Source organism: Tenrec ecaudatus, chromosome 13 (genome assembly GCF_050624435.1).
Source record: "Tenrec ecaudatus isolate mTenEca1 chromosome 13, mTenEca1.hap1, whole genome shotgun sequence".
NCBI classification, from domain to species: domain Eukaryota; kingdom Metazoa; phylum Chordata; class Mammalia; order Afrosoricida; family Tenrecidae; genus Tenrec; species Tenrec ecaudatus.
The window spans coordinates 42,404,114-42,548,292 of NC_134542.1; the positions used below are offsets into that span (position 1 = coordinate 42,404,114).

General features: G+C 43.3%; 3 protein-coding genes and 1 pseudogene across 4 annotated transcripts in view; 2 read left to right on the top strand and 2 right to left on the bottom strand.

The window, feature by feature from the left end:
- Positions 1-11,087: 11,087 nt before the first annotated feature.
- C13H2orf66 (chromosome 13 C2orf66 homolog) lies at positions 11,088-12,451 on the top strand. The gene is made up of 2 exons (XM_075529072.1): positions 11,088-11,210; positions 12,272-12,451. Exons 1-2 carry the CDS (start codon positions 11,088-11,090, stop codon positions 12,449-12,451), a joined length of 303 nt encoding a protein of 100 aa, XP_075385187.1.
- Positions 12,452-23,367: 10,916 nt separating this feature from the next.
- GTF3C3 (general transcription factor IIIC subunit 3) lies at positions 23,368-65,700 on the top strand. Its single transcript, XM_075530453.1, has 18 exons — positions 23,368-23,532; positions 24,695-24,797; positions 32,809-32,996; positions 33,920-34,043; positions 39,988-40,179; positions 40,657-40,822; positions 43,832-43,979; positions 44,568-44,640; positions 47,408-47,511; positions 48,416-48,587; positions 51,319-51,521; positions 52,351-52,452; positions 53,065-53,200; positions 54,953-55,190; positions 55,688-55,878; positions 59,309-59,433; positions 62,579-62,731; positions 64,362-65,700. The coding sequence occupies exons 1-18, from the start codon at positions 23,431-23,433 to the stop codon at positions 64,482-64,484; spliced, it is 2,643 nt and encodes an 880-aa protein (XP_075386568.1). The 5' UTR covers positions 23,368-23,430; the 3' UTR covers positions 64,485-65,700.
- Positions 65,701-74,856: 9,156 nt separating this feature from the next.
- The window catches only part of CCDC150 (coiled-coil domain containing 150), a 69,460-nt gene continuing 137 nt past the window's right edge, over positions 74,857-144,179 (bottom strand). The window contains exons 1-28 of one of the 2 annotated variants that reach the window (XM_075529247.1): positions 144,153-144,179; positions 137,208-137,371; positions 135,957-136,180; positions 135,640-135,818; positions 134,040-134,108; positions 130,263-130,379; positions 127,429-127,558; positions 124,128-124,171; positions 122,250-122,342; positions 119,877-119,984; positions 117,693-117,817; positions 117,106-117,283; positions 116,482-116,550; positions 107,446-107,559; positions 105,475-105,558; positions 101,488-101,595; positions 100,322-100,384; positions 89,250-89,378; positions 87,173-87,342; positions 85,884-85,977; positions 83,913-84,082; positions 82,132-82,258; positions 78,930-79,124; positions 78,465-78,533; positions 78,211-78,372; positions 76,598-76,684; positions 75,537-75,656; positions 74,857-75,277 (exon numbers count right to left, since the gene is read on the bottom strand). The exon at positions 144,153-144,179 is cut by the window's right edge and continues 137 nt beyond it. In XM_075529247.1, the coding sequence (XP_075385362.1) occupies positions 75,161-75,277; positions 75,537-75,656; positions 76,598-76,684; positions 78,211-78,372; positions 78,465-78,533; positions 78,930-79,124; positions 82,132-82,258; positions 83,913-84,082; positions 85,884-85,977; positions 87,173-87,342; positions 89,250-89,378; positions 100,322-100,384; positions 101,488-101,595; positions 105,475-105,558; positions 107,446-107,559; positions 116,482-116,550; positions 117,106-117,283; positions 117,693-117,817; positions 119,877-119,984; positions 122,250-122,342; positions 124,128-124,171; positions 127,429-127,558; positions 130,263-130,379; positions 134,040-134,108; positions 135,640-135,818; positions 135,957-136,180; positions 137,208-137,371; positions 144,153-144,164 (3,321 nt within the window). In that variant the 5' untranslated portion in view covers positions 144,165-144,179 and the 3' untranslated portion in view covers positions 74,857-75,160. Of the gene's footprint in view, positions 75,278-75,536; positions 75,657-76,597; positions 76,685-78,210; positions 78,373-78,464; positions 78,534-78,929; positions 79,125-82,131; positions 82,259-83,912; positions 84,083-85,883; positions 85,978-87,172; positions 87,343-89,249; positions 89,379-98,676; positions 99,004-100,321; positions 100,385-101,487; positions 101,596-105,474; positions 105,559-107,445; positions 107,560-116,481; positions 116,551-117,105; positions 117,284-117,692; positions 117,818-119,876; positions 119,985-122,249; positions 122,343-124,127; positions 124,172-127,428; positions 127,559-130,262; positions 130,380-134,039; positions 134,109-135,639; positions 135,819-135,956; positions 136,181-137,207; positions 137,372-144,152 lie in introns of those variants that run through there. The other variant, XM_075529246.1, reaches the window with a different exon arrangement.
- LOC142423869 (large ribosomal subunit protein eL19-like) lies at positions 113,371-114,064 on the bottom strand (annotated as a pseudogene).

Sequence of the window (144,179 nt, forward strand, 5' to 3'; positions counted from 1 at the left end):
TCCATCCTTAAGCCAATGCTATTTTGGGGTCTGTTTTCTCTTTGTTGCCCTCTGGGTGAGGTCGTTCTATGTGACAGTCTCTTATTTATGCTTGGTGAGTGTTGTTCTTCTGCCAAGGGCTTAAGTGGAGAGCAAATGTTCTGAGAATGATGAGAATGTGCTTTACACAATTGATGTATGTATGGATTGTGATAAGAGTTGTATGCGACCCCAATAAAATGAGTTTTTTAAATTAGTAAATTACCCATCATCAAAATGAAAACTGTTCATCAAAAGACATCATTAAGACAATGTATAGAGAAACCACAAACAAAAGAATATTTTAGGCACAGTATTTGTTTTCAATATATATATTTAAATTCTACTGCTCAATAATAAAACACCAAACAATCTAATTTTCCAAAGTGGAAGTCAGTAGGTAACATTTTTAGCAGAAACCCAGAATGTCTTCACTGTTATTTGGAAGCATGTGATTACTGAAGGAATAGGATGAAATAGTTTCTGCTACTGAAATTTTTCATGGATTTTTCCAAGGGCCAGACAAAGTAATTACAGATTTCACTTTTAAAGAAATGGGGCAGAAGTTTGCTAGTTATTCAATGTTGTTTAAGATAATTGGAGCACATTGTATGCTCCTAAAATACAAAAGAGCTCCCCAAATGCTAGGGACTAACAATAAATTTTACTGGGGATGCTTTTGGTTTGGGGTTTGCTTATTTTTTATTACATGGAAAAAGTTCACTTGCTCTATTTCAGAGTTCACAATTGATGAGCAGCACTAAGAAAGAGAATAATTTGCTCAATTTCCCCCCAAAATATCTGAAGAAATACCAGTCAAATTATCTTCTCTGAAACTACTGCCCTTTGTCATACAAAATTTACTTGGAAATGTTGGAAGCATTTTAGCAAATGATGTGTGGTCAATCTTCTGGATGCTTAACTTTATTATATGTTCCATTACAAAATTATGTGACTCAGGCATATAGCCTTCGCTAATCTAATAGAATGATATGGAGTCTTTTTTTCACTTCTGTATCAAAAGACCATTTTAAAGTCTGACTTCTTTCACGTAAATCTCAAGTTTCATAATAGACATTTCAACCCAACTCCATTGTGTTAGGCTGAGTTCCCTGGAAAAACAAAATTAGTGATCATATACATGTGTGTGTGTGTGTGTGAGTGTGTGTGTGTTATATCAAGAAAAGGCTCAATCAGTTGCAGAGGTAGATAAATCCAGTCTCATTAAAGTCCATGGGTCAGATGTAAGCAGAAAGCTTCTCCTAGGTTCCTATAGCTACAAGGGCTAATGAACAGGAAGCAGGCAGGTGAAACTTGGAGACCTCAGGCTGATCAATACAAATTTGAAAGAATCTAAGACCAGTCGAATGAATCCAAGGTTGGCAGTCCCTGATGGTTCTTGGAATCAGCAGGTGCAAGAGATTGACAACCCAGATACAGGATCCAAATACAGCAATAGAAGTCAGCCAGCTTCCACATACTATCAATTTATACTAAGAGTACATCACACCCTGGATGAGATATCCCTGTAGGGCAGCGGTTCTCAACCTGTGGGTCTCGACCCCTTTGGGGGTCGAACAACCCTTTCACAGGGGTTATCCAATTCATAACAGTAGCAAAATTATAGTTATGAAGTAACAACAAAAATAAATTTATGGTTGCAGGTGGTCACCACAACATGAGGAACTGTATTAAAGAGTCATAGTATTAGGAAGGTTGAGAACCGCTGCTCTAGTATATCAAGTCTGTGACCAGATTTAGGAAGTTCATTCTTCCCACTAGCAAAGAATATTGAAAGTGCTATGGACTGCCCAAAGAACAGACAGATCTGTCTTGGAAAAAAGACAGCCTGAATGCTTCTTAGAGGAAAGGATGGAGAGACTCTGTCTCATGTAGTTTGGACATGAGTTGTCAAAAGAGACAGTTCCTAGAGAAGGACATCATGCTTGGTAAAGCAGAGGGACAGTAAAATATAGGAAGACCCAAGATAGATTGGCACGATGGCTACAAGTCAGTCAAACATAAGAAAATGCATGAGGATGGCACAGGACCGGGCAGTGTTTTTGTTCTATTGTATTATTCTATTGTCTCTATAAATTGGAACTGATTCGAAGGCACTTAACAACAGCAACAACATTCTTCCCACAACTGCTTGGGTGCTTCATAGGAGATCCAGTCATGGAACTGACCGTTCTGTACTAGATCCTATCATGGGAGAATCTGGCCCACCCAAGCTGACATACAACCCAAGCATCACATCTATTTTACATGGTTAGTTGGATGACAAGAAGGTCATCCTTTCTCAAAATCAGGTAAAGAATTTGGATCCTGATTCTAGGTCAGACTACAGGGCAGTGCAGTACAATCTAAACCAACACTTGTTCGGAGTCATAGATCTTCCTCCTCTGTGTCTAACCTGACATCTTCACACCCTCGGCTGCCATAATAGCTTCCACAAATTAGGTGACTCACAATAATAGACGCTTATATTCTCACACTTCTAGGGATCAGAAGGCTGCAATTAGTATCACTGGGCTGAAACCCAGATGTCTACAGAGCCAGGTTTTAGGGGAGAATCCTCTATTTTCCAGCTTCTCATGGCTGCTGGCATGTTAGCACTTCAGTCTTTAAGACCGGTGTCTTCTAATCTCTCTGCTCTCTACCTCCATAATACCATCTTCTCCATATGAAGCAAATGTTGCCTCTGTTATAAGGACCGTTGTGATTTCATCAAGGGCCTATCAGTTAATCCAGGATCATCTCATAGACCTTAATTGCATCAAACTTGAAAAGGCCATTTTCCCTGATAGATGAACATTTATGGGTTCCATGCATCCCGATCTGGTATCTTGTGAGGACAGGGGCATTTCCTCAGGCTGCCTCATCCTCTAATGCTTCTGACTACTTAGAGCGATATCGGCCCTCAGAGGCCCAAATCCGCCTAGAGAATTTCAAGTTTCAGTCTTCATCCTGGCATCATCTCGGAAGTCATTCCCGTTCATCGAAGAGGAAGCTTCGAAACAACCAAACCCGCTGCCATTGAGTCCGTTCCAATTCCAACTCAAGGAACCCCACAGGACAGAGCAGAGCTGCTCCCTGGGGTTTCTGCGGCTGTAATCTTTACGGAGGCAGAAAAAAATGTTTCATGGAAAAATAGAGCAAAAAGACAACAGGATTTTTTCCCATGAACTTTTTTCGAAGCCTCCTTTTTTTCCTTATTTTGAATCCTGATGACTATGAAAGTCTAGGTCCAAACTCCTCCTAAAGAAACAGATTCAGGTTTATACCAAGAAACGAGCTAGGCAACAAGCCATGAAAATGCACCTTTCCTTATAATCTCCTCAGTCTGCCCCCTCCTCACCATGTATAGAAAGGGAAGAAAATTGTGTATATTTTAGAATGTTTGTCAAATTTGACAGTGGTATGAATCACTTAGCATAAAGGCTTGAAATATATTAAGTATTCAGGGAAGATTACGCTGTTGTGGATAGAATGTGCTCCCACCAAATTACATTGAAGTTCTAACCCATATCTCTGCAGATAAGACCTTGATTGACAACAGATGTTTCTTTTGTTTTGCTAATAACACAAAATCTGAATAGCGTGGGTCCTTACCTAAACCCCTTTTGAATTGTGCTTATTACACTAAGTATAGTTATCTCCAAAGGGAGAAGGTGGGGGGGGGCGCCCTGTAATGCTGGAAGCAAGCTCTTTATTTGTTATGTAACAAGCGCAACTACGTATGTTGTAATAGACTTTTTTTAAAATAAGCTGTAGAGCATCTAACTGACTTTTGATTCAAACCACAAAGTACAGAGGGCTGTGAACTAAGAGAGGTCATCCCAAATAGCGTTATTTGAAATGACCACCGAATTTTGCGGTGCCAGTGTTTATGGGGAAAAAGTAATGACTTTTTAAAAACATGCTTTGAAATTGGTGTTGGCATATTGAATCTTATAATGGTAGGATTTGAAAATTGTCTGTACCTGGGAACCTGCTCAGACTTGGGACCAACCAACCCCAGAACAATGCAGAGCAGCTGCATTGATTTCCATGGGAGGCAGGAGAACCTCCCTGTACATGCAGAAACGACCAGACTTTTAAAAGCCAGCTTCCTTTGAATGAAAGATCTGGCACTACCACAAACCACCAAGAAAGCAACCCGTGGTGTTTTAGTTTGACCATTTTGGACTGAAAATAATAATGAAAGAATATGACTTCAACCAAACCAAGAGTTTTATGGTACTAGAGGATCTGCCCAAGGTTTGTAACTTAGTAAAAGTCTCTGGGATTCGTATGCACTGCTCTGGGCAGGTGATATTACCTGAGAAATCAAGTCCTTCTGTGAGTTTTGCTGCACACTCTCCACTTACACAGAGGAGCAGCTGTTCGCATCTTCCAGCAGTTCATATTCGCCTGACGTCTCCATGGCCGCGTGTCAAAGCCACGGTTCTGTAATGGCCACAGCATGCTAAGTCGGGTTATCTGAATATAATTACTTTCTGAAGTAGGTGTGAGCACAAAACACCTTCTCTCTTTCCCATGAAGACCTCTACATCTTTTGACACGTCTCAAAATATGAACTTGATCTGAAGCATCCATTCCAGATACTTCATGTTTTTAAAATTAGGGTGCCGCTTTGGGATACAGAGGGGAAACAGGGGAGAGAATAAAAGAAAAATCCAGGGATTGACCTAAGCTAATTACTGATGAAATTCCACTGCAGCTCCTCTTTGTGGGAAATCCTTGTTTTGGATACCAGAGGGCAGAGGCAATGAGGAAAACAAGCGAGGGAGTGTATTTGGTTTCACCTTGATATCCCATCATTGTCAGCCAACATCAGTGACTGTCCTGTGCAGTGTGTTTTTGTTGTTGTTGTTAAAAGTTGATTTGTCTTGCCTTTATTTTATGACACTTCATAAGTGACAAACTTCTGTCAAGTGTCTTATGAAAAAGATCTAAACTATACAAACTTACTACGAATTATTGTTTGTCTCTTCATAAAATATTGTTTAGCTTAAGACTTCTTAGGCCACTTGTAAAAGCTTGTTACATCCAGTAAGGTTTCTGATATTTTTTTCTTCTGAAATCAGAGATGGTTTTTACAATGGAAAGAAACAAAACATTACTAAACAGTGATTTTTCTCCATAGGAAATGATTAGAGAATTTTGAGGGTCAACTCTATAGAGTCAGATATGTTATCAGGAGAGAACAGTCCTTGGAAAAGGACATTCTGCTTGGTAAAGGAGAGCGTGGGTCAGTGCAGAAGAGCAAAGCCCTGGACAAGGTGGATGGACACGGCTGCAGCAATGGTGAGGGCAGCGCAGGATTGGGCAGTGTGTTGTGACGTTGTAAATGGGGTCACGATGAGTCTGAACTGACCCCATTGGATGACTTTGCACCCAGGTTCCAATGGAAGTAGGAGGGAATTCAATTTCAGTGACTTCTGGGTCTTCCCTCACCTCCCCAAAGTCTCTTAGGAGATGTGATTCTAGGATGTAAGGGGTAATGATCATGGTCAATATTGGTTCCCTGAAGCTCAAGAGCCCTTTGCTTCTGTCCTGTGCAAGGCAAGGGGTGCACGTCACTTCTCCTCTCTTCTCTGCCGTCCACCTTCAAACTGCAAGGTGCCCGCAGCCACAACAAGTCCTTTTTATGGCTTTGAGCAGACCGCAGTCTGGAGTGCTCGACCAATCACAGGAGTAGCCTTTCCCTTTCTCTGAAGTTCCCATCATTGCTGAGGAAGCAGTCAGGAAACACGCAATCACTCCCCTGTTCTCTGGTGCCTGGGGTGGGGGAGCGAAAGGAGATTCAATTTTCTGTCCCTGTAAGTAGCTAAGTGGCTGCATCACTTCCATCTTCTTCCCGATGGAGACGGGCGGAATGCGCACAGGCACGGAAGCTTTCCTTTGAACGGTCCTCTCCACACTTCCTCGGCATCCTGTTCTTAGCAGGAGGCTGCTCTCTTTGAATGTGCCTTCTGACCCACATGTTAAATTTAAGGAACACACATTGCACGGAGTTCTTTTCTGTGGCTAGCCTGTGCTGAGTGTTGTGTTTTCCTCTGAGTTGTAATGGGAAATGCCTGCTTTCAACGACATGTGGATGTGAAAGGGCTCACTGCCCTTTCTTTTGCTTATGTTTCAACTCTGCTTTTTGCAAACACTCAAGTTAATGAACAACCCAAATGGGATCATTCAACCAGAAATGAGTGGTTTTGAAGCCAACAATAGTCTAGTTGGTTGTGTTGCTCTGCCTACTCTTTCAGCTGAATGTAATCTACCAAATAATTGCTTGGTAGTTTCTTCGCGCTGTGTTGGCACATTCTGAAGAAAATGCCTTCATTGACTTCACTAGACAAGAAAAGGAGTAATAGCATATATTTACCCCTTTAAAATAGACCAGAAAATTTTCTTCTTTTTAAAATTTTATTATTTTTTAAAATTCATTTTATTGAGGGTTTTTACAGCTCTTATCACAATCCGTACATACATCCTTTGCATCAAGCACATTGGTACATATGTTGCCATCATCATTCTCAAAATATTTTCTTTCTACCTGAGCCCTTGGTATCAGCTCACTTCCCCCCACCCCACTCTTCCCCACTGTCCCTCCCTTATGAACCCTTGATAATTTGTCAATTTCTTTATGCCTTATACTTACCACTGTCTTCCTTCACCCACTTTTCTGTTGTCTGTCCTCCCAGGGAGGAGGTTAGAGGTCAATCATTTTGATCAGTTCCTCTTTTCTCCCCATACCTTACCCTTACCCTCCTGCCATCACTACTCTCATTATTGGTCCGGAGAGGTTTTTCTGTCCTGGATTCTCTGTGTTTCAAGCTCTTATCTGTACCAGTGTACACACTCTGGAATTGACCAGAAATCTATGCCAATCACTTACTGTCGTTTATGTGAGCAATCAGGAGAATCCTAGTCTTAGTGAAGAAGGTTGTACCAGCTCGGCGTTACTTTTAAGCCGTTGTTCCTTTGAGAAACTAGAAATATTTCTTTAATCAGTAGCTTTAAAGGGAGAACAAATGATTTGTATTCCCTATGCAAACAGAACTGAAGTTAGTAGTTGTGCATAGCTAGAAGGCTCTGAAATCTGTTCTGAATTAATTCAGGTTTTCATTGTTAAAAATAGTATTGTCTCTGTGTTGGATTCCACACTAAGACTCTAAGGAGTTTTCAGAGTAGTGATTTTGGTGGAATCTCATTAGCAATTTACTACTCTCTTTATTACTCTGTAATTATTCCAAAGCCATTGCCCTCGAATTCATTCCGACTCATAGTGACTCTACACAGGGTCTCCGAGGCTGGAAATCTTTATGGCACCAGAGAACGTCATCAAAGCCCTGGCGTTTTAAGGACAGTGATATAATTACATTCCAACGTATTCGAGCACACGAGACCCTCAGCAAAATGGATCGGCACCAAAGGACTCACAGGGAGCAGGGAGGGTGAGGATGGCAGGATTCAACAGCGCCCCGCCCCGCCCCTAGCACCCAAAGAGGCTCCGAACCCTCCCTCCCGTAGCCGCTGACGTGCCACGAAGCGGAAATCTCTTTCATTAAAAATCGGCAGCAGCAGCAGCCTTTCTAGACCCCGCTTCCTAACCCACTTATTGCCGCCTCTCCCCTCATGGAAGGAGAGATGGAACTGGGTCGGAGGAAACGCCTGGGTTGCGGCTCAAGGTGGAACTGCGCTGGCACGGACTCCTCGCACCTGCAGTGCCTGGGGAAACGGAGGGTGATAATAGTGCAATAGGCTTCTATGCCAGCAGGGGGATCGACAGTCTCTGCTTCTTTGTTTGCATGGGTTTATGGGGTTCTGCTCCCCTGCAGCTTGCTTTTCTTCCTTTGCTCTCTCTCTCTCTCTCTCTCTGTTCTGTTTGGTTGCTGGTTGCCTCACCCGTGCCTTTGATGCCGTTGGTCTTACAGTGTTTGGATTTTGTCATAGTACAACTGGCAAAGTCAAGGACGTGTTAGCCCCATGGACAAGCAGATGGAGCCTGGGCGTCTACTTAACTGGAGCCCCAAGCCAAGAGCAGTGAGTTCTGACAACATGGCCCTGCTCAATACTCACCTTCATGAAATGATCACTGAAGATAAGGGTGCTACAGCAAAGTGTGGTGAAGAAAGTAGATGGTGCCCAGCTATCAATCAGAATCATGGCTGGAGTCTTCAAGGCTTGTATTCAAACAAGCGGCCATCAGTCTAAGGGAGGCATCAACTAAGTCCAATTCCACACAGAAAAAGCACATTTTGTGTGATCCAAAGATGATGTGTTAGTCTGGGTAGACTAAAGAAACAAATTCATAGCGATTCATATGTGTATAAGAAGGAGGTTTATATGAAAGAGCAGTTGAATATTGAGAAAATATCCCAGCCCAGTCCAGATCAAGTCCATAAGTTCGATATTAACCCATATGTCTGATACTAATCTAGAAAGCCCTCTTCAGACTCAGGCAACTTTCTGCAATGCCACACAATGCAGAAAGATCACAGGCCAGTTGGTGAGCAGTCTTGTGGATCCAGTGGTGTTGAGCATCTCAGCACTGGCAGGGGTCTCCACGTGGCTGCTCTGGCTCCAGAGGTTTAGTGTAGTTCCATGTGTCTTGTCAGGGAGTGAGCTGAGAGAGAGACTGTGTGTTGATCACCTCCAAGGAGGAAATACAGGAGTTCCCAGAATCCTCAGGAGAGGGCCATGCCCACACAGAAGCCCCCCATTGACTATATTCCGATTGTCAGGCCAGCCTCCACCCCTACACTCCCAATCCTCAGATTGACACCAGATTATGTAACTACCACAGATGGCATTACAAATTTCAAATAAGGCAAAGGGGAAAGTGTCAGAGCTGAAATTATGAACACCCAATTGGTAGAAGGCTGTGGAGGACAGTGGGAGCCCCAAACCCATCTGCACAGTATCTAGCCAGGCTGAGTCACCGGCAGATCTGCTTTAGCCACAGGCAAGGGTCTTGAACAGCCTGACTCTCAGTCCAAGGCCATTGTAATCTTGATTATGCTGGATCAACGTAGATACTCGTCCAGTTGACCTCCCTCACAACCCCAAAGGCATTTGTTCTGCACGCAACGATCTCTTAATTGTTCCATGACACAAAGTTTTTCCCTGGCTTTTTGAATGTTGATGGGGGTCTTTTCTTTCTTACTCCTTTTTTATATTTGTCTTTATATTATCATTATTTTATCCTTAGCACCTTATTTCAATTTTGTTTTAATTGTTTCTGTTGCGTTTCCCGGTGTGTGAAGCACAGAGGAGTGGATGCACAGTGGTAATAATTGATGCGGGGGCGGGGGGGGGGGCTGGGAGGGAGGGAAAGGGGATTTCAGGAATACATAATGAGGGGAGGAGGGGGAGGAGCACTAGAACTGACTGATGGCACAACTCATTTTAAAGGTGATTTACCATGGTGGGGGGGATGTTCTAAAATTGAAGTAATGATTGTACAATTCTCCTTGATATGATTGAATGATTGAACTATTGAATTGTACGATATGTCAATTATGTGCCAATAAAACTGTTGGAGTGCTTTTTTAAAAAGGTATTTACAGTGAAGAAGTTGTTGGTCTTGCAAAATTCTGCCGGTTGACCTCTTGCTTTGTTTCTAGCACCAAGACCATATTTTCCAACTGCTATTCCTTCCTCTTTGTTCCCTACTTTTGCATTCCAGTCGCCAACAATGATCCACACGTTGTGACTTAACCAAGGTCACGAGCTGAAAGCTGAGCCTGTGGCCATACCCTCTCATTTCCAGTGCAGATGTCCAAGCTCCAACAGAAGATCTACCCTGGATTGGCTCCAAATGATAGACCCACGGCAGCTTCCCAACTCACCGAGTTCACTTTCTTAACTCTGTTATCTTCTGCACATTGTATTTATTCACTACGAGCACATTGGAGTTAGAGTTCGTTTTTCTTTTTCTCACGAAAACTTTGAGATCTCATTGTTCTGTTTTGAGGGGTATTCTGATACCAATGTCACTATTTAAAACTTGGAAGCTTCCTGAGATTCTCAGAAGGAATACAACATGTAAATCAAAGGTAATTTCGCCTCTTGCAATAGAAAAGTCTTTTTCAAAAATACTGGTAATTTAAAAAGCTAACGTGGCTAAAAGAGCATTCTGTTAGATGAGATCATCATCATCCGATTCCCAACTACTGTGTATATGCCTTCTATGAGAAGTGGAAAGAGGAAAGCCACTCTGCTGTGTGAAAGCGTCCCCTGTGGTTTATAAAATGTTCTGTGGCTTGAAGAAGGCTGCTGAATTGAAAGACAGAGTGAGTGTTGGAGTTAGTCCTGACGAAATCTGAAGATTGGATTCTCAAGGATCTTTCATTGTTGTGGATGAAAATGAAATCATTATTTTTGAATTCCTTCTGCTCACGTCAGTGACTCCTACCTGCAGCCTGTGCGCTGGCTATAAGTACCCAGGAATTACCTTGCAGAGTGCAGGCAGGGGAACCAACAAGGGCCAGCCAAAGCCAAACTCCCGGTAAGTGTTCTTATCAGCCCTTTCTCTATGTTGCATTTCTGTTTCCACACCTTGGGTGGCTGGCTATCCCTACTCACCTTGCTAGGGGATATATATGTCCTTAGATATGTATGGAAGGGGCATTTCTCAGTTTGGGGAATCCAAAGCCATTTCTTTCTTTCTTCTTTCTTTCAGAAGACTGCTATATTAAGACTTATAAGTAATTTGAATTTTCTTTAAAAACTGTGATTTCTTTGGAGATCATAAAGTGTTCATTTTTTTCTTTCTTTCATTTTTTCAAAGATGTGAAAGACATACTCCTATGGTCTAGGTTGGACTTACAGTTGCTTTGTTTATCAGCCGCGCGTTCTAGTATCACGCGAATCAAACTGGATCCTTTAGGGCCTCGTTGGAAATTACATGTGGGAAAAGGATGCCTGTGAAATTGATGTGAACCAATTTCTCCTGTCCTGTCTCTCGTGAAAAATGTGTGCGCTCTTTCTCTTTTCTACCTTCTCACTTGGCGACCGTCGGCGGTTTCCCCATCTTCCCTTTCACGCAGCTCCATTCTGCCATGTCCCGGGCACGCCTGCTGCCGCTGTATGTTGCCTTGGTCCTCTTGACGCACGCACCTGGAGCCTCACTGGGAAAGGAAGAGAAATGGAAGCCACTCAACCACCCCAGAAACCGAGATCTAGTGAGAACCTACCGTGGGTGCTCTGGGCTGCAGGGTGGCATTGGCACGTCTCTGCGTTTATGTACTCCCCACCCTATATGCTACAAGCACATGGACAACAAGCTCCTCAGGGGGGTTTGTTCTGGGTTTGTTAGCCTAGTTGTTGACCCCCGGTGCTTACTCTCACTAGTGAAGATTTGTTGGTGCAATGAGAAATACTTTGGTACTTAGAAATAATCCCAGGCACACACAACACATTGCACTTGGAAGTGATCTCACATACACTTCATATCCTTGCTTTCTGCTATCTATAAAAAGTGAAGCGCGTAATGGGCAGCTGTGGTGTGCACAGCTTCTCCTGAATTGATGATGTTTGAGATCCAGAATTGCTCCTCGAGATCTCATTTAACCAACAGTGGCGAAGCTCAATTGAAAGCTGACTCTGCATTCCTAACAAATGACCAAGCATGATTTTCAACATGACGTTATCCAGGAAAACAGAATTTTAAAGACCAGTGGCAACCCTGTTTAAATAAAAATGCCAATTCCAAAACACACATCGAGATTTTGAATGAAAAAGACACAGGATTTTGAAAAAAATAAATGATGTGCAACATAAGACTAAAACCATCAAACCAATAGAACTATGCAGATATTCTGCATGCTCGTTTACTAAAAGAAAGACGAAAGGTCCAAGAACAGAATCTTGCAGCAAGCATTGAGTGCGCTCTCTCCGCCAGAGGAGGGATGCTGGAACTGATGACTGTGCTCTGCCTCAGCATTCAGAGGTGATTTACAATGAACCATCTGCCTGCGATGCCCTTAAGTACTTGATGCCCCTCCTTTATCCCCACCAAGAACAGCGTGTTACCTTGTTTCGGTTGATCCGGTTGATCCGTCAGAATGAAGGCAGGGGGAAGGATGGGGAAGAGAGGGGAAGAAGTAGTTTGCATTTTTGTTTCCGGATCTACAATCTCCTGCCTCCAAATTAGCCTAATGTCAATTCAAAGGGGAAAGGAAAGTGAGTGACCTCAGGATGTTGGTGTGCCTTTTGCAAATGCATGTCCTCTTGCCCTCTTCAGTTTCTCAGAGCCCTTCAGGCATATTTTAAAGGAAGAGGTCTCGATCTTGGAAAGTTTCCAAATACTTTCTCCAGGGAGGAGAACCCCAGGCTTCTGTCTTTCCATTCAGAACTCCTTGCCTCTGCTTTTGGAGACTATGAAGAACAGAAACACGCCCTTCCCCGTGATCTCAAAGGCTGAACGTTCCTTCTGAGCACAGGTAAAATTTCTCTTTTTTTTTTTTTGGGGGGGGGGTGTTCACCAAATCTTTATGTTGTTAAAAAAAATGTGGCACTGTTCACTATAATCAGTAGGTAAGCACAAGTAAACCCATGATTTGACTTGTTTCCTGGGTGCTCTGTCTCTGTAAGGGATTGTACCTTTGATTCTATAGAACGGTACCGTGGACTTGGGAGACAGACAGACGCCAGCCATACCTGGTTGGATGGAGACTAGTGGGGCGTGAAAGACCAAGGTCGTTAGTCATCCTGCAGGTCTGCAAACAAACTCTCCTTTGTAGCTCAATTTTCAGTCAAACAGTAGACAGGTCTCAAGAGCGAGGGCATGGTAGCCTATAGCCCATTACCAAAGTGGCGAAAGCAGCAGCATTTTTTTGTGTGGGCCAGCGGGTGACCAAATCTCTCTCTCTTTGCAGGCTCTCTGCAAACTCACAACTCAGTCATAACGTCATGAAAAGATTCTGAAATATCTATTTGAAAAATGATCCCCCCATAGAAATAAGTGCTTAGTTCTAATTATACACATCACTGTTACTATTTGGACTTGATTCCGGTATTTTATGGTTAAGTTTTTAACATAATGACAGCTATAGTTCCTTGAGTAAAGTTTTCGGCGGAGAAGGAAACTGAAGTAGTAGAATTAGCCCTCCTGATTGAATTATTAAGCATCATGAGCTAGCGCACACTGTTACCTGCGTCTCCTCTCGGATCAGGTCATACAGCTAAATGATGCCGAAAATCACATGTAAAGAAATATGTCAAATTGAGCCAGTGGGTTGGATAGAGAGTAAACATTTAAATAATGGCACCCTTGGGAGAAAGCACTAAGCACGTATCTGAGCTTGAACTTCCTCAACGACTACAGAAAGATTGGAATGTTAGTAAAGATGGCATTTTTCTTACGGAATTTTTTTAAAACTTATGTTTAGGATTTGAAATTTAGTAATCATATTACTTTAGAGTCCCTATCAAACAAATAACTACCATTTAAAAAGAAACAGGAATGGTGCATTCTACAGAAATAGGTTGATTCCACTCTAGTCCATTAGCTTCTTATCCAGCTGAATAATAAAAGGAGCTGAAAAGTAATTAAAATCTGTTCCCATTCTTCTCCAAATCTACAGATAATGTGATGAGGAAGCACATGGTTGTTACGTTTCATTGTGTTGTGAAAATTTTTGGTTTTTAGTGATTTTAAATATGATTGTTTAACAATAAAATGCTTGCTAGTCTGGAAAGAAAATCCAATTGACCGTGTGTCATGTGCTCTGGGAAACTGGTAGAATGAGATGATAACCCTGAGAACAAACAGAAATCTGTCCATGAAGGATTCCCTTCCCCATTTTTCACACGTAGGCCCTAGAGCATCAGACACTGAAACCAAGGGTAGTTGACCAGACCCACCTCATCAGTCAATTGAAAAAAAGGGAACACGCGTGCAAGGGGAACAGAAAGGGATTTTATCATTTGTGCAGAAAAGGACAGTGTGTAATCTCTGGACCAAAATGTCATGAGCTCCCGGAATTGGGTCTTTTATCCTTTCCGGCTTTTCAGGGACTTCTTCCCACAACGTTCCGCCTTCTAGCCTATCCCTAGCTACATACAGAAGTCTGGGTGATGAGTCATGGTCTCCAGGATGGTGTGTAGACAGAACTCTCTATAGAGAAAGAATCCGGTAGAGTAGTGGGCAGATAATGTGGTTCCTCCCAGTGACTCTTGGGTCCAAGGTGAACTGAAGGATACTGATAGATCTACCACACATGCTCTCAGCCTGTTTCAACTGGGCCATTGTTCGCAGAAGGGTCTTGGGATGGAGGACTTAGGTAAGAGGCGGGTAGGTCACAGAGTAACAAGTAACACAGAGGTGAGCTATAGGAAAGGGAATATTGGCCTTGAAGCTTCAGTAGCAGAATCGTTATTAAAACCACAGTACCTATTTTACAAAAGGCAGTAGTAATTCAGTGGTAGCATTCTCACCAGGTGGGAGACCCATTTTGGATTTCTGGTTGATGAATCAAAAAGTGAACCATCACCCGTGTCAATAGAACCTTGAATGTTGCTGTGATGTGGTTCTGTGAATGTGGATGTTGCTGTGGCAAGCTTTCCATGAATTAAGACAGTCTCCAGAGGCCTGGCAGGTTAACCTCCAAAAATCAACCTGTGGATCACAATGGTTTTATCCTCCTGCACAAGATCACGGTGTGTGTGTGTGTGTGTGTGTGTGTGTGTGTGTGTTAGCTGCAGCTAACAATGACCAACTACTTTAGAACGTAGCAGTATTGATTGGAAAATTGTAAATAGGAATCACTAGTACCTCGTGAGGCGTCAGCTCTCACAAACTGACCGGACACAAGAGTGGCACAGTCGAAACTGAACGATAGAGCACAGATACCAGACAAGAGACAAAGCTGGTCTCCTAAAGGTCAACAATCAGACCTTGAACTATTGACAGGCTTTCCTATTTTTTTGTCCTTGGTTTGTTGTTTTGCTTTATTTTTTATTTATTTTTCTCTGTCTTGTTTTTTGGTGTGTGCATATTACTATCTCTGCAGGTCTATCTCGATAAGATAGGCAGGATAAACAATCTGGAGGAGAAAACAACAGGACCAACGGTTCCAGGGGGGACATGGGAGAGGCAGAGGCAGGGGAAAGGAAGTGGGTGTTAACAACTCCAGGGACAAGGGAACAATAAGTGATCCAAAATCAATGGGGAGAAGGGTTTAGGAGGCCTGGTAGGGCTTGATCAAGGGCAATGTAACTAAAAGGAATCACTGAAACCCAAATGAAGGCTGAACGTGATAGTGGGACAAGAGGAAAGTAAAAGGAAATAGAGGAAGGAGCTAGGAGGCAAAGAGCATTTATAGAGGTCTAAATACAGGCATGTATATATATAAACATATTTATATATGATATGGGGAAATAGATCTATGTGCATATATTTATAGGTTTAGTATTAGGTAGCAGATGGACATTGGGCCACCACTCAAGTACTCCCTCAGTGCAAGAATACTTTGTTATATTAAACTGGAATTCCATGATGCTCACCTTCCAGACATGATCGCTGTAGACAAAGTGGGTACATAAGAAAATGTAGGGAAGAAAGCTAATGATGCCTGGCTATCAAAAGATATAGTGTCTGGGGTCTTAAAGACTTGAAGATAAACAAGTGGCCATCTAGCTGAGAAGCAACAAAGCCCACATGGAAGAATCACACCAGCCTGTGTGATCATCATGTGTCAATGGGATCAGGTATCAGGCATCAAAAAACAAAATATCATATCATTGTAAATGAGGGGGAGTCCAGAGTGGAGACTCAAAGTCCATATGTAGGCAACTGGACATCCCCTTACAGAAGGGTTGCGGGGAGGAGATGAGCCAGTCAGGGTGCAGTATAGAAACAATGAAACATACAGCTTTGCTCTAGTTCTTTAATGCCCTCCCCATTATCATGATCCCAATTCTACCTTACAAATCTGGCTAGACCAGAGGATGCACACTGGTACAGATTAGAGCCAGAAACACAGGGAATCCAGGACAGATAAACCCCTCAGGACCAATGAAGAGTAGAGATACCAGGAGGGTAAGGGGAAGGTGGAGGGAAAAGGGGAACCGATCACAATGATCTACATATAACCCCCTCCCTGGAGGACGGACAACAGAAGAGTGGGTGAAGGGAGACATTGGACAGTGTAAGACATGAAAAAATAGTAATTGAAAAATTATCAAGGATTTGGGAGGGAAGGAGGGTGGAAGAGGGAGGGGAAAAATGAGGAGCTGATACCAAGTCTCAAGTAGAAAGAAAATGTTTTGAGAATGATGATGACAACAAATGTACACATGGACTTGACACAGGGATGTATGGAGGATTGTGACAAGATTGTATGAGCCTCCAATAAAATGATTTAAAAAGAGAGAGAGAGAGACAAAGTTGGTGTCGGGGACTCAAGGAGGAGAGTGTCCAAGGCCCAGATCTTTATTTGAGGCAGGTTTATAAACAGTACTTGTCAAGTACCCTGCTTCCTGTGACAAGTCCTCACACGAAGGGCTTGTTGACAATTCTCTGAAGGTAAACAAAGAAGCAAGAATGTTTTAGCCAATTTGTCCGTGGTCCAGCGGGAAAGATAAAGCCAAGAAAAAAGAACAACTGGTATTGCGCAGAATGCTGTGTTCTCTGGGAACAGGAGGGAAAGTGTCCGCTTTGTCTTAGACGAAGGTCAGACCATCCCATGCCTCCGTTCCCAGGCTGAGCTGTCAGCTCCTTTCCATGGGCCTTGCGTACACTGTGGCATGTCAGGGTCCTGTTCTTGAAGAAGGGAATGATGTTCAGACTGCTCCATATGCACCCTGTCACTCGGGAGCCCAGGAATTCCTTTCCCAGGCTTCATCTTAAGATGATCTGCTCCCAGGGGACCTTGCAGGAACAGTAGAGAACATGTCCCATACATACCTTAATGTGTGAATGAAGTCAGGTGATATTTAAGGGCAGGGTGCCAAGGAAGCAGCCTGGCAGTTTTGTAATTTAGCAGGACTGATTCAACAGGGTGAGAGAAGCAAGGTTCTTGATTCGGGAAATATCTTATCACGGGGGGAGAAAGACGAGGTCTTCTACTCTGTAAACACTCAGTCGTGGAAGGCCACGGGAGCAGCTCTGCTCTGTCCTACAGGGTCACCATGTGTCACAGTTGACTTGACGTTGCTTTTCATTCCCACCAGCTCTCTCCCTCACGTCTCTGATTAGAAAATAGGACAACACGTTTTCACTGAAATAGGTGAACCTTTGGGTCGTTGTGTTGATCGTCCAGTCTTTGTTTGTTTTATTACCACATTGTCTTGTTCTTTCAGGTCCTCGCTGTTCCTAAACCACAGAAGAGTCTCATTGGGAAACATCAGTAAAGCCACAGCTGAACTTTGGTGTTTTCCCCGTTTTCACTTGTCAATTTGTCGTGATTTTATTTGACATTTTCAGATTGATGTAGAAGTAGCTGGATCTTTGAAGCAACATGTGCCCCACATGTGGACTTTTGGAATGTTTCTTCTCTCTATAAGCATAAAAATTGATATAGAGCACTACATGGAAGAGTCCCCCAAAGTCCAGAAGGTCAAAAGATATGATTATATTCTAAAGTATGTTTCATTAAAGCTAACTTTTTAAATGTCTTTTTGTTTATTCCTTCGACCAATAAATATTTTTATTTGAAAGGGACTTTACTATATGTTCATGGATCCATAGAGTCCAGGTGGTCAAATGCCTGCCTGCTAACTGAAAAGTTGGTGGTTCAAACCCACCTGTGGCTCTCAGGGAGAAAGGTGTTACAGTCTGCTTTCATAAGGATTTACCACATTGGAAACCCAATGGGACAGGTGTACTCTGTTCTATAGGACCCCGGCAAGTTGGCATCTACTTGACAGCAATGAATTGGTGGGTTTGGGGTTATGTTTCAAAATAGCTTTCAAAGTGTTTATTGTGGAGAGTTGATCCAGAAGATCAAGAATAAGAAATTTGTGCAAGAACACACCTTGCATCTGATTTAGAACCATGAGAGCGCCACATGGAATCCTTGGCTGTAATGATGCTTTAAGCACACCAAATTGTGTCTTTTCACAATGTCCATTTTTGGGAGAGATTGACATACTAAGTCAATTATACTTTGCAAATGCCTTAATAAACCAAATGCTTTTTTTCTAGAAATATTGTGAACACAGCATAAATACTGCTACAGACTGTAGGCCATAGGGTGCAGCAAGAATGCCAGCATCAGTTCTTCTGGAGGATACTTGGAGGCAAGGCTCAGCATGAGCTGCGGATCTTTTTGCTCCAATGCCCAGTGCACCTGTAGCTGTAAGCAGCTAGACCTGCAAGGGCATATCATATACAGACAAGACTTTACCAGTGCTTAGCTTGGGCCTGCGCACTGATGGCTCTGTTGCCTGGGTCTATACAATCGAGCTTCACTGGTATCAGTTCCACCAAACACTGCTGGACTCTGGCCCCATAAGGTTCTGCGTCCTTCTGGAGATAGAATTAAAGGATGTTCCTGTCATTCTCTCAGGTTGTAAACATCACGTGTATTTGTATGTTTTTTCACTGTGTGGAGAGTGTTTTAAAATATATAGAGTGAGAGTCTTTTTCTTTAAAGTTCTGGTATAGTTAGTTGTCTCTATGTCTGCTTTCCCTGGAGAAGTTTTTGGGAACAGATAACATTATCCAATCCATCTTTATTTCCATTATCGACCACAATACCTAGTCATGTAGCTAATGTGAATAAATACTTCATGTCGCCACAATTTGCAGAGAGCCTGGTATGGTGGCGGGCTATGTGTTGGGCTGCTCAGAACCACCAGCCACTCTACAGGGAAAGATGGCTTTCTATTCCTATAAATATTTAGTCTCAGAAACCCAAAGGGCAGTTCTATTCTGTGCTCCAGGACTGCTATGTTTGTCATCTTTGGATCCCACAAGCTAGCGGGCTTTTCCATGTACACTTAGTTGACTACTTGCTTAGATGGCTGCTTATTTGAATACAAGCCTTTATGACCCCAGACAGTCAGGACACCATCTGCTTTCTTCACCACACTTTGCTGTAGCACCCTTATCTTCAGTGATCCTTTCATGAAGGTGAGTATTGAGCCGGGCCATGTGATCAGAACTAACTGCTCTAGGATGGGGCTAGAGTTCAGCGGGGGCCCAGAATCCATCTCCTTGTCCTTGGGATATGCATGACTCAGGTTTACTTTGGTCGTCTGCAGTGTTCTTCGGACTCCGTCAGACATAGCATTGAGTTTCCCAGCAGTCTAATTTCTTTACCGCCTTACATTGAGTAAATTTTGTTTTTCCTCACGATAATAACCTCGTCATGATTTGCCTCTGGGACAATACAGAAGAGACTCCAAGTCTCAAATATAACCTAAGCCTAAAATATATTACGTTTTAAGCAGGCCACAAACTAGACAAAGTCAGACACATCATCTTGATGCAGACGACCTTTCACAGGAAGTCACAATGGCGTCAAAGGGTTTACAGAGATTCAGAGACTTTTAAAAAGACACAGGGGGGCAAAGGAAACTATCATAAAAGCATGACTGGTGGTAGAAGAAGACTTTACAGTTACAGGTGGGACTAGAGAAGCAAGAATAAGACTAGGCTTGAGGGCCACACATTGCAGTAGACAGAAGAGCTAACTAGATTGGCCCAAAGGTGACCACAGCATGATTCACAACTATGTGACTGCAGTATGGGGGTCACCAGCAAGGGCTCATCGAGACAAACCTCTAAGGGAGATGGACCCGACCACCCGCCTGGCTAGGGGTTGTGGTGGTAATCCACTTTCTAATGGGTTCTGCCTGAGCAGGTGACTATTTACATCTCGGGTCAGTGATCAGAAGGAACTCAGTGGAGGCTCAGTACACGTGGGGACTCTGCAAATGGGCTTTGGGCTTCCACTGTTGATCACAGCTCTGCACACTCGGAGTGTACGCTCGTAATACAGTCAGAAAATAGAAGAAGGACATCAATGCTCTACAGGCGTTCTCATTCCTAGAGCTTCATGAGTTTTGGCCGGTTCACAACCCTGACGCCATCCTTCTTCAACGTGCAGCCCCTGCCCAGCGTCTTACTATAGATCTAGGGCAGGGGCTGGAAACTGCGGCTCTCTAGCCACAAGTGGCTCTTTCTGTACCTGCATGTGGTTCTGAAGTAAAAATGAAAACTATTGTAGTTTCATTTAAAGGATATTATTCAAATAATGGAGATTTTGTTTGTAAAAAAACCCTTATGGTTATTATTTTTAAATGGTTGTAAGGGACAGGGTTGGCTCTTCTGCCTCAAAAGTTTGCTGACTCCTGATCTAGGGTGATCAAGAACAGAGCTTGTAAACTAACCTGCTGGCCACCACATGTGATATCCGAGACAGTGGACTTCGTTACTCAAGGTGCCTCAGGCAACAGGAGATTCACATTTGTATCTGCTCTTTATTTGCCAAGGACTGTGGGGACCATGTAGCGGTGATTGGAGGTGACTGCTGTATATGCAGTGGGCCTGAGTCAGAATTGGGGAACCTCAAACTTAGGAAACTACCCTTCCTCTCCTTATATGGGAACTGCTAGTGAATCTTTCTTCAACAATAAATTGTCAGGGGAAAAAAATCTGGTCTCTGATTTCAAGGAGATGATATTTGTTATCTTTCAGGGCTTGTTTTTCAAACATCCTTGAAAATGCAGCCCACAATGAAAGCTGCCACAAGCTTTTGGGCAGAAAAGCAGTTAATCCATGGGAAAAAAAGTATTTTCTGACAAGGAGTCCTCCCTAACCTTGTTTCTCCCCCGACCAGGGGCAAGGAAGGCATCGTGTCATTCTTCCATGCTCTCTAATTCCTTTCAACCTTCCACTTTGATTTTCAAAAATTAGTCTGCAAAAGTCCCCCAGACAGAACATTGGTTTCTTTGTCTGCTTTGATGGCTGTTCTAACAATTGAACTTAATCTCAGGGTAACACAGATGCCTCTGACTCACCAGGGGACAAATTACCCACAAGAAAGTATTGAAAAGAAAAAATAGACCGATTACACTTTTAAGATCTTTCGCTACATCTGACCGCTAAAAAGCCTTCACATCATCAAGGTGGTGTTTTGTAGCGGGGAAACCATGCTTCTACCCCTGCTCCCCAATTCTCTGTAGAAGGATCTAAATCTCCAGTTTTGCCATTTCCACATTCTGAGCAGTCAGTAATTAAACTCGTGAGTCCAGGCAAGTTTGCAAGCAGCATCCTCACAGGGATTCTGGGGCTTTCCTTGGTCTCATTGGCCATCCACCGCTCCTCATTCTATCTACTGATCCCCAGAGACTTGATTGCTTCACGAAATTCTAGGGAGATTTCCCCTCTAATAGTGTGCAGATTACTTTAACCCGCCCCACTCCACTCAGGACCATCCTTCCTAGGAGAAAGAGGGCTACTTCCTAGCTGTGAGCAGTTTCTCTCTCCTGGTAAACTCCCCCTTTCTTTCCATGTTGCCAAGTGGAAATGCGTATTTGGTTTATTTCATGTTCAGCGACAGGGTGGCGGGTGCACAGTGGAGTGTTCCCCTCTGCCCAGTTCTGGTCCCTCAATCTGCCAGCCTAACTGTTGTTTGTCCTCATCTGGTTGGGTACAGAGGCAGAGATGGCCAAATGACGGGCTCCCTGTAATTTGTCTCCAACATTAGCTGCATACTGAACTATATTCCCCTGCCCCATCTCTCTTGTCATCTCAAAGGCACTTTCAATGCCATCTGTATTGGACAGGGTTCTCTAGAGAGACAAACCAGATTGCTAGTAATTATATATAAATGTATTTATAAAGATAGATATATAATTCAAGAAATAAACCGTTAAATAATATACAGATAGATAATATAAGAAATTAACAGTTAAATTATAAAGCAGTGAGACACTAGCAGTCCTTCAAATTTTGAGAGCTACCAGGTGCCAGTCCCCTTCTGTAGAGAGAGCTGGGCTATATATACCCAGGCAGCACACAGCAAGGCAGGTCCCCAACTGTCATCAACTGTCAGTCCCCAGCTCCAGAGATGAACATTCCAATCGTGTGGGCTTAAAGGGACCTCAACTTACAGCGACACAGTCCACAGGCTAGGCATCCCACAGGTAGTGTACCCCTTTAAACTGAGGCACAGAACAACCAAGGTGAGGCTCACCGAGCCATTTATCCCTCTGCCCTTCAGTTAATCCTACTTGTGTTTATCGGCCAGGCTGGCACAATAAACTATAGCACCACCCAATTCCTGTTAAAAAATTAGCGTATATTAGTAGTCTGCAGACTAGGGTTCACAAAGACATGGCTAGTAGAAAACATACTTGTTCACAACGACATGGTAGGTAGCAATCATTGGAATACAGGATAAAATAATCACATGGATGTGTGAAGAGTAAAAAATAGTACTGCTGAGCCCCCCACCTTCCCAAATTAGACAAACACCCCGCCCTCAATCCCAGGCGGAAACTCTATGAAGTAGAGTCTCATCTTTTGAAACCATTGGCCTTCTGTCGCTTCGCCCAAGGCGTAACCACTAAGCCCCAGGGCACCCTCTGAGGGTATCAGCAGTCCACGCATGAGGTTTGGAGCCAGACAGGCCCCACATTTACTAGACTGGAGGCCCTGGCATTAGGACTCAAAATATCCACTTTTAAGAGTTGTTTTGAAATCTGCAGGGCCTACCGTTGATGGGTAATAATGTAAGATACGCCCTGTCGAGTCGGCTTATAAAGCTAGATTGTCAGGAAAAGAGGCCTGGACGGGAAGTTTCCGTGTGGAACGTGAAGTCTATGGCAGGAGCCCTAGAAAAGGGAGCTGCAGGAAGGGGAGACTCGCAGCAGCCCGGAACAAGGAGGGTCATGCGAGTCTAGGCTTCCGAGGCAGCGGAGGTGGCAGACCAATGGCTACAGCAAGAATTAAAGAACAAACGTCTGGGAGGGGAAGCGATGCGGCGTGGGAGCGACTCAAACACGCTGAGGGGTCGAGCCGGGCGCCGCGGGGGCTGAACGCGCGGGGCGGCTAACGCAAGGCCCGCGGTTTCAAGCCCCCGTCCCAGGGTCGGCGGCCCAGAGCGGCAGGGTGCAGTTCGAGTCTAGCAATCGGAATCGATCCCTGGCAGCGGGTTAGGAGTAGTTCCTTTAGATCACGGAAAATGGCTTTAAAAAGTCGCTTTTCCTCCACTGCCAGACCACCTTCTTCTCGAGCGCCCGGCCTCCGCACCCGCGAGGCCCGCCGCGCGCGGGAAAAGCGGCCCGGCCGGCACTTCCGGCGGAACCCGAGCGCGGCGGCCGCGGCGCAGCCCGGGCTGCTTCTCCAGGAACGCCGGGTCCCGGGAAGGGGCGGGGTTGGCCAACGTTGTTCTTCCGGTTCGCGGCCGGGGCAGTTTCTCGGGGGTTGCGTACCCGGACCCGGTCGACATGTCGGGGTTCAGCCCGGAGCTCATCGACTACCTGGAAGGGAAAATCTCCTTTGAGGAGTTCGAAGGGCGGAGGGAAGAGAGGAAAGCCCGCGAGAAGAAAGTGAGGAGCTTTGGCCCGGCCATTCCGTCCCCTTTGTCTCCGAATCCACGGAGCGCGATTGGGGGGCGCAGAGGACCCTCTCGTAGTGACGGCAGGCCAGGAACTCCGCGCGCTCGTTAACCCCTTCTGCCTACCTCTTCTATCCCGTACCTCCGTCCCTTACCCCTGTGTTGCATTCGCCCTAAACATCCCCACTTCCCGCTCCGCCCCTGAGTCGTCTTTTGTCTCGGTAAAGTTCCCTCTTTTTCCAAATAAGAAAGTTTATTTGACGGCAGTGTAGCGTCAGTACGTTAAGAGGCAGCTGACAATGATGCCTGGCGCCCTGGTGGTTTGTATTGGGCTCCGCACCAGCAGTCAGCAGTTCGAAACCGCTATCCCCATTCTCGGGATCAGGATGATGAACCTTTCAACTCCCGATCTCGAAACCCATAGGGGCGCTATGAATGGGAACCCGATGGATAGCTGGGAGTTTAGTTTGAGAACGACGGCGACGCGTTAAATGGGGTGGTGGGGGCATTAGGGAGGTTCTAGTTCTACTAGTCGTAACCAGCGAGTGCTTTTGGGACTGTGGGTACGCAAGTCACTTCACTTTTCAGGGCGCCATTTTCCAAGTCCAAACTGAGGAGAGTTGAGGTCTCATTTTTAGGCGTTTCCCAGTGGCATGCTGCAGCCTACCAAAAACCAAACAAACCAAAATTCACAAAACTTTCTGGCTTGATCACAAAAATATCTTCATATATGTATATTTCTTAGTAAGGATTCAAAACACATCAAATGATTCATACTTTCCATAATCCCCCAATTATTTGAAGTCAGAGGGGAAAATAAAAGTGTTTACAACCTCTTGAAAGCAGCTGACAGATTTTCGACACCAATTCACTCAATTGATAGTGTTACGTCTCTTTCTATGTAAGAAACTAAGAAGCCATGTGTATATTAATGAAATCAAGATGGTATTTTTAACTTGTTTTTGCACTGATTCAAACGGAAGCATAAAGCTTAAATATTTTGAAAATGCTTGGACTGTTAACTTGTAGGCTCCATTAAGTGTGTAAAACTTTTATATATGTAGACTATAGAGGGAAATAGAAAACAAGGCCAATGGGGAGGGCTAAATCAGCATTAGTGTTTGGAGTCACTAACTTTGATTCACATTCTTCAGGAAAAAAGGAAGTTAGCTGCTGAAGAAAATCCAAATGATTCTGAAGGTCCCTCATCATCGGGAATTGATTCTGCTAAATCCCAAAGCAAGGATGTCAGTGAAGGTAGGCTTTAAGAACGTTTGCTTTTGCATTAGTGTAAAATATACCCAGGAAAGTATTCTAATGAAAGCATTTGTATTGAAGTGATACTGGTTGATTACGTCATAGTCAGTTACTCCTTGCTCATAACTCTTCCCACTCATCACTGCCTTATCTACAGGGTTTCCAAGGCTGTACATCTTTATGGGAACAGGCGGCCTCAACCCTCTCTCTTGGAACTGTTAGTTGTTTGAGCCACCACTGACCTTGCAGGTAGCAGCAGCCTGTTGCTTACCTGACAGCTGACTCAGGGTTCCTTATACCATGTGCTAAGAATATGAAGTGGACAGTGACAGCGGGTCTGCACACTTGAACCACGTGTAGTATGTGCACCTATGAGCAGAGTACTTGATATAATAGGAATCCAATACATAATTGAGTTGTTGATTAGGAGGATGGTTACTTGTATGACTTCCAATCTGAGAAAAGTATACTTGTGTAAATTTTGACTTTTTTTAAGGGTATTTTTTTCAACTGTCCTTGTATTGTACCTTTTGAATGATACACCAAATGCATGGTTTACATATTTATTTTTCCATAAGAGGAGGGATTTTGCAGTCTGTATGAAGTCCCATTTCTGTCACTCTGGAAATTTAACTTTTCCTTTAAAAAAATGAAAACAATTTTAACAATTTTATTGACATGATTTACATGATGTACAGTCCAATAGTTTGAATATATTAAAAAGTTATATGATCATCACTATAATCAATTTTAGAACATTTTATTCTTTCTTGCACTTATTATTGTTTTTTTGTACTTACTATTATTACCTCATTTCCTCTTCATCTCCCCTGCCATAAATACACAAAAGTATTAATTCAGTATTTTCTGTATAGATTTAATATAGTGAAAAACAAAAAAGAAAAGTAAAATTAATAAAAACTCATTAAAATAACAAAAACAGGAAAACCTCAGTTGAGAAGATAACAGAAAATAATAAAAGCTAGGATAAATTTTAAATGATTTAAACAAGACAACATATAAAGTAGGAAATTTTATTTTTTATTTTTAAAATAATTTTATTGAAAAAATTTTATTGGTGGCTGGTATAACTTTATTTTATAAATCATATATCAAATGTATAAATGTATTTGCTATAATGGGACTTTAACTTTTTATTTTATCACAATCCATATATACATCATTGTGTCAAGCACATTTGTACATTTGTTGCCATCATCATTCTCAAATTATTTGATCTCTACTTGAGCCCTTGGTATCAGCTCCTCAATTTTTCCCCTCCCTCCCTCATGAACCCTTGATAATTTATAAATCATTATTATTTTGTCATGCCTTAACACTGTCCAACATCTCCCTTCACTCACTTTTATGTTGTCTGCCGCCCAGGGAAGGGATTACATGTAGATCCTTGTGATCAGTTCCCCCTTTCTACCCCACCTTCCTCTTCCCTCCTGGTATTGCTACTCTCATTATTGGTCCTGAGGGATTTATCTGTCCTCGATTCCCTGTGTTTCCAATTCTTATCTATACCAGTGTACATCCTCTGGTCTGGTCTGATTTGTAAGGTAGAATTGGGATCATGATAATGGGGGAGGAAGCATTAAAGAACTAGAGGAAAGTTGTATGTTTCATCATTGCTATACAGCCCTCTGACTGGCTTGTCCCCCCCCCCCCCCCCCCCCGTGACCCTCTTTAAGGGGATGTCCAGTTGCCTACAGATGGACTTTGGGTCTCCACTCCGCACTTCCCCTCATTCACAATGATAATAGTTGTTTGTTATTTGATGCTTGATACCTCATCCCTTCAACACCTCCTGATCACCCAGGCTGGTGTGTGTCTTCCATGTGGGCTTTATTGCTTCTCAGCTACATGCTGCTTATTTATCTTCAAACCTTTAAGACTCTAGACACTGTATCTTTTGATAGTCGGGCACCATCAGCTTTCTTCACCACATTTTTTTATGCACCCGCTTTGTCTTCAGCGATCTTGTTGGGAAGGTGAGCATCATGGAATGCCAGTTTAATAGAACAAAGTGTTCTTGCATCGAGGGAGTACTTGAGTAGAGGCCTAATCAATGTTCATCTGCTACCTTAATACTAAACCTATAAATATATGCACATAGACCTATTTCCCCCTTGTTATATATATTTACATATGCACATATCTGTATCTAGACCTCTATAAATGCCCTTGAAGTGTAAAATTTTAACCTAACTGCATCTGTATTAGTCCACTTTCCTATGCTATCTTTCTTGTAGGAAGGATATTCACATACCTGGTCAGTGGCCGGATGGGATTCACTGAGGCTTAATCCAAATGGGGACCCTACAAGTGGCTTTTGGACTTTCACTTCATCCCTAACTTTCTATAAACTAAGTGATCAGAATTTCAGCTCTAATACTGTTGCCATCTCCAGTCTTGGGTTTTATTATTTACAATCCTTGGACCATACAGACTGGTGTGCTTTTATTCATGTGGACTCAGCTGTCACCTCACTTAAATGACTGCTTGTTTTAAGACAAGTCTTTAAGACTCCAGATGTAATTCTTTCTGATGGCCGGGTACCATCTGATTTCTTCACCACATTTTGCTCTGTCACCCTTATCTTAAGTGATCTCTTCATGAGGGCAGGTATTATGTAGGGTCATGTAATAGAAACAAATTATTCTAGAGTAGTGCTGTGATTAAGTTGGAGCTCAAAATCCATTCATGTGTCTGTGGTTCATCATACATGTCCCTGGTCCACTTAGGGGACATTTATTATCCTTTTTTAGGGAATATTCTCATTCAGCATATAGCAATTCTATTGGTAGTATCATTAATTTAGCCAACATTAAGAATTCCATAAGCATGTGTGTATACATATGTAAATACATTAATTCATAAAAATAGAGGTATTGACCTAGCTACATGGCGATACATTGAGGTAGTGGATGGACTTCAGGCCTCTGCTTGTACCCTCTCAATGCAAGAACACTTTATTCTAACAAGGCATGATTCTGTGATACTCACCGGGCACAATTGCTGAAGACAAAATGGGTACATAAGCAAATGTGAAGAAAGTGGATGGTGCCCAGCTATCAAATGATATAGTGTCTGGGGTCTTAAAGACTTGAAATTAAATAAGTGGCCATCTAGCAGAGAAGCAACAAACATGGAAGAAGCACACTAGCCTGTGTGATCATGAGGTGTCATCAGGATTGGGTAGCAGGCATCAGAAGACCCAAAACAAACAAACAAACAAACAAACAAACAAACAAACAAACATTGTTCAGAGTGAGGAGGGTTGGAGCAGAGACCCAAAACCCATCTGTAGACAATGGGTCATCACCTCACAAGGAAGGGATGACGCAACCAGGGCTCATTAAAGCACTAATGAAACACATTCTTTTGGTTCCTTGGGGCTTCCTCACCCCCCCACTATCATGACCCAGTCCTGCTTTTCAGTTCTGGCTGGACTAGATAAGAGATAAGAACTCACACCACGTGGAATCCAGGAGCAGGAATGGGAGTAGCGATACCAGAAGGGTAGGGGGAAGGGAGGGAGAGAAGGGGAGGAAGGGCAAACCAATCCTGATGATCCACACATAACCGCGGTCGGTGTAAGATATGAAAATAATCATTTATAATTTTTCAAGGGCTCACAAGTAGTGTGGGGAGGGAGGGAAAAAAGAGGAGCAGACACCAAGGGTTCAATAGACAGTAAATGTCTAGAAAATAATAGTAACATATGTAGAAATATGCTTGATACAATTGATGTAAGAATTGCTGTGAGAGCTCCCAATAAAGTGATCTTTTAATCAAAAGAAAAAGAATTTCAAATACTGTTTACCAAAGGAAAGTTGACATGTATAGGACAGCTTTTTAGACCAAACTACATGGGTTATTAACATGTTTGGATAAAAAATTCAAGTGAATGGACAGTGTCTATGCAAACAATGAGGGTTGGAGACAGAGCAAAACCTTCAGTAATGTTCATTCACAAAGGCAGAACCATGCCTGCTAGACTAAGACATGTCATAAAACAGCATGGAAATAACAAATAGATGGTAGTCTTGAGCTATCATTCATTGGGCACTCTCAGAGCAAGCCCCCCAGGTCCAACGACCTCCATCAATGACCTTCAAATCTATAACCTTGGAATAGCAGTCATCTGCTTCTTTTCACACTAGGGCACTTCAGCTTTAAGTCCCAGGGAATATTTCAGTTCCTTTAGCCTGCTACCACGTGACTTTAGGTAAATTCAAGTTAGCTAAGTGGATTTTCCAAATTGGACCCTTCATTGTGGCCTGTGAAGAATGTTGTGTATCACTAGCCTGTCTGACCACAAGGTGTAGAAGGGACCAGTTATCAGACATCAAAGAACTAAAAATCATATCAATGGGTGCCCACCTCCCTGATACGATCTATGAAGACAAACATGAGCATAAGCAAATGTGGTGAAGAAAGCTGATGGTGCCCAGCTATCAAAAGATATAGCATCTGGGGTCTTAAAGGCGCGAAGACAAACAAGTGGCCATCTAGTTCAGAAGCAACAAAGCCTACATGGAAGAACACACCAGCCTGTGTGACCATGTGCTGTCGAAGGGATCAGGTATCAAGCATCAAGGTACAAAAGAATCATATCATTGAAAATGTGGGTGAGTGCAGAGTGGAGACTCAAAGCCCATTGACAACCAACCAGCCACCTCTTACTGAAGGGTTGTGGGGAGGAGATGAACCAGTCAGGGTGCAGGGAAGCAATGATGAACATATAACGCTCCTCTAGGTCTTAAATGTTTCCAACCCCCACTATCATGGTCCCAATTCTACTTTACAAATCTGGCTAGACCAGAGGATGTACATAGGTACAGAGAGCAACTGGAAGCACAGGGAATCCAGGACAGAAGACTCCTTCAGGACCAGTGGTGAGAGTGGCAATGCCTGGAGGGTGGAGAGAATGTGGGGTAGAAAGGGGGAACTGATTATAAGAATCTATATATAGCCTCCTCCCTGGGGGAGGGACAGCAGAGAAGAAGGTAGGAGGAGACATCGGACAGTGTAATATATGACAAAATAATAATATGTGAATGATGAAGGGTTCATGAGGGAGGGGGAGGGGGGAGGGAGGGGGAAAATGAGCAGCAGGTATTAAGGGCTCAAGTGGAAGGCAAATATTTTGAGAATGATGATGGCAACAAATGTACATATGTTTTTGACACATGGATGTATGTATGGATTGTGATAAGAATTGTATGAGTCCCCAGTAAAATGATTAAATTAAAAAAAGAATGTCGGGCATCTCGAAAGGAAACAGTTTATAGTCTTGGGGCATCTATTAACATCTTGCATTCATGTGGTACATTAAAGTATATAGGTTTTTTGAGCACAAAATATATATTTAAAAATTTTAATGGTTTTTGGGAACTTTTGTAAAATGTGTTACTAAAAGTCCCGTGTCTTGTTTAACGGGACAAAAGCAGGACACAACCTTTTCTTGGTCATTCAAGATTATTATCAGTATACAAAATCATTATACTTTAATGATAAACTAAAATTCAAATGAAATATATCATGGTAAAAAAAAAAGAAATATATCATGGTGTTTATCCTTGAAAAATAATACTTCTTTAATGCTAATGTTGTTGTTAATAGGTGTTGCACTGTCAACTTCGACTCAGTGATTCCATGTGATAGAACTGCCCTATAGGGTTTTGATTATTAACTTATATTTTATTTATTTAAAAAACTTTTGTGACTTAGACAAAGGTTTATAAAGCAGACCATCAGTTTTACATTCCATAATGTAAAACATATACATATTTATATATATTTTTGTTTGAGCTTATCAGTTTAAATCCTCGCAGAGTACCATTGTTTATCCCACTTCCTCCCAGGGTTTCCTGTTTTTATTTTTCCTTGTTTCCTAATCCCCTCTCCTTGGGTAAAAGCTGCCCTTTTCATCTGTGTTATGCCAATTGATTTGACTTTGGTGTCCCCGAGACATAGAGTTTTGTATATTGTTATCTTTTCAGGAAGGAACTCGGGACAGAGTGGTTATGAGTTGGGCTGCTAACTGCCAGAAAGAGTTACAGTCTTGGAAGCTACCCTGCCCTACAGTGTTGCTAGGAGCCCACGTCAACGCCATGGCAGGGAGCTTGCTTTCATGTTTTCATGAGCAGATTTCTAGGACTTTCTCCTGTGGAACCACTCGGTGCAAGTGAACTGTCAGCCTTTTAATTAGCAGCCAACCACCGAACTGTGACACAGCTCCAATCCTCCCCTTAATACCCTGCCATCAAGTCGGTTCTGACTCAGCGTGCCCTCTGTCGGGTTTCCAAGGCTTGGTAAATCCTCATGGGGTCAGACTACCTCATCGTGCTCTCTCAGTGACTGATGGATGGGTTTTGGACCACCAACCCAGCTGTTAGCCATCTAAACCTTACTCAGCAGCCCCACCCAAGCTAGAAACCAAACTTACTGCCCTTGAGTTGTGAGCCTACCTGTCAGGCAGGATCGCCGCTGTGCGTGTCCAAGATTGCATCTCTTTACAAGAGTGGAAGGCCTCACTCCCTGGGAGTGGCTGCTGACCTTCCACTTTGCAGTGCACCATGTAACCACTTTGCCACCAAGGCTCCTTTACACAAACAGCATTTCTCCAGTGCTTAATTACCTGCTAGAATCTATGATAAACACACATTTTCTCCTCAGGGCAGCTTTATAAGGCAAGCATTTTCAGTAACCTCACTTTACAAATGCGGAAACCGAGATAAGAGAGTTTAAGCGACCTGGACCTGTCCGTGGTGGCCCAGCTAAGAAGCACTAAATGGAGATAAAGTGAGAGCACTGGCTCTGAAGTTCTTGTGCTGTTCAGAATATCTGTTCTGTAACCACTAACCCCCCAAAAGCCAAACCTACTCCCATCAACTCAGTTCTGACTCACAGTGATTTTATGTAGGCTTTCCAAGAATATAAATCTTTACAGGACCAGAAAACTTTATCTTTCTTCTGAGAGAACCCCAAGTGGCTTTGAACTGCTGACTTTGTGCTTAGCAACCTAATGCTTATCTGACTGTGCCATCAGAACTCATCTGGAACTCCCAGGTTTATTTAATTCTTGTATCTACTTCTATTTAATCTTTTCTCTCTAACAATTGTGACTATGTGTGCTCCCTAAGGAAGGTGGGCGGCACTGTGGGTTGAGTTTTGGGCCTTTAATACATGGTCAGCAGTTCAAGTCCACCAACTGCTCTCAGAAGAAAGATGTAGCTGTCTGTTCCTGTATAATCGTATAGTCTCAGATTCCCTAGATAGGGTTCCTGTGAGTCCACATTGATCTGATGACAAAGGAATGTCTTGTTTCTGGTATGCGCTTCTGATTTTTCTGCTTAATTTCGTCTATTTGGATGAAGCCTAAAGGATGAATCCATCCTAGATTTCTATAGAAAAAAATACAGTTGACCCTTGGACAACGCAGGTTTGGACTGTGTAGGCTCATTTATAGGAAGGATTTTTTGTACCTTTTGTTGTGGGGAGTGTAAGCATTGCTAATATCTGCTTAAATACTATGTGGTAGCTTTCTTTGGGGTGTTCTTATTTTTTTACTTCTAAATTTGGTGCTGCTGTGGTAGGACCCCCTAGTGGGGCAATAGGAGTCGGAATCTGCTTGAAATGGCAGTGAGTTTGGTTTGGTTTGGTGGTATGTTTTATACCAGGGGTCTTCAAACTTTTTAAACAGGGGCCAGTTCACTGTCCCTCAGACCCGTTGGAGGGCAACTATAGTTAAAAAAGAAAAACTATGAACAAATTCCTATGCACACTGCACATATCTTATTTTGAAGTAAAAAAAACGGGGCAAAACACCCAGTGGGCGGGATAAATGTCCTCGGCGGGCCACATGTGACCCACGGCCTTCGTTTGAGGACTCCTGCTTTCTACTGTAGATAAGAACTCAGTAACCTTGAGCACTGCTCTTGTCCTTTGACTGCTGCATGTTGTTTTCTCTTCTCTCTGGCAACCTCTCTCTGCTTAGGAGAAACATCAGACGGCGTGAGTAAGTCAGTTCACAAGGTCTTCGCTTCCATGCTTGGAGAAAATGAGGATGATGAGGACGAAGAGTATGAAGAGGAAGAGGAAGAAGAAACATCTGAACAACCCACTGCAGGCGACGTATTTGTATTGGAGATGGTTCTTAATCGTGAAACCAAGAAAATGATGAAAGTAATTGACTTGTTTTGATTATTGTAAACATAGTATAAAAATTGACGTAATAATTAGAAACTTAAGTTATAGGAAAAACGATGCGAAAGGAAATTGCATAAAACAACCATTGTTACTAGTTTCTTATGTTTCCTTTAAGAGATTTTTTTAATGTGAAATTCTCTTTTTTTAAATTCTCATTCTTACATGTACCAAAAGGTATTGTAGATTTTTATTACAATATTTTTTAAGCCAAGTTCATTCTGAATGGACAAAGCAAAGATCTTTATCAGATTACATCATAGTGACTCTCCTCGCAAGCAAATCTGTTTTGCAGCGTAGAGGTCTTTGCTACTATTGTAGTGCCCCTCCTCACCTAATGACTAGCTTTCGCTCAACACGTTGCACTTAGAACAACAGTAAACAGCTACTCAACTATTTTACTCATTAACAGCAGTCTGACCAAGGCTGTGTGTCAGTTTGACCAGGTCGTTCTTTTCAGTGGTTTGGCGGTTATGTGACGATGTAATTTGGCAGATGCGGTCATCCTCTGTTTGTTGATAATCACCTGTCGTCGGAACTGCGCCATGTAGATGTTAGTCGTTGCTTTTTTATATATGTTCTTGTAACTATGCTTTAAACTTTCTACTGTAGGGATGTTTGTTTGTTTATAAATTTTAAGGTTTTCTGAGATATTCCTCTTTGGAGATTATCAGAAAATAACTGTTCTTGCATCTGAGTCTTACAATTTTTCCTGAATTATAGACTTACATGTTAGTGAATAGACTTGAATTGCAGCCGTTTAAGCCTTCGATTCTGAACTTAAGTGACTGAGAAAGACCTAAGGGAAATGTTAGTATCATTGTAGCCTATATTTTTTGATGTTCGGATTAAAATCTAAGAGTTCTTATATTTTCAGCTAAATGCTGTTTTCTTGCATGCAGGAGAAAAGGCCTCGGAGTAAACTCCCCCGAGCTCTGAGAGGCCTCATGGGTGAAGCCAACATTCGCTTTGCTCGAGGGGAGCGTGAAGAAGCCATAGTGATGTGCATGGAAATCATCAGACAAGGTGTGTTCTGTGGGGACTTTATATTGATGATAGCACGTTAATAGTCTGGCTTTTAAAGCTAGTGGAACGGAGCTTCACTGTACATTTGGAAAATATATTCAGAAACTTGAAATGGTTGTGATATTATTAACTTGCCACTTTTCACTCGGTAGGCGCTGTTGTTATTCGGTGCTGGAGAGTTTTTGCAACTCGTAGCAGCCCTGTGTGTCCTGGGCGCAGCTCTCCCACGCCTGGGCTGTCCTCACACTTTTTCTTCTATTTGAGGCCATTGTTGCAGCCTCGGGGTCACTCCTTTGTGGGGGATCCTCCTCTTTGGTCTCGCTTCCTCTACTTCAGACCAGGGACTGGTCTCTCCTGGCAGTGTGTCCACAGTACATGGTGAGATGGAGTCTTGCCACCCTTGCCTCTAAGGAGCGTTCTGGCTGCATTCTTCTTCGTTTGTTCTTTTAGCAGTCCATGGTGTTTTCGGTATTCTGCAGTACCATCATTCCGATGCAGAGATTCTTCTTCATCGTTCCTTATTCATTGTCCAGTTTTCACAACTACCCTGGCTTGTGTCAGGCACACCTTAGTCCTCAGAGTAGCATCTTTGCTTCCCAAGACTTTATAGCGATCTTGTTGAGTAGATTTACCTACTGCAATGTTTCGTTTGATCTCTGATTGCTGTTGCCATGAGCATTGCTTGTGGATTCAAGCAAGACGGAATCTTTAACAACTCCAGTCTTTTCTCCATTTATCTTAATATTACCTATTGGTGCAGTTGTTAGGATTTTTACCAAGAATATGAAAATCCCAGGGCACGATACAATGACCCATTAGTGAATGTTCATTGAACTCTTATAGGCTATTTAAAAATCTTTCTTTGTTTTTAATTGGCGTCATTTTAGAGGTTTCAGTTTTTTATAGTCTTATATATGGCGAACATTTTATTAAAACTACTTTAAAGAGCATTCTTTTTTCCCCTCCATTTTGTAGATCACACAATGTTAGATTATCTTAACCTACTAGAATATGCTATTCTTTTGGTAAAAGACACTACTTAACGTGTCATCTCATCTCCAGTAACTGTAAACTTGTGGGCCTCTTGAAGAAAAGCTGCAGAATGTCCCTGGAGCATGTGACGAGTACTATTTTGCTTTCCTGAGATTTTGCCCTGCACATGACTTTTGTCGTCAGAATATACAAAACAACAGAAAAAAATGCTCTTCCATTGAGTTGATTCCGACTCATAATGTAGTTTAATATATATATCTTGATGTTTTATTTAGACTAAGATTCTTTCAGTTTTGTTTGCATTTTGGTGAAAATATATACAACAAAACATACCCATCAAAGAAGGTTTTTAATGTGTATAGTTGCCTGGATTATTTATTATGGTACTTAGAGACCACAATTTTTCTCTTTTACACCCCATCAGCAATAAAATTAACCAACCAATAGCACTGAAAACAAACATCCAGAATGTAACTGAAGAGAATGTTGACTGACGCATTGTGAAAACTAACTAATGTGACTGAACCATTTGTGTAGGGATAAAAGGAAAGAACCACACTTTTAACATGCCGCTTATTCCTTTTCTTGTGTGTGTGACAGCTACCTTTGATTTTAACACCTAGTAATCTTGAATGAACTATGTTTTAGATACATCATTTCAGAAATGGAGATTAATTATGTACTAACATGTCTGGGTTTAGGTGCTGCATAAGTATCATATGTCAATTCTGCTAATTCTGCTTGGTGTGGGAGACTGAATATTGCATTCTGTTGATGTTGCTGAAGTTCACTGGATAAAATTTCTGAGTTACTGAGCTATGCTCAGGCTTAGTGGAAGGAAGGTTTGGAGAAATTATATTTTCCTTAGAGAAAATACTGCTTGAAAATGCTATAAATTTTTCAAAATAAAATTAAGGAATTTATAATCTAGTAAATGACCCTACATTCCATTAAGTAGTTTATATGATTCTTATTAGACTAGTTTAAAGGACTTACTTATTAAGTGATCCTTAGTTTGAAGCATGGGACCATGTTACCTCCATGAAAGAAGAACCAGGAGTGGAGTGTGTCTTTTGGACCTAAGATCCTTGTGCTGAGAAGTTCCTGGACTCAGTGGAAGATTGATGCCAAGACACCTAGAGATGTCCTAGGAATTCCAACCCCACAGTGGTTGGAAGACTACTGGTGCCCTCTTCCAGAAGCTACCGAGAGAAGAAGCCCTTCCTTTAGAGCTGACATTTTAAATGTGGACTTCCAGTGTCCGGAACTGGGAGAACGTGTCTGTCAGTTTGTCATACTTCAATGCTTTACGTGGTGCTGTGGTGCTGGCAGGTATGCCACCAGTATTTCAAATACCACCAGGGTCTCCCATGATAGACATGTGTCAGTGGAACTTCTTACCAAAACACATTTGGAAAAAGGACCTGGAGATATACTTAAACTAATTGGCCAGTTGAAAACCTTGTGGGTGAAGCTGCACGTTGTCTGGTGCAGTGATAGAAGATAAGCCTTTCCAGTTAGAAGGCGTTCATGAGATGACTGGACAAGACCGCTTCCTCGAAGGAGCCCACTGCAGCACCAACATTGTCAGAACGTTCATCAGGCAGTCCTGCTCACAGCGTGTCTGGGTGGTTCCTAGGCTGTACATCTTTATAGGAGCAGGTCGCTTCATCTTTCTCCTGCAGCCTTGCTGTTGGGTGTGCACTGTAGACCTTGTAGCTAGCAGGCCAGTGCTTCCCTGACAGAACTAGCAGGGCTGCTCTCCTCATTGCGTGCATGAAGTAAAGGGTTTGGAACCTTGTTTGTGCTGATGTGGCATGACTCAGAATGAGAAGAAAAGGCTGCAGATGTCTCTTTAATTAGCTAGAGCCTGGAATGAATGAAGTATGGATTCAGGAAAATAAGAAATTGTCAAAAAATAAATAGAAGGCATAAAAGTCAATGTTGTAGGTATTAGTGAGCAGAAATGGCCTAATATTGACCATTTCAAATGAACTGCCAACTGATGTACTATGACTAAGAGGAATGTGGCACTCAGTGTCATAAAGAACAGGTGAGCTTTGCTGAAGTGCCAGCGTTGTCAAAACATGCTTTCAAGAAGCACTAGTAATTGCTGGTGATTGGAATGTAAAAATTGGAAATAACAAGGAAGAATCAGTAGTTGGAGTATGTCACCTTGGTGATAGACCTAACCTCGGCAGTCACATGGTAGGATTTTGTCAGGCCAAACATCTATTCACTGGAAATAAAATTTTTCAACAACATAAATAGTAAGTATACACATGGGCCGTACCAGATAAGTACACAGAAATCAACTACATCTTTGGAAAGAGACTTCAGAGAAGCTCGATATTATCGGGGTGAGTGCAGAGCAGACCAACAATTGGTCATATGCTACCTCAACTTGAAGCTGAAGAAAACTAAAGTCCTAAGAGCCAAAATGCAATCTTGAGAGCGATCCCACTTGAAATTAGAGGCAGTCTCAGGAATAGATTAGTGTCATTGAACACTAGTGACTGAAGAGCAGATGAGTTGTGTGATGGCACAACGATGTCACACTGGAAGAAAAGAAGTCATTGAAAAGGACAGCGTGAGACTTCCACTTTAATGAAGACTAGCTGAAGGGAGCGGAAGAAATGATGAAGTAAAAGAACTAAACAAGAGATCCGTGGGCAGGGTGCGGGGAGCTGAGAAAACAAAAAATATAACGAAACATGAAGAGACCTGGAGTTAGGAAATCAAAGGAAAAGAACGTTTTTGGCATTTCTCAAGATGAAAGACCACCAGAAGAAGTATCAGAAGAGGGAGGGAATACAGAGTCACTTTATCAAAAGAATTGTCCATGTTCAGTGATTTTAAGAGGGATGTATGACCAAGAGTAAATGCTATTATTAAAGGATATTCACTGTGGAAATATTTGAACAGATGAATAAAAAAAACAAAATGTACTGCCATCTGGCCTATTCTGATTTTTAGCAGCCCTATATGACAGAGTAGAACTATGCCTTTTGCTTTCCAAGGCTGTTAGTCTTTATGGGACCAGAAAGTCTCATCTTTCTCCCCCAGGGAGGTTGGTGGGTTTTAAAAACTGTCCTTGTGTTTAGCAGCCCTACTCAGTTTGCTGTACCTCCATAGATTTTTTTTTTCAAACAGAAAAAAGAAATACTAGATGGTTAAAAATTCAGCATTGTATCTTTTATCATGCCTACCCAGTCCGTATGCTGAGCAAATAATTGGAGAAACGGGTCTATATGAAGATGAATGTGGAATCAGGATTAGAGGAAGACCCATTTGCAACCTGCAGTATGCCAGTGATTCAGCTTTGCGTGCTGAAAGTGTCGAGACCTTGAAGCACTTATTGATGTGGATCAAAGACTGCAGCCTTCAGTGTGGTTTACACTTTAATAACATAAAAGAAAACAAGATCCTCACTACTGGACTAATAAACATCAAGATAAAAAAGATTGACGTTGCAGAGGATTTTACTTGGATCCCAAACAATGCCCATGGAAACAGCAGATCAGAAACCACACAACAGTGCATTGGGCAAAACTGCTGCAAAAGACCTCTTTAAAATATTGGCTCAATCCATGGTTTTTCAGGTCATCTCATGCATGCTAAAGCTGGACAATAAATAAGGAACTCATTGAAGATTTGATGTCTTGAATTCTGATTTTGGCAGAAATTAGTGAATATATCATAGACTTGCAGAAGAATGAATAGATTTGTCTTGGACGAGATCCATATCATTGCAGATGATGAGATGTCATTGTACATACTTAGGACATGTTATCAGGAAGGGGACCAGTCCCCGGAAAAGAGAAGCATAGTTGTAAAGTAGGTCAGTAGTGAAGAGGAAGACCCTCAGCAAGATGGTTGACAACAGTGGCTGCAGCAGTAGACGTAAACTGCTGTTGGACCAGGCAGTGCTTCATTCTTTTACACATAGGATTGCTAAGAGTCAGAACTGAAAGGCATTTAACAAGCCTCTTTCCTCAGAAAATATAATTTGTTTTTCATTTCTGATTAATTTTTCTCTGTGTTGAGAAAATAATCAGAGAAGCTGGATTATATGAAGAAGAGTTAGGCATCAGGATTGGAGAAAGGTTTATTAACTTTAGTTAATGCAGATGACACAACTGTGCTTGCTGAGAGTGAGGAGGACGTGAAGCACTTGCTGATGGAGATCAAGGACTGCAGCCTTCAGTGTGGATTACAACTCAATGTAAAGATAACCAAAATCCTCATAACTGGACCAGTAGGTAACATTACAACACACAGAAACAGCATTAGGTTTGCCGAGGACTTCCGTTTGCTTGGCTCTCTAGTGGGTGCTCATGGAAGTCGGTGTGCTGCACAGACCTTTACACAGTGCTGAAAGGCATGGGTGTTACATGGATGTCTAAGGTGCTCGTGACCCCACGCCTGATATTTTTCAATCACCTCATATGCACATGAAAGTTGGTCACTGAATAAGGAAGATTGAAGAAAAAAAATCAATGCATTTAAACTGTGGCGTTGGCGAAGAATATTGATTAGACTGCGGACTGACAAAACAGCTTTCTTGAAAGAAGTCCAACCAGAATGCTGCTTAAAGGCAAGGATGGTGATTCTGGACATGTCGTATAACGTCAGGAGAGACTAGTCCCTGGAGAAGGACATTGATGAAGCGGAAGCCCTCAGTAAGAACAGGGTGAGGGTGGCCCAGGCCAGGCTGAGTTTTGCTGTGCTAGACATGGGGTGCTGTGAGTCACACTGCCTCAACACCTCACAACAGCGACACGTTTCTACTTCTCATGAAAACATGCATAGAAGAATATGCATTTTATGTTCAACATATATTATGTATTCACAATGACATTGATTGTGTTCTTCAAATTATTTAAGTATTCTTTTCAACATGATTACTATTAGCATCAACTGGGTTTTTGGTTTTTTTAATTCATTACAGCTCCTCTGGCTTATGAGCCATTCTCAACTCTTGCCATGATATATGAAGACCAAGGTGACATGGAGAAATCATTACAGTTTGAGTTGATTGCTGCACATTTAAATCCTAGTGACACAGAAGAATGGGTTCGATTGGCAGAAATGTCTCTGGAACAAGATAACATTAAGCAGGCGATTTTTTGTTATTCAAAAGGTAATTTTTTTTCCTACTGAGCTTGACATAATGTATGTAGGCTGTTTAATAACCGTGCTTGCTATTAGCTGTAAAACTAAAGATACACAGTATCGTTGTTCTGCCAGAAGTAAATCCTTGTTGCGGCACTGCAACCTCAATATATTCTGAGCCGTTAGAGCGCAGAATTTGATGGATGAACAGTACTTTACATTTCCTACCACCTCTGAGATCAGTGTTAACTTTAAACTCTTCTTGAAGGTAACAGACAAGAGTGTAATGTAGAAGACGGCTCAGGACACTTAGGTTCTGTTTGGTCTTGAGTCTAACTTTGTGAAGTGTACCAGTAAAGACAGATTCATTATAGAATATTTCCCTTAATTCCATTGGAGAATTCATTTAAAGTATGAAATATTCTGCAAAGACACTCGGTCTCACACAAGTGCCCTCGCTTGTTTTTGTATTCAGTTCTAATTTCTGCTCTTTTGTTCTTTCCAGCCCTTAAGTATGAGCCTACTAATGTCCGTTACCTGTGGGAGCGATCAAGCCTCTATGAGCAGATGGGGGATCATAAAATGGCAATGGATGGTTATAGGCGTATTCTAAACTTTTTGTCTCCATCTGATGGAGAACGTTTTATGCAGTTGGCTAGAGATATGGCAAAGTAAGTTTGTAGTGAAATACATATTAGTAAACTTATTTCTAAATCGAAGCATATGTTTGAAGTAGAATATATATTTCATTAATGTTCCAGGAAGCTAGGATATCATGTTCTTGCCCTTGGTATTACATACTCAGCTCAGTGTGATTGAGTCAATTCTGACTCATGATGACTTTATAGGACAAAATAGAACTGCCCTGGTGTGTTTCTGAGGCTGTAAATCTTTATGGGAGCAGAAAGCCTCATCTTTGTTCCATAGAGTGGCAAGTGGGTTTGAACTGCTGACCTTGTGGTTCATGGCCCAGTGAATAACCAACTATGCCACCAGGGCTCCTTACAAACCTAAATAGATGTGCTTTCTAAAAATCATTTTCCCAGGTCTGTTTTCAAGACTGCTTGGAAAATTGTATATAAGAATATATTAAGGTGGTCTGTAAGAATAAGGAAATTGTTTTAAATTGGGAATAATTACAATATATTTGTATGTAAGTGGAAATATTTTTAAATGACTATGAGAGAATGGTAACAACTTGAACAGTACCCTAAAGTTCATTAGAAGAATGTGATCTGGGATCTTAAGTGTACTAATCATTCACCCCTGGTAAAGGACGAAGGCAGAGGACATGGCCACAGGTACAAATAAATGAGTAGATGTGGTAAAATAGGCAGTGTGCTACCAACTTTTATTCTATTTTCTTGATAAATAAGCAGCATTGCCTGTTAAAGGTAAAGACAGCGTGTGGAAATTTGAAGAAAGGAGAAGGTGCGAAATGGTTGTCTAGATCCTTGCTGCCCCACAGAGTGGGGGCATTTGCATCACCTAGGAGCTTGTTAGAAAAGCAGGTTGTCTGGTTATATACTGTTGCTTTGTGTTCCTCTGTCTAGTTTTCGTGCATGTTAGTGACTCCACAGGTCTGTCTGAATAGGACAGGCTGGATGAACTATCTGGATGAAAAACAACGGGACCGACAGTTCCGGGGGGACTTGGGGTGGGGGGTAGGGGGGGGTAAGGAAGTGGTGTTAACAAACCCAGGGACAAGGGAAAAACATGGGACCCCAAAGGGTAGAGAAGGGGGAGTGGCAGGCCTGGTGGGAAATGATCAAGGGTAAGGTTGCTTAGAGAAGAGGTATACTCTAGCCCAGGTGGCAATGAAGCATGGTAGTAGGGCAGGAGGAAGGTCAAGGGAGATGGAGGAAAGAGCTAGGAGTCAAAGGGCATTCATGGAGGTCTAGACAAAGACATGTACATGCAAATATATATAGGAGGTTGGGGAAATAGATCTTTGTGTCTATATTTATAGGTCAAGTATTAAGGTGGCGGAAGGACCTTGGGCCTCTACTCAAACACTCCCTCTATGCATGAATACCTTCTTTTATTAAATTGGAACTCTATGATGCTCACTCTCCCGACACAACAGCTGGAGCCAACATGGGTGAACAAGTAAATGTGGTGAAGAAAGCTGATGGTGCCCGGCTATCAAAAGAGATAGTGACTGGGGTCTTAAAGGCTTGAAGATAAACAAGCGGCCATCTAGCTCAGAAGCAACAAAGTCCACATGGAAGAACACACCAGCCTATGTGATCGAGTGGTCCCAAAGGGATCAGTTACCAGGCATCAAAGAACAAAAAATCATATCATTGACTGCACACCTCCATGATAGGATCGCTGAAGACAAATGGGTGCATAAGCAAATGTGGTGAAGAAAGCTGATGGTGCCCGGCTATCAAAAGAGATAGTGTCTGGGGTCTTAAAGGCTTGAAGGTGAACAAGCGGCCATCTCGCTCAGAAACAAATAAGCCCACATGGAAGAAGCACACCGGCCAGTGCGATCACGAGGTGCCCAAGGGACCAGATATAAGGCATCATGCAAAAAAAAAAAAAAAGATATAAGTGTGTGTATGTATGTGTATTTATGTGTATATGTATATATGTATGTGTATATATATATTATATTAAATGAAGGGGGAAGTGCAGAGTGGAGACCCAAGGCCCAAGTGTCAGCCAATGGAGATCCCCTCATAGAGGGGCTTAGGAGAGGAGTTGGGTTAATTAGGGTGTGAGGTAGTATCGATGAAGAACACAACTTTCCCCCAGATCCTGGATGCTTCCTCCCCCCAACTACCATGATCCGAATTCTACCTCGCAGGGCTGGATAGGACAGAGGCTGTACACTGGTACATATGAGGGTTGGAGATAAAGGGAATCCAGGGTGGATGATACCTCCAGGACCAAGGGCGTGAGGGACGATGCTGGGAGAGTGGAGGGTGAGTGGGTTGGAAAGGGGGAACTGATTACAAGGAGCCACATGTGACCTCTTCCCTGGGAGAGGGACAGCAGAGAAGGGGGGAAGGGAGACCCCGAATAGGGCAAGATATGACAAAATAACGAGGTATAAATTACCAAGGGCATATGAGGGAGGGGGGAAAAGGGAGGGAGGGGGGGAAAAAAAGGAGGACCTGATGCAAGGGGCTTAGGTGAAGAGCAAATGCCTTGAGAGTGATTGGGACAGGGAGTGTATGGGTGTGCTTTGTACAATTGATGTATGTATATGTATGGATTGTGGTAAGAGTTGTTGGAGTCCCTAATAAAATGTAAAAGAAGAAAAAAAAAATTTTAAGACTAAAAAAAAAAAAAGAAAAGCAGGCTTTCAGCTGCGAGGGGCTAGAGAATGGAGGCGTTTTCAAGGCAGTCAGTATAATGAGAAAGAAGAATACGAGGACTGACAGGTATGGGGGTCTGAAAATGTTGAAGCAGAAGAGCTGTTGGTATTGCGTTTCGGAGGGAATGAGTTGAAAGGAAAGCAAGTAGGTTTTACTGAGTGAGATATACTTCAAGTTAAGAAGTACTGGTAATTGCACACACTGGATCAGATAAAATTAGGATTTTAAAGAAGAAATTTTTTTTCTCCCAAATTTTAAGAAAATGAAAATCAGTTAAAGACCTGGGCAAGGAAATTAGTTTCATTAGCTGAATTAAAGAAATATTCATCCCTTTGCCTCTTAAATTTTTAGGAGTTACTACGAAGCCAATGACGTCACTTCAGCTATTAACATCATTGAAGAGGCTTTCTCAAAACATCAAAGCCTAGTCTCCATGGAAGATGTGAACATAGCAGCGGAACTCTTCATCTCTAACAAACAATATGACAGAGCTCTGGAGGTGGGACATTTCCACGTTTCCATTAGATGTTGAATGCATTCTGTGTATTACAGAAATTCTTAACAATTGACATCCTTGCTCATTTTGGACATGTACATTAAGTTACTGATAAACATGCACACATGCACACACACGAGGAGTTTTTAAAAAGTTCCTGGGAAAATTATATTTTTTGGTTGAAAATTATACTTTAATTTCACTTTTTGAAGCCCTTTGCATCTGTAAAGTGTCTGCAAACAGTAGATTTCTAGATTCCATGTAAAATGTAAAATGCAGAGATTGCTGATATCACATGTGCCAAGTATGTCTATACTTCACGGTAACAGTATTTAACAGGCTGATTGCTGTGATGTACCCCATAAGCTGCTGGGAAAGTTTTCTGGTTTGATATTGGGGAGTATCTTTAGTAAATATGATATAGAAATGTTAACTTTACAGTTTTTTCTTTTAGAAAAGGTGTTCTCTTGCTCCTTAAAAAGATTTTCATGTTCAAGAATTATTTGAGAATTTATCATCTTTGCATTGTAAAAACACTTATTACATAACATTACAAAAATTATTTTCTTCGTATTTTCCTCCTTCTTTTAGATAATTACTGATTTTTCTGGAATTGAGCTGCTGAAAAGAACCACAGAAGACGGCTCCATGGAAGAAAATAAAGGTAGTTTCCTTTGTGTAGGACAGTGCTTATAAGCCTCTCTGCCTCTGTAATTTCTCCTTAGAATTTGGAATCGTGGGGGTGTGTGTGGGGGTGTGTGTTTATTGACTCAGTAATCCCCCCCCCCCGGCAGTATCTTTTTTAACTGTTGTGTATGGACTGCATTCCTGTAAATTGTTGCAAAGCTTCTGCGATTCTGGAAGACACAGTCATTTTATTAAAATTTTGATAGTAGCCTTAACATTTCCCCCCCTATGGCACAAAATTACCCTTTTCTTTGAAGATACCCTAGCAAGAGGAAGACAAGTACATTACTGAGAGAACTAGTCTGGAGCTACCCATTGATTGCAAAGACATGCGGAGCACTTGTTGTTTGGACTAACTCTGTGTGTATATGAACTGGGACCGTCGTACCAATATTGTTGACTTAGCCTTGTGTCACTTTTTAAAAAATTCTCCCCAAGAGGTGAATTTTATTTGTATCGATTCTCATTTTCTCTAACTGATTTCTGATCTTTATTATTTTCTTTCTTTAGCTTCCTTTGGGTCTCATTTGTTCTAGTTTTTCCGGTCCCCACAGTAATTTATTAAAGACATGTTTGAGTCTCTTTTATCTCGGTACATCCATTTGAACATGGCATTTATCTTTGACCCAGGGCTTCTTAATTGTATTTGAAAAAAAAAAAAGAATGAATTGCTGAACAGTTTTTCAAGATTTTTTTAGTTGCAATTAACTTTTTAAAATGATCTGATTTTTAAAATTCTCCTTTAAACTTAAGCACCTGCTTAAAAAATAGAAGGTAATGTGAATGTCTGTGTTGTTTGGAAACTCTAGATGTGCAAATTAACGATCTCTTTAGAGAGTCAGGCCGGAAGGCTGGCATTCAGACTCTTTCAGTACTATGCCATACATGACATTTCCTGCTCTCAGGGATGAGGGGTTCCAGTGAAATGTATACAATTTAATTGTAATTGGGAGAGTCGTGATACTGTCTGTAGTAAAGCCAGTGTTAAGAGAAAGTAGAAGAGGCTGTATTAAGGATCAGAACAAGTATATGGAGGAACAAGTTTAGCAGACCGCAGCCAAACGTGTGCGTTCCAGACTGAGGCTGCCGAGTGTGAGGACCCGCCTGCCGGAGCAGGCGCGTTTAGTGTGCTTTGGTTGGGGAGCTTCAGCAGAGTGAAGGGTAGAAACTGGATTGATAAACATGGACGAGGTCCCCAGAAGGACTCTGCCAATTTCATTTATTTTCTTTGGCTTGGGCTGGGTTAACAATTAGGTTGTTATTTTGCATTATAATTGCTGTTTAAAATGACAGTGATAGCTTTGTTGGAAAATATGACTCTCCCTTTTTAAAATATTAAGACAGAGTTCTGCTCATTTTATTTAGCAACATAGTTTTATCACTGAATATATTTTACTGTATTTCATTAATTCTCTTTTCTTGAATATTGAATCCAGATATAGTGAAGATAGAATCCTATTTTATTTTTAAGTTTTATTGGCATATAATTCACATATACAATTCAGTAGTTCAGTCATATCAAGACGAGTTAGTCATTATCAAAATCAATTTTAAAACGTGTTCTTTTTTCTTGTACTCATTGTTATTAGCTCCCCATTTCCCTGCCCCTCCCCCACCAGACCCCAGAAACCCTGAATCCAGTTAACGGTCTATGGATACACCTAGCCTGGATTTCCTATAGCAAAACTTACAACAACAACAAGCAAAGAAACAAGAACAGCTAGCAACACCAATAGAACAGAGAAAAAGCTCCATTGGAAAGAAACAAAATATTAAAAAATTAGAACAACTTTAAAATGAGCCACAGAGGAGATCAGACGACTAAAGTGTTCAATTCAGTGTCACTTCCTCTGCCACCATCTACGTGGCAGTGAGGGCATGCCAGCACGGCTGTCACTCACCCCGTGCTCTGGTCGGAAGGCATTTACCAGAGGCTTCCTCTGCGCGGTACCACCCCAGCCCCCAGCCCCACCTCTGCTCTTTCAAACCGAAACAAATTTCAAAGGGCCAGAGGGAGATCAAGTGTGGTACTTCAGCTTAACTTAGCTTCAGCAATGCTCTCTGTCTGATCACAAGGCCGTCAGGTCCCCGAGCATTCATGCATTCATTCATCTGTGTGTAGACCTGTTTTAGTCAATTTATAAGATACTTTCTATGAAACAGATTATTTCATTTCAATGGAATTTAAAATTTTAGTCTACCACTTAACAAATCTCCGATGTCTGTGTTTTGGGTTTCACAGAAATGGAGTCCTGCAGTTTAGAAGTTAGTAGACTTTACAAAATATACCTTAAATGTGGTTTGAAAATTAATTTCTGAGGACTTAAACATTGTGTTACTGTTAGGAGGTTTTGAAAAGCAGTACAATGCTGTATCCTTTTCCTAGCCCCTTTGAAAGGAAGATAAGCAGAGGATATTGACTTCAGGAAGAATGACTTCATACATTCTAATTTCTTTTTGTCTTTGTAGTTACATAGTTTTGATGGAAATAAAGGAGTTAATGTTGATTTGGGAATAAGTGAATAAAGTGTTAGGAAAAGAATAGGCAGGATAATTGCTGCCAAAGTCAGGATAAAGAGGATGTAAAAACCTACCTAGTAAGAGAGTTCACTTAACTGGGAAGCGCAGTGGAATTGTTTGATTTGAATGAAGTTAATAAATTCTTACATAGAAGATGTAATTTGCTTCATGTGCCTCAGATTCTACCCCTGCCTATACCTATAGCTTTTGTCTGTGTTCCACAGATGGCGAGAGCGTTTCTTGCAGTATACCTGAAGGGGTGCCCATAGATATCACAGTGAAACTGATGGTCTGCCTCGTTCATCTCAACATCCTGGAACCACTTAATGTAGGTAACATTAAGGTCTGCATGAGAGCCTTCAGATGAAAGAATCTCTTTTTTACAGAGGTCAAGAAATTGTAACGACTCTAGATTTTCACGTTTCTTCAAATAACTAGTTGGAAACAAATGTTACTTTTCTATGGATGTCTTATAAAAGCTAAGTGTTTTGGGAATTGGCTTATACATAACTTGTCTTTTAAAGTCAGAATAAACCAGAGGTCAGAATATGATACTGAGACCATTGGTGATGAATCTGACAGTTATTTCTTTTTCCTGACATCAGATAAGTATTTAATAATTTTAAGACTTTTAGATAAGATATTAAATAAAATATACAAATCCCAGGCTTCGTGGGTGTTTCAGGCTAAGGAGATCAGATAGGTAATGGTGGAGTAAATATGTGAAATAGGCGGTCGACTCTTGAACAGTGCAAGGGTTCAGGTGATGGCTTTCTCTGCAGTCAGAAATTCACATCTGATTTCTAGTTGACCCATTAGCAACATGGTTTGAAGGATGCAGGCCCATTTATAAGTGGGGATTTTTCTTTCCTGGTCCTGTTGTGGTGAGTTCAAATGTAAGGACTGTCTGCTTACAGTGCCGTGTGACACTGCTCATCTCCCAGTGGGTAGTTCATCTCTGCAGTAACTGCTGGCCCTCACCCTCCAGACTGCTACTGGAGAGACGGACTGCACCTGAGGACCTACGTAGCGTCCCATTGTGGGTTTGTGGGTCCTTTCGTCTTGCCTGATAATAGCTATATAGATTATAAAGGGAGGGGGCTGCAAAAGTTTGCAGAAAAATTCCAGTATCTTTTCATGCTTTTTCTGTGTAAACTACTGAAGTACCCTATCTATGTGTGTCTACATTTTTATAATAAAAGTTGACTTAAGGCGTTTATTTTGGGGTGAAGCCTCTCTTGACAACGCTTGTGGAGCAGAATCCGGAAGATATGGGGGACCTCTACCTAGATGTTGCCGAAGCTTTTCTGGATGTTGGGGAATACAGCTCCGCCCTTCCCCTTCTCAGTGCCCTCGTCTGCTCAGAGAGATACAACCTGGCAGTGGTCTGGCTGCGGCACGCAGGTAGGTCAACCGTTACTTTGAGGAGGAGACCATTTTAATTGATCTGGCAAGGAGCTTTATAAATATAGTAATAACCGTGTAAAATGTTAATATTTTAGTGAAACTATTTCTGGGTTTGAGATAGTACTTTAAAAGGTTTTTTTTAATCCTTTTATTGGGGGCTCGTATAACGTATCACAATGCATACGTACATCCATTGTGTCAAGCACATTTGTACATTTGTTACCATCATCATTCTCAAAACATTTTCTTTCTACTTGAACCTTTGATATCAGCTCCTCATTTTTACCCTCCCTCCCGCTCCCCCTCCCTAACGAACCCTTGATAATTTATAAGCTATTATTATTTTGTCATGTCTTATACTGTCTGATGTCTTCCTTCATCCACTTTTCTGTCGTCCGTCCCCCAGGCTGAGGATACATGTAGATCCTTGGGATTGGTTCCCCTTTTCTACCCAACCTTCCCCTTACTATCACTACTCTCATTATCGGTCCTGAGGGGTTTATTGCTTTAAAAGTATTTTAAATTGAATTAGTGAACCTCTAAGTGATTTTCCCCTCACTAATTATGCTTGTGGGGAACTGTTCACTGAGTGGTGCGTGCGCCATCATGACGTAGGACTAACAATATCCCTAAATGCCTGCTTACCTGGGGCTTTTCCCCCCTCTGGCTCTTGTTCCAGTGCCGGCATGCCTTGTTTCATTGTAGTCCACTGTTTTGAGCATTTTTAACAAATGAAGGTTTATGACGGCCATGCTGTCCAGTAAGCCTACAGATAACATTTTTTAACAGCCTGTGCACCTATCTCTGTGTCATATTTTGGTAATTTTCACAGTGTTTTTGAACTTTTTCATAATGCTAATGCACACTTAGTAGACTACAGTACAGTGTAACTTACCTTTTATAGCCACCGGAAAAGCAAATTTTCGCATGACTCGTTTTATTGCAATCTTACCATTATTACAGTCGCCAGGAACCAAACCTGCAATATTGCCAGAGTATGCGTCTGATCGACTTGCCAGACATGACTGAATCTAATATTTGAAGGATTTTTAGTTTTCAAAATTTGGGTTTAGTATGTTATTTTAAGAAAAATAGATACTGTATAATTTCAGTTTTCTTTGAACCACAGATAGACTCAGTCTTACCTCATTTTCCTTAGTCCACAGTAATCGAAATAAACCTTTTCGACTGGAAGTAATAGCTTAAGAAACACAGCTAAATTTTTAAAGAAGTATATGACAGCAGAATTAGTCTAATGAGATTTCTTATTGGATCAACACAAAAAAATGCCTTAATATTTTTCAGAGCATTCTTGGTTTAAAAAACTACATGAAGACTGAAAGTGAGACCTGTAACTAGAGAAGCATTGATTGGCATTTTAGGACAGTAGCTCCCTCAACTCACACATATGAAATAGGAAAGAAAGCACTTTATGATTAAGGTAACACGTCACTGTTTCAGTTACACCTGAGCACGGCTGCAGGTGTCATGCCAGCAATTGAGAGTATTGTATTATTTTCAAGATGGGAATTTTAAAGACATGAGCAGTTAAAGTGCTAGTGCCTGCACTGCCTGCAGTTGATGATTTTTAAGTCTTTTAAATTATGATAATGCTGATAAATGCCGTTTCCATTTTGAGTCCTTATAGCTTAACATTAGAGGAACATAATACTTCAGGCCAATCTAAAAACCGTGAAGAACTTTGGAACCAGTATACAAGAAAAATCATTAGTGAATTTCATGCTCAAAACAAAATAGCAAAGCATCATTAAATATGAAAAAGAACAAACTTATTATGACTCATCTGTATTCAGATTTTCCCCTTATAATCGGAGATTAGGCTGGAGATTATATTTAAGAGAGATCTGAGAATATAATTGAGGGCAAAAATACCATTTTAGGGGATCATGCAATAAAGAAGGAAGAGGAAGCCGGGCCCATGTTAGGGGTGCGCCTGTTAGAGCCCAAGAGAACAAGTGCCTACAGGGCTCTCACTTTCAGGTTCAAATGACAGGGCTTTGTGCTTGACTGGGCATAGAATCCAGGAAATGTGGCCCAGTACCCTCAACCCCTAACAATGTATACATTATCAAATAATTTATTCAGTTATGAAGTTATTGAATGGATGAGGGAAGGTAGGTTTATTGGGGAATTGCAAAACTCAAGGGGCTAACGGGTAGCAAAAAGAGTGAAGTAGATAGGGAGAGAAGTAGGGAAGGGTGAAAGAAAGTGAAGTAGATAGGGAGAGAAGTAGGGAAGGGTGAAACCCAGAGGGTGCTGCTCTCCTTGGCCTCGGCCCCTGGGCCACATGCCAGCTAGCAGATCCAGTGTTGCCAAATTCAGGGATTCAAAATTACCCAGTACTCTGGAGTTTATAAAAATCCTAATTTTTTTAAATGCTGACTATTAATGAAAAACATAATTTAAAAAAATTGAACTAGTAAAACAAACTTATGGGTTAAATTGTTCTTCCAATTTATAAAAATTTTCTTGCTTATATACATGAACATGTTTATTGCAGTTTTACTTAGAGCAAGAATTTGGGAGCAATCTAAATGTCAAATAATATGATTTTTAAATTAGAAGGAAGAAATGTTGTAAAGTGCTAGAAATATGTATGCATTCTTGTAATTTTCTTTTGTGTTACAACATTACTTTAAAAAGGAAGTAACTGTTTTGATCAGTTTGCAAGCCATTATTCACATGTTTCATTTTAACATTGTTGTAGAATGTCTCAAGGCCCTAGGCTATATGGAACGTGCTGCTGAAAGCTATGGCAAAGTGGTGGATCTGGCTCCCCTCCATTTGGATGCTAGGATTTCACTGTCCACCCTTCAGCAGCAGCTGGGTCATCCTGAGAAAGCTCTGGAAGCTCTGGAGCCAATGTATGATCCAGATACTTTAGCCCAGGATGCAAATGCTGCACAGCAGGTAGGCCATCTATCAGAGAAGGAAAGTTCTCTTAGATTATATTTTAGAGCCTTCTCCTGAGTTAGGATGTCTCCATAGCTTATATCTGAAAGTGGTACTGTGCTATATTCAGTGTTTTGGAAAAGTGACTTGAGCCTGAGGTTTTGTTTGATTTCTCGTGAGAAATACCTCAGTCCTTGGCTGTGCATGAGAAAGAATTCACGCCAAAGCCTGGTTTGTCATCCACTTGGGTTTTTATAAAGGACAGAAGATGTTCAGGATTTACAGTCACTGAACACAAGCACCCTCAGGGCGGGGCACAACCATGTGGTGGCCTGAGGCCAGAGAGAGAGAGAGAGAGAGACCCCAACTGACTGACACACCTGCACCCCCACCCCCTGTGTGGGACAAGGAGGAGCAGCTGGAAAAGAGAGGGTGGCTCAAACTTCTGGCCTTTTTAGGGCCTTCTGCTGGGAGGTGTGGTCGAGGATACTGGTTGACCCCATGGGCTGAATTAAGCCCACCTACCCTAGATTGGGCCCACCCAGGTGTATCGCCCACCTAGGTGTACAACTCCCCTGGCTCTGGGCCAGAATTGGTACATGCCCTTTAGCCTTTATTGGCTTCCAACTTACTGTAGGGGGTCCCCTGGGCATAGAGAGGAACAACCCCTATCCAGCTACCTAACAGTTTCAGCTACTTACTAGATACTGTGAATTTTAATTTCTAAAGTACTGGGTCTTAATTAATTATAGTCTCAAAAGCAACACTTTTATATTATATAGAAGCATGTCAACTTACATGGAAGGAATCTTTGGCATAGTTATTATCATATGCTTTTTTTGCATAGGAACTGAAACTACTGCTTCACCGCTCTACACTGTTGTTTTCACAAGGCAAAATGTATGGCTATGTGGATACCTTACTTACCATGTTAGCCATGCTTTTAAAGGTGGGTAACCTGTTGACTGTCTAAATAGTTATAGTTAAACATAGATTTTAACTTATTTTAAAAGTATGTTTTAATCTATTAAACTTAACCAACTTTTTAAAGTGATAGTCAAATAAAAACAAAAGACAGAAATTAGAGGCCTATATTGAAAGTTCTACATTAATCTAGAAAACTGACAGTAGATTTAGTGAAATAAAATGTGATATTACACTTTTCACAAAGTCTTCAGGCAGTATCATGGCCTAAATTGTCCATCCTGCAAACGTATTGTACAGGTTTATTGTGCTTTCTGAGATGAACTTTTTGGGGAAGTGGCTGTTAGTGGCGTGTGGAATTGACTTGTGTTTCCCTTAGAGGAGTCTTGCCTCACAGAACTGTCCTGGGAGAGGGTGCATGTCCTTCTTTTTAACTTTCTAAGGTGCGTAATGTGACCAGCATTCTTTTGGTAAGAAGCAAAGGGGACAATTCATTTTGCTTTATGTGTCTAGTAATTTAGCCTCCTTTTTATTTTTTAAGGGAGCTTTCAGGCATTCTCTGGTATTTGTGGCCCGTAGGCTTAAAAAGGAGCATTTTTACAATTTTTAAAATCTCCAATTACCCTCCTTACTTCAGGTAGCGATGAACAGAGCACAGGTGTGTCTGATATCCAGTTCTAAGTCTGGAGAAAGGCATCTGTACCTGATGAAAGTGTCCAGAGACAAAATATCCGACAACAGTGACCAAGAGAGCGCAAATTGTGACGCAAAAGGTACGAATCTACTTTGTTATTGAAGACGTAGCTGATCGGAAAAAACTCATAAAGTAACATTGGACAGTAATCTATAATTTCTAAACTCCTTCAAATATAATGGACACCATTTGTTTGTTATTATTTAAAAACAAAACAAAAACAAATACAAATGTATTTTTTTAATTGACACCATTTGCTTGGCCCCTTTCTGTGAAAGAATTAGAATAAAGCTTTTGATTTTGTTTTTTTAAAGAAGAAGCTATATCCCCTTTTATGAATTAGTGAAGATTAGATGGCAATACAGATCACTTCAATTACATACATTCTATTCTCTGTTGAATTCATTTTTTATAAATGTAGCAACAGTCATGGAAATGCTTTGGAAATAAATTGCTTTGACCCCATGATTAAAGGCATTTATTTTCACTTGAAAAAGTATGTGTGGGTGAGGTTAATACTAAGAGAAGCTAAATTTGGGGAAAACCTTAGCTTATGAATTGGAAGTGTCTACCTGGCAGAAAAAAATGCATTTTGATGTAGTTCATTCAACAAAACCTGTGTTAAATCATTGCTACGGGCATGGTAGTGTGCGTGGTCAAGGGGGGAGTGTCCAGAATGGCTGAGTAGCTGTGAGATCCGTATGAGCCTTTTGGAAGCAGACGGCCATACTGCTTTTAGGAGGGAGATGGCATGGTGGAGAGTCGGAGGGAGGCAGCTACATTGTGGACCTGGGAGTAAGGTGGGGGCAAGACTCAGTTGCTCATAATCTAGCTTTAACTAAAGCCCCAGAGCCCCACCCATTCTGTCCTTTGATTGCTGCCTTTTAATTTACTGAATTATAAGCTGAGTTTTTCAGCACATTTTTAATGCAGTGTTTGTGGTATAATATTAGGTGCCTTGGCTGATATTCGGGTTGGCTTATACTCGAGTATATACGGTAACCCAACAGCTTCTACCTGAAGCTTGTATTTTGGTCTTAAATTTACTCCCGTTTTTCTCTTGTCTGATCCTACCTGTTTTCTTGCTTTGTAATTTCTCATTTCAAGTCCATTATTGGTTTTTCGTAGACTTGTAAGGTTTTTGTTTGGGGCTAATTTCATCTTGGTGGGGCTCACCCCGCACCACATCCCTCTGTGTTATGTGAAACTTGACAGTGTGGCCACCTGCTTCTGTAAAGATGCAACCTGGGAAGCCCGATGGGGCAATCCTACCCTGTCTCCGTAGCAGTGGGTCTGGTTTGGTTTCTATAAAGGAGGGTTCTTAGAGAGAAGAAAGAAATTCTACAGCAGAGAAAAAGTAATTGAAATTAGAAAAAGACCAAGAAGCTCCTGCGTCTCAAAGTGAGTTGAGTCCACTGTCAGGAAAAGCGCAGTGATGTGACTGCACCCATGGCCATCGAGTCTTCCTATTCACAGCCACTCTTTTCCGGGTCTCTAACACTTGAATCTTGGGGGAGAAAGCTTCATCTACTCCACTGACCCTATGCCGAGTAGCCCGTCACCTACCCTGGACATCCACTAGGGTTGAGGAGGAACACAGGTTGAGCTGACTTGACTTTGTGGTCGATGTAGTGGGTCCTGCCATGCCGCCGTCACTCCTGGAAGGAGAGCACAAACAAGCAGCTGTCCCTTTCCGTCCATCATGGGTAGGACAGTGTTGGCAAGGTCTCTAAGACCATAGTCATATTGTTTGCCATAGAAGTGATGGTGTTTTTCCCCTCAGTGCGATTTGTGGAAATCCAATGTTCTGTTTTTCATTTATCTATTTTAGCAATATTTGCTGTACTCACAAGTGTCTTGACAAAAGACGACTGGTGGAACCTTTTATTGAAGGCAATATACTCCTTATGTGATCTATCCCGATATGAAGAGGCTGAGTTACTTGTGGATTCTTCTCTGGAATATTACTCGTTTTATGATGATAGACAGAAGCGCAAAGAACTAGAGTACTTTGGTCTCTCTGCCGCGATTCTGGACAGAAATTTCAGAAAAGCGTACAACTATATCAGGTGACAGCAATCATTTAATTAGACTGTGTATTTGCTTTGCCTTAATTTCTCATACTTAAGTATTGAGCTGTTTGATTTTTACTTTTCTTATGCCTTAATCACTTACCTGTGACATGGTTCTTGGGAATGCTAAAGGAGTTCTACGTAAAGTCGTCACAACACCTGGCACACGTCATTGTTGGTTAGTATTCAGTATTCTTTGAGTAGCATCCATAGTGGGAAAGGTAAGATTTAAAGTAATTCTGGTTTTTGGTTTGAAAGTTTTATTTGTGGAAAGCAGAAAAAAGGATGTGGGAAATCTTACTTGAGCAGCATTTTCTGAGAAAAACTCTTCCACAGTGCGAGCAGTTTATCTAAAATAGAATGTAATGGTTTGCTTTTCCAGTTGTAGCCGGCACAGCTCCATGTTGAAGGGCGACACTGAAGGAGTCTTATTTGTGGACATTTGGAGGAGTTCCTTCTCCGTTACCTCCCCTCACCGTGCTCTTCTCTTCCAGGATAATGGTCATGGAAAATGTCAACAAGCCCCACTTGTGGAACATTTTCAATCAGGTCACCATGCACTCCCAAGACGTGCGGCATCATCGCTTCTGCCTCCGTTTAATGTTGAAAAACCCAGAAAACCACGCCCTCTGCGTCTTAAATGGGCACAATGCATTTGTGTCTGGTAGCTTTAAACACGCGCTTGGTGAGTAAGTCCTGGCATATATTTCTCACAATTAGAAACAATAGCAACAAATGACCTACCAGTGCCTTACACGTAGAGTGAATGCCTCCACGGAGTCTTGGAAAAGTTTGTGAAAAAAATGCTTTTGAAGCACCTTTGTTTAAATGTTAGCAATAATAATAGTAATAGTAATACTGCATTGTTATTATTAAGCTTTAGTGTTTAGAAGGCTGAAGTAGGTCTTACGCTTTTTTATTTTTATAAATAATTTTTGGAGGCTCTTATAACAATCCATATATCAGTCGTATCAAACATATTTGTACATATGTTGCCATCATCATTTTCTCTCTCTTTTTTTTTATCATTGTATTGGGGGCTCATACAACTCTCATCACAATCCATACATACATCCATTGCATCAGCACATTTGTACATTTGGTGCCCTCATCATTCTCAAAACATTTTCTTTCTACTTGAGCCCTTGGTAGCAGCTCATTTCCCTCCCACCCCCCACTGCCACCCTTGTGAACCCTTGATAAATTATAAATTATTATTATTTTCGTATGTCGTATCATCTGCTGTCTCCCTTCACCCACTTTTCTGTTGTTTGTCCTTGTCAGGAGAAGGGTGTTATGTGTTGATCATTGCGATTGATTCCCCTTTTCTTCCTCGTCTCCCTTCCCTATTTCCATGATACTGCTACTTCCATTATTGTTCCTGAAGGTTTTATCTGTCCTGTATTCTGTGTGTCGAGAGCTCTTACCTGAACCAGTGTACATGCTCTGGTCTAGCCAGATTTGTAAGGTAGAACTGGGTTATGATAGTTGGAGGGAAGGAAACATTAAAGAACTAGAGAAAGTCTGTGTGTTTTGTCAGTGCTATACTTCACCCTGACTTGGTCATTCCTTCCTTGTGACCCCTCTGTGGGGAGGGGGGAATGTCCAGTTGTCTATAGATGGGCTTGGTTATCCACTCCGATCCCCCTTATTTGCATGATATGATTGTTTTGGGTCTTTTGAAGCCTGATACCTGATCTTGTCGACACCTTGTGATCACACAGGCTGGTGTGCTTCTTCCATGTGGGCTTTGTTGCTTGTCAGCTAGATGGCCACTTCAAGCCTTTAAGACCACAGATGCTTTAGCTTGTAGTAGCCGGGCACCATCAGCTTTCTTCACCACATTTGCTTATGCTCCCATTTTGTCATCAGTGATCGTGTCGGGGGGTGAGCATCACAGAATGCCAGGTTATTAAGACAAAGCATTCTTGCATTGAGGGAGGGCTTGATTAGGGGCCCAATGTCCATCTGATACCTTGATACTTAACATGTAAATGTATGTACATAGACCTATATCCCTATCATAATAAATATATATATGTACACACCTATATTTATACCTCTATGAATGTCCTTTGCCTCCTAGTTCTTTACTTTTTTTTTCTTTCCTCCCGTCCCACTGTCATGTTCTACCTTCATTCGGCTCTCAGTTATTCTTGGCTACATTGCACTTGATTAAACCCCACCAGCATTTTACATCCTCCACACCATCAATTTTAGATCTCTTGTTGAGTCATTGTCCCTGGGTTTGTTGGCTCCCCCTCCCTTTTTCCTACCTCTTCCTATCCTTTGTTCCCCACACCCCAGAACTGTTGGTCCCAATAATCTCCTGGGATTATTTATCTTGCCTACCTTATATGGATTGCCATGAAAAAAGAAAGAAAAAAAGGGGGCTTATAAAAAAGGTGGGCTTATAAATAGTTCCTTCTGTCTGCTGACCCTTATGTATGTTTTCCGAGTGAGTCTGATGCGGTGCCAAGCCTGCCCTCCGAGTCTGCAGGATCCCTCTGGCACTTGGTTGCTGTGCTGCCCTGGCTGCGCTGTGGCGCGCCCTTCGTGCTTCACGCCCTTGCGTGTGCGTGTGCGGGGGGAGGGGTCGCACCACGTACCATTCTTTCACTCCTGTGCTCGTCTCCCTGGGTTGTATCTTCAGTGCTTTCTTCTACAGTGCAATCTTCTGGGGAGGCTCCTGATGTAGCTGGTCTGGGGGCCGGCCCCTAGACCTCTCTGTTAGTGTGCTGCTTTATACTGATTTTTAAAGATCAGGACTTTTCTCTTGCCTAGGCTTTTTTACTTATGAAATAATTTTCATCAGTTATGGATACTTTATTATCTTAATTTGGTAGAGTAAAAAAAGAGAGATTTAGGATTTACTGATAGTTCATTCTTTTAGGCCCTGTCTTAAAATCGTGACTTGTTTGCATGATGCTTACTAATTCTAATAAAATTAGGGGAGTTTATTTTTATGTTCTTATATGAAATTTGTAAAATATGGATCAGAAGAATGCACTTAGAAAAATACCTCACAGACTTCACTTTTACCAAGTATCTCTGCTATCTAAAGGCAGTCATACCAGATTTACTTCTGAATAACCTGGTTTGGGCTGTTGAATAATTTCAAGTTACTTTGGTTTGGGCTGGTGGTTTAATACGTGTTTAAACAGTAATCCTAAACATCAAATGTTGAAATGTTCTAATGTGTATCCTTTCGGGATTTGTTAGTTTGATATTAGCAATGTAAATTTTTTGTTTTTCTGTATTTAAAAACTTTTATAGAGATAAAGTAAAAATGTAGCCATCCAAATTGCAAAATGCTACCATCTTTGCTGCTGAAGAGATCTTGTGGAATTTTGCTTCTAAAATCGAAGCTCAATCAGTTTTCGTATGCAGTAAACTATGTATGTTAAATTATAGTTCACTCCATTACTTAAATTATCTTACCTCATACGGTTAGGTTTTCCACATGAGATATATATGAACTTCTCATGATATTTCTAAAACCACAATATCCTTGCTTTTTAGATCCATTTAACTTGTCATAGGAAAAGTAAGGCAGTTACTACTAGACTTAGGGAAAACCGTGATTGTAATTTAAAAAATTTTAAAAATACATCCAAAAGATTATTTTTTCACATCCATGATTCATCACTTTTAAATTTATAAAACAGGTCAATTCATTTTACAGAAAAACTCCATAGAAGCAGATACCCTGATTGCTTCTAAAATAAAACTTAAGATCATTCATAGATGGCTCAGTATTCGGTGTTTTGAGAAACTCTCTTGAGTAATGTTACTTCACGAGTACTGTCTGATAGAGTGTTTACTTGGACATATTCCACATGGGTGTGTGTGTGTGTGTGTGTGTGTGTGTAACTGTCTAAAAGAAATGGACATTTTTATATTTAATCTTGAGGGTCAGAATACATTCAGGAATAAACATTAATTATACATTGTTTCCATAATCAAGTTAATGTATATCCAGATTGACTTTTAAGATGATACATTTGAAAAAAAAAGGAATTTTTGTTTAGCTTTAAAATATAGTAGAGTAAGTGTTGAATAAATAAAGACATGTGTTCTTGTCATGCCGTCTGAACTCACTGCTCATGTTCCAGGACAGTACGTTCAAGCGTTTCGCACGCGCCCCCACGAGCCTCTCTATAGCCTCTGTGTAGGCCTCACCTTTGTCCACATGGCATCTCAGAAGTATGTACTGAGGAGACACGCTCTTATTGTGCAGGTAATTCATTTGGATTCCACACTCCTTGGATTCCTTTATATGTCTTTTTTTTCCTTTTGGTTCGTTTTTTATTAAATCATTTTATTGGGGGCTCTTGTAACATTCCATACCTCTATTGTGTCAAGCATATTTGTATTTATGTTGCTATCATCATTTTCTAAACATTTACTGTCTATTTGAGCCCTTGGGATCAACTCCTCTTTGTTTTTTCCCTCCTTCCCCCCACCCTCATGATCCCTTGAGAAATTATAAGTTCTTAGAGTTGTCACCCTTCCCCCATGTTACTGTTGTTTGTCCTCCTGGGATGGGGTTTATGCAGATGACTGTGATGGGTTCCCCGTTCCTCCCCACCTTCTCCCTACCTGTGCCTGTCTGTAGAATGAAGACTGTGCTCATGGTCATGCTGCCTGGCGTGCGTGCTGGAGCTCTCCAAGAGCTCCCCACCTCAGCACTCACTCTCGGACTCTGCACGGAGTGGTTCTCGTGGATAAGACTGATCCGAGGGACGTAGCACGGACACTCAGCTAGTGCAGAAGGAACAAGACAGGCAGCTTCCGGAGGAGGAGTTCAAGTACAGCGCCTAGGCCTCCAGCCATCCTAGCTTGCAAAGATAATCCGTTTATGTTAAGTTAGTTTTTTAAAGCATAATAAAACATACATTAACGTGTGATAAATGTAGCTTTCTCACAGCATCACTAATAGATTATTATTTTAAAGTTTTCTTCTTAGGTCTTATAATACTTTGAAATTATTTTTTTGTTTTGCTTACATATGTTTTATGGCTTGTCCCCTCTGATCCTTGAGAATCAGAGCGTTTGTCTCTTGTTCACTAGTGTGCTTAACTCCTGGGAGAATTAAGACCTGCCACTTAGCAAGTAGTCGCTGAAGTTATAAGACTGTAGCCTTGTCTAATCTAAGAGATGAAAAATATGTCATTGTTTTAGCTTATATTCCTTTTCCTCTTGTAAATGAGTGTGCATATCTTTTACCTGTCTGGGGCTTTTTGTATTTCTCTATGAGTAATATGTATGAGGTCTTTTCATGTACGTAAGCTTTAAAACAAATTTTTGTCTTGAGATCTGAGCAACTTTGGTACAAAGTCTATAAAACCTGTTGTAGTAGGTGCATCGAGTTGGCACCTACTCACAGCAGCCCAGGGGCATGTGCAACAGGAACCTTGCCCTGTCCTGAGCCCTCCCCACGGCGGTTACTGTGTCAGTTCTTGTTGTTGAAAGTCTTTCTCTTTTTTTGTTGACACACTGTCAGCTGGGCTCTTGTGTCCAAAGTCTGGGAGACAAAGTATTGCCATCCTTTCTTCTAAGGAGCTGTCGGGCTGTGTACTTCCCACATGACAGATTAGTTTAAAGGTTTGGCTTCCCAAATCCTTTTCTTTGGTAAAATGTTCATGTTCTCTGCCCATTTTTATGTTGGATTATTTGCATTTTTCTTCTTGAAATGTGGAAGTTTTCTGTAGCTTTTAGAGATAAGTCCTTGTCTGAATGCCACCCCCGTTTCCCCCAGTCTGCAGGTCTCTTCTTCATCTTGTAGTGAAATCATTTGATGAACATAGATTGCCATCTGCTGTTTGTGTTTTTTCCCTTATGTAGGAAATGTGTTTTTATGCCGGGGGTTAGCGCCCCTCAATTTGTCCCTCTTTTTTCATTGATGATCTTCGTAGTTCTGGTTTTTACATGTATGTCTCTGATCCTTCTTGAGCTCATTTGTGTGTGTAGTGTGAGATAGGAGTCCTGTGGTGTTCTTTTGGGAACGTCTACATCAGTTCTTCAAGAGATTGCATTTCTTCTCCTTACAATGTGCTTTGACTCTTTGTCGAAGATCAGTTGTCTGTCGGCGGGTGGAATTATTTCCAGATTCTCAGTGTCTGTTCCGTTGGTCTGTCCATCTGGCCATCGTGACTGGGGTAGGAAGTGAGAGACCACCAACTTTGCTCTGTACTAGTTTTTGTTTATCCCGAGTCTCTCCTTTCCACATAAAGTTCAGGATTAGGTTTTCTATTTCATTCTAGATTACGTTGGACTCATTTTCTGTGCAGCATGCATTTTGTGGGTGTTCTTGATCTTTTCTTCACTGTTATTTGACTATTAATTTTTTATGATTTAAAAAATATTTTAGGTTTATTTATTTCCTTTGAAATTACCCTGTAATTTATGAATTTCTTCTCCAAGTTCAGAACACTTTGAATATATTGAAATCTACTTGATTTCCTCTTTATTTGAAAATCGTGTAACTACACAATTTCCTCTGTTTTCTTTGTCATTATGTTCATTAAACTTGATATCTCTGGTTCCCTGTTTTCTGTCTTGTAGCGTTGCTTTGCCTGGGATATTTCTAATTCTGGGCTGACTTCTGCCTGCTGTGCCCGGTGTGTTCATCTCTGTTGTTGCCTCTCTCCATACAAGTCCTCAGTATTTCCCATTTGGATGGTCTAGTTTTTACAAACACCTTTAATAATCTGTTCGTCTGAATATTTCCAGATTCCATTGTCATATTTTAGGAATAATTTTTTTGCTCTTATTTTTGACCTAGCATTTTTTCTCTAAAGAATTTTATATATAAAATTCCACAAATTACGTTTGTCATTCCATGGACTTTGCCAGAAATCAGAGCTTGTTCCCTGTGTAGGTGGTGATTTTCTTTGGGGTCGTTCAGCTCAGACAGGTGGGGCTGTGCAGGGAGGGTTGAACGTGCTTCGAGGCCCGTGAGGGTGGGGATTGAGCACTCCCAGATGGGTGTGGAGCAGCCCGGAGGGTCTCACCTCTCTTGTCATCTGTCAGCCACTATCCCTGGGGGCAACATTTTCTCAACTACTACTTTTATGTGCTCCATTTTTATATTTTATTCAAATGTTAGACACTTATCTCAAATCAAAAACTTAACTTGTCATCTTATGGATTATGGCAAGTTTTAGGCAATTAGTTGTTACAATTAACTTTATTTTCTATTATCATTTTTGAAGTTAGCTTAATTTTTTTTTTTTTTTAGCAACATCAGAGGAGTTCTTGCCTAGACTTGATATGACACCACATGACTGATAAATGATATTCTTTGGGGGCAAGTTTGTACTTTTTAAAACATTTCTGGCATGCAGTTGTTGAATGAATGAAATATTATCTTTATTTTGTAGGGCTTTTCCTTTCTTAATCGATACCTAAGTCTACGTGGACCTTGCCAGGAATCGTTTTATAATTTGGGCCGTGGCCTGCACCAGCTGGGACTGATTCATCTTTCAATCCACTATTATCAGAAGGCCCTGGAGCTCCCTCCACTGGCGGTAGAGGTAGTGTATGACTCACTTTGACCCCGGAGGAGGAGTTACTTCAGACCATTTGCAAGTGAATGTATGGTTGACACTTGAACTACAGGAGTGTGAGGGGTAGCCACTCCCATGCGTTGAAAATCTGTGTATAACCTGTCTTCCCCCAGATTTAACTAACAGCCTGCTAGTGACGGAGAGCTTTACCACACTCTTTCCCAGCTGTTTTCTTTCAGTTACTCATTTTCAGTCCTTAAGCAAATGACACATACTTTTTTATATGTACTTTCAAGTTCTTTATTCAGTAAATGCCTTGATTTGTTGCTACCTGAGTTGTAAAGATTTCATTATTAACTGTGGCAGATACTTTTTTCTTTTTTTTAAAATCATTTTATTGGGGGCTCGTACAATTCTTATCACAACCCATCCACACATCCATTGTGTTAAGCACATTTGTACCTTAGTTGCTATCATCATTCTCAAAACATTTGCCTTCTACTTGAGCCCTTAATATTGGCTGCTCATTTCCCCCCTCCCTCCCCACTCCCCCCTACTTCATGAACCCTTCATAATTCATAAATCATTATTATTTTGTCATGTTACACTGTCCAACGTCTTCCCCTGCCCTCTTCTCTGCTGTCCTTCCCCCAGGGAGGAGGCTGTACGTAGATACTTTTAGTCAGTTCCATGGTAGATACTTTTTTCAATTGGCCCCAAAATTTTGTACTGGGAAAAATTTGAAACAGACCTAGATCTATTCTGTTGAATTCATTGCTTTATTTAAGGAGGAAAATAATTTACGGTGCTAACCCCCATCAAGGTAATTATCATCATTAATTTATTACATGCTTTCTTCAAGCTCAGCTCACTGCCATCAGTCATTTCCAACTCATAGCAACCCGACACGGCCAGGTCGAACAGCCCCTGTGGGTTTCCCGGACTGTAACTCTTTACGGGAGTAAAGTCTCTCTCCCCCCCCCCCCTCTCCCCTCTGTACCCCACCCTTCCTCTCTCCCCTCTCCTCTCCACTCCCCCTCCCCCTCCCTCCTATAACCACTCCCTACCAGGGCACCTGTGCTTTCCTAGACCTGCTTACCTGTATGCTTGTCCTTCTCTTCAGTGCATTTCCCCTGCTCGGGTCAGTTATCGTCATGTTTTTTTATCTTTGCCTTCTATTTCTTTGAGTATTGACTTTGGAAAGCCCTTTCCAACCTAAGAGTATACTTTTATGCAACTTTTTTTTAATGTTTTCATTTTAGTAAACACTTTTAACTTAAATTCATTTTAGACTGTTTCTGTGACTTGCTGCTTGGATATTTTTTCTTAAATATGTAAATTTTCTGTTCCTGTAGGAATTTGTATATTGTCCTGTCATTATGTTTTGCATTCTTTGACATATTCCTAAAAGATGAGCTAGGTAATGGTAGTTCTGAGTAGCTTGCAGCTGACTGTAACGTGGATGATAGAGCTGTTTGATAGTTGCTGAGTAAGCGCATTGATAACATTTTAGACCTTACGTGTATGCAGTTTTATAATATCATTTTAGTATTTTAATGTAATGGATGTCTGAAAAATTAAGCTTGTGAAACTATGTATTTGTCATAAAATCTATCCTATTGGAAATTTTAAAAGTGTTTATGTATTTCCCACCTAGGGCATAGAAGTTGACCAGTTAGACTTGCGAAGAGATATTGCCTACAACTTGTCCCTCATCTATCAGAGCAGCGGCAACATCGCAATGGCCCAGAAGCTTCTGTACACCTATGTTTGCATATGAAGAAGCACATCTGAAAGGGCTATGTACGGACCCAAATCTTCATGGCTTTTGTTAGCTCCCAGAATGGAAGTGATAATCCCAGAATTATCTCACAGTGTATTTGTTTTTGTCGTATGTGATAACAAGATTTTGGTGTCTGTAAACTTTTTTTTTCCTGAAGGAATTTGTGTATTGTCCTTTCATTACCCTTTTGCATTTTTTGGAATATTCCTAAAAGATGAACTAGGTAAAAGTAGGTTTTGAGTAGCTTGCAACTGAATATAATACATATGTAAGGTTTTTCTATTTTTTCATATCACTATTACTCTGTGCATTTAATGCTATTAAGCACCTCCTGCCTGCCGGGCATTGTGGTAGGTGCTGGATGACATTTATTAACCAAGCAGCCCGTGCGTGGTCTCACCCCTCATGGCATCGACAGAGTCCGTCACGGACCCCTGAAGTAGCTAATCACCTCTCCTGTAGTCCCCTAAGTAAAGCATATGAAGTAAAGCTTGTTTTTGTTTCCACATACATCGTAATGGTTGTCAGTTATCCATATCTTAGTGACCTATTGTTTTTGCATGGAGCAGTTTTTCAGATCCCATGGAAAATGAGATTTCCTTGTTAAAAGAAAGATAAATTGAGGTGCTTTAGGATGCCAAGAAAATGATGTAACTGTCAGTTCCTGACAATTATTTGAAGTGGCTATGTAGTAGACTTTATCTTCTAACTTGCATGTATCTTAGCCTCTTACACTGTGAGCCCTGGGATAGGAGGCTGGCGTCATTCAGAACGTACTGCTCCAAGCAAACACAAGTCCTATTATACGCTTGACCGCAAAGGCAGTAGAAAGGAGAGTCGCGGTTAGGAGCTTACTGGCTTCAAAATCCCTAGGTCTGTAGTGGAATATATTGCTGGCGAAATAAAAAATAAACACTATGTACTCATCTCAAAATACTGTGTTCTTGAACCTAAGATGATAAATACTTTTTGGATGGGTGATTGGCTTGAAAACGTTCTTGTGGGAGATGCGGTAGTAAATGCTCGCGTGGCCTGTGGGGGCAGTCGGGTTGTGGGCGGGAAGCCAGTGCGGGAGTTAGGGCGAACGCAGGACAGCGGGCTGCTGGGAGCCCCCGGCATTACTCTGTAGCTCTCTCGTTGACAGCCGATCTCTTGTAGTCAGTCCTCCGTGTCATCTGTGTGTGCTTTTAATAAATGTTATTTTTATAATTCACTTACTGGCTTCAGATGTTTATTTCATGTATTCATGAAGGTTCATTGTGATCAAGTGATAAGTTAGATTTATTTCTTGGAATCCCATGGAATTAAGCATGCTGCGTTTAGAGTTTCTTTTGAATTAAGCTCCCTGGGCTGTGACATCACTATCTGCCATAAATCGGGCTCCTCTTGGGCATGGGGGCGGAGGGGGAGCTGACGTTGCACGAGTTTGTTTGGCTGTCGTTTGTTAAGTTCTGTACCACAGTGTGCCGCTGTGTGCAATGCATGGTGCCGTGTGGTTCAGATTTCACACAGCTGTCCTGTAAGGTAGGTGTTAGCATCTCTATCTTAGTTAGAAGGAGCTAAGCATAAGGTCAGGGATTCAAACCCACCAGCTGCCCATGTGGATGAGATGAAGTAGGCTGCTCCCATAGAGATGTACAGTCTGATGCTAAGGAGCCAATTCTATGGGGTCTGTAGGTTCATTAGGAGTTGGAACTGATTTGTTGGCATTGGGTTTCTTTGACAGGATCTTAATTAAATAGTGTTTAAGATCACCAGCAAACAACTTGCTCATAGAGGCGCCTGAAGATTTCAAAATAACAACCTAAAATTTTAGATGGTTTATAAAAGAAAAAGGAAACAAGTGGGGTTTATAAAAACTTTCCCTGTCTTCCAGAACTTCGTGAGCCCTAATGGTGTGGGGTTATGCATTGGGCTTTGGTCCATATGGTCAGTAGTTTGAAACCACGAGATGCTCCTTTGGAGAAAGAATGGGCTTCCTACCCCAGCAAATACCGTCTTGAAAATCCACAGGTGGTCTCTATGAGTCTGCCTTGACAGGTTTTTTTGGTTTTCCCCAGAATATTCCAGACCTTTAAACCTCTGTAGAAAACAGCGTTTGGGCAACTTTCTAATAGCCATGTTTTACCACCTTGACCTCAACAATGCCATCCCGACAGCCACCGTTTGCAGTGAAATTTGTCTCTGCTGGCCAAGGGGAGTCAGCTCCTGAATGAAGAGCTTCTTGTCTGTCTCTGCACAACTCCAGAAACCAAACCAACTGCCCTGGGCGATTCTGACACATACAGGACAGGGTAGCACTGCCCGTTTGGGTTTCTGAGACCAACTCCAGTAGCAAGCCTCCTCGTCTCTCTCCCTCAGAGCCCCTGGTGGTTGGGGGAACACTGACCTTGCTGATGGCCTGACATGTAACTCACGGCTACCAGGGCCCCTCCTGCTGTTGAATCAGCCGTTCTCTGAATACAGGAATGCCAAATGATTAAGTGAAAGACCACAGGTTGAATCATGAGCTGCCCAGATTCATTTTCCAATTTAACTCCTAGAAAACGAAGCCACATCAAGTGGGGGATTTGAGGATTCTCTGAGGAGAACCCTGACCTCGGAGGAGAAACAACTACTGGCATTTGGAAGAGCCCCAGTGGAAATACAGTGTTCTGGCCCAAGAAGCCTGCCAGGGAACAACACGCATGCTCCCGCGCCACCTCAGCTTGGTGGTCGTTGGGATGTGCCATGTGTGATCAGACATTTGATGAAAACCTGAGATGAAAGAGGTTCATCCACGCCTCACCTAGCTTTCTGGCTGCTGTTTTCCAGCCACGACCCAAATCATGTTCTCCTGTGATTGGGTTGGCTCATAAAGAGTCTCGGAAACTTCCAGGGGCAGGTCCACCTGTCCTATGGGGTTGCAGTGAATTGACATTGACTTGATGGCAGTGAGTTTAGGTTTTGTTGGTTGGTTTTTCAGCCAGTGGAGGGGTTGGGTTGTCATCCCAGGAACCACAATGCATACGAAGCCTAATCACAACCCTGAAGATGGTTCCCCAGATGAACCCTGATTCTAGGTAGGGGATCTGACTCTCAGAATGATCGGGAACACCTGGGATTTCAGTGCCGGCAGTCAATCAGGTGCTTCGATTCAGAGACGGAAGTTCAAGGAAGAGTTCGTGAAGGGAAAGAGCAGTCGGTACAGATGCCAGGGACTCGGTGGTCTAGCTGCAGCAAAGAACAAGCCAAAGTCAACCTGAAATCGCCAATCGTGAGTAAGTCGACCATATCTGTTTCCCCTTTCTGAAGCTAGTTACACAGATTGTTTTATTTCAGAGGGTTTTGAATGCAGCAGATGAATGCTTATTACTGAAGGGTAGTGCCAGACCTCAAAGGCACTGAAAGAAATATTTTACTAATAACATGTTATACAGAATTTGCTCTTTTAGACAAAAATGCTTGGTAGGTTTGCCTTGTGGGTGAGTCATGCACGATACGGTCTGTATGTCTGTCTCCATTTTAGCTCGGCCACAGTGAAGGAAAGATCATAAATTTGACCACTAGAGGGGGCACGGTAGAGCTGCTCACCTGCTGGAAATTGGGGAGGCCTTCCCCGCTTAGCCCAGTTTGCCCGACCTACATAGTGTCCTGCAGGGACTGACTTAGCCTTTCCAGGGGGAAATGGGAAATTGTACATGCCTCTCACATTCATAGTCAGAATGACAGCACTCTGTCCATCTACAAGGGACCAATGGCAAGTCGAATTCTTCCCATGCTTGAAAGCTGACATCAGGAGGAAACTTTTAAAAAAAGAAAGTTTTATTGGAATATAATTCATGCGTCATACAATTTGGTAGCTCAGTAATACTAAGAAGAGTTGTATGATCACCACCACAATCATTTAAGAATAGTTTCTTCTTTCCTGCAGTCATTGTTATTAGCTCCCCATTTCCCCTCAACCTCGCCTGCCTTGGCTCCAAGATCGTTATTAATCCAGTGACTGTCTCTATAGACTTACCTACCCTGGATTTGATATACAGAAAATTATACAAAACAAAACAGACAACAGTGATAAAACCAAGAAAAAACTCAATCGAAAAGAAAGCAGAAAATATGATTTAAAAAAGAAAGGAAAGCAGCAAATATTAAAAACTGAAACATTAAAGGTGGGTCAAGAGGAAGATCAAATGATAGCCGTTACAATTTACTCTCTCTGCCGCCATCGACTTTACACTGCTCGCTGTCCTATAGCAAAACTGGAGGCTTAATCGATGTGGGGACCCTGCAAATGGACTTGGGCTTCCATAGTCACCCCAGCCTTCTGTAATGCCGTTTCGGAATTTAAGCCCTGATGCCACTCCCTGGATTTGGATTTGGATCACACAAGCTGGTGTGCTTCTTCCATGTGGACTTGGTCGATGCCTCACTTAAATGGCTACTTGTTTTAAAACAAACCTGGAAGACTCCAGGCACTGTTCTTTCTGATAACTGGGCGCCGTCTGATTTCTTCACCACACTTTGCTGTAGCACCCATATCTACAGTGACAGCGATCTGACACCTTGCCTCACCTTGTGTTACCCGGAAAGACAAAGGCAGACTTCTGCTTTCACGTCAAAAAACTGTTTTAAAGGGTTGTATGAAAAAAAAATTTTTTTTAAAGGGTTGTATGACTTGGTCAGATCCATCAGGATAATCTCCCACTCTTAAAATCAACCAGAAAAAAAAAAACATGTGCTTAAAGCTCATCATTCACAGTTTTGGAATAAGCCAGGTATGTACACCAGGAGAACTGGAAATCTTAGGGTCATCGGAGAATGTTGCCCACGACCCTGCCCCACGGTCACCTTTCTTATTGGGTTATGTTAAGTGTTCCGCGTGCCGGTCTCTTTTGCCTTTTTGTACATTACTTGATCTTTCTGCCAGTGGACCTTGAGAGTTATTTTTTAAGTCAAATAGTTCTATCAGGGTATGCCTCGAAGCTTCTCACCCCCACCCACAGGTACTCAGGGAGTCCCTTTGATGTATAGATTTGGGCTTTCCCCCCTTTCTAGTCCTGAAAAGTTTGGGGATTCTTGTTTCAAAGAGTCGGCTCCACTGTTCTGGTTTTTCTGGTTTTCGGAGCACGGTAGCGTGGATATTGTTCATCCTCTGCCTGTCTCCACTCTAGTACTTTTTCTTGGACACTTTTTCCGAGTGTCACTCTCATTTCTTGGCTGTTGTCTTGCGGTTCCTCCGTGACTCACTTTGAGTCTATTCGCCCTTGGGCTCCTTGTAGTTTATTCCTCATCTGTGAGATAGTTTTATCCATTTATTTCCTCACTTTAATGAATTCTCCTTTGTTTTCTCTAATATCTGCCCATCTTTGCCCTTAGGTTTTGAACTTTTGACTTATGGTGGCTTTTCATCTTTTCCGAAGTCTGAATGCATGTGTCTACTTTTGGTGTGTTCTGCTTCGTGATCTGGGGGAAAACGTTTCTCTGGGTCCAGGGCATGCAGTTCATTTCCTGGTTTTTCTGCAGTGGCTCTGAGGATGGACTCGCCCCTTCTTTGTGTTTGTGGCACTGCGTGGCTCTGCAGTATTTCTAGCTTCGTAGTGCCCTCGCCTGTCAGCATTTCAAAAGTCCAGGTCCTATGTGAGAGGGTTTTAGTGAAGTTTTGTTCAAGGAGGGTTTTTGTATCGGTGTGGTGGTGGGATGGGTGTGATTTAATGTTTTCTCCTTGTGCTTGACTTTAAAGTGCCCTTCCCCCTGGGGCTCTCTCCCAGTGCAACCGTCAGGAGCACGTCCCCTGTCTTCCTTTCTCTCCTGCACAAGCTATGCATTTTGAAGAGCCGCCGTTAACTCATGTACACTTTCAAGTTCCTCTCCTGTAGTTCCTGCTCTGAAATGCCTGAACACTTTTTTAGCATTTTCAGACTTGAAGCACATTTCATGGTAGTGGCTTCAGACCATTGCCATATCCCTTCAATGGCTTCTCTTTTTTCTGTGTTCTCTTCTGCTTTTCTTGTACTGTTTAAAGTTATATTGGCATAGAATTCACAATCCATACAGTTCAATAATTCAATCATGTTAAGAAGAGTTGTATAATCATCATCACAATCAATTTTAGAATATTTTCTTCAATTTTGTCTGCCATAATTGACCTTACAATGTTCTGTCTTGATAACAAGTCTATTCACACTACTCAACTTTGGTCAGAGGGAATTCCCTGGAGGCTTAGTCCATGTGTGGGCCTTGCAGATGGATTTTGGCCTTCCTCTACCATAAAGAGCCTGCAACCCAGATGTTCACAATGTAAGCTCTGAGACTATTTCCCCTTTCTGATTTAGATTTTAAACAAATAATCCTTGGATCACACAGGCTGATGTGCTTCTTCCACGTGGACTTGGTTGATACCTCACTTAAATGCCAACTTGTTTGAAGGCAAACCTTTAAGGCCATAGATGCTACGCCTTCTGATAGCCAGGCACCATCTAGTTTCTTCGCCACACTTGCTGTGGCTCCCGTATCTGCAGGGATCTCTTCATGAGGGTGAGCACCACGCAGGGCTGTGCCATCAGAATGATTTTCAGATTGGGGCTCTAATTAAGTGCAAGTCCAAAATCCACTGGTTTATCTGTAGTTTATGTGTGTCTCTGGTTCACCTTAAAGACATCATTGTCATTGGATGCTATAGAGCAGGGGTGTCAAACTGGCGACCTGTGGGCCCCATGCAGCCTCCAAGGAGGTACTTTTTGGGCCTGCGATGCTGTGCAATAAAGTGAAAATAGAGACAATTGCTATGAAGAAACAGCGCTTAGAGGAGGAGAGCGCGGCAAGACCGTGTGCACACAATGCCCTCGTTAGCCCTTTAACACCGAAGACGAGTCTACACGTGGCCCAGGGCCTTGCCTGGGGGCCTGTGGACGTGGGTAAACGTGCTGACTCAGTTCCGGCCGCGTTTGGAAGCGATATGTCTGTCACGCTCAGTGTCATGTAATGTAAACAGATCCCAATAGTGAAAAGGTGAAAAAGAGCACTCTGGGTTGTGCTGTTATGAATCGTACCTAGCGGCAGCACTAGTTAACATTTTAGAGGGAAGCCATTATGATTGTGCATGTTTGTCAGCTGTCTGACATTTAGTATTTGTTATTAGTTACTTTGTTATATGTTTCGGTCACCACATAAGAGGTAAGTGAAAACTAGGAGGAAAGTGCTGGCAAGTTACAGTTAAAAAAGAATATTTTTAGTTTTATAAATACATAAATGTTTAAATAAAAGCAATTATATAGTGTTTTAATTCTCTTATCCATATTCCTGAATCCTCACTTCAAAATCTAAATTTAACAAAATTTGTAAATGTGATGTGGTCGCATGAGTCTTGCCTGTCGCACCCAATGGCCCGCATTGTCATTGAGTTTGACGCCTGTTATAGAGCAGTGTTAGTGAACCCCTGGAGCATACGCTAAGTGTACTGTACTGTTCGTGTCGCCAGTGGGATTTAAAGCACTGTCGAGAAAAGGCAAAGATATGCTCGCAGACCAGATATGCGCGCAGACCAGCTGTAACCAGTTTTCTTCATGTGCCTTGGAAAGCAAGCATTGTGAGAGAAGGGGGTGGGGCGGAGGGGCACTATAGCAAGCACAGAAAGCAGTTGTTCTTTGGGTGTTGTCTTTCGTTACCTGTCATTGCCCATTGAAGATCTTGATACTTGTGGCTGGAAGGGGGTGTCAGTAAAAGAGGAGGGAGGTTGCCAGGCAGTGCTCGCTCGCTGCTGCACCAGGAGCATCCCTCAGGCGGGTTTTTCCTACTGGGCCTCTTAGGGCTGTCCTGAGGGATACCTGTGAGTTTGGTCTGCCCTGCCACCCTCCATTTATTTCTCCTCAGACCATCTACTTGGTTTTCTTTGGGAAATCTCAGTTTCAGAGATGGATACATGACCCAGATCTCGCCCATCAGGGCATACTCCATTGGGGAAAAAAAATTTTTTTTTTTAATCATAGTGTTTGGTGGAGAATGGGCACATCATTGAGACTTGATCCTGGATTTTCTGTTACAACGATGGGAAAAAGAAAAGCGCCTGGGATTGGCAAACCTTAGAAGGAGAAGATGGGGCTGCCAGCCTGTGCCTGGCATTCGCCAGGAAGGTACCATGTATACTCAAGAATAAGCCCACCCGAGTATCAGCCGAGGAGCATCGTTTTACCACAAAACTGCACGGAAAAGGTGCTGAAAAACCCGGCTTATACACGAGTTTTCTGCCAAGATCACACGACCACTTTCCTCCAACCACAGCTTTGGATTGGTGAGCCCATCGTGCCAGTCAGTTGGGGTGTCTATGGTCTGTGATTCAAGGTAGGAGACACATGAACTAGGGATTGTTTGGAAGAAGAAAGAAGGGCCTCGGGGCTCCCTCTAAGCTGGAACAAAGGAGCCTTGGGGAAAGTACAGCCAGAATACGCCTCAGGAGTGTGCTGGAGACGGGCAACTATTGAGGGCGACCAGTCCCTGGAAAGGGAGGCAGCAGAGGAGGAAGCGCCCCGACAAGCGATGGGCGCAGTGGCTGTCACTGTGAGGCTGCACAGGACCCGGTGTAGCGCGCGTTGTTCTGTTGTTGCACAGGTCACCGCGAGTCGGAACGGACTCACAGTACCCAACAGCATCAGAACAAATATGCTTTCATGTTTTGTAACACTTAATTGACTTGAAAGGTAAGATCTATTTTGAGATAAAATGCATTACATCCCCTAGATGTGATCAAATGATAGCTGAACACAAACACTAGACTCAGAAATGATTTAAGAAATTACTGAAGTCACAGCTGTGATCGCAGATTCCCTGAGGGGCAGGACTCCCCCGATAACCTGGAGCCAAGTCCAACAGAGTCCACATTGATTGGGCTCCATCTCTTTTGATCAACACGGAAAGGGAGGCCATGCTCTGGGCACGCTGACAACCCAGCCCACCAAGAAGCGCCATGGGGTGCCATAGTGTTGGAGGTAGGAATGGCCTCCTCACCTCAGAACCAGGAGTCTGACACAAGACGAAGTCCTCTTCAGGCCTTGGATCAGAATCACCCCTAAAGCTGATGTCACCACAGGGGGCACTCTGTTGCTAAAGGAAACCACCGACAGCTTCCCCCTGTGCTGAGGTGTGCCTCTGAGGCGTGCTGACCACCGCGACCCTGGGCACAGCCGCGGGAGACACTGCCTGGCCCGCGGCACCCTCGCGCCCACTGTGGTAGCCGCTGGGGCCACCCACATCCCTGAGGCTGCCCCTTGTCACTACCAAGCAGGGTGTCCTCCAGGGACCTGTCTCTCGTGATAACATGTCCAGGCAGACTTGTTTGTTCGCCCGGCAGCACACAAGACTTTCCATATTCTCAGAATGGAGTATTGTTACATTTTCATAATACTATCCACTAGTGTAATAGTCCTTGAACATATATCATTATAATAAATGCTTCAATATCCTTGTCTGCTAATTCTAACATCTTTGCTAATTCTGGGTCAGTTTTGATTGACTTCTCATTTGGGGCTGTTTTCCTTCTTTGCATATCTGGTCATTTGGAGGGGACACACCTTGTGCATATATCCTTAATAGGTGTTGCATACTTTTCGTATTCCTAGAAAGTATGTTTTTACCAGCCTGCCACTCAGAGACATTCCCTCACTTCTGAAAGCCAGACTACTAGGAATGGGCTTGAATCAGTAAACATGCCTCTGGGGGCCAAATGACAGTCGTCCCCCCCCCAACTCTTAAACTGATGCTGTCAACCACAAGCCTCTAAAAGTTATAAAAACTCCATGCTCGCCCAAGCCCTCTGTAAGACTGGCCGTCTGTTCTGTTCAGGAGCCTCTGCTTGACCAGTATTTCTTTCCTTAGAAGTGGAAGCCAAAGATACAGCTTCTCCTTCCTGTTCCAGCCACTGAGAGGGTGATCTATCTCATCAGTGTTCGGCTGTCTCCTACTTAGATTTCTTTCCTGTCTCATGATTACTCGGTGGGCCCAGGTCCTGACAGAGTCAGCAGCTCCCATTACGTCAGCATTCGTTCTGCGAGGCAGCCACGCCGACCACTTGACCGGCACTGCGTTCAGATGACTAAAACCAATCATCTGATTTTTCAGTGATAAAAGAAATAGTAAGTATAGTCTCTTTGATATCTTACCTAAGAATAGAGAGATTACAGTGAGTTGAAACAAAACGTGCATAAATTGATGGCTGTGACACTGATGGTCTGCTCTGGAAACCTTCACCTAAAGCACATTAAAGTTAGAAAACAATTAGAGACGTTCGTTTTATTAAAGCTGTACTGATAAGCCCCAGCGCAGAAGAGTATTTACAATCGTGGGAGACTCGGTGTTCTCCAGGCGCTTCTAGCCCTGGAATGTCATTTCAGGGATAATCTGTTGGCTGTTTTACTGAAGTTTTTGGATAGTAACGCACTTAGAAACGTTGCCCAGTACCATGCACCAGTATGCCTTACCATACAACAATATAAATTTATTGAGTGGGAAAGGGGGAAGGGACAAAAAGATGGAGTGGTTCTGCACTGATAGGAGTTCATAACAGAACAACTAGGGTCCACAATCTTCAGCCCGCATCCAGGCTTCACGTGGTGCTGGCTGCGCCCCAGGCCAGCCCTCCCGGCTGGGCTCCCGGCCTCCTGAGGCGGAGCTGGAAACGGAGCTGTCCTCGGTGAGGGCCGTCACTTCCTCTCGCTGTCAGAATGGCACTTCTTAGACAGGATGCGCAGATTCTGTTTCGTCTCCCAGCGATGGAGAGCAGACTGGTTGGGCATGACGTGGTGCCTTACGTCCTCGTCCTAGTGGAGAGAACGCGCGCTGAGCTCAGGCAGGCGAGGACCCGCTGCACCCCGCACCACCCAGCCATCACGATGGGTGGGCTTCTCTGGGAGGCGGGCCACTGCGGACAGTTTAGTTCACTGGCTTCTTGCCACAGTTGAAACAAAGCTAAAGATGAGTGGCCAGGTTAGCTGGAGAGAAACTTCTAATTAAAAAGAGCTAAAATTGTTACGGTAGCTAAGTGTAAAAAAAGAAGATAGCCAAGTGTGAGCTACTCGCCTCTTGCTGCCACCTGTCTTCTCGGGGAAGCCTCTGCAGGCGGTTTTTGGTCAGCTCCAGCTGCAGCCCATCAAACCGGCACTTGAACCAGCGGTGTGCTTCTTCCAGGTTAGCTGTGATCTGAGCAAGCAAGGACACGGCCACAGCTACTCTGGGTTGTTTTGGTGTATTAGGTTTGAAAGGTTTTCTTAAATTCCCAACTTCTGAGTGGAAGGCCCCGTGCACCTATGTGCATAACACAACAAGCAACATGTGCTCCCTAGGTGAGAGAGTAAGTTGGGAACGAGGCCTGCTGCCTCATTCTGACACAAAAGGACCCATCAGGAGGATTATATGGGAATGAACATACAGCGCAGCCCTGAAAATGAGAGGGCACACACATCACTAGGGCTCCGGAGAACGCAGGTGCGCAAATCAGATTTTAGTTTGTAAACCCTGCTTCCTAAGACTAAGTCCACCTCCAGAAGGATTCACTCAACTGTGAAGGCCAGTCTTTTTCTGCTGTGTTTTATGAGGGTCAAAGGGTGCACTGCTAAAAACCATCGTACTGGCTCGTGGACAAAGTTCTTATTGCCTTTAAAATCAATGCATTGCTATTTACACTCGCTCCTCGTCACACACTTCCAAAGGATCTCTGTCGGCCATCTGAAAACAGTCATGCCCTGGTGCATGATGTGCAGACTCGAATCGGCCTTCAGGCAGCTGGCCCCCACTTCCTCAATGCCGACACATGCCCGCCGCCTTCTGTGCATTTGGTGCTTTGGAGGGAGCGCTACCAGATTTTCATTAGGCTTCCACGCACCACCTCACGTGCCACCGGTGGCAGGGCTCTACTTAGTTCAGGCAGAGAAATATGTTTTAACATCCTATTACCCATCATGAGCACGCATGGTCTAAAATGGATTCATTTTTTACAACCAAGACTGTAGTGATTAAATGATTGGTTCTTTCCTGCTGTACTCCTGACACCTACATCCACGGACGATCCCTCACTGGCTCGGGGCTTTAGGCTGTGTCTAAGGACACCTGCCCTAGGTCGCTGTGTCCCGGGTCTGGCTCACCTGTTCCGATTCCACACTGGCTTCCTTCAGTTTATTCTCGGTTGCCTCTTTACATTTCCTCAGATGTCTGACAGTTTCTTCTAATTCCTGAAAATATGATGCTAAGATTTTTACAAACTTCCAGCATATTAGATGGGACAGAAAACATTAGCATTGTCCTAGCTGGACAACCAAGTTGAATTATGAAAGCAGAATGGGGTGCTCACTCAGGGGCTACCAGGAAAGAGAGAGAAACTGCTGATTCCCACCGAGCCTACAAGGTGTGCGTGTCCACCTATCATGGAGTGTTCTCATTTATGGCTTCTGCAAGTAGCCTTTCTTTCTACAGCAGCCAGCCTCTCCAGGAGCTAGGTGATGTCATCACAATCCCTTTCGGGGACAGACGGGTGGCAAGAGCCGCCAACAGGCCTGTCACCCATGGGTGCATCTTGCTGTATGATACAGCCAAGGGGTATAAAGTTCTTAAAAGACTGAAAATCAGGCCATAAGTCTTATTTAGTAATCATTACTTTGCATATGTGACAGATAATTGGTTCTTAAAAATAACAAATATTTACCATATAGTCAAAGCTATTGGCTTCTTCCTAAAGCTCTGTTGCAACCAGTGAACTCTATGTCAGAGTGGCCTGGCAGGGTCAGGGAAGGGCTGCCCCAGTGAACCCTATGTCAGAGTGGCCTGGCAGGGTCAGGGTAGAGCTGCCCCAGTGAACTCTATGTCAAAGTGGCCTGGCAGGGTCAGGGTAGAGCTGCCCCAGTGAACCCTATGTCAGAGTGGCCTGGCAGGGTCAGGGTAGAGCTGCCCCAGTGAACTCTATGTCAAAGTGGCCTGGCAGGGTCAGGGAAGAGCTGCCCCAGTGAACTCTATGTCAGAGTGGCCTGGCAAGGTCAGGGTAGAGCTGCCCCAGTGAACTCTATGTCAGAGTGGCCTGGCAGGGTCAGGGTAGAGCTGCCCCAGTGAACTCTATGTCAAAGTGGCCTGGCAGGGTCAGGGTAGAGCTGCCCCAGTGAACCCTATGTCAGAGTGGCCTGGCAGGGTCAGGGTAGAGCTGCCCCAGTGAACCCTATGTCAGAGTGGCCTGGCAGGGTCAGGGTAGAGCTGCCCCAGTGAACTCTATGTCAAAGTGGCCTGGCAGGGTCAGGGAAGAGCTGCCCCAGTGAACTCTATGTCAGAGTGGCCTGGCAGGGTCAGGGTAGAGCTGCCCCAGTGAACCCTATGTCAGAGTGACCTGGCAGGGTCAGGGTAGAGCTACCCCAGTGAACTCTATGTCAAAGTGGCCTGGCAGGGTCAGGGAAGAGCTGCCCCAGTGAACTCTATGTCAAAGTGGCCTGGCAGGGTCAGGGTAGAGCTGCCCCAGTGAACTCTATGTCAGAGTGGCCTGGCAGGGTCAGGGTAGAGCTGCCCCGGGCCTGCCCGGCAGTGCGGGGCTGGTGGTGTCAAACTGCGATCTTTCCGTTGGGAGCCAAGTGCTTCACTGTGCTCCTGCTCGGCACTACTAAGATATAATTGTTGGTCTCTCTCTCTCTTACTACTGTAGAGTCCAGATCAGCAGGAAACTCTAAAGGGCCATGTCATTGGCTGACCATCTTCTAGAAGGATCTTAAGCAACCTTTACCCGGCACCGACTCTCCAGCTCCTGCCTAATTTTTCGCTCCGCCTCCAGCCGGATCTCTTGCTGCTTGTTCCGTGCAGAGGCGTCGTACTGGCTCCTGGCCAACAGCTGCATCTCGTTCTGCAGGTTGGTCATCTCGGACACGAATCTCTGGATACTCAGAGACTGCAGGGCACAGAGAGGGTGAGTCCGGTGAAGCTGTCCACGTTTGAGATTTGGGGTGAATAATAAATATAGGGTTTGTGGAAACCATCTACCTGTTCATAGTTCTTTTTCTGATACTGATCCTTAATGAGCTCCATTTGCCTCAGTTCTTGTTCTATTTGCTGAAAGCGGAAGTGGAGAGAACATGGATTGGTGAGAAGGCACCTCGCTGGCTCTTTTTGCCTGCAGGGCGGCAGACAGGGTCCCATGGGAGACCCAGGGCTCCTGAAGCTGTAGGGCTCGGCCTCCCTTCCCTCTGGGCCCTTAAAGAGCAAAGCCCAGTAAAATCGATACAGGGGGACAGAGGGGGAGCCAGATGGTGACGCTGGCCATGTTACCATCCCTGTCTGGTGCTGGAAGTTCCCCCACAGGCGATCTGCCCACGTCCCGTTCCCAGAGCCATGTGCTGCTCGTGTTGCACTAAGGCCCCCGTCCCCGACATCCCCACTGCCTGCATTCTCATTGGACCCTAGCGAGCTGGGGGTGGGTGGGGGGTGGAGCGGGGCTTGTTCCACAACCTTCATCCTCTCCACGTTCTGAGCATTGTTCGCCTTGGCTGACAAGTGCATCTTAATCTGGGCCTTTTGGTTCTTCATTTTCTCCTTGTTGCTGTTGAGGGCTTTCTCCAGCTCCGTTATTTTCTGCCGCAGCTCCCGGTTGGTGCGGGACACTTCCACTGACCTGAAGTTGGCTTCGTCCATGGCTTTCTTCAGCTGCGGAGCACAAGGGGACAACTGGGTCACTGGTACCTTCCTGTCAGGGAGAGACGCTCACGCTCAGTCTGGCTCTGGGCGATCAGTTCACTGGGTCTCTCTCCGCAAAGGCCGGGCCGCGGTCAGCATGACGCCAGTGTAAGCAGACTTCAGACACAAGAACAGTCTTTAGAATACATTAAGAAATGTATATCTATACTCATTGTTCTTTGAAGTGAACGGCTTTGGAGTCAGAGAAACCTAAACTCAAAGCTCAAGTTCACCACTTATTAACAGTGTGATTTGGGGCATTTTATGTCCACAAGCCTAAGTGTTTCATCTGAAAAGCGTGTATTTGCCCACCTTGTAAAATGAGGCGCCGATTACATAAGCTCTCACTGCCAGTAAGTCGGTCAGACTCAAAGAGGCCCTAGAGGACAGGGTAGAACTGCCCCTGTGAGTTTCCCACACTCTAACTGTACAGGAGTACAAAGCCTCGTCTTTCTCCAGAGGAGCAGCTGGTGGTTTCGAACTGCGGACTTGTAGATGACTGCCCAATGCATAACCACTGTGCCACCACGGCTCCTAAATAAGATAGCGTATACAATAAGTGAAGAGTCCTGCCCACGAACCCGCTCAGTAATTATCACCATCATCCCCAAGTGCTCTTAAATCAGTGCCACCGATATTTACTGAGGAAAAGGCAACTGCGGAGGGACAGCCCAGCCTTATTTCAGATGACTCCATTCTGACCCAGAACATCAGAAGAACCGAACCCACTGTCATCCAGGCAATTCCAACTTAGAGTAGCCTTACCTACACAGGGTGCCTGAGGCTGTGCATCGATGCGGAAGCAGGGACAGTGTCAACTGTGTTCCGCAGTGCGGCTGGTGGGTTTGAACTGCTGGCATTGCCATCGGCAGGCCAACACTTACCCGACCGGGACTCCAGAAGGATAGGGAGGTGCAGTCCCTATGTGTAACATCGCCAAGAATGGAGTTGAGCCTATTTGTGACTTTTCTCTCTCTGCTTGTTCCTTCCTTCAAATCCTAAATTCCCACTACAGTTTTAGTTCTTTACCACCGCCTAATGACCTTCCCGTGCGTCATCTCACTGTTGCCCTCCATCACAGCTCTGTCTAAACCTAGGCAACTCCAAACAACAATCCTGCACTGTGCTCTTAGGTCCCACGTGCTGGGAAAGAGACACTACATCCATTTTCTGACTGCGTCCTCAGACAACGTGGAGAGGCTATCCGCCTTGTGATTACGTACTCTGACACTCAGCAGTTCAGTCGATTATACATCTAGCGCACAAGGACTTCAAAAGCTCCTGAGAAACATGCCAGTGTCTCCTACCATTTCCCACGAGCTCTCTGAAGCCCCCACATGCTCCCGTGAGCGAGTCTGTGGCAAGGAGCCCTTGTGGCGTGGGGAAGATGAGCCTGTCTGCCCCCAGGAAGATTAGCGCCTCGAAAGCACTGTGGGGCTCTCCGAGTCTGCCCGATAGGTCAGAATCTACTTGACAGCAGGTTTGTTTTTGTGGGGGGGTGGCAGTTAATAAGTGGCAAAGGGTATCCTTAGGGTACAAAATGGGAATGGTTAAGACTGGGAACTTGGCTGCTAACCAAAAGGTTGGTGGTTTGAGCCTGCCCAGGGGGATCTCAGAAGCAAGGCCTAGTGATGAACTGCTCTGATACACCGAGGGTCACCATGAGTCAGAACTGGCTCGTCACCAAGTGACTTTCGGACTCCAGGGCGGAACTGGGACTCAGATTCCGGTCTGTTGGGTGCATGGTGCCTCTCTACAGCTACCGAACTCGCCCACTGATGTCTCTCTCACTGTCCCTGTCCTCCTCGCAAGCTGACCATTGTCACTGATCTTTGTTACTTGGACTGAAGAAACGTCTCTACATTTCAGCACAACTTCTTGTTTCGCCACGCTGACGTCTCATATTTACATAGTGCTTTCCAAGGGACAACACGGTTCTAGCCACGAGGTCATGGCTCTGATTAAAGGAACAGTTTCTTGGTATATTGCTGCCTGTGCCAAATGGGGCGGAGCACAGACTGGCCCGTCCACCTTGCAGGGTCACATGTGGCCTCTGGTGATTTCTTTCTCCTGCGAAGGCTTTAACCATCCAGCACTCGATGATGAGTGAGTTCTCCTGCGTCGCCATGCTTCCCGCTTCCCTTCACTGTTCCTACCTTAGTCTCTCCTCTGCGGGCTGAATAACTCTGGGGTCTTCTGGTAGTGCGGTCTCCCAGCTGATCCTGTCTGTCGAAAACCTACTCCTTTGACCGTTCCCAAGTCTCTGAGCCAGCCGAATGAGCCCCTTTGCATTTGTTCACAAACAATGTTCATTTTCGCAACTGCGCACTGTTCCTTCCTCCTCTTATCCGGGTGTCCAGCCTTCTGTCACTCTTAATCCCGTCCTTTCATCACCCCTCTCCCACCACCCATGAACTTTCCCATACACGGACCCAAACTCCCTCCCTCCCTCCCAGGGCCCCTATCGAACAAGGGAGGATTGCCCTCTCTCTGAGACTTTACCTGTCTACGGGAGGAGAGGGGCTGTCCTTCTCCTGAGCAGCAGCTGGGGGTTCAGACCCGCTGGCCCTGGCAGCTGGACGGGTAAGCTGCTGTCTATGCCACCGGGGCTCCTGTCCCCGGGCTCCCTTCACCGTTGCCGGCAGCCCTGGCAGCAAGCACGCTCCTCTGCTGTGTGTGGCCCTGGCTGCTCGCATGCTCAGAGCAGAGGCCACCATCAAGCATGGTCTCATTTGACACACAACGCGGTGTGGATGGGGCCTCGGTGGAGATGGGTGAGCCACAGGGCTAGACAAGTGGACGGAGGAGCCCGGAGGTCTGCTCTCCCCAGCCGACGGCAGTCTGTTTATGCCTCGACTCTACTGACCGTGGCGGAGTGGCTGGTTCGCTCTCCTTGGACAGAGACCCATTTCCCCGCGTGCTGCACGGGGTTGGGCTCGCTGGTCAAGGCGGGATGGGCAGGTCAGAGGACGCCTACCTCCGTGGTTTCCCGGTGCGCCGCTTTCTTTGCCGTCTCTCTCTCGGTTTGGAACTGTTTTCTCAGAGCTTCTATGCGCTCCGCGTGTAATTCAGCCTCCATTTTGGACTCCTCCACCATCCGCTCCCTGTGGTGAAGGAGGCATGAGAGGGTGTCTTTAGACACCATCTTAAAGATTCCGGGGTGCATGGGGGGGCACCTAAATCTCTAAAGGGGTGGGATTTACATATGACAGTGGCTCACTCATAAGGAGCCTCTTTGATTGGAAACTTAACAGAAGACACCCCCCCACACACACACACAAAGTGCCTTTATTGGAAAGTGTGTTATGGCAGACGGACTTAGATTGAATTGGACCTCCCTCTGACCTCCTCTCGTCGCGGATGCTCTGCACTTTCCTCTTCGTGGCCCTTGTTCTCCTCTCGTTGTTGCTGCCCCGGAGCCTAGCCCACTCCAAGGCTTTCCCTCCGCCCTTTCAGAGCTGGTGTACCTTTCTCAGCCTCCACGTGCCTAAACCCTAACCTCCCGCCTGCTTTGTCTTGTTGGGTGTGAGCACTGAGAAGTTCAATTCTGCACATAATTCCAGGAGGGCCGTCAGGTACAGGGAAAGGCACAGCCGTCAGCTTTAATGGGACGATAAATGACTTCAAGCGGAGGCCTGAATGCACATTCTGAATCTCCAAGCAACTGTTACCAGGAGCGTTTTGACTCTCACCTCTTCCTTTCCCCCAGAATTTGGGGCCAGCCATGGGAGAGACTTCCTCCAGTGGCCACCTACCTCTCACTGCCGCGGAGTCAGTCCTGACTCACAGCGACTCTACAGGACAGACACAGTGAACTGCCCCTGTGGGTTTCTGAGACTCACTCTACGGGAGTAGAAAACCCAGTCTTTCTCCCGAGGAGTGGCTGTTGGTTTTGAACTGTGCACCTTGCAGTTCACCAGGGCCCCCCCTTGAAGCCTCCTAAAGATTCAAGTTTGAAACAAACCAATAATCATTGAAACCGTAGCAACCTAAACTGGGATTCAATGATTTTTAACTAACACTGGCTTGGAATAACTAATTAGTGTTTACTAATATTGAAGATAGCATTTTATCAAACTGAATTGTGCACACAGCACATACTGTGAAAACACTCCCTCTGCTTTCGCGGGCACCTCCCTTCCGTGTGAGCATGTTCACTAAGGGAAGAGAATGAGGGGCATGTGCCCACTGTGTTTTCTTTGGCATACATTTCCACACACTCTCACATTATTTACTCCACATCTCAATAAATCTTTTTTTTTAATCTAAACAAAGTTAAAAGCAAAACTTTAGCTGCTTGAACTGAGCCTAGTGAATCTGACTTAAATAATTGCTGGTGGTAAAAAACAAACAATGGTTTATGCCCTGTTTGGATGGAGCCATCCCACTCCGGGAAGTGAAAATCTTCCTTCCTCCAGCCGCCGCTGCTCCTTATCCAAATCATGTTTCCGAAGGACGCATCAGCTATTGATAGAAACAGCTTGGCAGATACATGTATGTGCCCCTTCTAACCATGAACTTTAAATCTTGGTTCAACCTTCGTATAGGAAGCGTGGTACTGTGTGCGGGGAGGACTGGGAAGGAGAGTCAGGTGAGTATAGCCCAGACAGCAGGCATCTGCTGCTGCTCGGCCACACCTGGCTCTGCTGGGAGAACTGTCAGAGTAGACGGCAAAGGGCTTAACTGGTGTAAATGAATGAGCCAACTTACGCTCCCAGAGGCTCCTCCCCAATCTCACTGTGACTACACTGCCCTTACTTGAAGCTTTCCAACTTCTGTTGTTCAAGCTCCTTGCTTTCCAGTTTCTCCTGGACGTCATCCAGCTTTGACTGCAGATGGCTGTTCGTCTGCAGAGCCTGCTCCAGGCTCATCGCCAGCTTCCTGTTGTCTTCTCTAGCTATATCTATAGCTTTTTGTAGCGGTTCCATCTGAAAGAGAGGGAAGTGTGTCCAGTTCTCCTGTAACAGAAGCCAGAGTCCCTGACACCATACCAGGGTGACTCACAGGAAGGCACTATGGTTCTTACGTGCATGGGCTGCCTTCAAGCAAAAGCACGTCTCAGCACGCCCCTGTGATCTGCAGGTGGCTGCAGACGAGGTCTCTCACTCAGTAACACACCTGTCTTAGTCCTTGGGGGAGTCCCTTCAGAAAAGGTCCAATCTAAAAGTGGCATTTGAGGGGATCTCCTAGGCCAGTAAAATTCAAGGTCGAGAGGTCAGTGCAGAAGGTTACGGAGATTACTTGGGGGCATTTACAAGGGGTAATCTTGATAGATTTTCTTGAAGGATATAGGACAATCATGGGAGGTGATTATAGGGAAGTTTTTGGTTTTTAAAAAGAATCATTTTATTGGGGGCTCATACAACTCATCACAATCCATCCATCCATCCATCGCGTCAAGCACATCTGTACAGTTGTTGCCATCATCGTTCTATGCGAAGCTTTAAGACAACTTGAAATGGCACAGGTGAGGAAAAAGGATCGGCAAACTTGAACCAAGGCAGTCTTCCACCCTGACAATGTGCGCTTGCTCTTCTTCAAGGCCGGCAAGGGCTGTCCTGGGAGAACTTGTTGACAATTCTACCATTCCCTTACTGCCCTGATCTTGATCCTTCGGGCTTCTTTTGCTCCCCAAACTCAAAGAACATTTGAAGGAATCTAATTCGAGTCCCTTAAGGACCCCCAACCTAAGGCAGGTGGACTCATTCACGGAGGGCCAGAGAGATGGAAACATTGTCTTCAGAAGTGTATACACTCCATTTGGGATGTGTCGAGAGACGGTAGCTTTACCTTTGGACGTTTTGGTTTAATAAAGGTCTGGATGATTTTATAGTGATACATTTTGGCTTACCCTGGTATGCTTCTGGGAGAAAGACTGGCTTTCATCCTATAGAGAGTTCCTGTCTCGGGAACTCCCTGCGCCAGCCCCATGGCAGGGAGCTTGGTTTTTGTATGTGCTACTTCCTTTCACTGCACCATCCAGTAGAATTGACATCATGTGTGATTGGAACCAGAAGTGAAAATGACAGATTCTTGAATTAAATGAAGGAGCTTCAAAAGTTTGTGGGAAAATGTCTTTATTTTCAAATTCCGTTTTCCACGAACTTTGTGAAGCCCCCTGGTATGTGAGAACTTATTGTACACATTGGTTAGGGGGCTCTTTGAAGGCAATGGTTGGGATATACTCAGTGGGTTATTAGAGAGCTTAGAGTTAATTCACCCTCATTCTAAAACGTTCAAACTAGTTAAAACTAACCTCTCTGTCTGATCCTTGGACCTTCTGATCCCATCCCCAGGAGAGAAGAAATTGTTCCTTATGTATTCTTCCATAAGTAGCTTATTTACAGGAAAAACTACACATACAGATGTACAGACATTTGTGCATGTGCATAAACATGTGACGTGTATGTATTTCCTTAGTAATTATATGATCACTCTTCTACTGAGGTTAAAAGTTATTTACAAGATCTTTACCTTCTGTGATCATTTATGCACCAATATATAAAAAGAATGTAGAACATGCCAGACAAAGCGATGAAGGCATAATTGTGTTCCTGACTTGCCCATTCCACACCCAAAAGCACAGCACTGGAACCCCCATTTGAACAAAGGGGAAATGTCCCCAATAGTTTCACACTTTCTAAAACAACACTGGAAACCAATATCCCAACAAAGCCCCAAATCTCCACGTGAGGACCCTCGTGTTTAGAAAGCTGGCCCCCACACTACCTCCTTGTTGTGCTGGGCGTCCACCACCAGCATCCTGGCCTGCCACTGGTCCACTTCTGCTTCCAGCTTCTGCACCCTCTGGTAATTTAGAGCCCTAAAACAGGAAGCACGGGGCGGTTTCAGAGAAGCCTCGTCCAGGCGTGGGATGCCTCAGGCTCACAGGCAGGACACTCTTCTGGAAGCGAATGGAGTCGTGAGCAGTAGGGCAGAGTGGCTCAGAATGTCTAAGCACTGGTAGACGACAATTAGGAACCTCTGCTTAAGGTTTGATACTAGGACTTTTAAGGATGAAATGCCTCGTCTCATGTGTGATTCCATTTGATTGAACATATTACACTGTCACTACATGCTGCTAGCTTATGGGCTAGTACTTTTATATTAATAAAAATATAGCACCAATTAAACAAGAGAAAAGTATCACCTCCACATGGATTGGGTGGGTTGCAGTAGAGAATTTTGCTTCTAAATATAATCCCCATCCACCACCCCCCAAAAATCCAACAACCCCCTACCATTAAATTGATTCTGAGGCTATACATTTTTACAGAATCAGATAGCTTCAACTTGCAGCTGCCGAGCTGTTGTTGGATTTGAACCACTCACCGTGTGACTAGCAATCCAGCCCTTATGCAACAGCCCCCCAGGGCTCCTTTCTAAAATAGACATAATGATTACCTAGCATTTTACTGTGATGGCAGTCAATATATTTAGATACCATTCCCCTTGATGGCTTTCTCTTTTAAATTCAAAGGTAATTCATATATTCATAATGTACAAAATGAAGATGAAGAAAACCAGCATCACTTGTTTTCCCACAGTAGCAAGGCAATATACACCACTAGTACACACATTATATTTTTAAAGGCCACATTAAACTCAGACAACCTACAGGGGAAACATCTCACGCAGTCTTTGAAACTCGTTCAAAGGAACCAACTTAGAAAACTTGGCGAGGCAGAGCTCTCAGAATGACTCTTAACCGTGAATGGCTAATTCCCATGGAAGCAGGCGCTTTGTCTCAACTATCTTGATAGGTACCCTGCTGCACCCCTCGGGCAGAATTACATTTAAAAGGTAAGGCAAACAGCAACGGTAAATCCTTGATCACTAGAAAAAATTTTGAAAACCATGTCCATGTCTAATTCAACATCTCCCCTAATTTGCTACTTCTTTAAATAATTCTTATAAGTCTTTCAACAAAGCAGTAATAGAGAAGGGCTTCGCTTCCTGACTGCACATCATTCTTTAGCTCACTGCAGTAACTTCGAGCAGAGGAAGATCTCCGGTACCTTTCTTTCTTGAGGCCTGCAATCTCTGAATCCCTCCGCCCAAGCTCTATTTGTACTTTCTCCAGGGCGCCTTGCATCTTACTGTGAGAGGCCAGCACATTCTCCAACATGATCGTGACTTTGCAGTTGTCTTCCTTAGCCTCCGCTAACTGTCGCTGAAAGTTTCCCACCTGATTGGAAGCGAAATAAAAAGATGTTGGATCCTTTCTGAGCATTCTTCCCATCTTCTGAGTCCCGTTACTTCTAGGAAGAGAATGGAAGCCAAGACATGACAGAACACAGACAGGAGCAATGTCTTCTATTCCTTCTGAACTTATTTGTGGCTTTGAGAAAACAGAAAACCAGGCCACGAATCCTGTGGTGGACTCGGCAGTGGTTCCTAGCCACTGTCATGTTCAGCATGTATCTTAACCTGTAACACAGCTCAACAACTTCCTGTGCCCTGAGGTGGCTCCACACTCGTCTGTCCTGGTCCTGCTCATTTTTGTTTTATGACGTGGGGGTTGGGGAGTGGCAAGGGCAGTGGGACCCACCTGAAACCCATCAGAATGACCTGAGGGGGAAAACACCACAGGAGGATGTGGAAACAGCGGAAGTCTGATGGAACCCACAGCCCTCTCCTGAGAGGTGAAATTTAGCACTTGCTGCCAAGGAGCCGTCTGGGTGGGTAAAACGGTTGTCACAGTAGGGGCAGCACCTGTCTTAAACTCCAGGAGAAATCGTGAGAAGTCACCATCAGTACAGACGGACTCCCATCAGGTGGGGGTCAGACACACTTCCACGCCTCAACCTTTTTACCAGGTCTGAAGCCAGCTTTCCCACCCAGAGCACACACTTCTCTGCGGGGTGGGATCATTTACTATGGTGACCACAAAGAACTCAGTCGGTCCTCAGGATGAGGTGGATGATTAAGGAAGCACGCAGGCCAAGTCTGGATGGCTCCCCAAAACAGAGGGCACCCCTTCCACTTGAGTGCGGGACAACTCTCTACCTCCTCCCCATGGGCAGACCTCCTCTCAGCCCCTTCAAGACAGGCCTCCCTTCCTCCTCTTGGCTTCTCACGACAGACTCACAAGACAGGAGGCCTGAGAAGAAGCCTGGCCTGAGGGGACTGAGAGGGGCCTGCTTGGCCGAGACAGGGCATGTACGGCTTGCCTGATTGCTTGCTTGCTTGCGCTGTGACGAGTTGAGAGAACTGTTCTCCAAGAAGTGGAGATGTACCCTCTACTTCAGGGATCCACCCCAACTTGGCCTCCATGCTGCCGGATCCTGATCCCAAGTTGCACCCTGTCACTTCCTTTATAAGCCACTTAACTGTGTTAGGAGGATAGCTAGCAGAATTGGTTAAAACAAAACAAAAAAGTTGGGAAGTGGGTATATCTGATACCCCATCTGAGCACCGCCCCCAACCTCATGGGAATCAGCCGTGGGTTACCTTTGAGTTAACCCCCTGAAGTTCGAGCGGTGTCAGGATACTACTACCACTGTAGAGGATGGGACCTCTGCTCTCTCTCAGCACACACAGTTCCCTTAGCGTGTCGTGGAAAATGTCATCACAGTAACACTATACAACATGCACACATGTAGGTGTGGTTGTCCTTGGAGTCCTGGAGCAGTGTAAGTGTCAGCACACTGGCTGCCAAAGGAGAGGAGGGGCTCAGGTCCACCCAGCAGCCTCGGCAGAAGGCTATGCTATCTTGTGAAAAGTCAACCGTCGAAAACCCGATGGCCCACACTTTCCTCCGACACACAGGTGCTCATAGTGCATCAGAATCGACTCGATGGCAACTCAGACAAATGGGAGGCAGCTCATCAGTGCCAAGGTCACAAGTGTTTCACCATCCACCACAACCAACACATAGGGCTCTTTCTTTTGATGATTTTAAGACACGAGTTATTGGAAATGAACTGATGTCTTTTTTAAGGGAAAGATTTAAAACATGCTCTACAGTCAACTTTTTGCGGGGGAACGTCCCCCCCCCTCTGATTGAGCTTCCCCCGCCCCCAAGGGGCATGCGAAGCTGAGGGTCAGGTCAGGAAGGGTTTTCTAAGTGGCTCATCTTAGTCAGATGCCTGCCTTCTTGTTCTCCCTTTCCTCCAGAGCTTCCAGGTCCCCCTTCAACTTCTGGCTCTCTTTCAGGGCTGCGTCCCGGCACCTCACTGCTAGACACAGCTCCTCTTCGTTCTTTTCCAGAATGGTTTTCACCTTAGGAAGAAAAAAAAAGAAAAAGAAATGATAAAGACCTCTCCCAAAACAATACCTCATTGAGTAGAAAAAGACACAGCCACCATTTTAGAAACCCAACCATTAAAATGACCCATTAAAGGAAACATCCCCCCGCCCAGCTTTAGGGAAAATGCAAGACTGCTGACCTGTGGGCACCAGTTCAGCCCCACCAGCTGTCCTGCAGGAGAATAATCAGGCTGTCCTGGTTCTCCTAGAGATTGATAGCCTTCTAAACCCTACCTAGGGGCACTGTCAGTTGGAACGCACTAGAGGGCAAAGGGTTTAGTTTGGTGGGTAGGCATATATAAACTCAGCTTTATTAGTTACGTATCCCGTAAGAACCAAAAAGTGCTGTATAAATACGCAGAGGCAAACCTAATACATTAGTCACCTTGAAAGACTACCGCAAGGATACTCAGAACATGACTACCCAACGCTGAGATGAAAACTGAATGAGAAATTGACTATCATGGATCAAGGTAAGCTAAACATATTAGTTAATCTAATAAAAGCTACAGAATCTAACAACAATGATGAATAAATATTCAATAGTGGCCAGTTTTATAGCAGTTCTCAACCTGTGTGCTGCGACCCTTTTGGGGGTCATATGATCCTTTCACAGGGGTTGCCCGATTCATAACAGTAGCAAAATTACAGATGAAGTAGCAACAAAGATAATGTTATGGTTGGGGGTCACCACAACATGAGGCACTGTATGAAAGGGTCGCAGCATGAGGGAAGTTGAGAGCCGCTGCCCTACATGGTCACTGAAGACATAAAGGGAACATAAACGAATGTGAAGGAAGCTGATGGTGCCCAGCTATGAAAAGATATAGTGTCTGGGGTCTGAAAAGCTTGAAGTTAAACAAGCAGCCATCCAGCAGGAAAGCAACAAAGTCCACATGGAAGAAGCACACCAGCCTGTGTGATCATGAGGTGTTGACAGGAGTAGGCATCAGAAATTCAAATACAAGCAATCAAATTGACATGAAGGAGCATAGTCAAAGTAGAGACCAAAAACCCACCTGTAAGATAATTAGACAGTCCTCCACAGAAAGACCACATGGAAGGGATGACCTATCCAGGGACTAACGAAACACATAACTATCCTCTAGCTCTTTAATATTTCCTCCCCCTTACTATTGTGGTCCTAGTTTTACCTCATTAATCTTGTTAGACCTGCAAATGTTCATTTGTATAATTATAATAATTCAATGCATGAAATTCAAAATAAATAAACTTCATAAATAGTAATAAGAGTAATGATGCCCTGAGGATATGGGAAGAAGGGGGTGTGTGTAAAGAATGGGGAGCAGATATCAATAATGACATATAACCCCACTTGAGGGGAATGAATAACAGAATTGCAGGTGAACAAATACATCGGATGGTAAGATATGGAGGGAAAATTATATAATATATTATATTAATATTATATAATAATAATATAATATATATTACAAGGATTCCTGGGGTGGGGGGAAGGAGATAAAGGGGAGCTGATATCAAAGAGTTGAAGAAGAAAGTGTTTTCAAAATGATGGTGGTTCCAATTGTACAATTATGCTCAAACTAGTTGAATTATGGATTGTTATAATATCTGTAAGAGCTCCCGATAAAATTATTTTTTTTAAAGAAAAAAAACAGCCATTGAGGCAAGTTCAGTTCTGACCTGATGGTGCCTAAGGGCAACAGTCTCAGGGATTGTACCAGTCTCTGTCTGACCAGGGGGTCTAGTCTTTTTTGTGTGATCCTGAGTTTGGTTCCATATTTTTGTCCCACTCTATCCAGTGCCTTCTATTGTGACCGCATTCAAACCAGTTGCCTGTCGTAGTCAGAATCCACCACACCATTTCCCACAGTATCTACAGAAGAGTTCCAATTTCTCCATATCCTCACCACCAGCTGAGATTTTGTTGTTTTAAATCACAGCCATTCTAGTGGGGGTGGGGAGAAATGGCATCTCCCTAATGACTAAGGCGCCTTGGTGGCACTGTGGGATATGTGCTGAGCTATCTGAAAGGTTGGCAGTTCGAACCCAGCAGCTACCCTGTGGAAGAAAAAGGAGGCTATCTGCTCCTATAAAGATTTGCAGTCTCAGAAGTTCAGCAGAGCAATTCTATCCTATGAACTCAATGGCAATATGTTGTTGTTTTAATGACGTTCAACTCATCTTTTTATATGCTTCTTGGCCATTTCACCTCTTTGGTGAAATGTATATGCAGGTCCTTGGCTCACTTTTTGATTGGTCTATCTTTTCGTTGTTAAGATATAGGAAGTCTTGGAGGGAGGAGTCACGATGGTGTCCAGGTAGAATCACCTGCCCAGTGCTCCTGTTGTTAGATCAGAAAATCAAGAGGTAAGGAGGCCAGTGTTGGGTGACTGAGTGCTAAAAAAATAGATTCAGTGTACTAGGGTATAGTTCAGACCTCTCCCTGTGATTTGTACCCATGGAGCAGTTCGAGAATTCACTAAAACACTTTAAGTTCACCGCGTCTGTCTATGGGCTCAGCTAATCCCTAACCTGATCCAGCAGGATGGTGTCCAACACCCCTTCATATGCCCAAGATCTGAGACTCGCAGCGTGCAGTAGTTTCCCCAGGCTGCTGTATAAAGGTCGTCATAATCCCAGTCTCTTGGAGATCCTCCGAGAACTAGCCACAAGACCTCACACCCGAGTTTCCCTCTCTGCTATATACCCTGCTCCTACATTCTCGGGCTTTGCATCCTCCCTCCCCAGCCAGAAATGGAGTAACTACATCCCCTTTCCCCTCTCCCAAGCCCCGTGCCTGCCAGTGTGGGTAACAGATAGATGATTAATTACTCATTTGCAGCAATTGAAGAGCCCATATTTACTGTTGACATAGTTGTGCAGGAGCTGGGGGTGACACAGGATCGCAGCTGTGGAAGAATTCAGAGCCAGTCAGCCCCCAAACCACCTGGCTAATCCGGTCCCCTTTCCCTGGGGGACAGTACTACACAGCCCCAATACCAGAGACCCCACAAGCCCATAATGAAAATAAAACAAAACAAATGTTTACAATTCCAGGTTGTGTTCCTTTGTGTAACTTTGAATGTAAGCTGCCAGACCTGGTCCTGGTGTATTAGCATAATATTAACATAACAAGACAGGCAGAGAACTCTAATCCCCAGAGCATAGCCTAGGATTTTAATATAACAAAACAGGAAAAGCCATGGGTTGAAAGCCACAGCCCAAGCCAAAAACTGACTCTACCAGTTTTGGGCTCTACTAAGAGTCTTTAAAAGATAGAAAATTGTGGCCAGACAGTCCAATCAGGTCTGTGCCCATGCTGCAGCCCCACCCCAATCCACCCCAGTGACATACCTACAGTCACCTGCCTCAGCACAGCCTCTGAGGCACCCCCACTGCCTCTAGCCACTGAGTTGCTGTTGTACCTCGCCTACAGAGTAACCTGGACCACCACCATAGTAGGCCACAGGTTATCCCTGAAACCACTCTTACCAGTCACATAGAGAAAGAGCTCAGGTCCCCTAGGTCTCTCGGGAACATGGCACCCAGTTCTTCCAAAATTACACACAGACAACAACATACCTCAACACCCTAACAGGAAAACAAGAAAAGCAAAATGCAACAGCTGAGGAAGTCATAAACCTAACAACTCTCATAGAATAAACCGACGTGGAACTGCATCAAAAAGTTGCAGTTCAGAGTGCTGCTTGGAGTAATGTAGGGTAAGAGGGAAGCAACACAGAGGATACAATGACAGAGGAGATGAAGTCCACACACAGGGAAATACAAGAACTAATGAATGAGCTAACAGAAGCAAAACACAAGGTAAGGGATCTCACCAACAGACTAGAGACAATCAGGCAGACTTCAACAAATGGGACAGTCAAATAAGAAAATCAAAGAGACATAAGAAAAGCTGAGAACAATGACAGATGCTATGAAGAGGAATGACATTCAAAAAACTGGTCTTCCAGGATAAGACACAAAGAAGAATCAACAGCTTAATTAGGGAATTCCTGGAAGCAAACTTCCCCACCATAATGAATGAGAATCAGACATTCATACAGGAAGCAGAGAGGGCACCAATTAGACTAAAGCCCAGGAAGAACTCACCGAGGCATATAATAGTTAAATTATCCAACTTTGAAGAAAAAGAAAAATTTAAGAGCAGCAAGAGAAAAATAGGAAGTCACAAACAATAGTGCTCAGGTAATAATATGCTCAGACTAATCAGCAGATACCATGAAGAGGAAGAAAGAGTGGAGTCACATCTTCCAAAAGTTGAAAGGAAAAAATGCCAGTCCAAGAATCATCTACCCTATCAAACTATCTATTAAGATAGATAGTGAGGCAAGAGTCTCTTTGGACAACGATAAACTCATAGACTATGCCATGAGACACCCAACCCTGCAGAAAATCCTTGCCGACTCACTGTGGTCAGAAGAGCAACATCCACCAGGCACAAGCTGAGACTGCCATATAGCTCAATTCCATTTTGAAGTCAACGTACCGAAAACAATTACCAAGATATCATTGCCTCAGCGGGAAAATAAGACAAGAATGAAACCCCCCACATAAACAAACATGTGAAGCCCCTCCCTTCACATGATATGAAGGGAGACAGGAAAACAGCCAACATAAAAGGTGTGAAATGACAGCAATGAATCCACAGTGTTAATAACTCTGAATGTCAACAGCCTAAACTCGCCCATTAAAAAACAAAGGTTGGCAGATTGGCTCAGAAAACATAGCCCATCAATCTGTTGCCTGCAAGAGACACATTTTAAGCTCACAGACAAAAATAGACTAAGAATAAAAGGCTGGAAGAAAATATACCAGGCAAATGGCAACTTAAAAAAAGCACAGGTTGTAATCCTAATCTCTGACAAAATTGGCATCAAGGTGCAAAATATAACAAGAGACAAGGGTGGACACTATATAAAGCTCAAAGGATCAGTAGACCAGGACCCAGTAGGCACGATAAATATATACATACCTAACAAGAAACCCCTGTGAAATCCATTAAACTATTCAAAAGATGAAAAAAGAAATCACAGACTCAATAATCAGAGTAGTTGACTTTAACACAATGCTATCAGAGAAAGATTGATCACTGGGAAATAAGCTCAACAAGGAGGTTACTGAGCTAAACACTACAATTAAGCAACTGTACCTGATAAGACATTTAAAGAGCTCTCCATCCAAATGCAAAAATTTCACAATCTTTTCAAGTGCACAAGGCTCATTTTTGAAAATAGAACACACGCTGGGACACAAGTCAAATCAAAGTAAATTTAAACACTTAGATATTACTCAGACGTCCCTCTTGGACCACCACACTGGTGGAGATCAACAAAAGGACAAACAGAAAAACAAGGGAAAGCAACTAGTGGATGAATAACAATTTTCTGCAACACGAATGGATACTGGCCCAGATTATAAAGGAAATTAAGAAGTTTCTAGAAACTAATGAAAATGAGACTACATGGTACCAAAACCTATGGGATACAGCAAAAGTTTGATAGCTTTTAGTGCATATATGAAAAGGGAATAGAGACATATGACTGATACACTATCACAAGACCTCCAGCAACTAGAACAGAGTCAACAGAACAATCCCTCCAAGAGCAAAATAAAAGAAATAATAAAAACCAGGACAGAATTAAACTAGTGGGAAGACGAGAGAACACTGCAAAAAATGATGGCAGCAAAAAGCTGGATCTTCGAGAGTATCAACAGAGTGGACAGATGGCTGGCAAACTTAACCAAGAAAAGGAAGGAGTAGGCATCAATAGCTAGGATGAAACCGGAGAACTCACAATGGACCCCAACGGGATTAAAAGGATAATCACAAAGTACTATTAGTCTGCATTCTAATGAATTCAACAACGTGGGAGACAGACAAATACTTGGAAAAACAATCCCTCCCTGGAATTTCCCAGATAGAGGTTAAGAACCTCAACAGACCCATAGCAAAAGAAGAAATAGATATGATTATCAAAAAAAAAACACCAATGAAAAAAGCTCTCAGATCAGACAGCTTCAAGGAGAATTCTGCCAAGCATTCAGGGAAGAGCTGATACTGATCCTCTACAAGTTATTCGAGAGTATAGAAAAAGATGGCAAACTCTCAAACTCATTCTATGAAACCAGTATAGCTTTGATGCCCAAACAGGGCAAAGATCCCACAGGAATAGAGAACTACAGACTGATATCTCTAATGAGCACAGGTGCTGAAATTCTTAACAAGGAAGTCTGAGGAGAAAGCAACACGACCAAAAGTTCCAAATGGACTTGGAGTAGTGAGCAAACAACGACACAGACAGGGGAACAACTAGGGAATTAAAAGCAAAAATGAGGACAGAGAGATGCTGGGGGTGTTGAAACAACAGCAATCTAGCTAAGAGGAATACTAAGAGGCAGAAGAAGGGTAAGCGTGATGGTGGGGCAGGAGGAAGGTAAAAGGAAACAGGAAAGATCTAGGAAGCAAAGCTATGGTTAGAGGTATAAACATAGGTATGCACTTATGTAAATATCTTACTTCATAAAAATAGAGGTATTTCACGGTTCTAAATCAAATCTCTCTCTCCCTCTTTCTCCCGCTCCCTCTCCCCTCCCCCTCTCTTCTTTCCCCCTTCCTTTTTCCATCCCCACCCCACCCCACCCCCCAAAAAAAGAAAAGAAATAGAGGTATTTGGCCTAGGTACATATATTTATAGGGCAATACATTGAGGAAGTGGATGAACTTTGGGCCTCTGCTCAAGCCCTCCCTCAACACAAGAACACTTTGTTCTAATAACCCGGCATTCTGTGATGCTCACCCTCCCAACATGATCACTAAAGACATAATGGCTGCATAAGCAAATGTAGTGAAGAAAGCTGATGGTACCCGACTATCAAAAGATATAGCATCTGGAGTCTTAAAGGCTTGAAGGTAAACAAGCGGCCATCTAGCAGAGAAGCCCTCCCACATGGAAGAAGCACACCAGTCTGTGCAATCATGAGGTGTCGATGGAATTAGGAAACAGGTACCAGAAGACACCCCCCCCCCAAATTAACAAAAAACATATTGAGAACAAGGAGGGTCAGAGCAGAGACCAAAATCCATCTTTATACAATCGGGCATACCCTCACAGAGGAGTCACAAGGAAATGAGTCAACCAGGGTGCAGTATAGCACCAATGAAACACACAATATTCCTCTGGTACTTTGAGACTTCCTCACTCCCCACTATCATGACCCCGGTCCTGCTTTTCAGTTCTCACAAGATTGGAGCATGTACACTGGTACAGATAAGAGATCATGGCACATGAAATCCAGATCAGATAAAGACCTCAGGAACAGAAATGAGAGTAGCAATACCAGGAAGGTGGGGGAAAGTGGGGAGAAAGGGGAAACCAATCACAATGGTTGATGCAAAACCCTCTCCCCACTGAGGGGGGTGAACAACAGAAACAGCAGTCGGTGTAAGATATGAAAATAATAATGTATATGTTATTAAGGAGTCACGAGTGTGGGAAGGAGGGAAAAAAGAGGAACTGCTACCAAGGGCTCAATTAGAAAATAAATGTTTAGAAAATGATGATGGCAACAGATGTACACATATGCTTGATACAATTGATGTATTGAGTGTTGTAAGAGTTGTAAGAGTTCTCAATAAAATGATTTTAAGAAGAAAAAAATGTAGGAAGTCTTCATATATTGTGGATATTAAACTTCTATCAGATATTCTTCCAAATTTCCCCCCAGGTTGTAGTCTGTCTCTTCACTTTGTTGATAAAATCCTTCAATGAACAAACATTTTAATGTTTTGAGGTCCCATTTGTCAACGTCTTGCTACTCGGTGTCATATCTAACAATCTACTGCTAAAAACTAGGTCCTGAAACAATACATCAATGATTTCTTCTAAGAGTTGTATGCTTTTACTTCTGTCTTTTAGGTTCTTGATCCATTTTGAGTGAGCTTTTGTGTCTGCTGTGAGGTGTGGGTCTAGCTTCATCCTTTTACAATGTAAAACTCTAATTTTCCCAGCACCACTCATTACTCTTCTTTCCTCACTGAATTTAGCGCCCTTTCTGAAAATCAATTGACCCCACACATGCACAACAGTAGTATCCTTTTGTATGTATGTACCAAAATTTGTTACTTATTCATCTGCTGAGGAACACTTGATATTTTCTCTCAGTTATATAGTTTCTCTTTTAACTCTCTTAATATATTTGGAAGGCAGAAATTTCCAATTTTTATAAAACTCCAGTTGGGGTTTATTACAAGCAGAGCTGCTATGAATAGTTGAATACACGTATTTCTGTGACTGTGCGCTTTATCTTGGGGGAGGAAGGGGAGCAGTGATCACAGTGGATGGCACAGAACCACACACCCCAGCCACAGGGAAGAACAATGGAAACCAGAGGGGAAGGAAGACAGCGGTAGGTGTGAGGTTTGAAAATAATTAACAATCTATAATCTATCAAGGGGCCACAAGGGTTGGGGTGGGGAGGATCGAGCGGGGGGGGGGGGGGGAGGAGCTGATCCCAAGGGCTCAATGGGAAGTAAATGTCTAGAAAAGAACGATGGAATATATGTACGAATATGTCAGATACAATTGATGTGTGGATTGTAATAAGAGTTGTAAGAGGCCCCAATAAAGTGATCTTAAAAAAATTCATCAGTGTTTATAAGGCAAAAATATGAAAATGTCACTAGGGAAAGCATTTACAGAAAATAGGTAAATAGTAGACAATTTTAGAAGATAAATGGTAGTTTAAAATATTAAGGAACTATGGATACTCTATTAAGATTTCTTTGGAAAATATTTTCTGATGTTCAAATACATGGGGGTTTTATGATAAAATCAGGCTTCATTCACCTAAACATATTAGTGCCAGTGTTAAGATTAGGTTGAAATTTTGAATTTTTAAGAAATCAATATGACTAGATCTAAACACTGGTCTGAGCAGTTATGAAGGAGGAAAAGTAAAATGGAAACAAATTCTTTTGTGACACACAAGCTAGTTTCAAACAAACACAAAATCAAAATTAGATTTAAGAAAAACCTCAATGGTTACTATTTAGCTAAATCCAGTGTTTTCATATGTAAAACAAAAATGAATTATCCAGTAGCCAGAAAAATGGTTTTGGTCTACACTGCCAATTTTCCCTATTTGGGAAGAACCTAATTTCCTGTTGCTATTCATACCTCCAAGCACTGCCTTTTGACCGCATTGACTTGGTCTTGTAGAAAGCTGCAGTGTCCTTAGCATCACATTTGCGGTCCTCACTTACCAAGTCTCCTTTAGGAAAAGGAGGCGATTCATTTCTGAGTGCTGGTCTTGAGGCAAGAATATCTATTTTGCCTTCCAGCCGTCCCTCCATGGTTTTAATGGCGTTCAAGAGCGTCTTCAGAGATATCCTAGAGTCTCCGATCCCCGGAGCAGATCTCACTGAGGGCAGGGTAGGTGCAAAGCTCACTCGGCGTGCAGAGTTTAGAATCACATTGGGAAAATCAACTGTTGCCGATCTGTCCTTGACAAGGTTTACGTGGGGCCGCGGGCTCTCCAGGAGTTTCGAAGACAGAGGCCTCTCTGGTGATTTCTTTCTTCTTGGGGGCATCTCCAACGAAAGCCAATAAGACCAACTCGACCTGGAGCGACTTTCAAGCAGCACAACTTTACTAGAAGCAGCAGCACAGAAGTGCTCTCAGCGGAGCACCAAGGGAAGAAGCTACTTGAAATCCAGGTCCCTCTGCTTTCAGAAGGGAGGGATCATAGCTGCAACATGCATGCGCTCTGCGGGAGAAACCAACCTGAAACTAAGCTCCCTGCAGGAGAGCACATCAAATGGCGTCTCCTCTGCCAACTTTGTGACCTCATCACGCATCAGGGCAGTCTGGTGGTTAGAATCTTCAGAGGATTCCACTTGACACATTCTGCTAGTTCCTTAGTTACCAGCTGTTGTAGAGTCAACTCCAACTCATGGCAGTCCCAGGACGTACCAGAGTCCACAGTTCTCCCTGAGCATTTCAGATGTAGAGCACTGGGTTTACACTCCTCCCTGCCCGCCCCCCTGCCAGGGGGGCACCGAGAGGACCCAAAGTTCTAGCTTTGCCGTTAGCAGCCAACTGCACAACTTGGGGCTCTAGTTCCTTGGTTACCAGGGAGATGTGTACATAAATCTTACAGACACAGAAGTTAGTTACACTTGCTGACACCAAGAGGTAAAAACTTTATAAAAATTTAATTACATACCTTCATACCTACTGTGTTAGACTTGGTAATTTAGAGAAAACAAATCTATAGAAACTCATGTATAAGAGAGAGTTTTATATAAAGGTTAAGTGCGCATCAAGAAAACATCCCAACCCAGTGCTGCCCAAGCCCACAAGTCCAACATTAACTCATAACCCATATGTCTGACACCAATCTACAAAGTCCTCCTCCATCTCACAAAACACGCAATGATTCCAACTGCAGGAGGAAAGTCGAGTCAGTGAATGTGTAAACATCTCAGTGCTGGCAGGGGTCTCCACACAGCTGCTCCAGCACCCAGGCCTGCATCGGGGTAGGTCCACATGGCTTCTCCTCAGGGATGTCTTGCAGGAAATCAGCTTTGCCAGCGAAAGCAGGGAACTGGCTAAGGCAGCTGCACCTTGGTCCAACCATCAGAAAGCAAGAGACCAGAGTAGAAAGGCGAGGCTCACTGAGCCATTTATCCCTCCACCCTTCAATTAACCCCACATGTGCTTAGTCAGCCAGGTTGGCACAATAAACTAACTACCTCACCTACTGAAATCAATCACTTACTGAACTGTTTTCTTCACTAAATACTTTGTCTGAGTCTTCTTTATTTGTTGTTAAAATGCCATGTGACCTATACAAGGATATTGGTTTCACTAGCCACCCAGCTAAGGAAGCACCTTCACTACTAATACCTCTTTCAGATGAGCTTCTGTCTGTTGCAGTTGTACTTTGTTGACACTGAGTTCTGAGTTTGCCTATTTAAAAAACAAAACAAAAAATGTTTCTTTCATCTGCCAATGAATTTTCTTTTTAAAATCATTTTATTGGGGGCGCATACAACTCTTATCACAATCCATCCATCCATCCATCCATCCATTGTGTCAAGCACATTTGTACATTTGTTCCCATCATTTTCAAAATATTTTCTTTCTACTTGAGCCCTTGGTATCAGCTCCTCATTTCCCCCCTCCCTCCTTGCCAATGAATTTTCAAGGCTTAGTTTAAAAAAACCACTTTCCCTATTGAAGTATCTCTTACATTAAAAAGTTTTTAAACACTTTTATTGACATAATTCACATGCCATACACTCCAGTGGTTTCAACATATTAAAAAGTGCTGTACAATCACCACCACAGTCAATTTTAGATAAACGACAGAAAAACCACCAGCTGCTTCAGCCACTGGGTATTAATCATGCCTACATTATAAGCCAAAGAAAGGCTGTGGGCAGGAAAAGACATGGAGGCATGTGAAGGGAAGCAAGTCCCCGTAAGGGACATTGACGTTCTGCATTGGGCCTTGCCTTACTCGTTTCTTCATTAACAGAAGTTTTGCTATAGTAAAACTGCAATTGTATGTACAGTGCCTTCCTGAGTTCTGTGAATTGTAGCGAATTACTGAACCTGCGGGAGTAATACGAGGCAACTCATCTGATGTGGGGAGCTGTGGGGACCGAGTTCAGGGCTGGCATCCTGCAGTAGTAGTGGGAAACCCCTATTTTTGTGTCCAGCAGGCCAGAAGTGAGGGTGTTGGGGAGCTCCGAAGCTTGTGAGGGCTGAAGCAAGGAAGGCAGCTGCAGATGGTGTGTGCCCTTAACCCGTGGGGACTTCTCTAGCTGTAATGACTAGAGGTGGAGGAAGAGGAGCTGCAGGGCAGCTGGTGTCAGGAGAGCAGTGAGCTGAGGGATACAGTCAGTGGCCGAGGGCTGAGATTTGCTTTGTCTACATAGATGATATGGCGGGAGGACGGGGGGGGGGGGGTTGCGGAGGAAAAGAGTCAAACAATTGTTTAAAAACTAATGAAAATATGATAGCAGTTTTGGAAGCTATTAATCAGCTTTGCCAACTATGAATCACACCTGAGAATACTTGGTCTCAAGAGTCTTATTCAACTTGCGCAGGTGGTCATTCTGCCCCCTTGTGTCAGTAAGGCAGCGTAGTTGTTCTTCAAGCTGTTTAACTTTTGCCTGGGTGGGAAACAGAAGGGAGTCTCATTAATGAGAACCCCATGGAGCTCGCTCCTATTCGGACACACCTGGTGCAGCCAGGTGCAGAACCGACTCAACAACAATGGGCACTCACTGCCCCTGAGTCAGTTCCAATCCATAGCAACCCTACAGGGTAGGCTCGAACTGCCCAGTGGGTGTTGGGGACCGTGCCTCTGCGAGAATAGAAAGTCCCCCATTTCTCCAGTGGAGCTGGTGGCTTCAAACGGCTTCCCTTGGAGCCAGCACCCTAAGGAGTAAGCACAGTGTTAGCAGGGCTCTCTTAACTAGAAAAGAGAATGGAGTACGATTTTGTGTGATGTTATGCTAATGCACGTATTTAATATGTCCTTATACGGCTGGTAGGGTTTTACATTGGTATAGCCATTTTTAAGAGAAAGTTGGGGGAAAAAAAATCTCAAAATGTGGAAGACATAAACATAACCCAGTTATGAATTGTACCTAGCATAGAGAATCTTTTGCATATGAATACAGAATATGTGTGAGAATCCAACACAGAAGCATTGTTTGTACTTTTTATGCAACTGAAAACTACTAAAAACCTGTCAGCAGAAGAGTGGGCAAGTAATTTACGGCGTCCTTATATAATGACATGTGGTGTTGCAATTGTCTTTTGGGCCATAGTTGCTTTCTTATCCACGGGGACACTATAAGACAGAGTGGGACTACTTCATAGAGCTTTTAAGGCTTTAGTTTTACGGACGCAAACTGCCACCTAATTCTCCCAGGGAGCGACTGGTGGACTTAAACCATCAACGTTCGAGTCAGCAGTCGAGCGCTTCATCTCTGGACCACTTGCGCTCCTTAAATACAATACAGCCCTGAAAATAAACCGTGGGGGAGCAGTTTCTGTCACTGCCAGTCTCAACAGAACCTAAAAGCCATCATTAACATGTCAGCTCTGGAAACAATCTTTTATGATTCACCTCTAGGACTTGCACTGCATTATATAATCCAATTCAAGGGCACACCTGGCAGACTATTGTGTTGAGTATGTTTAACATGCAGTTCTTCCTTTAAACTCTCTTGTCTGAGTAATATGCTGTAAGAACATTTTCTTTAGAGCTGGTGAATCCAGTGCTGTTGGAATGTCCCTGACCAAGGATCGACATAACAGACAAACGAATCAATAGTTTCAAAGATATGTCAGCTTGCAAAGGCTATCGAAATCTACAGTTTTTATCGTAAGAATATGAACAGAAGGCATTGATTTTCTTTAAGATTATGTAGATAACCTTTCTAAGATTATACTAGAGTAGGTCTGAAAGGTTGGACATGTCACATCAGACCAATGGATACATTTTAAAATGTATTCCACTCCCAGACAAAATTTGCAACTGTGCTATGACAACTTGGGATTTTCTTTTACACTTAAAAATCTGCTTCGTTTCTCTTGGAAAAGCTTAAAGAAAATCAAAATCATGAGCCTTCACTTTTTATAGGATTATTAATTTCGCTTTTTCCTGTGATAGCCTGTAAACCCAGTCTATCATTAAATGTTAACTATTTTTCTTAGAAAGAGATAAGACAAGAGTAGTCAACCCCCTCATTTTACTGGTAAATAAGTTAAAACCCAAGAAAGACTAATTCAAGGTTGCACAAGTGAATATGATTATCCTTAAATGTATCCCTGCTTCTGGAGGACACTGACTAAAAAGCACGCCAGCAGTGGGCAAATAGTGGGCTTTCTCTTTTTACGAGACCAGTAATACACTGTTTCATATGTACAGTCTATGACTACCCTTCAGGTAGCCTGCTGCTTCTGGGTTTGACCTTGCACATGAACACCTTGAGCACATGTGGATGAGGTCAATTAGGATCTATTTGCAATAGCCTACATCTAGTTTACTTAGGAAATCAGCTCTATAGTTAAACTCAATTGAGTTTCACTTCATAGCCATTGTTAGTCCAGTGATCCTGAACTGTTTGCAAGTTACAACCACCTGGGCAGCTTTAAAAAAACACCGATGACGCCTGGAACCTACTTTCTGAGATTTTATTTGTGGTAGTTATATAATCTGTCATCAGTTTGAGAGGATTAAGAGTGGAGAGGTGGAGATTAGCCTGTCAATCAGGTCGTAGCTTGATGGCCTCCTTTGGAGCGCTAGGAGATCAATAGCTCACTGGAGGCAGGACGCAGGCTCACTCCCTGGGAGACAATGAATGCAGCTGACATGCTACATGGAGCTATGCCAGTGCCCAGAGCTGGAGGAGCCACGTGGAGCCCCTGCCAGTGCTGAGATGCTTACAACACCACTGGATCCACAGGACTTCCCACCCACTGGCCTGTGATCGTCCTGCATTCGGCATCATTGCATGTAAAGTTTCCTCAGTCTGAAGAGGACTTTATAGATTGGTATCAGACATGGGATAATATCAGGCTTATGGACTTGATCTGGACAGGGCTGGATATTTTCTCAATAGTCAGTTGCTTTTGTATATAAAGCTTTCTTGTACACATGTGAGAGTCTATGAATTTGTTTCTCTAGTCTACCCGAATTAACAGTATGTAAGGCATGAAGATTTCCAGTGTGAAAACTACATCTGCTGTGAGTGATTTTCTATTTAAAAGCTCTGGCGTGCAGCTTGGTTATGGGTATCTTGCCGCCACCCCCCACCCCCCATCCCAATATTAGGAAAGATTTCCAACATGCAGAAAAGCAGAAAGAACTCTACTGTGAAAAGGCATATACAAAATCCTACCATTTGAAACGTGCTACTCTTAATTAACGGCATATGCATCATTTGCTCCAGTGCCACAGTGGTTGGAGCGTGGCTGCTAACTGGAAAGTCAACAGTTCTGATGTGCCAGCTGCTCTGAGGGAGAACCAGAAGGCCCACGGGCAGTTCTACTCTGTCCTTCAAGGTTGCTGTGAGTCAGAATTGTCTTGAGGGCAGTGAGTTTGGTGATGGAGTTCAAGTCGGAATCCACTTGAGTGCAGCAAGTATTTTGTTGTTTGTTTTTTTAATCATTCACTCTCCATCCATCAAACCTCTCTCTCTGTTTTTTGGGGGGTGCATTTCAGAGTCACTGGCAGATCTCATGCATTTACCAGCACAGGGGGGTTTAAAACAACTCCCTGGGTGATTCTCAAGTGCCGCCTGGGTTAAACCCCACAGACTAAGGTTTCCACTGGAGTTGGCTTAAGCCGAGCCTCCCCATGTCAACGGGGTAACCTGGCACCGTGGTGAACGTGCTCAGCTGCTGCAAGAGCATGTGGGCAGTTCAAACTCACCAGCCACTCTGCTCTGTGGGAGAAACCATGGTCGCTGGCTACTAAAGACTGACAGCCTTGGAAGGGCGGTTCGACTTTGCCTTGTCGGATTACTCTACATTGGAATCAACCTGATGGCAGTGGGTTGGTTTACTCCTCTCAGTGGCAGGTGACATGATTTCATCTGAATCAAATCTCATTGTGTGGGTCCCGCAGGGGCAAAAATCACAGGCAGCATAAGAATAACATCGCAGTCACTCGGATCTAGTCAATTGGCTCTGCATGGCTGGGGTTCTTCTACTTTTTAAGCGTTATAAAAATGCAGCAAAGGGAGAGCGGGCCTTCCGTATGCCAAGTGCGTGACCAAACCTAACATATCCCAGTGGGACTTCACATAGTCACAGGGCAGGTCCTGGTGTCATGGTTTCAGGCGTCATCGTAGCATGGTCTTTGAATAGATGTCACCTGGGTTAATGAGGCAATAAGCTGGGGGTGGGGTGGGTTCAGAGACACACCTAATGTGACACAATCAGTACATGACACACCAGGTCTTCTCAAAATGCAGCAATATTCAGTTTGACAGTTTTTAAAAAGATAATAAAAATAGGAATATAAAAGTTCATACCTGGAGCTTTCCCTTGTCATAGGCAAGTTTATTTTTACTGTTAGTAATTTTCCCCAAGGCCTTTTGCACTTGCTGCTGGGCAAGCTGGGAAAGCAAACACAGGTATCAGTGCCTCTAGGTGTAGAGAGAAAGAACATTTCCTTTCGAAGCAAGCAAGCACACCCTCACCAGCTCTAGCTAACACAGTAGGACTGGCATTTATTTGCTACCGCTGCCTTTCAGCTTGCCTTCCACGGTGCCCACGAGGGCTACTGTGCAGCAGCTCTGGCGACTGCTCAGGGACGCGCCGGTGCTGTGCGAGTCCTGGGTCTGCTGTGGTTCCTTGCTTCACTATGGAAGCTATTCCTTTGTAGTGCCATCAAACCCAGATGTGGGCTGGTTTCTCAGTAGGTACAGGGATATCATCTGTGAAGCATTCTACAGTTCTTTAAGAAAATGACCAGGACCACTCAGGCAGTAGGGAACCACTTCCATTTCCATGGTAAAAAGCACTAACAATAACAAAATCAATCTTAAAAAAAAAAACTTTTAAGGATTTAACCTCATTGCTTCATCCATAGAGTTACCTGGGACAAAAGTTACTGACAGCTTTATATTTCATGAAATCACCCATTTTATCACTCAAAAAGTCTATAATTACATGTGTTTTTCATCGTCTTTTTCCTCAGACTTTGCTGAAGAAATAATTATAACCTATAGCTTCCATTGGAATAAAATTTGGGCCTTACTTATACTTTTTATCAAGGATTTGGTTAGTAATTAAATGCAGAAAACATCAGTGGTTATAATCAGTGCCACTATTGTATATTAAGAAGAAATACTTGAAGGGTGTGGTGGGGGGCACGATATGTCAGGTGTGGTGGTGGGGGTCACGATATGTCAGGTGTGGTGGTGGGGGGCACAATATGTCGGGTGTGGGTGTGGGGGGGTACGATATGTCGGGTGTGTGGGGACGGGACACAATATATCGTGTGGGGGGTTGATAATAAACACACAGGCAGATGTGAGGGGGACAGAAGCTCTCATCCATCACTGGCTGACAGACTGCTTTAAGAATCATTTGTAGTAAACAGTGAGTTTAACGTTTTACGAATGCGGGCAAAGATCCATATTGGCAGCATCCGGTATTTCTGGCTTACATTTGTTTACTCAGAAACCTTTTCAAAACAACAAAGGTTAACTATTTGCTACTTTCTTTACATATATTAGCTTATTTCATTTCAAATTTCCTATCATAGTGCTGTTATCCCCCTTTGTAACAAATGAAAAACTGAGGCCCAGGTCATGGTCAGCATGGAAACCTAGGCAGAGTGGGTCTTGAGCCGTGGGAATCTAAGCGGATTGGGCTCTCGTCTGTCGTTTTTCAGTTGAAGGAGCGAGCAGCTTAGATGACAGGGTTTGAAAGAATTTAACTTGGATTAAGTCAGACTCGCATCAGGACCTTCTGGAGGATTTTCAAGCATTATGTGCATTTTACAGAAGGAAAATTCTGATTCTTTTTTAAGTATCCACAACCACACAAGAGGCCTAACTACTAAACAGAAGAATCATCGCTGCAGACTCCCTTCACGTGTAGATATTTAAGAACATGACCGTTCATTTGTCTCGCAATGACCTCACCAAACACCAGGTTTCCGCTACCGGCAGCCTAAAGGCGGGCACTGATGATGGAAACACAAACACATTCTTTCTAATGATGGAAGAGAACTACTTACACACATTAGAAATATTCGTGCTTCTCAGCATTGCATATCAACTTAAAGACATTTAATAGCTATATTATATTCTCAGTTGTGTTTTAATGCTTTGTTCTTTGAATAGGGTAGAAATCTCTACTATATTTCCTGATGATTGAAAAATTTTTAAATATGTAAGTCAAAGAAAGCCCATATCCCGACTTCTATTTTGTTGTTGGCTGTTGTCAATTCATTATTCATAAATGTTTATTTAGACTGACCTTTTTATACCCACCCCATGGAAATCAGAAGTGACTCGATTATGTTCCAGGCAAGCAATCTGATCTGACAGCTGCTTATTCTCTTCTTCTAGCATGTGTAGCTTATTGGTTAGTGCACTTATGTCAACCTTTGGAAAATGAAAGGAGAAAAGAAACTATGTAAGACCCCAAAATAATCTCATTCTAAAGATAGCAAGTACAACTGTAAAAGGGACAGTATCCTGTGCACATGCTCCTACATGCGGGATGTTGAGCAGTCTTACGTGGCAGGTAGTGACATTCACCTACCCAAATGCTGGTGGCATCGTTGTGGGTTCTGACACGCTGGGCGGCTGACTGCAAGACCCGCTGCTTTGTTGGAGGCTAACCCCCCACAGAGATTCACAGTCCTAGACACCTGGGTGGTCTTTCTAGTCTGTCCTATCAGGGCACTCTGAGTCACAACTGACTGATGGGCAGTGGGTTTGGCTTTCTTTTAAACTTTATAAGGAGCCCTGTCGCACACTGGTTTATGTGCTAAACTGCCAACGGAGTGGTCAGCTGTTGGAACCCAGCATCTGCTTCATGGGAGAGGCATGGGGCAGTCTGTTTCCATAAAGAAATAATGGAGTTGGACTCTGTCCTACTGGGTTGCTAAACATTGGGATTGACTAGACACCATGGGTTTCCCTTGGTTTTGAATCTTTCTGGAAGCTGAGGCACGGAAGGGTGGGTCGGTGGGACCTGCTGACATTCCACTTAGCAGGTGAGGTCTTACCCACAGTCCCACCAGGCTCTGCTGTGAGCCATCCTGACTTCAGAAGGAGGCAGACAAGCCAACTCAGGCACAGGGCTGTCTGGGGCAGGTGCTTCCACATGTATGTTCTGGAAGATCACTTTTCTTCCCCTGAGGCCGGGGTAAAGGACAGTGGGGAGAGTTATGCTAATTGATATACTTTGGTAGAAGATGACACCAGAGGTGGGGTATAAGTATTTCTTCTAAAGGTATCCATTTTAGAAGAAAATGTAAGTTCCCCCACGGTGGTAGAGCTATATTCGCTATGAGTCAGAATCAACTTGATGCCAGTGAGTTTGGCTTTTATAAGTTAAAGAAAGCTTGGTTTCATGTAATCTTTCTTATAAAATGATAAAATGTATTGAACACAACTTAAAAGAATCGTCTCACATTATTTGCTCAGCTGGCTGATTAAATGAAATTAGTTCTAATTAAGGGCACTGAGAGACGTGTCTTGTTTTGTTTTTCTTCTCAAAGCATATTTTTTTCTGGGTAGAGAATTCTAGCTTGACAATTACTTTCAACCTATTGTGAAACTTTTTGTGACTTGTATTATTGCTGTTCAGAAATCCTGCTAATCTAAATGGTACTGGTGTGTCTTTAAAGGAAGTTTTGTTTTTGTTTTTAAGCTCTGGCTGTTTTCCCCTAAGTGATTATTTTAAATAGTAAATTAGATGGGAGTGTGTGTGTTACGTTTTAGACGGTCACCTCTGTATGCAACAGTTCAAAACACTCAAGCTCACCTCCAGTCGTCTACACCCCCTCCCCCCAATTTTTATTCTCCCTTCTTTGGGGGACCTCCATCCTCCCTGTCACCAAAGTGACACCTGCCAAGCCTCTAGTCCAGCAGTTCTCAACCTGTGGGTTGTGACCCCTTTGGGGGTCGAATGACCCTTTCACAGGAGTAGCACGATTCATAACAGTATCAAAAGACAGTTATGAAGTAGCAACGAAAATCATGTCATGGTTGGGGGCCACCACATGAGGAGCCGTCTGAAAGGGTCATGGCGTTAGGGAGGCTGAGAACCACTGCTCTTGTCCATTGTTTCATCCCCCGCCCTTACCCTTCCCGACTTGGCAACCTCCAAAGTCTGCTCCCCGTGGTATGAAGTGTTTGTCTTGCTTTCATCCTTACAGTAGCGGTCTCACATAGTGTTTATCCCTCTGTGTTTCACTAACTTCACTCAGCATGGGGCTCTCCTTTTCCTTCCAAGCCATGAGGTGCTTCCCGGCTTCATCACTGCCTTTTAACAATGCTCAGTACTCCACTGCGTGTGCGCCACAGCTTCTTGCTGATCACAGCCAGCTAGTAGTCTCTCTGCCCCCAAGGCTCCCCAAAGTGCTGTGGCCATCCTTCTACTGATGGGCGTCATGCTGGTTCCAACTTCTTGCTATTGTGAACAATGTCTGGCTACTTTTAGTGCTTTGCGTTGGCTGTGGTTGTCTGTGGTTTTTCAGATAATGTGCCTATGTATAGATTTCTAATTATCCTGCTTCAGTTTCACTGAGTTATGTGCTTAATTATGGAAAATTTCATCATGCCAATTCTTAATTAATTCATTATCTTTTTAGCTGTGGCAAACAGGTTGGCTTTGGGTTCTTATATTTTCAGCTCTAGTATGCCTTCAAATTTCTAGTAGAATATGCCACTTTTTATATTTTTAGATCTCTGCCAAAATATTTCTTTCTCTGGACACAGTCAACATTTGTTTTTTAAAGCCTGTGCCAGAGAGTGTTTCAGGCCTTTTGGGCGTGTCGTCAGGAGAGAGCAGTCCCTGGAGAAGGACACCAAGCCTGGTGACACAGCAGGGCAGTGAACAAGAGGAAGACCTTCCACTATATGGACCGACACCGTGGCTGCAACAGGAACTCAAAACTCAAGAACGACTGGGGGATGGGCAGAACCGGGCCATGCTTCTTTCTGCCGTGTGCAGGGCTGCTCCATGAACCCAGCCATCAGAAGACAGAAGGACCCGTGTGTTTGGTTTGGTTTTCTTTGTTAACTGCTGGCTCTCTTGCTCATGATGTATTGCTTCTTACTACACTTGGTTATTTATGATTGTGTGCTGGAAACTTGAAAATTATTTACAGAGATGACTTGACATGTAGAATAAGGAGTCAGAAAGGATTCTTTTGCTACTGATGAGAAGTGAACTGGGGACACCAGCGCGTAGGATTACCTCATTCCAACGTCAAGATTTCATAGCCCACAAGCTACAGATGGGTTTGAGGTTTTGTTTTCCTTTTCTGCTTCAATCTTACTCCTAAGATGCAGCTCTTCAAACGCCCAGTCTGAAGTGTGGAGTGGTTTTCTGAAGTCCCCACCCATGGTAAGGCCTACAGTGTGAGGTTTTCCTCTCTAGGAGTCCAGCCTGAATATGCTTTAGAAGAGTCTGAGAAACTTCACCTGACATTAGCAGTGATATCCCTCAAGCCATGTCCTTTTCTGAATCCAACTCCTCATCATTGTAAAGCTGCAACAACTTCTGAGTATTCTTCTGCAAAATTTTACTTGCATGTGATATTACTGATGTTGGTTAATAATTTCTGCATTCAGTTTGGGTCACCTTTCTTTGGAACGAGCATAAATGTGGATCTCTTCCAGTCAGCTGGCCAGGTAGCTGACTTCTAAATTTCTTGACATAGACCAGTGATTGCTAGTGCTTCATCAGCTTGTTGAAACATTTCGATTAGTATTCCATCAATTCCTGGAGACTTGTTTTTCACTAATGCCTCAGTGCCATTTGGACTCTTCCTTTCCGCATCACACGTTCTTGACCATGTGCTACCTTTTGAAATGGTTGAGTGCTGATCAGTTCTTTTGGGTACGGTGACTCTGTGTCTTTCCATTTTCTTTTGATGCTTCCTGCATCGTTCAATATCTTGCCCATTGAATCTTTCAATATTGCAACTTTAGGCTTGATTATTTTCTTCAGTTCTTTCTGTTTAAGATACATTGAGCATGTTATTTCTTTTTGGCTTTTAAAAATACTTTTATTAGGGGCTCTTTTTTAAAAGAATAATTTTATTGGGGCTCATACAACTCTCATCACAATCCATACATACATCATTGTGTAAAGCACACTTATACACTCGTTGCCCTCATCATTCTCAAAGTTCGCTTTCCACTTGGGTTCCTGGAATCAGCTCCTTTTCCTTTTTTCCCTCCCCCTCCCTCCCTGCTTCCCCCTCCCTCATGAACCCTTCATAATTTATAAATTATTATTTTTATCTTATCTTACACTGCCTGGCGTCTCCCTTCACCCACTTTTCTGTTGCCCATCCCCCAGAGAGGAGGTTATATGTAGATCCTTGTGATCAGTTCCCCCTTCCCTCCCGTTATCGCCACTCTCACCACTGGTCCTGAGGGGTTCATCTGTCCTATACTCCCTGGGTTTCCAGTTCTTGGGGGCTCTTACATCTCATCACAATCCATACATTCCTCCAGTGTGTCGAGCACATTAGCACATATACCGCCATCATTTTCAAAGCATTCTCTTCCCACTTGACCCCGATAGTACCTACCTATTTCTTCCCTGCTTCCCCCACCCACCTTCCCTCACAAACCCTTGGTAAGTTATAGATTATTATTTCCATATTTTACATCATCCTCTGTCACCCCTCACCCACTTTTCTGTTATCCGTCCCCCTGGGAGGGGGTTCTAGATTGATCCTTGTGATCAGTTTCCCCTTTTTCCTCCACCTTCCCCTAATCCTCCTGGTATCTCTACTCTCCTTGTTGCCCCTGAGGGATTTATCTATCCTGGATTCCCTGTGTTGTGGGCACTTTGACTCCAGGTCTTTGCACATTTCATAATAGTACTGTACTTTGTCTTTTCCAGCTGCCCTTTGAAATTTTTCTGTTCAGCTTTTTAAATCATTTCTTCCATTTGCTTTAGCTATTCTATGAACTAGGGCACATTTCAGAGTCTCTTCTGGCATTCTCTTTGATCTCTTCTTCCTTTCTTATCTTTTAAACGAGCTTTTGCTTTGTTCATGGCTGATGTTCTTCATGTCCTCCCACAGCTCATCAGGTCTCTCGTCATCAGTGTTCAATGCATCAACATTGCTTTTGAGAGGTTATCTAAATTTAGGTGGGTTATACTCAAGGTTATATTTTGGTTCTCATGAACTTGTTTAATATTCTTCAGCTCTAACCTGAATTTATATATGAGCAATTGATGATCTGTTCTATAGTCAATCCCTGGCCTCATTCTGGCTGACGATATCAAGTTTCTCCCAAGCCTCTTCTCATGAATGCAATTTTATTACTGTGTATTCCATCTGACTAGGTCCTTATGTAAAGTTGGCTTTTAAACTGTTGGTTAAAGGTATTTGCAGTGAAGAAGTAATCGGTCTTGCAAAATTCTGTGATGTGATTTCCAGTTTCATTTGTATTACCAAGGCCATACTTTGCAAATACTATTCCTTCCTCTTTGTTTCTAACTCTTGCATTCCAATCACCAATAATGATCAATGCATCTTGACTGTATGTGTGATTAGTTTTAGTCTGAAGATGATTCAGACTAATTCTTCATCACTTGCTTCAGTGATTGATGCATAAGTTTGAATAATAGTCGTATTAACTGGATTTCCTTGTAGGCGTATATATTTTATCCTATCACAGACAGCAGTGTATTTCAAAATAGATCTTGAAATTCCCTTTTTGACAAAGAGTATGATGGCATTCGTCTTGAATTTTCCATTCCTGGTATACTAAACCATATGACTGCCAACAGGGCCAAGACCAATCCATTTCAACTCACCAACGCCTATATCTTTCTTTATGCAGTCCATTTCATTTTTCCCCAGAGTCACACCTGTACATTCTATGTTCTGATTATTAATGGATGCTTGCAGTGATTTCTCCTCATTTTGAGCATGAGAAGGAAATGAAGGTCCCAAAGCTTTCCTCCACCCTGTCATTATGGCTGACTGACTGAGGAGGCAGCTCTTCCTCAGTCACACTGAGTGCCTTCCAACCCGACGGCTTCATCCTCCAGCCTGCAGTCCATCCATCCTGCCGCTACTCATGTTTTCAGTGGTCACCCTCAGACTTGGACAGTCTATTCCTTCTTCATAACCTGCTCTTATATGAACATGGCAATATAAAAGGATAACTTATTGGGACTAAGTGGAATCTATCCTGGTGTTAGGGACTGAATTGTGTCTTTTTTTTCCAGGGGCAGGCCAGTAAGGCTTGCTTTTATTGAGTGACTGATCAATAGAACTGCCAAGGCCGCTATGTACAGAGAAGAGAGGGGGAGTTTATTTCTTGGTCTCTTCCTCCTTGGACAGAGTCTTGATGATCTCCTCTTTCTTGGCCTGGAGTCGCTCCTCACGGCGCTTGCGTGCTTCCTTGGTCTTAGACTTGCGCGCCTCAGCCTGGTCAGCCAGGAGCTTCTTGCGAGCCTTGTCTGCCTTCAGCTTGTGGATGTGTTCCATGAGAATCCACTTGTTCTTAAACACGTTCCCCTTCACCTTCAGGTACAGGCTGTGATACATATGGCGGTCAATCTTCTTTGACTCCCGGTATCTCCTGAGCAGCCGGCGCAGGATCCTCATCCTCCTCATCCACGTGGCCTTCTCGGGCATGCGGGCATTGGCAGTGTCCTTTCGCTTACCTGTGCCCATATGCCTGCCCTTCCGACGGGCTAGGGTGTTTTTGCGGCATCGGGCCCGAGAATGGACGGTCACAGGCTTGCGGATGATAAGGCCATCTTGAGCAGTTTCCGCATTTGCTGACGAGAGTTGGCATTGGCAATCTCATTGGTCTCGTTGGGGTCCAACCAGACTTTCTTCTTGCCGCAGTGGAGGACGCTGGAGGCGAGCCTTTTCTGAAATCTGAGCATACTCATGGCTGCAGCCGCAGCGCTGAAAGGTGAATTGTGTCTTTACAAAATATATATTATAAACATTTATCCATATGCTTGTGGTATTACTAATCTGTCTTGGAGAAATATGGCCAGAATGCTCCTTAGAGCCAAGGATGGTGAGACTTTGTTTCATGTACTTTGGACATGTTATCGGGAGAGACAAGTCCCTGGAGAAAGACATCCTGCCTGGAAAAGTTGAAGGGCAGTGAAAACGAGGAAGGCCCTCAACAAGATGGATGGACAGAGCGGCTGCAACAGTGGGCTCATATGCAGGAACAATTCTGAGGATGGTGTCAGATGGCAGAAGGTAGCTCTGTTGTACATGGGGTTGCGATGAGTCACCGAAGAAGAACAACAAAACAACATCCCTATAGAAAAGCCGTGGAAGCTCAGGGGCTTTAGTGCTGGGCTGCTAACCTCAAGGCTAGTGATTCAAACCCACTCGTCACTCCTAGGGAGAAAGATGAGGATCTCCACTCTCGTAAAGGTTTACAGCCTCTGAAGTCCAACGGAGCAGCACCACTCGGTTCTACAGGGTTGCCATGTCAGAACTGACTTGATGGCAATGGGTTTAGTTTGGGGTTTCACAGCTGTGGTTATAATCTCACTTGGGGATATGCTAAAGAGGCCAAATCACAAGCTGTGTTCTGTACTAATTGAATTTCAGAATAAAAAAGCACACGTTAGCCACAGGGAAAGACGGACACGGTCTGAAGATGACAGAGGTAGATCCAGGTGCAAGCTCAGGCCCTCCCTGACAGCTGGCTAGAGAATCTGAGTCAAGGAGGCTCCCTAGAGCTAACCGAGAGACAGTCTTCCTCTAGAGCCGATGCACTCAAGTTAGACCGCTAACCTGAACGCAGAGAAAGTGCCCTTTTGCCCCTTATAGTGCCATCTCTGACAGCTGCACTCAGCAGTGAAGCAGCCCTGTACACTGTTCCCTGGACATTGCTGTTGGTGTGGAGGAAAGCTGCACAAAACAATTTGGCAGTAACTCATTAAATTCGGCACAGAATTACCATATAACCCAGTGACTGTTCTACTAATCCCCGCTTGGAAACTGGGGGTGTTCAAACAATTAAAAACAAAGGCAGATTTAGAGTTAATATGCATACAAATGGTCACAGCAGAAGTACTCCCAGCTGCTAAAGGTGGAAATAATCCACACGACCATGGATGAATAAGCAACTGTGGTATATGCACACAAGGAACTATTACCCAGCCATATTAATATATGCTATGACCTAGATGGGTCTTGGAAACATTATGGTAAGTGAAAGAAGTCAGACCCAAAGGTCATGTGTTATGATCCTATCTATATAATAACCAGAAGAGGCAAATCCATAGGGAAAAATCAGATTAATGGTTGACCGGAACTGGGGAAGATGGGACAGGAGTAGAAAGCCACATGTTTCTTGCATAGAGTAGATGGTGGACTCAAACTGCTGACTTTGTGGTTAGCAGCCCAAGGCATAACCCATTATGCCAACAGGGCTCCTTAATGAACCTAGTAGTAGCTAGCAATTTTCAAAGAGTACATTTGAAGCCAGCTTCATACTTACAAATTCTTTGCCATATTTGAGGCTCTTCAGGCTGGCCTGTTTTCATAGTCCTTGAACTGGATCTAACCCAACGAGACACTAAACCAGAGGAGGGACCTGCCAGCTTGGCGGGATTGCTCTTTGAGCTCCAGCTCAGAAGTGAGGCTTTCATTGCTCCTCTCAGTCCTTAACAGTTCACAGAGACATGGTAATATGAATGCTACTGAGCATAATCAGAAGCCAAGACCCAGCCCAGGCTCGGGCAAACATCAGACACCTGCTGTTGGATTTACTATCTCCTGGAAGCTCCAGGTGTGTTCTCTAGACCTCTACATCAGTGATGTGGAATCGTCTCTTCAAATGGGAAATTACAAACACCGATGCTTTACACATGGTTTATTGTTTCACTTTAATAAGGCTTTTACTGTTTCTCTGGCCATTCCACTTTTTCAGAACACAGAAATGAGTACTTTGTAGATGCTAGTAGGTACTTAGGATCGCTAAGTTTGTTGCTGTTTTGTTTTGTGTTCTAAGAAAGCAGAGTCAGCAGTCATGCCTTTGCCTCTCACAGGCCCATTAGCTGACTCCCAGGGGGGTTTCCTGCCGAAAACACGAGGAACACTAGGACCAGAGGCCGTGATGATGACTCATGGCAAACACCACCTGCTCAGAACGTTCCCCAGGCGCAGCTTTATGCTGCCGTGACTGGAGTGCCTGCCCAAGCTGCATGTGGTTTCAAGGCCGCTGCTTTTCCCTACAGCTTGGTAGTCTACAAAACCTACGGTCATTACAGCAATGTGATACTGCAACGCAGAACGCAAGAAACAACGAAACGGCAGCAAATAAAATGTGGAATACCTTGTTTTTAGCTAATTCCATTTCCAATTTGGATTTTTCTTGAGCTATGTCTTTCTCTGTTTTCTTAACCTGCCCAAGGGGGAAGGGGGGGGACGACAAAAAAGATATTTGTCAATTTCGACACGGTGGGCAGGCTGCAGGAGAGCAGACACACCCTGCATGTCAATGGATACCTACACTGCGAGATAGCACATCCTCTCAGAAAAGGGGCCAACCAATCAGGGAGTCTCTGAGGTAGAGCAGACGTCACACAGCCCTGAAATTAGAAAGACACGTCTGCAGGTCAGGCTAGGCTGGTTCCTTCCTAGGAGGACGAGAGAGCTGTCCCCTTACTCCCATGTCCCGCTCCTTCACTGGGGATCAGTTTGTGAAGTCGGGCCCGGTAACCAACAGAGGGTGGGTGGCTAGTAAGTTAGGGTTCACTGCTGCTGGATGTAAGGGCGCCGAGTGGCGTGGTTCCTGTGCTGACACACAGACAGCTCGCTACCTCGGGGTTACTTTGGTGGGAAACTCTGCCAAACTTCATGTGGGTTTTATTTCTGCTCTTGTCTTTTGCATTCAGTGTACAATTGTAGAGTCAGCTCAGCACTAACCAGGAGGTGAGAGAAACTGGCTTCCACCTACCTCACTCTGAAGCCTTTCTTTCTCTTCCAGCAGAGACTTCTTCTCTTGTGTGGAGGCTTCCAACTCCCCGCGCAATCTCATGATGGTGGATTCCAGCAGCTCTTTGTGCACAGCTGTCTTCTTCTCTGCCACCTCTGCTCGCTGGGCACACTGGCTGTGCTCGTGGACTAAGTGGTCCCTGCAGGAAGAGGACAGGGAGACACAAAGCTAGCGAGACCGCCACTGTCACTCAAGCCCACTGCCATCGACTTGGCTCTGACTCAGAGGCACCGACAGGACAGAGCGAGCGGTCCCCTGAGTTCCTCAGGCTGTCGCTCTTAACAGGAACAGACAGCCTCACCGTTCTCCCCTAGAGAAGCCGGTGGTTTCAAACTGCGGACTTCGCAGTTAGCAACAGAAAGACTGCCCGATGTTCTCACAGGACAAATGTTCTGCCCAAGAGCCATTCCCGACATGGCCTAACCAAACCAGTGCCTAGAGGGTGGACTCTTGATCTATTTTACCTTGGCGGCTGCTCTAGTAAATGTAGAATTAAACTTTTTCAACAGGGACAAAAGATACACAAGAGTCGCCCATCATTTACTTACAGATGGGCCTGGATCTGGGCTTTCTCCGTCTGCGCAGCCTGCAGTTGGCTGGTGAGACTGGCGTGAGCGGCAGCCTGCATTGAGGTCTGTTCTTGGACTGCCCGTGCTGTCCTTGTCTGGTTTTCCTGCGTGTCCACAGAGATGTTAGAAGCTGAGATGCCAGAAGGTCATTTGATAGTGTTATCAGGAATAACATAAAGCAAGCTGGTAACACTCTGCTCTCATAAACACAGAACCTCTTTTACAGGGAAATTACTATAATGCCATTGATCCCTCCCTCTGCCTGTCCTGGGTTGGCCAGAATTCTACACTTTTATAGCTCCCCACCCAACAGTCAAGGGCACTAATTACGTAACTGCTGCAAAATTTATAAAATTCCAAATGCCAACATATTTTAAAGGTATAAAATATAGGTATAAAATATTTTTGGTATTTAAAAATTTCAATATGATATACCCCTGTCTTTAATAAGTATAACTTAAAAAGGGGATGTGAAGGGGGAAGCTGATAGCAACAATGACTGTATAATCCCACCAAGGGGCTGAGGGGAGCGAATAACAGAATTGTAGGTGAATGGATACATTGGATGGGGTAAGACACAGCAATATATACAGAGGTTCCGGCGGGGCAAGGGTGGGGAAAGGGGATAAAGAGGAGCAGATATCGAAGCGTTCAAGAAGGAAACTGTCTTGAACCGGTTGTCGTAGCAATTGTACAAGTATGCTTTATCTATTTGAATTATGGAATGTTATGCCATCTGTAAGAGCGCTGAGTAAAATCAGTTGAAAGTGTAACTATGTAAGCGTCATCAAGAAGAAGTGAAAAGATCCTTCCACTTCCGTCTTGCACCCTACCTCTCCCAAAATCCAGTCATTTTGCGCAGCCTGGTGTGAACAGTGCTGAGCGCCTCTTACACTGTGCTCAGACACAGCTACAGCAGGAGCATGACAATAGAATCACTTCTTGTCAATCATAACTCATTTGGGAATTATCAAAACACAGTTTTTATACATAGAGACCCTCACCTACAATCCATAAAGCTTTTGTCCATACAACACATATTAACACTTCTTTTTGTAAACATTTCCATTTCCATGGTAACATCACTGGATTACAAGCAGGCCACACTTGGTAAGATGGGAGAGAGCCCCCTTGTGCTGGGTTCCACACCTTAAACAGGTTTGGGCAGTAGTACATACACTATCCAGTCCACAAAATAAGTTCTGTGGAAGTAAGGATTTTCCCTTGTTGTCTGCAGCACGGTCTAGCATCACACTTGAACACAGTGAACCCGACATATTTGTTGAATGAATGAAGACTAAGTATATTGCTTTTGCTATAAACAAAATATGTAATCACTATGGAAAATAACAGAAATATAATGAAGACAATATCTCTGTTTCTAGGAAGTTCACAATGTCACAAGAAACAAACCACATATATAGATATCAGAAAGAAAAAAAAAGCATGTGGTCAGGGTAAGGCACAAGGGAAGCATGACATAAGCAAAAAACTGAACCTGGGATCAGACCTAGGTTTAAACCCAGGTTTGCTTCCCTTACTACTTAGATGAGTTTGAGCAAGTTAATTAATTTCTTTAAGCCTTGTTTTTCTTAATGAAGAGAATAAGCACTCCTTTACACGGGAATTGCTGAAAGGATGTAACATACATAAAATCCTTGAGAAAATGCTCGGTACATAGAGAGTGTGCTAAAAAAGAGAACTGTCATTACTGGATGAGTGCTCTAGGCACAGACGTTGCAAAGGGAAACCCATGCTTCTACTTGGGATGACCCAGCTCCCTTCTTAAAGTGAATCGAGTTCCAAAAAGTGGGAGAGGGAAATGACATCAGCAGAAACATGGTCGCGCACACCACGTGAGTAGAACGGTAAGCACTTTAGGGATAGGTTTACATGTGCAACAGGATTCTAAAATGGGGCTTTCTCAAAAGGAATGCAGGTTGTAAAGAAACCACCAAGACAATTCTATGGGTACAGTGGAGCATCCTTCAGCTGAGAACAAGAATCCGTGATCCAAAAAATAAAAACAATTCAGCAAATGTTTTGGAAATACTCATTAAAATTGGTTACTTATCCAGTTGGCACAGCATGCTTCCTGATGGCACAGCCAGGGAGACTTCCGGCTGCCTACGCCCAATGCCCCCTCGTGTCTCCAGTGCACACCTGGAGAATGGCTTGGTAGTCAGCCAAGATCCGGGCCTTCTCCGTACCAGTGGTCTGCAGCATGCTGCTCAGCTCTGAACACTTACTTGTCAGTTGGTCATTCAAAACCTATGGCAAAATAGACAGCAAGATATGGATTTCTGCAATAATCATTACCATTATGTCAGTATTTTTTTATTTTATAAATCATTTTATTGGGGCTCCTACAACTCTAATCCATACATACATCAATTGAGTAAAGCACCCTTATACATTCGTTGCCCTCATCGTTCTCAAAATTGGCCTTCCACTTGGGTTCCTGGAATCAGCTCATTTTCCTTTTTTTCCCTCCCCATCGTCCCTCCCCTCTCCCCCTTCCCTCATGAACCCATAATAATTTATAAATGATTATTTTATCTTATCTTACACTGCCCGGCGTCTCCCTTCACCCACTTTCCTGTTGCCCATCCTCCAGAGAGGAGGTTATATGTAGCTCCCCGAGATCGATTACCCCTTCCTTCCCAGTGTCGCCACTCTCACTGTTGGTCCTGAGGGGTTCATCTGTCCTAGAGTCCCTTTGTTTCCAGATCCCACTGTACCACTGTGTATCCTCTGGTCTAACCAGGTTTGCAAGGTAGAATTGGGATCATGATGGTTGGGGTGGGAGGAAGCATTTAAGAACTAGAGGAAGGTTGTGAGTTTCATTATTGCTACACTGAACCCTGAGTGACTCATCTCCTCCCCACTACTCCTCTGCCAGGAGTGTCCAGCTGTCTACAGATGGGCTTTGGGTCCCCATCATGCACTCCCCTCATTCATGATATGATTTTTCCCCCCTGCCTTGGTTGCTTGAAACCTGGTCCCCTCGGCCCTTCATGATCACACATGTTGGTGTACTGCTTCCATGTGGGCTTTGTTGCTTCTGGGCTAGATGGCCGCTTGTTTACTTTCAAGCCTCTAAGTCCTCAGACGCTATATCTCTCAATATCCGGGCACCATCAGCCTTCTTTACCACACTTACTTATGCACACATTGGTCTTCAGAGTTTAAGTGGGGAAGGTGATCACACAATGATGGTTTTTGTTCCTTGGTGTCGGCTACCTGGTCCGTTCAACACTTTGTATTCACTTAGGCTGTGTGCTTCTTCTCTGTGGGCTTTGTTGCTTCCGAGCCAGATGGCCACTTGTTTGCCTTCAAGCCTTTAAGTCCCCAGTATGTCAGTATTTTTAATGACTGTATATTATTTCCCTATATATGTGGATCTAATTAACCTATCCCTAATTTACATTTCATTTTGAAACTCCAAACTCACTGCCATCGAATTGATTTCCAATCACAGCAACCCTAAAGGGCAGAGTAGAACTGCTCCTGTGGGTTCCCAAGACTGCAACTCTTTAGGAAAGCAGAGAGCCTCATCTTTCTGCTGCAGAGCTACAAGTGAGTTAAATGTGGAACCTGTATGTGTGACCAGTATGCCACCAGGGCTCCTTGATATTTCAATAATATCAAGAATTCTAAATTAAAAAGAGATACATTTTGTTTGGGTTGGAGCCCTGATGGGATAGTGGGGAGCACAAGGCCAGCCCTTCAGTAGGAACGAGAGGAGGTTTATTATGCCCGCAAAGATTTCCAGCCTCAGGAATTTGCAGGGCCAGCTCTACTCTGTCCCATAGGCCACTGAGAGTCAGATTGAACTCAGCAGCATGGAGGGTTTGGTTTGGTGGCGCACTTTATTGACCTTCGATGACTGACCTTCTACTTTTGGACACTGGCCAATTAGAGCAGGTAGTCGGCAGGATGAAAATTTACAGAGTAGGCACCTAGCCAATGTTAGAGAAAAACATTCCGATGATTTGATGAGGATTCAGACATTTTCAGCTGATAACACAAAGTGGCTAAGCTCCTCCACCACTAATGAGAGCATTCATAAAGGCAAATCTGAGGTGACTTTCACGAGGAGCCCTGGTATGCTGTTGGGTAAGCACTGGACTGCCGTCTATGGAGTGGGTGGTTCAAACCCAGCAAGCGTTTATTAGCTTCCTACAATGTGATTCTTGCTGCAGAGGATACAAAGGAGGTCTAGGAACGCACTCTTGGCATTGAACTGCTTAGAAGTCGGTCATTTCACCAGTAACTTAGAAAGCAAGCAAGGGCACAGTGCAAGCTCGGGTGTGACGAAGCACTGTTATCTCATATACTGCACAGTGTCAGCTCCTATGTTACAGGAATTTAGAAAGTGAAATGTGGTGTATTTAACTTAATGCTTCACAGATGAAGTAGATCTCCTGGGAACAAAACTTTGGGTAATGGAGATGGTATAAACTTATATAAGCATTATTATTAATCTTCAGACACAATTAACATATGAGGGTCTGAGCAATGAGGAAGATTTACCCGTGCTTTTTCTGATGATTCTTGAAGGGAGATTATTTCAGACTTCAGATACACATTTTCTTCATGTTCCTTGTTGAAAAATATCTGTAATGTCTATAGGGGAAAAAAAAGGAATCTCTCTATTGACAAGTATCAAGAGAACTATTTTGTGTATCTGTCAACCTACCTTTTCTGTTTTCTGACCAGTACCAGTTTAAGTACTAATGATATATACACAGTGTCTTAGAAAAAAAATGTTTTAAGCCAAACGCTTTGATATCTTTACCTCTTCAACTTCTCTTCATTTTTCAATTATTCCTCAAACTGCTTTTAAAAATTTATCTAGGCTCATTGGATTTCTAACTAGAAAAACTTTGTTTGACTAATATTCTGAGCTAAATATTTTACCTAATATACTCAAATCAAGACAGTTTTACTCTCTAAGGTGAAATATTTGCTATCACATATGTAGGTTTTCCTGTTACTAGGAAGATTTTGTGATTTCAAAGATACACATTCGAGGATCTTTAAAAGCGATAGCTGTTGAGGGCATTATTATTCAGTAACACCTGGGGGTGGAACAGAAGAAAACACCCTGGCCCCTGAGAAGAAACAGCTCATTTCTCACAGAGATGGGGACAGGTGTGGGGCTGTGGGGTGTGCTTTCCCTAACAAGCACTGAATGGAACAGGAAGGAGAGGGCCTAAGTCCTACAGAGGGAACCAGTTTTTCTCTTTTCCCAGGAGAAGTATGCCATGCTAGGTAATCATCTGAGAACAAAAGATGCGACCACATCCTGAAAAATTATTCCAGACAAGGTCAGAACTGTAATATAATTAAAAAGTAGTTATATTTAATAAAAAATTCTTTTTCAAAATAATTAGTGTGTAATTGATATAAAATATGAGTAAGTCCCATCATTTTTGCTAGTTCATTTTTCCAAAAATCTAATAACTGGCCTGAGAAATTTCTTATTTCCAAATATCCATTTGACAACAGTCCTGAATACATAACTTACATGGAAGCTTATTTTATATGTATGTATATATATATGCCATCTCTTAATCCATCCAATATATCCATGCATCATAATTCTGTTATTCCATCCCCTCTAGTGGGGTTGTACAGTCAGCATTGTTATCAGCTCCCCTTCTCCCCCTGTCTTCCCATATCCTCAGGGAATCAGTACTCCCCTTGCTGTTTCTGAAGGGTCATTCATCCTGGCATCCCTGCATCAGATGATCTTAATTACATAAATGGACACACATAGGTCTAACAGTATTAATGAGGTAAAACATAAGCCTTCATGGTAAGGGGAGGAAATATTAAAGAACAGAGGATAGTTTTTATGTTTCATAAGTGCTATATTGTACCCTGAATTCCTCATTATCCCCCACCCCCACCTCCACATGGCCCCTCTTTGAAGGCCTGTCCAATTGTCTTGCCATTGGGTTTTGGGTCTCCACTTTGTCCATACTCCTTCACATCAATTTGATTGCTTGTTTTTGAACTTCTGTTACCTAGTCCCACTGACACCTCATGACCCCACAGGCTTGTGTGCTTTGTTGCTTCCCTGCTAGATGGCTGCTTGTTTGAATACAAACCTTTAAGATCCCAGATGCTATATTTTTAAATAGCTAGGCACCATCAGCTTTCTTCACCACATTGGCTTATGCACCCATTTTGTCTTTAGCGATCATGTCAGGAAGGTGAGTATCATACAGTGCCCCATTATTAGAACAAACCATTTCTTGTACATAGGTGAGATTTTAGCAGAGGCCCAAAGTCCATCTGAAGCTTTGTTTTTAAGATAGTCTTTAAGACAAATAACTGTAAACAAATGTAGACAAAGAAACTCTTACTCAGTGAACAGAGTGAGCTCTCCGACCTCAAACTTACCTTATTTTCATCAACCAACTTGACTATGAGGTCATCTCTAGACACTAAAAGCAAAAGAAAGAAAACACACATAACTATGAAAATAATTCACCACATTGAGATCACTCAGCAATTTCTCCCTGAGCAGCTCTATTCTCTCTCTCTTTTTGTCTATATTTTACAGAATTTGGGAGTGCTGAAATATTTTATGATCCTATTTTAATAGACAGGAGACTAAGTCCTAGAATTATCAAGAAGCTAATCCACAGTCATGTGCAAAAGGGAAAACAAGGAAACATTTGACTGTCTGAGTACAGGAATGGAAGTCTCAGGGGGATTCTAAGCAGAGGAGGGTCACCAAAAAAGTTTTCTGAGAAAGACCTCTTTCTAACGGAGGCCCAGTGAAGCAGGGAGGTAAGTTTGGTAGCTGTTGCAGTAGCTGACAGAGGGAAAAGGAGGGGGGTCTAATGCAATGACAATGGGTTGCAGAAGGTTCGTGAACACTATGAAACAAGGAGAGTTGGCAGACTTGGTGGGTGAAGACTTGGTGAAGAAAAGGCACACTTGGGCAGCAGACTAGAGTGGAATAGGGAATGCGCAGGCTTTGGAGACTGAATGAGGTAAAACAATTTGAATTATATATCTGCAGGACAACTAAATGGATGCATTCACCATATATACTCGAGTATAAGCCAACCTGAATAGACACCTAACTTTACCATTAAAATGCATAAAAATGTGCTGAAAAAAACTTGGCTTATTGGGGGACGGACAGCAGAGAAGTGGGTGAAGGGAGACTTCAGACAGTGTAAGATATGACAAAATAATAATAATAATTTATAAATTATCAAGGATTCGTGGGGGAGGGGGGAGCAGGAAGGGAGGAGAAAAAATGAGTGGATGCCAGGGGCTCAAGTAGAAAGCAAATATTTTGAGAATGATGATGGCAACAAATGTATAAATGTGCTGGACACAATGGATATATGTGTGGATTGTGATAAAGAGTTGTATGAGCCCCCAGTAAAATGATTTAATTTTTTTAAAAAAGAAAGAAAAAGTGAATAATCTTAAAAAAAAAAACTTGGATTATACTCGAGTATATGTGGTCACTGGTCGCAAGCTACCTTTCTGAAGGCCAGGAAGAGACTTTCCATGGTCCAACAGATCTGACATCAAGCAGAGAGTATTATAGTGTGCAGAAAGTCAAAGACAGACAACTGGGGCACCATTTGGTATTTTGTGCACTAGCCAAAAGATGACAATTTTTCTTTCTGAAGAATTAAAAAATAAGCATAAGTTTGGTTTCAAAGAAAAATTCATAAAGATCTATTTTGTTTCACTTTATCTATAATCAGAGAATCAAAAACACATAAAAACGAATTTTTAAATATAGGCGACACCTTAGGAAAAAGTTCAACATTTTAAAACGTGTGAATCTGACTCAACCCATTTAGAGTAAATTCTAACTTGAAGCAAATGAAAGATAAGAGCTAAAACTACCTGGGCTATAAGGTCGCTGAGTCAGACTTTACTCAATGGCAATGAATTGGGAGTTGGTATATGGCCTATTCTGAAAATTCCACTAATCCAAAAATGAAAAAGGAACATTAAACGATTTAGTCACTTTAATTAATACATAGCTAAATATTTATTGATAATAAAAAGCTGTTAAATGATTAAAATTTTAATCCATTAACCCAAGTAGCTAAAAGCATTCTATTTATAATCTAGTTAAACTATTTCTGCTGCAAAATAATGAATTTGCATGTATATAAACAGTCTCTAATTCCATATTCTGCATACAGTAGATATTTTAGCCATTTGAGTTACTGTTGTTTTAGCTTTCATTTTTAAATGGTCTTCCATCTAGTCTTTGAAAAAAATTAAATGCAGTAGTTACTTCATGAGAAATTAAGATGAAAAGCTCAACTAACAGACTAGAAAGACCTAGGATTCAACGCTTCCTGGGGTCCGTGGGCAGTCTCCCTGGGTCTTCGCTTCTCCTCTGTAGAACGGTCTCTTCCAAGGTTGTTGCCAGGCTCAGATGACATGATCTGGCAGCACCCTACACTGTACCTTGTATGTTTGTAAGCACACAGCACCTTGTTATTAGGTGCCATCGCGTCCGCAACCGTACAAAGACAAAAATTATCTGTGACACCGCCAGTGAGAGCTTCACGAGCCGACATCTACCCAAAGTATTTTCTGTTAAAGCGTAAGTCAAAACATCAAATGAAATGTTTCATCATTTCCTTTCTCGTTTGGTATTTCCTGTCTCCAGTGCAGCCACAGAGCGGAGAAGACGGGCTGGAAGAAACACTGGCTTAGAGTTAGGAGGTCAGGATTCAGGCCCCATGTCAGCACTTCTTCATTGCGTAACTTGGAGAAGGAAGCACAGTCTTAAGAACTACATGTAATGCCTGGTGTGAACGCTCTGTGCAGGCCAGGAGAGGCTACTCGCCCTGCAAGACTGCGTCCTACTTCCGTGAGTCCATGAGTCTGACTTTCTGGGGGCTGCTTCACAACTTCAACAGCTGGGCAGTACAGGGCTCACAGTAGGTTGGAAGAGGCATGAATTCAAGAGACCAGGATCAAATCTAGACTCTTCCATCCCGGAGCTCTGTGATCTCTGTTTACTCATTTGTGAGATAAAGGTCATTTAAACTGCCTCTAGGCACCTTAAGAAGCCCTGGAGGTGACGTGGGTAATGTATTGGGCACCTGCAGTCATCCACTGATTCAAATAGAAGTTAAGAGAGATAGATCGATGACCACAAGAGTGGGGAGCCTGACATGGAAAGTGGTGGCGGTGCGTAAGTTACCCCCCCACCCCCCCCCACCGCTATGATGCTGACTCATCGCAGCCCTACCCAGGGCTTTGGAGACGAATCTTTGCAAGAGAAGACAGCCTCCTGCTTTTCCATGGAGCAGCAGGTGGGCTCGAATCACCAGCCCTGCAGTTAGCAGCCCAACCCCTGAGGATAGATATCCTTCTATACGGATGAACATTCTATCATTTAATATGGAGCTCAAGTCTGTAAAAGCAAACACTCTCAAGCCCATAAGCACTTAAGCCAAACACTAAGGAAACAGATGAAAAAATCACCTCTAGACAAAGAGTTTATAATTGAGAGAGGAAAATTCTATTTTAGTACCAATATTCTTTTTTCCCTGAGTTTCACAGGTAAGAAATAAATTGGCAAGTTGTGTTATTTAGGACTTTGGGTGAAAAGTTCCCACTTCAAGAATCTGGGCCTCAAGAATGTACACATGAGATCTCAAAGAACTAATGAAACTATGATTTCTAGCATGTGTTGCCATACCGAGATCACACTTGAGCTGTGAGGTAGCAGCTTTCAGCTCTTCTTTCTGTTGCTGCTCCTGTACCAGCAGAGCTTGGGTTGTCTGTGTAGAATTTCGCAAGGCAGTACAGTTTTTCTGCAAAAGGTGCACCTGCAATTGAATTTTTAAAAAAAGTCCTTTTCTGTAAGGTAAAGATTTCTGATAAACTAACCTATCACACATGTGCGAGGGAGAATTTGCCATCTTAAGGTCACTTTGGGGGGAAAGCGGGGTTCGCCCACTGTGTTAGAGATCTCAGCACAGGGCAGGGTCTAGGGCAGAGGTGTCCAAAGGACTTCCAGCTCACACTCTCCAACATAGCAGTCATTCGTGAGTCACAGGTGACGAGCGGCTAAGGAAACAAAGTCTTTTATTGTTCTTCATTTTAATTAAACTTGGATAGCCACATGTGGCGGGGGCTGCCACACCGAGCAAGACTGGTTCTAGCAATGCAGGAACCCTACAGTGAATTCTTTTTTTTAATCATTTGATTAGGGGCCCTTATAACTCTTATAACATTCCCTACATCAATTGTTTCAAGCATATTTGTACATATGTTGCCATCATTATTTTCTAAACATTTAATTTCTATTTGAACCCTTGGTATCACCTCCTCTTCGCCCCCCCACCCTCGTGATCCCATGATAAATTATAAATTATTATTGTTTTCATGTTTTACACCAGCCGCTGTCTCTCTTCACCCACATTTCTGCCATGAACCGCCCCCCCAGGGGGCAGGGATTATGTGCCAATCCTCCCCTTCCACCCCACTTTCCCCCACTTTCTCCTTACCCTCCTGGCATTGCTACTCCCAATTCTATTCCTGAGGGGTTTATCTGACCTGGATTCCGTGTGTCTTAAGCTATTATCTGTACCAGTGTACATGCTCCGGCCTAGCCAGAACTGAAATAGTAGCGGGTAAGGAAACCCCAAACCCTTCTGTAGATAGGCCCCCCACAGAAAGGTTATAAGGAAGGGATGATTCAACCAAGGTGTAGTACAGCACCGATCAATCACACGTCATTCCTCTAGTTCTTGACTGCTTCCTCCCCCTCACCCACCCTCCACTACCATGACACAGTTCTACCTTCAAATCTGGCTAGACCAGAGAACACATATTGGTACAGATAAGAACTCTGGACACACGGAATTCAGGACAGATAAACCCCTTCAGTAGTGGGAGTTGCAATTTCATGAGGTAGGGGGATGGTTGAGGAGGGGGAAGGGGGAGAAAGGGGGAACCCATCACAAGGTTGGATATATAACCACCCTCACCCCCGAAGGGGACAAATAACAGAAATGTGGGTGAAGTGAAACAACAGACAGTGTAAGATATGAAATAATAACAGTATATAATTGATCAAGGATTCACGAGGGTGGGAGGGTGGGAGAGAGAGGGGAAAAAAGAGGAGCTTATACCAAAGACTCAAGTAGAAAATGTTTTGGAAATGTTGACAGCAAATATGCTTGCTATAATTGATACATGGAATGTTATAAGAACTGTAAGAGCCCCCAATAAAAATTATTTAAAAAACAAATTAAAAAACCCAGTAGTGCTAATAGGCTTGCTGGGGGGCGGGGATCGGGGAGGGTAGAGAGTCAAAGGAATATTGTGTTTCATTGGTGCTACACTGCACCCTGGTTGACTCATCCCTTCCTTGTGACCCCTCTGTGAAGGGATGTCTTAATGTCTACAGATGGGTTTTGGGTCTCTGCTCTGGCCCCCCTCATTCTCATTCTTGTTTGTTTGTTTGTGGTCTTATGATGCCTGTTACCTAATCCTATCTTCATCTCATTATCTCACAGGCTGGTGTGCTTCTGCCATTGGGCTGTTTTTCTTCTCTACTAGATGGCTATTTGTTTACCATATATACTTGTGTATAAGCCGAGTTTTTCAGCACAGTTTTTATGTAGTTTTTGTGGTAAAATTAGGTGCCTCAGAAGATATTTAGGTCGGCTTACACTCGAGTATGTACGGTAACCTCAAGTCTTTAAGACCCCAGAGGTTATATCTTGATAGCTGGGCACCATCAGCTTTCTTGACCACATTTGCTTACGCACCCGTTATGATTTCAGCGATCATTTTGGGAGGGTGGGCATCACAGAACGGCAGGTTGTTAGAACAAAGTGTTCTTGCATTGTGGGAGGGATTGAGTAGAGGCCCAAAGTCCGTTCACTAGATGTAATCTACTGTGAACGATAGCCAATTGTTAAAATGATAAAGACAATGGGATCAATTACAGTGATTAGAATTTGAAACGATTAGCTGTTTGGGGTACTTACAACTTAAAATATTCTAGATTATAAGTAGGCATTTTCTACTGACAACTATGATGAAGGCAAATATCTTGTGCTAAAATAAATGAGAACTGAAAACAGCATTGTGAACATATTGCTGATCATTTTACTTACAGCTCTCCTTTATTTAAAGTGTTGGCTTAGGTGTGCCCTTGCTTTCTAGCCATGTCACAGATATGCAACATCAGACCAGAGCGACACCTTCCGAAATCAATGCCTCTAACAGGGCGGAGTCAAGACTGCAGCTCTGTAGAGCCTGGGTCAGATTTGCTTCTCCCGCACAAACCATCATCCAGAAGTTAAGGGGGCTAGACGAAATACTAAATGATGTTGGAGTCTTTTGTGCTCTTTTGCTTTGTTATGTGTGTGGTGTGTATGGAGGCTTATCAAAGGAAAGATGACAAAAACAATTGAACAAATCTAAAGAAAATTAGTGAAATTATAAACTGATAAGCAAGCCATCAATTTTTCATTTTCAACATTCACATCTCTAAGCAAGGAGGGAAGGTCTCTCTACCTGGGCCCGCTCTGCCTCCACTCTGGCTTCCACTTCTTGCACCTTGAGAAGCAGGGACGAGGCAGATTCCTCAAGAGACTCCCTGAGGTGCTTCTCCCGGGACAGCTGTCGCCTTAGCTACAGACCAACAGGGCAGTTAGGCAAGGCCAAAGGAACCCATTCTTACCTGCTTAACAAAGGTCAGAGTCCCCACAAAAGGTTACTTCAGACACTGCTATCTCCTCAGCAAAGAGTCTCTCCTAACTATCCAGAAACAAGCTTTGTTTTAACCTAGTACCTTTCTAAAAAGTCAAATTTGATGCCTTTCTGTTCCTATTGTAGACGTCTGTCTTACAAATGTGTCTCGAGTCTCATTAGTAAGCTGTGAACCCTGGGGTGGGGTGGGGTGGGGTGGGGGAGTAAAATAGAATTAGAATAGGAAAACTTAGGGAGCTTCAAAGTGTTTGTGGGAACATTAGACTCTTTGAATTCCACGATCTATGAACTTCCTGAAGCGCCTCTCATGGCCGACTGCACAGCAAGCAGTCAGGTTTGAGGAGACATTTCTGGATAGATAAGCATGCTTGAAGGAGCCTTGGGGGAGCAACGGTTACACACCTGGCTGCTCATTGAAACGGGGGCAGTTCAAAGCCACCAGCGGCTCTGCGGGAGAAAAGATCTGGTTCCAGCACATTTTCCGCCTAGGAAACTCTAAGTTAGCTTGGCAGCATGGCTGTGAGTCATATTTGACTCAATGGCACAACAACAATATGCATAGGATGTCGCAGGGGAACAGACACGCTGCGCAGAAAAGTTTAGCAAACACTAGTAACACACCTTACTGTATAGATTTTCTGTATCAATTCCAGCTTTATCATTTTTTTACTCTTTTGTTCCTGACTTTCACCTCTTCATCTATGTATCTTTATTCTGCAGTAGTGTACGTCCACATGCTGTTCCAATTCTGTCTTGGAATGTAAAGCTCTAAATAAACCATGACATACCTGCTCAAGTAGCAGGCAAAACTGAAAATCCAGCATTTGGGTCCAAGGACCTTAACTCTGGCAGGAATCAGATAAAGACATACAGAGGAGGGCGGGTCCCTGGGTCAGCAAGTAAAAAGATCCTCCCCAATGTAGGTGAGTGTTTCAGGTGCGACTCCTTATCAAAGAATGGCACAATGTTAACCTGAAAAAGCACTATTTCTAGACACAGTTGATGCTTAAAAAAGTACGAAGGGCACCCTCAAAAAGGGGAATTTTTTTTCAAAGCTATACATTTAAAATCTTTTACACAAGAACCTGTCTCCTTCAAAGCATTCTCCATGACACTGAATACATTTGTCAAATCTGCGATCTCATTCTTGGAAACATTTTTCAAACCCATCTGTTTGGATGGCTCACAGCACTTCCCTTCATCTCTTCTATGTCCCGAGAGTGCTGTCCTTTCATGTCCTTCTTCATTCACAGAAACAAAGTCACATGGAGCAAAGTCAAGTGAGTAAGGTGCATGGGGGCGAAAGAGTCATGCTGTTTTTTGCCAAAAACTGGTGCACTGAGATGGCTGCGTGAGCGGGTGCATTGTCGTGGTGGTAAAACCAGTTCCCTGTCTGCCACAAATAAGGTCTTTTTAGTCACACCGTTTTTAAATATTTTCAGAACCTCTAAATTGAAAGCTTGATTAACAGTCTGACCTGATGGAATGAACTCCAAATGCTCTACGAGTTGACATTTTTGCTAATTCGGGAAGTTGATGGACATCTAGAACAAGGTTTGTCATCAATCGACATTTCATCTTTTTAGAAATGAGAAAAACACATGTGCACTTGAGTTTTTCCCGGTGTGCTGTCTTTGTAAGCTGGGTTCAACATCACAACAGTTTCTGGGGCATTTTTCCCAAGCAGGAAACAAAATTTCACAGCTGCATGCTGTTCTCTTAAATCAGCCATCACAAAAAACGAGGTTCGAACAAAACTGTTTTCACAAAAAAATTCATTTGTGACCAGAGGGAATTTCCCAGGTGACACTAGTGGGTCCACTAATTCAGAGTGAGTTGTTTGATGCCTGCCTAGCAGGGAAAATGCAGACTGTGAAAGCTCCACCCAGTGAAGCTTTTTCCTGTTTGCTTTTCTTGGGGGGGGGTACCCCCTTGTATATACTTCTTCTCTAGATGGTACACATGTTAATATGTGATTTTTATAATGTCTTAATATTTTATAAACTTTGAACGTGTTTAAAAGTTTAAAGAGATGGAAAATGTTTTTGAGATGAAACTGTTGCAAGATAGCCCATTTTGGAAATGCTATATAATTTTCTTAACCATGACCTCATATTGGCTACTTAGGCTTTTCCAGGTTTTCACTAGAAAATACACACACACACACAAGTATTAAGGAACACACTATTAACTACTCGTGCTAAGGAGCCCTGGTGGCGTACTGGAAACCCCTGTCTGTTTCTCTAAGTTCTTATATGGTCAGCTGAGCTTTCAAAGACCGTGTTCATGCATGCCTCTCAAGCTGAAAAATTCCTTTCTCATAGAATGATAATTCAATGTCACTTAATAAGCCAGAGTTTTCATCTTGGGCTCGATTTCTCAGGCTATAGTGTAAGATTATAATTGCGTGATAATATAGAGATCACTTTTATATTACTTTCTAGCTATGAATGTGTTCCTTCCTAAGATCCAAGTACAGCTATCACGTTGATTGTTTGAACATCTGCCCACCCTGTACCCACTCTCAAACCTCCCCGCCTCACCTCCTGTCCACCCAAGTTTCATTGTTTTCTCACAGCATCAAGATTCCACCAAAGGGAATTTCCCAAGGAACTAAGTTTCTCATTTACCCATTTAAGTATAAAGTTTTTAAAAATAATTTTGCATGAAAAGTTTCCTAAAACATCTATCTGCTTCTGTACCAGGTGCAACAAACTTTTAAGTATCATTTGACCTTGTTGATTAGTATTAACACCTATAATTGTTCTGTGAGGGAATACTGAGGCTGTTAGGACACTTTCTTCACTCTTCGGTTGTTTTCAACTGAGCATTTCAGTGTAACAGCTTTCAGAGCTGCTCAGTTCATCATTCCCAGTCTGTTACATAGTAGCACTGAGGCTGAAAAAGAGACTTGGAGGTAAAACCAGGTGATTCCACCTACTGCCACGGAGGCTATTGGGACTCCTTTAGGATTTTTAAGATGGTAAATATGTGAGGGCAGCAGACAGCCTCACCTTTTCCTTTGAAGTGTGGCTGGTGAGTCTGAACTGTTAACCTTGTGTTAAGTAACCCAATGCTGAACCTACAGGGCCACCGGGCTCCTTAAAATTAGATGCCTGAGCTTATGAAAACCTTTTGATTTTAGATTATAAGGCCTCTGCCTGAAGGTCTCCTCCTGAACCCTAGCAATGTGGAAAATTGCGGGAGATCTGGGATAGCGGCGTCACGGCAGCCCTGAGATGAAGGGAGGTCTGCCGAGTACGTGTGTGATGGGCACGTCGCTGGAATTTCATGAAGCATGTTTTCAAAATTCTCCTGTTACACCGTCAAACATGAGAGGACTTCAGGAAGTCTGTGGGATGAATGGGGTTTATCGACTTTTCATTCTCTTTCTCCTTTTCTTGCCATCCCTTCCTCAATTCCACCTCCGACCCCATGGCGGCTGTGCCTTACCTCCTGATTTCTGAGACTCATGGTCCGTTTGTCTGCGCCTTACCTCCTGATTTCTGAGACTCATGGTCCGTTTGTCTGCACCTTACCTCCTGATTTCTGAGACTCATGGTCCGTTTGTCTGCGCCTTACCTCCTGATTTCTGAGGCTCATGGTCCGCTTGGTGGTCTTCAGTTCCTCCTCAATAACAGCTGCGTTCTTCTGAAAGCAGAGGAGAAAAGCTGCTAGCTCACCCCAGCGACAGGAAGGAAACATCTCTCAGGGGATCAGCGCACACCCAAAGTTTTCCTACCAACTAACAGATGCTGTTTTGAAGACAATTAGGAATACTTGTCTGGGAACAGGGTCTGAAGAGGTGGTTACAGGGATGAACTTTATACGTAAATCAGCATCTTAGGGCTTGTATCCACAACTTGTATCCTTTAATCCCTTTGCTAAGCACAAGTCATGTGCCTCCAGTCTCTTGTTATTCGTGTGTGTGTGTGTGTGTGTGTGTGTCTTCTTACTATAATCAATACTCTAGGCTACTGACAGATTAGTTTTCCAGTCACTTATTAGAAATATTAATCGCTTTGCATAAGATCAAGTCCAGCTAGTTTTTATTCTTGGGATCCTCCCACCCAATCCTCCCCTCCCCTCCAGCTCACTTGGGCATGTCTCCCTATCTGCACGCAGTGCAGAGACCTGGTTCAAACCCGGGCTCCAAGGAGAAGACCTAGATGTGGCAGCTGAACCAGAACTGCCTTCGGGGTCCCAGTACTCTGGTGACGAAAATGGAGACAGTACTACCCGATTTTACAAGTTTGTTTTTTTAAGATCAAACAAAATAACGTGGCCCATAATGATCTTTCCTTGTGGGGCTCACTGCTGCGTGTACAAGGGACCTCACTCTGCTACTTGGGCTGCAGCCCAAGGGTGAAGTATTCAGGAGGCTACAGCTTCATCTCCCTAAGGCTGCCTCAAGTCAGAGCACTCGTTTTGCAATAGCCACTTCTTGTCTGGTAACATTTGCTATAGCCTTGGGTTTTTAATTTAATTTTTATGCTATCCTTTACTCTCCCAACTAGCATATACGTTTTTAAGAGTGCCAAATAAACAAACCCAATTCACTGCCTTCGAGTCAATTCTAACTCATAGCTACTCTGTACAGGGTTTCTAAGATGGTAACGCTTTACAGGAGCAGAATCTCATTTATCTCTCTCAGCACAGCTGGTGGGTTTGAACTATCAACCTTTTGGTTAGTAGCCCAATGCCTAACTCATAGAGCTCCTTAGTTAACAGCACACTCTGCCAAACCTCTGGACCACTACAGTCACCTGCACAGGCTACCAGAAACCCAAACCCACTGCCATCAAGTCGATTCCACCCCCATAGCTACCCTGAATAGGGCAGAGTAGGACTGCTTAACGTTTCCAAGACTGTAAATCTTTACAGGAGCAAAGAGTCTCATCTTTCTCCTGCAGTGGCTGGTGAGTTTCAACCATGGACCGTGTATTTAGCAGTCCATTGCTTATACCCCAGTGCCACCACAGCTCCTTTGTACGGGCTGTGTGCTCTATAAATACTTAGGCATCAGTGGTGGCCGATGGTGATCTAGGCTGTTAGTACAGATTTAAAATACCAAGAGTCCTCACATCAGCATTGTCTATTTTTAAAAACCAGCTTCATAGGTCTGTTCCTCCTCCAGCCAACCCCGAGGATAAATTCACATGTGAGGACTCTGAGCTCAAACCTTGGTCTCTGAGGCCCTCTCCAGCGTGGCAGTCAACCGCTGCACTTCATCCTGCGCCTTGTCTTCTTCCTCTCTGACAAATTTCAGTTGCTCACGCAGATTCATAACTTCAAGATGCAGCAGCTTAAGGTCCTTGGAATGCTCCTCCTGGATTGAATTCAGCCGGTCCTTCAGAAAGGCTGGCAGACAGCACAGGAGGGTCAGCAAGCACGGGTTCCCAGGAAGCAGCAGTGACAGAGAGGCAGGAAAAGGAAAGAGTCGTGAGCTCATCAAGCATGCGGGCGAGACCAAATCTCACAGGTCTCTCCTCTCTGTACCTGTTTTCTCTGGATTTAAGTCCTTTTCAGTTTGCAGGCGGAAGATGTTCATCTTCAAGGACTGGATGAGGCTTTCCAGGCGGCACATGCGGTTTACCAAAAACTCACAGTTCTCCCATACCATATCTGGTTTTCCTGAATAAACTTGCTCAGTTGGGACAGGGCCAGGAATGGCTTTCTGGCTCAGAAGGTATTCTGCCGAGTTTGGAGCTTCCAGTTGGCCTCTAAAGAAAGATCCAACGGAACAGCATGATGCCATGCAATGCAATGCGCACAATGGAGTTTGATCATAAATTAGCTCACTGAGTTTGCAAGCATCTTGTTGCCCCTCCCATTACATTCCAAGAGTACCTTTAGGTTGAGGATGAAAGCAATGTGAGCTGAAGAAAGATCACTTATGTTTTAAGAGTTTTTAATTTTTTAAATTTCATCAGAATTTTTTGTATTCATACTGACCTTACAGGACAGAGTAGAACTGCTCCATAAGGTCTCCAAGGCTGTAAATCTTGACAAGAGCAGGCGGCCCCGCCGGTCTCCTGTGGAGCAGTTGGTGGGCTTGAACTGCTCACCTTTAGGTTAGCGTCGAGGGCTTAGTCATTTTGCCCTGGCTCCTACTGGTTGTTTAAGTACACATATATTTCAGGACAGTGAGAAGCCAACTTTTACTAACATGTGAGAAGACAAAAAAATAAACCCTTCTTTTTTTTTTTTAAGTACATCATTCTAATTATGAAATATTTTAAGACTATAAATTTTTTAAATTTACAATAAATCTACAAAAAGAAAACAAAGACCAAGTTATTGGTATAAATCAACACTTTAGATTCCTTACCTTGATTAATATCAAAATCTACTTTTTATTTGGAAAGTTATATACATGTTTTTAACATTATGTTAAGAAATTACATTCATTTTAAATCAGATGTTGACCATGACTAGAATATCAACATTTGTATGCACAATCAACACACTTTAAATATGTTCATGGGAATGGTTGTAGTAGGTCAACTACAGGATAAAAACAACACTTTGCTGACATTTTCTGATCGAAATAAATCATTTCATGAGAAAATGGAAAAAAATTATTTCTGATTACTGTTCAAATGGAAACTGTCATTTTTCAGTTGTGAATTCTTTGTAAAATACTTATTTCATTTGTCAAACCATCTGCTTGATGATTCCATATCAATAATGTCAGTGAAGCAAAAACTGCATAACCCACAGAGCCCTAGATTGCATTTCACTTGTTACCTTCCCTCACAAATGTCTAGCATTAGGAGGTCATCCCTCAGAGAACTGGTCTGCTCCTCCACGATTCTAATCCTTTGCTGAAGCACAGTGAACGTCTCAGCAGGTGTAGCGTTGACTTGGGTTGGAGAGAGGACCGGTCTGCACATGGCAGCTTCCAGTTGCACCTGAGGGGAAGGTCACAATATTAGTGTGGTGGGTTCGATTATTGGGGAGAATTGTATGTCCTTGTCCAGTTTAACTCATGGATGACTTTGTCTTGTCAACTCAATGCAAACTAAAAACAGAAACTTTAAGTGCCAGCTTGTCATTCACCGTCCTTCTTTGCCCTCTCATGAGACAGGCACATCCCAGATGGAGCCTGCTTCCTGACCACGGTCCCACAGAGAAGAGGACACCAAGCAGAACTAGAGCCCGGCCATGACATATGAGAAGACTTCCAAAAGTGTGTGAAAAAAATCCCATTATCTTTTTTAAAAAATAATTAAACCATTTTATTGGGGGCTTGTACAACTCTTATCACAATCCACACATACATCCATTGTGTCAAGGACTTTTGTACACTTGTTTCCTTCATCATTCTCAAAACACCTGCTTTCTACTTGAGCCTCTGGAATCAGCCCCTTAATATTTCCCCTCCCTCCCCACTTCCCCTTCCCTCATGAAACCTTGATAATTTATAAATTATAATTTTGTCATATCTTACACTGTCCGACGTCTCCCTTCACTCACTTCTCCACTGTACGTCCCCCAGGGAGGAGGTTAAATGTAGATCCTTGTCATCTATTCTCCCTTTCTCCGTCACCTACCTTCCACCCTCCTGGTATCGCCACTCTCACCACTGGTCCTAAGGATTTCATCTGTCCTGGATTCCGTTTCCAGTTCCTATGTGTACTAGTATACATCCTCCGTTCCAGCCGGATTTTTACGGTAGAATTGGGATTGTGATAGTGGCAGAAGGGTCTCAGAGAGAAGACCAGTCAGGGTGCAGTGTAGCAATGATGAAACATACAAATTTCCTCTAGTTCTTGAATGCTTCCTCCCCCCGCCATTATCTTTTAATTCCACTTTCCCCCCACAAACTTTTGGAAGCCTCCTTGCACAGCGTAAAGGGGTACTGGTGAATTACATGGTGGGCTGCTCAAGGTCTGCGGTTCAAACCCACCAGGTGCTCTGCTGAAGAAAGATGAGGTTTTCTGCTCCTGTAAAGATCTGCAGCCCTGGAAACCCACAGGTATGGTTCTTCTCTCTCCTATAGGGTCACTTTGTACTGGACTCAAGTTGAGTTTTTTTTATAGTACAGATAATCAATAAACCTGGGCAGTGCAAACAGCTAAACATTTAGCAGCTGAGCTGAAGGTGATTCGAATCCATTCAGAGGCATCTCATTAAAAAAGTCTAGGGGCCTACTTAGATAGCATCTAGTTAGGTTTCTTGATGGTACACCGCTGGCTTTTAGGTAAGTTGCTAAATGTGCCAAATCTAGTTGATTCAGTCTACTGGTATTGGTCACATACTGGGATGTATGACTTGAGGGGAAAACTATTTTATCTTTCATTAGCAGCCATTTTCACGTTGACATTACCATGTAGCCTTTCTGAAACAAATTCTACACAGGTAGTCCCTGACTTATGATGTATTGAGTTATGAGTTACAAGGAAATGCATTTACAAGCTCCTGGTTCTTTTTTCAAAACATATTATTGTTAATAATGTGTTTTACCATAGTACACAGTCCTCATCCCCAAAATGCTTGTATACAGAGCAAATGCTTTGAAAATGATTAGGACAAAGAATGTACAGATGTGCTTTATACAATTGATGTATGTATATGTATGGATTGTGATAAGAGTTGTATGAGTCCCTAAGAAAATGTTTAAAAAAAAAGAAACTTAGAAAAAAATGTGTATTGCATACTGCATTGAAGTGTACAATTTTCAGATTTCACTCTCAGAACGTTATATGCAGATGCTTATTTGTAATATTCCCAGCCTCCAAATATAGGTAAACATGGGTTTATAATGATATTTATAACAGAAGGCAATTACAAAGGCAACTTAAAAAAGAGCTGGGGGTGGTAGCTGATTTATGTGAGCACCCACTGTAGTCTGAACACAACCCCACTGTCAGTCGGGGACTACCTATACTGGGGCCTCTGAGCAGCTGGCATAACCTAATTGATTTCCGTTTTTTAACAAAATATTTTGCAGCTTAGACGTTATAGTTTTATTTTCTTGAGTTGCCTTTTTCTGTTTCTTACAGCTAAAAGCATTTGATTAAGGGTAGTCCCAGGTGGTAGAAGGAAGAGGAGGGAAAGGAAATGACCAGCATTGGCAGAGGAAAGGTGAGCGAAGGCAATTCTGTGGGAAGGCAGTCATGGCGTCAATCGAAACCCAACCAACCAGCTGCATCAAGTCAATTCCCGTTTACAGCGACCCTACTGTAGGGTTTCCAAGACAAAATTTCTATGGGCGCAGACAGCTTTATCTTTCCCCCCACAGAGCAGCTGGTGGGTTTGAACCTCTGACCTTAAAGCACAGGAATACTTGTATTAGCAATATCAGAAGCTAAGTACATGATCTAATGTCTCTGCACACAAAAATGGAAGTAATGGCGTTTCCTCACACATTTGCCTGGGATACAGACTTACTGAAAATCTAATTGTTAAAAAGTGGGTTTTGTTAGTTTATTCCTAAGGTTACTCTGATCTCTGTCAAACACCTGATTTACTTTACAGTGTGTGTACACATTTAATCATAAGATTAACAGAAATTAATTTGCTTTAAAAAAATCTGTGTTTTGGAAGGAATCTGATATATATCATCTCCTATTCCACGCTTTACATGGAAGCTTCCGGAGAGAAAAAAAAACTAAAGATTCTCAAACAAAAGGGTATGACAAATTTTCTGGCAGCCCCCGAGGGGTGTGCTCTGAGTTTGAGAGAGGTCAGTTGTCCGGGACACTGAGTGACAGTGGGCAGAGGACGATGACAGTTTGGAGTGAGTTACGTGGTATTGTCTCTATCAGTGAGCCACTCGGTCACATCATCTGAGACAAAAGCTAGGTGAGGGAAGCTTCCCTTTGGGGGCATCACTAAAAGTTAGTCTCAGGGCTGGGTGACAAAACCGCCCTCCTGCTCTGCCCGATGGAGTGGGTGGGGTGGGGAAATGTCAAGCAAGGAGAGCCCTTGATAGTTAGGGAGGTGGCATCGATGCCCTTCAGGTCACAAGATGCCGCTCAGGCCCCAAGAGTTCAAGCAAGAGCAGGTCAACCTTCATGACCACCAGGGCAAGTCCTGTGGTTGATGCCCGTGGCTACGGAGTCACTTTGAGTCATGGTGACCCCACTTATGCAGAGGAGAACTCGGCTCCACAGGGTTTTCATGGATGCGACCTTTTGGATACTGTAGACACAGCCTCTGAGGTACCTCTGGGTGGACTTGAACTACCAACCTTTGGCTAGTGGTCAAGAATTTAATCATCCATACGTGCCCTCCAGGGACTGCATATTAAGGGAAGAATGAACTGAAGAATTAGATTACTTCAGAGAACAATTTTCACTGTTGTTTACCCCAGGTCTACCTTCTTCTATCTAGTAGACCCAAAGCAGGGGGTCACAGAAATGTCACCTTCCACATGATCCTCAGGCCACTTCATTCTCATACCACAGACTTCGATTTAGCGAGTCCATACTGGAAGCATTGCAGCCTGAGAAGGACCTACCTCTGACTAGTGTTCCAGAAAGACTAGTTTGGACCTGTCCTTACTGCTTTTGAAAGGAGCAAATGCCAGTGATACAGGCTTGCACTTAAGCCCTAAAGTCTGAAAATAACAGTAAAAGTGCCGAGAGAGAAACTGGAATTTTAAAGAGGTTCCTTCATAACTGCTCTCCACAAGAATATATGTCATGTGGGAGTTATAAAATGTCATGCCAACTTGGAGATATAAAAGTGGAGGGGTGGTGACAGCCTGATGGTGCCTCCTTGTGGGTGGCCTTCTCATAAGGAGGGTCCCGGGAACCTGCCCCCTCTCTCTGCCTTCACCTTCCTGGTTGCTGGACACCCACACAGCTGCTAGACCTCTGTGATGTTTACATTGACAAGTGTATCCACTGGACTTTGCACCAACTGGCCTGTGATCTTCCTGGTCTTCCGCATCAGTTCATGTGGTTGTGTGAATCTGAAGAGGGCCTTACAGACTTGAGTTGAACTGGCCTGGGATCCTTTCTTGATATATAAGTACCTCTTGATATAAAGCTGTTGCCTAGACATATATGAGTGTTACTGGATTTGCTTGTTTAGTCAACCCAGCCTAACACAACATCCAAAAATGTGCAGCGGTCTGTCATATGGCTAGTTCAGGAGAGGTCGGAAAGGGTGAACAGTGAGCGCAAATGATCTATTTGGAAAAATACCTGGTGGGTCCATGGAATGTAAGGGAGACAAACTGCCTGGAAAAGGAGAAGCGAGGGGTAGAATCGTAGGAATCAAGGTCAGTGGAGAATAATGGGACTTGATCATGGAGGGACTTGAAGGTCATCGTAAAGGTGTGGCCTCGGTGACTTTGCCATTGGAGGCTGTAGTGCTGTGGAGTTCTGTAATCTACCTTGGGTTTTCACAGGATCACTCTGGCTGCACCTCCAGGTGGTGGAGGGCAAGGGCAGAAATACTTAGACCAGTTGAGAGACTACTACAAATATCTAGTGAGGAAAGGCTGCTAGCTAGGACCGGGGTGATGGCACTGGAAGTGGTAAGTAGTAGTCAGAATCCACGTGTATTTAAAAGACAGGATGTGCTAGTAGATTACATAGTAGATATGAAAGGGATGAAACAAACAGGCTTACTCCACAGATTGTGGACGGAACAATTGGAAGGACAGTGCTCTCACTGGGATGAAGGAAGCCTGTTCGTAAGAACCCATTGTCTACGGGAAGAGCAAATGTTCCTTTAGGTGTATTCGGTTGAAAACAGGAAAGATATCCGATCAACAATTCAACTCACTGCTTTCAAGGTGATGTGGAGTCATAGTGACCTTGTGGGATAGGGTAGAACTGCCCCTGTGGGTTTCTGAGTCTGTAACTTTTTTTAAAAATCATTTTATTGGGGGCTCATACAACTCTTATCACAATCCAAACATACATCAATTGTATAAAGCACATTTGTACATTCGTTACCCTCATCATCCTCAAAACATTTGCTCTCCACGTAAGCCCCTGGCATCAGCTCATTTTCCCCCCTCCCTCTTCACTCCCTCCTGCCTCATGACTCCTTGATAATTTATAAATTATTATCTTGTCATATCTTACACAGTCCAATGTCTCCCTTCACCCTCTTTTCTGTTGCCCGTCCCCTAGGGAGGAGGTTATATGTAGATCCCTGTAATTGGTTCCCTCTTTCTACCCCACCCTCTCTCAACCCTCCTGGTATTGCCACTCTCACCACTGGTCCTGAAGGGGTCATCTGTCCTAGATTCCCTGTGTTTCCAGTTCCTATCTGTACCAGTGTACATCCTTTGGTCTAGCCAGATCTTGTAAGATAGAATTGGGATCATGATAAGTGGGGGGTAGGGGGAAGGGAAGCATTTAGGAACTAGAAGAAAGTTGTATGTTTCCTCGTTGCTACACTGCACCCTGACTGTCTCGTCTCCTCCCTGTGACCCTTCCCTAAGGGGATGTCCAGTTGCCTACAGATGGGTTTTGGGTCCCCACTCCGTACTCCCTCTGTTCTTTGATGCCTGATACCTGATCCCTTCGACACCTTGTGATCATACAGGCCGGTGTGCTTCTTCCATGTGGGCTTTGCTGCTTCTCAGTTAGATGGCCACTTGTTTACCTTCAAGCCTTTTACCTTCAAGACCCCAGACACTCTATCTTTTGATAGCAGGGCACCATCAGCTTTCTTCACATGTGCTTATGCACCCGCTTTGTCTTCAGCAATTGTGTTGGGAAGATGAGCATCATGGAATGCCAGTTTAATAGAACAAAGTATTCTTGCATTGAGGGAGTACTTGAGTGGAGGCCTGATGTCCATCTGCTACCTTAATACTAAACCTATAAATTTATGCACATAAATCGATTTCCCCATCCTCATATATATATTTACATACGTACATGCCTGCATTTAGACCTCTATAATTGCCCTTTGCCTCCTAGCTTTTTCTTCTATTTCCTTTTACTTTCCTCTTGTCCCACTATCATGCTCAGTCTTCATTTGAGACAGACTGTAACTCTTTACAGGAATAAAAAGCCCTGTCTTTCTCCCAGACAACAGAGAGATGATTGAATTGGTGGATTTAACACACAGGAGAGAGGTCTGAACTGGATATACAAATTTTGGACATGGTGTCAAATGCACGGCTTGTAAAGTCACGAGGCACTGTGGGTCCTTCAAGACCAATTCAGGACACAGGGCGGGGTGTTCAAGACGGACTACGTTTCTCCAGGATCAGGTTCTTGATTTGTTTTTTCTTCATTTCCAGAACCTGGCAAAGTACCCGGGCCATGGTAAGTGGCAAGTAAACGTCCCAGGGTTGAAAGCAAACATCAGGAAGACAGTGCGATAAAAATTTACCAAGTGTTAGATACCAGGGAAACAACGATCAAAGACTGTGCAAGTTCCTGGCACTGCGTTCGAGTCAGCAGCTCAGGGTGGATGATTGGGGACCAGTGTTGGGATGGAATCTATAACGTAGCATCTAAATAAAGGTGATGTGGGCTTATCTGGCGGGCTATCCTCCCGCCTTCCCGTAGGAGGGCTGATGTCAGAACAAAGCAAATTTCGTTCCTGGGTGACTTTCCCTGAGATCCAGGGCAGAAGCGCCAAAAAGCAGGATCCCAGGTCCCAGCGGGCGAGACTGGACCCAGCGGGCAGCCGGAGCGGCGATGGCGGACTCTCCCGCCCAGGCTCTGCTCCTTGGACACAGGCCCACCCACCTGGACCCGGGAGCCTCACCCCACAGTCCATCTGTCTGCTCGTGGC

Coding starts and splice junctions, on each gene's coding strand:
- C13H2orf66 (XM_075529072.1), top strand. CDS start 11,088: ATGTCCCGGGCACGCCTGCTGCCGCTGTATGTTGCCTTGGTCCTCTTG. Junction 11,211..12,271: donor ACCCCAGAAACCGAGATCTA/GTGAGAACCTAC, acceptor TGCCCTCTTCAG/TTTCTCAGAGCCCTTCAGGC.
- GTF3C3 (XM_075530453.1), top strand. CDS start 23,431: ATGTCGGGGTTCAGCCCGGAGCTCATCGACTACCTGGAAGGGAAAATC. Junction 52,453..53,064: donor TGTTAGCCATGCTTTTAAAG/GTGGGTAACCTG, acceptor TCCTTACTTCAG/GTAGCGATGAACAGAGCACA. Junction 55,879..59,308: donor TAGCTTTAAACACGCGCTTG/GTGAGTAAGTCC, acceptor CTCATGTTCCAG/GACAGTACGTTCAAGCGTTT.